Source organism: Rhineura floridana, chromosome 3 (genome assembly GCF_030035675.1).
Source record: "Rhineura floridana isolate rRhiFlo1 chromosome 3, rRhiFlo1.hap2, whole genome shotgun sequence".
In the NCBI taxonomy this organism is placed as follows: Eukaryota; Metazoa; Chordata; class Lepidosauria; order Squamata; family Rhineuridae; genus Rhineura; species Rhineura floridana.
In genome coordinates, this window is record NC_084482.1 from 5556472 (window position 1) to 5663041 (window position 106570).

The 106570-nt window shown below is 44.4% G+C and overlaps 2 protein-coding genes and 1 pseudogene across 3 annotated transcripts; 2 read left to right on the forward strand and 1 right to left on the reverse strand.

Moving 5' to 3' along the window:
- Positions 1 to 6396: 6396 nt before the first annotated feature.
- On the forward strand, positions 6397 to 6515 carry LOC133382479 (5S ribosomal RNA; annotated as a pseudogene).
- A 26917-nt stretch (positions 6516 to 33432) lies between these two features.
- On the forward strand, positions 33433 to 53762 carry PLP2 (proteolipid protein 2). Its single transcript, XM_061614080.1, has 5 exons — positions 33433 to 33865; positions 45397 to 45552; positions 48021 to 48116; positions 49794 to 49884; positions 52231 to 53762. The coding sequence occupies exons 1-5, from the start codon at positions 33776 to 33778 to the stop codon at positions 52248 to 52250; spliced, it is 453 nt and encodes a 150-aa protein (XP_061470064.1). The 5' UTR covers positions 33433 to 33775; the 3' UTR covers positions 52251 to 53762.
- Positions 53763 to 55824: 2062 nt separating this feature from the next.
- PRICKLE3 (prickle planar cell polarity protein 3) lies at positions 55825 to 102842 on the reverse strand. 2 transcript variants are annotated; one of them, XM_061614082.1, is made up of 9 exons: positions 102824 to 102842; positions 87628 to 87713; positions 85461 to 85644; positions 80335 to 80448; positions 73327 to 73464; positions 62747 to 62950; positions 59762 to 59948; positions 57636 to 58151; positions 55825 to 57490 (listed from the first exon to the last, which is right to left on the reverse strand). In XM_061614082.1, the coding sequence occupies exons 1-9, from the start codon at positions 102824 to 102826 to the stop codon at positions 56841 to 56843; spliced, it is 2082 nt and encodes a 693-aa protein (XP_061470066.1). In that variant the 5' UTR covers positions 102827 to 102842; the 3' UTR covers positions 55825 to 56840. The 2 variants fall into 2 exon arrangements, with proteins under 2 accessions (XP_061470066.1, XP_061470065.1); XM_061614081.1 differs by lacking the exon at positions 102824 to 102842 and adding an exon at positions 96469 to 96631.
- Between the last annotated feature and the right edge of the window lie 3728 nt (positions 102843 to 106570).

The following is a 106570-nucleotide window of genomic DNA, read 5'->3' on the forward strand; positions in this document are numbered from 1 at the left end:
AGGATACATTATGTTCCTCTTAGTGAAAACCAGACTGTAGCAGCTTGAGTTTATTGCCTATATTGGTCTCTGTATTTTACAAGAATCTACAATAATACTGGACAGAAAATGTAGCATTCGGTGTGTGTCGGAGCTTTCATTTGGAAGGGTCTGGGGTTCCACATTTTGAGTTTTCAATATGCCTCTTACTTAGATAAAAAGGTGGCAGAGGACCTAAAATAACAGGAACATAGGAAGCTGCCATACTGGGTCAGTACATTGGTCCACCTAGCTCAATAGTGCTGTCTACCAGAGGGGCCTGATGCAGCCCTCCAAGCTAATTTTCCTGTCCCCCACAGACCTCACATTTGTGAGTGGCAGCAAAACTATTTGTTTTAAAGTAGACATAGTGCTGGGGTCTCAGACCCAGCCCAGCATCCTGATAGGGATGTGAATCATCTTCTGTCATCAGATTGGTCATTTCATGAGCAGGGAGGAGCAACAGTCCCCTCCGTGTGCGTGCGCACACGCGCGCACACATGCAGATGTGCATGTGCATGCAAGAGTGGAGTGGCCACACCCTCTGCTGGCATGCAGCCCTTACAGGACTGACAAAGGATGAATGCAGCCTTTGGGCCAAAAAACATTAGCCACTCCTGCTCTACACAGACGGGCAGCAATTCTCCGGATACGGTTCTTTTCCCCAGATGTGCCTGATGTCAAGTCTGGAACTTTTTGCATGCAAAGCTTGTGCTCTGCAACTGACCTACAGCTCTGACTCAAAGGATACCTTAAAATCATGCTACCAAGAAAATCTGCAGAACCTTGATGACAATGGGAGCTTCCACAAATGAATATTGTAACCACCACAAAGCATTACACTTGAAACAGGACGCTGGGGCACTACTTGTGAACAGATCTATCTGCAAGTGAGTGCCAATACCCACCATGCCAGAGAGCAAGCTGGAGCACCCACCTGCAAAAAGGCTACGGATCCATCATTTTTGGACTTCATGCGCAAACACAACATCATCTCTTTACAGGAGACTTGGGTCAGAGAACAAGTGGAATTAAATGGTTATTCTGCATACTCGCTTGAGGCGCTGCCAAGTGACAAAGGGGGCAGGCCCAAAGGCGGGCTCACTGTGTTGGTTTCTACAAATTTACACGCTTCAGCTAATAGACTAACCACCTTACCTGGGCTTGCTATGTCGCTGCTCCTCGAATCCAATCGAGTGTGATTTGTTCTTATAAATGTTTACTTACCTCCACTCCGTCAAAAAAGCATGGTAAAAGCCAACAGCCAGAAACTTGAGCACTTCATCACTAACTTGACAGTATCATTCCCAGAAGCGGTGCTAGTGATAGCCGGTGATTTCAATGCTAGAATTGGTGCGAATGATAGACCGTTATACGCTTATTTTCATGAAATCCCTCCGCCTATAGATGAGGCGCTCAACCTACCTGAAAGACAGTCTAAAGATTCAGGATGCAATTATGCAGGCTATTGTCTCCTTCAAATGCTCCACAACCCGAATCTGACCATGTTGAATGGGTCTGTGGACGGTGATAAGAGCGGTGAGTACACCTTTTTTTCTGGATCCGGTGCCTCTGTAATTGACTTTTTTTATAGTATCATCTGATTTTTTAAGATCAGTTGCCAGATGCATGGTTGGGAATCGCATGGAGAGCGACCATCTCCCATTAGTTGTATCATTTTACTGTGACAATATGCAGCCCCAGGCTGACTGGTCTCCGGTTGTGGGCATAGATTTACAATGAAAATTGCCCGTGAAAATGGTCACCCAAAATAGAGCTAGAAATAAAGGGAATACTATACTCAGACAGAAATATTAACTTACGCGAGAATATTATGTCAGCGACTCCTGGGGTAAATATACTAACGTTGTATCAAAAACTATCTGCGGAACTCCAAAAATGTTTAACCTTAAACCATGCAGTAAGGCCTCATGCCTCTTTGTTCAACTCCAAACCTTAGTTTGACCAAGAGTGTCTAGCCATGAAAAAACTTTTAGCTGTGAAGTACAGAATATACAGAGCCCTTGACCTTTCAGCACTGCCTACGGAATATCTAGTGCTGAAGAAGAATTATAAACTACTTATTAAGAAAAAAAAAAGTTGGCACAGACACAACAATGGAAATCTCTAATTCAGGCCTCAAAGGCCAAAGATGCGGCCACCTTTTGGCGACTTGTAGCCAGGGGCTGGCCCAAACCACCCCCTAGTCCTGAATATCATATTTCCGTGCAATCATGGGAATTGTATTTTTACAACATCCACTCAAGGGGGCAGGAGCAATTCCAACATACTGTGAGCATCCCAGAAGATCTTCCTGTCTGGCCCTCGGTATCTCCCAAGGAAATCTCTTCTCTTATTGCAAGGATGAAAGTGGGCAAGGCACCTGGACCCAATAATATCCCTCCTGAAATATTCAAGCATAACATTGAGTGGTGGGCTCCAGTTCTAGCAGCACTCTTGATGACCATCGACTGCACGGCTCGTATTCCCGAAGACTGGGGTCTAGCCACTATCATACCAATCTACAAAAGAGGCCCTCGTTCTGATCCAGCCAACTAAAGGCCAATTAGCTTACTCAGTATAGTTAGCAAGTTATATGCCTCTCATTTGCTTGATAAATTACAAAGCTGGCTGGTTCAGAAGAATATTTTGGCCGAGGAACAAGCAGGGTTTAGAGTGGAACGTTCTACCATGGACCATATATTAGTCCTTCATCATCTAGTTGAGAAATATTCATCCAAAAAGGGGGGAATCTCTTTACAGATTTTAAAACTGCCTTCGATCTTATACCCAGAGTCAAGCTCTGGGAAAAATATGAGTCAACCAACATCGACAGACACCTTCTAGTTCTCATACGATGTCTTTATGAGAACACTAAATTTGTATTAAATGTAATAAAGTGGGCCATCTGACTAAGCCAATCCCCACCTATGAGGGCGTCAAGCAGGCCTGCGTCCTAGCTCCAACTCTATTCAATTTCTACATAAATTCCTTGGGTAGTTCTTTGGCGCAGATTTCATCACACCCTCCTACTCTTGCCAACAAACCCTTATCTATATTACTGTATGCCGACGACACAGTGTTGCTATCGTTGACAAGCATTGGCCTGCGTGAACTACTCCGGGCACTGGCAGACTACTGCTCCAAGGAACGGCTAGTTATTAACCACATAAAGACGAAAGTACTAGTGTTCACCAGGAAAAAGGTGAGGCACAGTTGGCAACTTAATGGTCTCCCAATTGAACAGGTTTCCTCATACCGGTACCTGGGAGTGACTTTCCACTCCTCTGGAGCATGGCATCTCCATGCAAAGAACGCCATCACTAATGCCTGGAGGAACTCGAAGGCTCTTCTGTCGTTCTTCTACACCAAGGGAGGGCAACATGTCCCCTCCGCCATACAAGTCTTTGTGGCGAAAGTCATCTCTCAAATGCTTTATGGCTCTCAGGCACTGGTCTATTCCAAATCTGTTTCTTTTGAACCTATCCAAACCAGATTTTTGAGGTCTATTTTCGGGACACCAACATATGTCTCCAATAACACCTTAAGACTGGAAGCAGGTCTTCCCACGATCGAGGCCCACATTTGGAAACTTTGCAGTTCTTCCCCGTGGGTCTGGCCCCCCTAGTACTTTCCGATTCATATCAATCCAACTGGCATAACTCTCTGATCAGGAAATTTGCAAACCTCGGCTTTTCTCTCCCCGCTATCTCTATGCTGGGCTTCTCTAAAGCATGGCTGGCTATTTCACAACGAATCTTGGATGTAGAACTCCAAAACCATCTGTCGTTGGCAGCATTCAAGTTTGATCCTACCTCCTTTACTAGGGGTTTTGTTCCTGCACACTACTTCAGCTCTCTCTCCAAAGCTAGATTCAGAAAAGCATTTACACTGGTGAAGCATGATGTGCTTCTGTCAGCTCTCCTCGAGGGTAGATATCGTGGAATTCCTCGTGTGGAGCGACTATGCCCTTGTGGGATGGGAAAAGTTGAAACGGTAACCTGTCCTTTTTATCACGATCTTCGTCTTTCTAACATAACTCCAATTATCCAATCGATTCTGGGCCTGGACTCTTCATTTTATACCAGCTATCTTTTATCGGACCAGCATCCTCAAACTACATGCAGCGTTGCAAGATTCTGTCCCATGGCAATTATCCTCTGTAGAACATTGTTAGCTCAACCGCCTAGTCTTGATCCTAGTTAGCAAATGTATGATCTTTTAATTAGTTTTATATGATGTTTGATGTTTTGTACTGGTGTCTGACCGCAAGAATAAAAATTCATTCATTCATTCATTCTTTCAATTCACCCACCTGCCAACAGATCTACTCATGAGTAAACACCCCAATTTCCTATTTGGAAGCGGGCACACACAGCAAACAGCACATCTGCTTAGAATTAAGAGCCCAAGCCTGTTGTGTTGACAGCCAGACAGGAGCCCTGCCCTGCTGGTAGTTCAGTTTCTGAGACATCTGCCACATCAGAAATTGGTTTATTACAGCATGAATTTTCACAAGTGACACCCAAAGTATTGGGAAACACCATTTCATTCCAACCCTGAAGGGTTCCCAGAAATATGTCTGAAGGGGACATCTGCTCTGAAGCCCTTCAGTGCAATGACTGTCATGGATTGCAGAGGTATCCAGATCCATTTCTGGCACCACTAGCACAGTCAACTGTTTTAAACACACTAAACTGTACACAACAGAAACAACTTCACAAATTAAACACAGCCACTGCCATGCCACTCAAGTGATCCTGTCCACTGTGGGGAAAGATGTCCCTCTTTAGAGTATGAACTTTTTTTTTAATCAGTTCAATCAGCATATTTTAACCACACAAAATATTAGCCCAATTAATCTGTGGAGGCAAATCCCACCATTGTATCGAGCAATGCTCTTGCCCATTTGTTAGGCTGGTGGCTCAGCAATGGTTGGAAATGATCAGCTGATATTTCCTTGGTGGACATTGCAGGATCAAACAACAACTCAATGTGCCTTGTAGGCAAGAGAATCTGTCCCGTGGTGACATGTCTCAGAGCTACAGGAAGGGTTGGGGGAAGAGAGAGAGAGAAAGAGTTAGGAACCAGATTCACGGTCTGAACTGAGACAGAGAAAGAGGAGGGCATAGATATGAGTTGGTCAAAGGTGAAGCCCCTTGAGGTGGGCTATTTGGATTATTTCCAATAATCTGAAGAAGGGTTAGTGGATTTGCTGCCTGCTGTAAGAGTGTTAATTTGCTACCAATATGCTCCGCTTTTATATCTGTTAATAAAACACAATAGCAAACCTCCAGTGCTCTTTCACCAAAGGAAGCTAAATCCTGGACAGGAATTTCTCACTGCTCAGAGAAGTGGGTGTCTTCTGTTGTTATTGTTGTTTTTAGGAGGATTTAGGATGCCAAGGAATAAATGGCTTCTAAGTTTTAAATGCTGAGCTTTTGTGTGAATGCAGCAGTAAATTGTTGAGAGAGGGGAAGAAGTTTGGCTGGTATATGCATAAACAATAAAAGTGAAATTATATGTCATGGGGGATCCATGCTCAGGACTTTTCTAAAAAGTTAACAAGCAACCACAGTATGACCCCACTTCAGATCAGCATCATGGGGCTGAGATGGTGTAAAATATCATTTCAGTGTCATCTTCCCAGTTTAATCACACCCCCATCTCATCCAGAGCTGTTATTTACTACCGTTGAAGGGGGGAATGTAAAGTATCCATAAAGTACTCTAGAGTGTTTTCTCCTGCAGGACAAAAAGCAGCCAGTGGGTGCATGGGTGGGTGGGGGCTTGAATTAGGCTGCAGACACACTTGCAGTTATCCTGGTTTTAGTGCATCTCTACCTCTTTGTTCTGAATCTGGGGACACATGACAACAGTCTAACTTCCTTTTAACCCTTTTACTCAAAATTTGAGATTTTTGAGATCAGATGCATCTTCCCTTCAAGCCAGCTTCACACTGACTTCAAAACTGTCGGGTCAATCAACCCTTTGTGACTCCGAGGTGTGTTTGATGGAAAAATTTCCAGTGGACTATCCCCAAAGGGCTGACATCAGTAGTGGGGCTGGGTGTATTCCAATCAAACAACAGAGATGCGTACAGCCGGGTGCAAGTTTGTTTCAAACCACACCCAGACAAAACAGTCTCAGTGCTTTGTAAGGAACTAGTGTGCACTTAGCAGAAGAGTGCTGATCCAGCCAAGATCCAACATGCCTTCCTTGTGGCATGGAGCACTGACACTGCTTTAAAAAATTGTAGGGGATGCTGATCGCTAATCTCTGCCATCTTATCCAGCTTGCCTCTTACTAATGCCATGTGAATTCCTGCAGTCCCCTCTACCACCACCTTTTAGTAAAGTCCCATTCATCTTAGATAATTGTCTAAGTAATTACTACCCTGAACACGCCCAATCTCATCTGATCTTGGAAGCTAAGCAGGGTCAGGCCTGGTTAGTACTTGGATGGGAGACTGCCTGGGAATACCAGGTGCCGTAGGCTTAAAGGAAGGCAATGGTAAACCACCTCTGAATACCCCTTATCATGAAACCCTATGAATACATCCAAAAGATCCATAGGGTCGCCATAAGTCGTAATCGATTTGAAGGCATATAACAACAAACAACAATGGACAGAGGACAGGCTGCAGGTGGCCAAGGTTAAGGACAATTCTAATATACTTGCAAAGAATGAGAAAGGAGGTGGGTGGCCAAAGATACATCTGTTTCCTGGTAAATAAGCATGTACCTGCCGCTGGAACAATGGTTTTGTGTAGGGTGAATACTGCTTTGTTTTGGATTTGTTACTGGGAAGGCTAGTTGCATAATCGTTTGAAGTGCTTGTCAGTAAGATGAAAACAGACCTTTGTGAATAACTAAACTATGGATCATCTTGATGCCAGTGTAGTATAATAGTTGGTACTGAACGGACACACACATTCCCATTCCCAAGCCATGAAGATGATTGGGTAATCTTGGACCAGTCATATAGTCTCGCTGCCCAACCTGCCTTCACAGGGCAGGGAAGAACCATGTACACTGCCTTGAGCTCCTTGGAGGAAAGGTGTAGGTGAGACAGAAATAAAATAATATTGTATGCTCTTAGTTCCTGCCAAACTCTCTGTTTTTAAAAATGGCTTATGACAGATATTCTGCGTTTCTACAGAACTCCCAGTGGCCACTTCCTGTCCAAGGGCCTGATGAGACCCATACCTGCTTAATCAGACCACACCTTGTTTTACTGGCCTCTTGTTAATTTATCTAATGGCAGGGGAGGCTGGTCATTAGGTGTGGGGAATAGTGCCCCCCCAGCAGGCTAGAGTACACCCAAACCCAAACCACTAAGCACAAAACGATACATTTGGGATGGGGAACCATTTCCAGCCTGAGGGCCGCTTTCCCATCTGGGCAACCTTCTGAGGGCCACATGCCATGAGTGGGTGGAGCCAGATGGAAAAGGAGACAAAGCAATTAATGAAAATTTTACCTTTGTCTTGTTTCTGCACCAACACAAGCCCACATACACACACCCTGTCTATCCTCTAACCACAAAATCAAGAGGCATTATCACAGTTCAAAGACACATTCCAGCCAGGCAAAAGCACTTGAGGGGCAAGGCAGGACCAGTGAGGGGTATGGTCCAGGGAGAATTCTGAGGACCAGATAGAGGGGCCTGGAGGTCCGCATTTGGCCCCCAGAACTGAGGTTCCCCGCCCCTGCTATGCATGGTTAGTCAGGAGTAACCCCCCCTGTGTTACAGTGGCCTTACAGATGCTGAGCCAGGCCATCTTTTGTTAGGCTAAAGGTTGGCAATGGTCGGAAGTGATTGACTGACATTTCCTTAGTGTGGGCAGGCAGAGTTTTAACATGTGGCTTGACTGGGGTGTGTGTGTCCCTCTCCTGCTTTCTGAAGCAGGCATCTTTTAGACCTTGGAAGGAGAAGTGAGGGTGAGGAAACAGTGTGGGGCTAGTTTTTGCCATTTGGATGGAGAGACAGAGACAGCTGGGAGTGGGAGCTGTTGAGTGGGCTGTGAGTCAGCACCTTGGGATGCTGGGGCTCTCCCTATGCATCTGATGCAGGATTAGCAGGTCTGCTGCTCTGTCTAAGTGCCTGCAATTTGCCTTTGCTTTATGCTCTGCAGTTTGTATTTTTCTAAATAAAGCAATGACTGTTTAAAGACACCAAAACACCTCATGCAAAGGAAACTATAAATCCTGTAGTGTTGCCTCAAGATTTCTCAATACTCAAAGAAGTCTGGAGTATAGAGGGCAACAATACCTAGCAGATCTTATATCCTGCCTTTCACTCGAAGGTTCACCAGGCAATTTGCAATTGAAAGACAAGAAACCAGTCATTTAAGAACCACCGCCATCCCAAATACTATAAATTGTATGTATTTATTATCCAATTTTCAAGAAAGTTCTTCACAAAGCAGCTTGCAAAATTCACATAAAAGTACAACCAATAAAATGAGACTCATTCATAAGATTACTAAGCCAGCACAAAAATGACAACAATCCCAATGAATACCTATACACCCCAAACTCAAACCATAACACTATTTTTGCAGCTTGATTTCTACTAACCACTAAAGGTCACAGGAAAGAGTTGGGTCATTAAGGCCTGTTTAGAAATTTAAAGGATTAGAGTTTACCAGATCTCACATGGGACAGAACACATGGATGTGAGGCCACCACTGAGAAGGCTCTATTTTGGCAGAAGAATAGAGGAGGCTTTAGCTTATGGGGCAGCAATATTTAGAGACTAAAGTGGACCTCCGACTCCTACCCAAGACACAGTTCCTCCTTTCCCCCATGCAGATTTTTCAGGCACAGGGTCAAGCTGAAGACGCACCTGAGATGTATTTTTAGGACCCACCTTATTTTTGTGCTGTTCTGAATTGTTTTTAATGCTGTATTTTAAACTGTTGTAACCCACCCTGGGACCTCAGGGTGAAGGGCAGGTTAATAATAATAATAATAATAATAATAATATGTAGACTTTCTGGTGCCTTATAAGAGGGCTTTTGTTAATTATGCTCCACCCCCACACAGAGTCACTATAAGGCAGTTGTAGCCAGTGTAATGCTCCTCTCAGTTGCTGCTGAACTATGGCTGCACACGCACCATACCTTTAAAGCACATTGAAAGCACATCCCCCTCCCCAAGTATTCTAGGAACTACAGATCACCCCCACAGAGCTATAGTTCCCAGCACCCTTAACAAATGACATTTCCCAGGATTCTTTGGGGATTGTGTGCTTTGAATGTGCTTTAACAGTATGGTGCATACATAGCCTATAATCCCCATTATCCCTGATTATTGGCCATGCTAGCTGGGACAGGAGTTGTAATGCGGCAGCTACCAATTACACTAGACATCTTTGCTGTAAGGGGGGGGGCTCCTCTACATTTTCTGGTAGAGATTATTTGGAAACATGCAAGTGTATTTCAACATCATCCATTAACTAGCTGGTTAAACAGTAAATGATTGTTCAATAAAAATGCTTTACTGTAGTCAGTTGACACAGCAATATTTTGCAAAGACAGTTTGGCATGATGAGTCCCAGTGCCAAACACCAAAAGCATGCTGACTGCAACTACGGAACAGCGGAATGAATGGGACCTTGTGGCAGATGGCGCGTTACAGTGCAGCTTCTGGCAATTGGGTGGAAATCAAGATGGAAACTAGCCAGATGTTTTATATATAGTATAGCTCAGCCTAGCTTCATTCCACTCACATTTTCACTACACCAGATTAGTTGTAGGAATCAGGAAGGGCAAGAACATGGGCTTCCATCTAAAAGAATTTCTAGACTAGTCTTGGGAGCCTCCCTGTTTCTTCTGTCTGTGCTGTTTCACTTTTGTCTCCTCTGCAGCAGCCAAGCTGCAACATGCCAGGCCCAGCATGATGCTCAGGCTCTGGTGCCCTGCCCTATGCCAGGGTTGAGGCTTCCTATGGAGGCCCAAAGCAAGCATGTTGGGACCCATCTGAAACCCAGGAACTGTTTTCCCAGGAATCTCAGAGCAGAGAATCTTGTTGGTCCTGGGAACTGTGAGAACTGGAGGGAGTGTCTGAGGGATCAGCCCAGCTAGGCTGAGTCATTGAAGGGAGACATGATTTAATATGAGATGAGGCAAGATTGTAACTTTTTCTGTTCAGTGTAAGAAAAGTCAGCAGACATATATTCAGGGCCAATCAGAGGGTGCAGGAGGGCCATTTGACCTGGGCCTCAAGCTGAAAGGGAACCTTAAGTTTAGGCAGTTATTTATTGCATTTGGTAAGTTTCACAGCTTTCTTTTATGCACATCAGACCAAAATGTGACAGATTCTCTCAGCTTAGAGCTACAAATTTAAGCATATAAGATACACAATTTGATAAAATACTTTTTTGTTCACTGATAAAGATTTTGTTATATTAAATATTTTTAAATGTTCATAAATATTAATAAAAATATATCACTTCCGATTGCACAAGGTTAGACTGTGCTGAACATGTGCTCTCAGATCATCTGATTATATAATCATACCACTCTTTTTTTGCTGGCTTTTTGTTTTTGTGTGTAGATGATGATGATGGCTAGGGACCTCTAAAGCTGGATGTGGCCCAAATCTCTCTGAACCCTTGAGGGGGTCTTCACACATTACAGGTAATTGTGGTCTCCACAAACTTCTGAAATTGCAATGGCTTGACCAGGTGTATTACAATAGGGTGGCCCAACTGAGTCCCAGATCTTTTGTCCCTTTCCCCCTTTTAAAAGCTTTAAAACAACAACAATTTTCCTTACAAGTGGCACAGCGCACTGCAAAGAGCAGTGACCCGTGAGATCCCAGCCATCTACTATCTTAATTTGCCCAGAGGTACTCTATATACATTTATGCAATTATATGTGCATTTGTGCCCCAAGTACCTAGTAATGCCCCTGGAGCATACCACATCTGTGCACATAGCATCTCCCTGCCCTTGCTTGTTCAGAGGGTTAGTGAGGACAGTGGGCCACACAGGGTGGCACAGCATGTGAACTCTCTGGGTGGCCACTGGTAAAAAATGCTGAACTAAGCAGGCCTTTGGTATCATCCAGCAACGTTCTTGTTGTGGCACCATCTCTTTCCCCATGTCTGATTAACAAGTGTCCCTTTTACCATGAAATGAATGCACTGTATTCAAACAGCCAAGGGGCACTGAAAGATACTCTTTTAGGGAATGTCCCACAACTATATAACTGCCCACACACTTTGGGGGGAAATCCTCAGAAACATGCTGAAGCCTGATCATATTTCAGAAGCATTGCAAGGCCTTTGTATTTGGGGTGGTGTTTGGAAAGTGAGTTAAGCTACTGTGGTAGTTGTGATGAGAAGATAGCATTTGTTGAATTTCTAACCTGGGTGTAGTTGTCCAGGGTCTCAGGGGTGTCTAAGACCCCTTACATTTTTGGGAGCAGGGTCCCAGCAGGGTCCCTATGTCTCCAGGATCTTACAAGCCAATCAGCATGAAAGGAGAGCATGTTAGCCACTGAGAAGAGTCTTCTAACATGCTGTCTTGTCCTTTCCTGCTGATAGGAGCCAATCAGAGTGAAAGGAAGTGAGTCAACTACTGAGAAGACCCTTCTTAATAGCTAACACTTTCCCCTTTCATGCTTATCAGCTCCTAGGGCTGTCTGTTGTTGTGGGAGAAAGTACTAACAAGAATCTCATTCTCAACACAGCAGCAAAAAAGGAGGGGGCATGGCTGTGACTAACATGAAGGGATCCTGCACTTCTGAATTTGCCACTACATTACTGCTAACCTGCCTCATCGTAATGTTTCACAGAACCTGGATCAACATCAGTCCAACAAAACCAGCACATCAAAATGACACTCAAATTAATAAAAGACAACGCTGAGTTCAAATTGAGGTCAAATTACCCTTTAACTCAGGGCTGGGGAACTTGTAGTGCTGAGATGCTGTTGGACTCCAGTTCCCACCAGTCCCAGCCAGCATGGCCAATAATCAGGAATTATGGGAGTTATGGTTCAACAAAACTCTGGAAGATTCCCCATCCTTCCTCTAATTGCTTAACCCTGGCCATTTAAAAGCAGCACAAATACCATCTTAAAGCAGTTCCAGAAAAGCTCAGTACCAGATTTTTCTGTATCTTCAGAGGCAAGAAATTTCATACTTGTGGGGCCACTGGAAATGCATCTTTCTTTTTCATGTCTGCATAGTACAAAATGGGCACATAGATGATCAAATCAGCACATTACCCAAACCGGACATACGCTCTTCTCATTGAATGCGCTTTCCTTAGTTACTCAGCAAAATGATACAATTGTATCTCTGCAGCAGTTCATTACTCCAGTTAGTTTGCCAATTTCAAATTTTCTTCAGCCGTTGCAGGTTGTGCAGTGAGTGGCCCATGGGATTCCTAGTATTTTGCTGTACAGTAGGGCCCCGCTCATACGGTGGGTTCTGTTCTGGACCCCTGCCGTAAAGCAGAAATCGCCGTAAAGCGAAACCCATTGACGATAATGGGATGCATCACGTGAAAATGACGTCAAAATGGCATGCGACGGAAAAAAACCGCTGTAAAAACGGAACAAGCACCTTAATGTGGGGACTTTCCCTAATTGAAAGCCGCCGCATTAGCGAATTGCTGTAAAGTGAAGCACCGTAAAGCGGGGCCCTGCTGTAACAATCTTGTCAAGATTTTGAAGAAGTGTTTTACAGTTGCATACATCAAATGTGCTTTTGAAGGATGCTGCCTCAGTTTAATCCCAGGCATCACTAAAATGATACTTCTCACATTTTACCAAAGCCCTTTGACCTGTGTGCTCCCACCACAAAGTTAGCATAATTCATATGTTGTTTCCAGCAATTAAACTACGTAGCTTTGTCATCAAGTGGGCACTCTTAGATTATCTTAAATATCACTGCAGATCATCATAAAAACATAATTCTTCAAAGCATTTAAATGTATGACTTCAGCAGGCTTTAAAAATCCTACATGGCAAATCAGTATTATTCCCTATATTATTAATCAGGGAAATAACGGCTAGCCTAAGGCCACAGGAGCAAGCTTATGTCAGAGGCTGCGATTTGAAATGGAGACTGTCTCAGACAATTGTTTCCCTCACTGTTCAAAGACATGAGAAATGTGGGTGGTATTCAACACTAGCCCTACTCAGAGTCCACCCGTTTACATTAATGGGCTTGACTAATGTAGGTTTATTAATTTCAGTGTGTCTGCTCTGAGTAGGATTTAGCTGTATACCACGCAGTTATTCCAAGACAGGGGAACCTTCTTTTGCTGTTGAAGCCTGTATTCCCTCCGCTTCAGGAGTTACCTGTTGAAGCCACACACTGGTAGTGGGCAGGACTGAATCCTGTGGTGGGCAGAGTATCTATTTGTCTTCCTCCGTTTTGCTGTTTATCCCTTCTTACCATCTTCATGAAATTAGGCCAAGGCATATGGTTCTGAGGCCACAGTTTGCCTACCCTGTCCTAAGCGTGGTTGTCTTTGGTGTACAGAACCACAGGTGGCATTTATGACCAGATTAATTAATGATGTGTCCTAGAATGGATGGCAGGTGTGGTGGGCATAATGTGGCAGCCACCGTTGCAACTCCCATCTGTGTGCTCCTGACCAGCTGAGTTTACAGTTCTGTTCCCATTTGCCAGAAGATCTCAACAGGCTGCTACTGGCTGAACAAGAGATTGGGATTCTCCTGATGGAGCACTAGTCTGTGCATAGTAAAGGTTAACTGTGCATATGTACACTAGAACTGCTAAAACAGCTACACGCCCCTCTTTCACCACATACATGTGTATGCAGCAAGAAGCCACAACCAATCACAAGCCCCTCTGTCCTGTGTATACATGCGGCCAACCAGCTTCAATCTGAATTGAGAAAAACAATGACTTACCTGTGTTTCAAACCAGTAATATGCACATAATGTGTGAAGCAGTTCAAGAGTGGAGAGAGATATTCTTTTAGTTCTTTGAAGCTCCCAGGAGAGGAAGAGTCATAGCTCAGTGGTAAAACGTTCACATTCCATGTAGAAAGTCCCAGCTTCACCAGCATCCCCAGGCAGGACTGGGAGAGACTCCCTGCCCCAAACCCTGGAGAGCTGCTGCCAGTCAGTGTAGACAATACTGAACTAGATGGACCAACGGCTGACTCAATATAAGGCAGCTTCCTTTGTCCCTATGAGAAGGGTGTATCTGGCTGCCCCCTATTGGCAAGGCAGAGGTTTGTTTTGTGGTTGTAAGTATCTAAGTCTGTATGGTAGAACATGCTGGCAGAGGGATACCGCCACCTTATGCTACCAAGAGATAGCTAGATCTATTTTAAGAAGGGCTCACATGTTTATAAGGATTGCATATGCCTTTTGCCATGGCAACTAAAATGTCTTACCTGACTGTAATTACCTGGGAGTAAGTTCCAATGTGACTTACTTCTGAGTAAACACACATAGGATTGGACTATTAAGAAACATCTTACAGAGAAGAGCTCTTGAAAAGGCAAGAGAAAAGACTCCTCCGCTCACCTCTCCAGTAGGGTTGCCCACTTTTCAATCGGCCACCGCCCTTGTGTCTTTAAGACAAGGGCTTTCTATTTGCGCAGACTTTAGTTGCCATGCTGAGAAAAGCTGACACCTGCTGCTTTCTGCAGATCAAGCTGCTGCCAAATGGCCGTCCTACTCTCCAGTGAGGGCAGTCACATGCTTGAGAGTCACTGAAGAAATAATTATCTTGTTTTCCCTCTCTTGGGAGAAGCTGGAGATGAAGAGATGGAAGAAGTGTAATCTTCCTGTCCCCCATTTCTCCTCCCCCTGCAAAAAAGTGTGCTTTACAGGACAGCATATAGAGTTGTCACCCATTTTACTAGGGCCCTGCTCATCTGCCTTCAACAGTTGCTTGTTACACAGAAATTAAACAGGTGAAATGTTTCCTGGCATGGAGATATAATGGGAGAGAAATAATCACCTATTTAATTGAATTGTATCAGGGCCATGGAGGAAATTCTGATTCTGAGCTTGCATTTTTAAAAAGAAACAAGTTTCTAGCATTTGTAGAAGTTGAGATACATGATAATTTACTAATAGGGAAATTCACTAATAGGCAAAAAAACCTTACAGTTTAAGAATGTACCTATAGCCAACAGATATTTCTATCAAACTTTAAAAAGCAGGGAAATTGGGCAGCTATAGTGAATGCACCAGAGGAGCAGGAGACCTGACCACCTCTCTGAGATATTGGACTGCCCTACAAATTTGTCAAAATGCAAACACAATTTGGGTTGGTCTTTCACAGTCCAATCCACTTGCTGTGTAGCTTGGAAGAATTTGGTAACGTGCCTCTGAGCATATGGTGAGTGATGGCAACACCTGCCATCTCCAAAAATGGAGATTACATTTTTGTATGTTGGTGTTCTTCTTACTTTGCTTTTTTTCTACTGTTTTCTACTGTTTCTACAGAGAATCTAACCTAGACAATTATATTTCTCTCATATTCATCCTAGAAATCTGTGTCAAATTTATTTTTATTAATTTCAAAGCCTTTTTATTGGTCAATGTCATATGATGGTGAAGACAGCCTTTTTTGTTTCAACTGGAGGTTATGCTGTATTTCTATTTTGGGCACATTAACAGCTGAATCTGAAACTGCCGTTTGATGTAAAATCAGACTGATTAGAATATGTTGCTACTTAAGCAATGACTCCAGCTGTTGGAAAAAACAAACTTGGCCTGCCCAAGATGCATGCTTTCAGCCTGCTATGCTTAAACTACTCCACTTAAGGCAAGGTGGGCATGGTCAATTAAAAACATAGACCACACCTAGAATTTTGCTAGAATATATTTCCCCTTCCACTGTTTTATCTTGTGCAAACTGAGACACTCCTCATGTCCATTGGAAACTACTCTGCAGAACAGTCACTGCCATTATTCCACAATTGTTTTTGGAGCTTTTTTTTAGTGTTCCAAAGTGTTGCTGTACTTCATATATTCACAGAAACAGAAACAGAAACAGAAGCAAAAGAAAATGATTTACTATAGGAAACTTCACTAAACTTGCAAAATAAATCAAACATATTTAAAGTGACTATCTGAACTATATCAACTGTTTTAATATTGTTGCTTCCTCCCTGCTAAAACAAGACCACCACAGCACGTCTTGTTTCTGTTATTTGGGCTGACTGCAGGTGTTGCCACCAGTCACCATATGCTCAGAAGCATGTTACCAAATTCTTCCAAGCTACACAGCAAGTGGATTGGACTGTGAAAGACCAACCCAAATTGTGTTTGCATTTTGACAAATTTGTAGAGCAGTCCAGTATCTCAGAGAGGAGGTCAGGTCTCCTGCTCCCCTGGTGCGTTCACTAGAGCTGCTCAATTTCCCTGCTTTTAAAAGTTTGATAGAAATATCTGTTGGCTATAGGTACATTCTTAAACCGCAAGGTTTTTTGCCTATTAGTGAATTTCCCTGCTTTTTAGTCTGTGAGTTAAGAAATGGGATCCTGTGCAAGTTTGCTGAGAATGGATTGGTCATTTGCATGCTTATTGAGTTCAGTGGGATTTACTCCCCTGCAATCATGCTTAGGATCGGTGAAACTGACTGAGGGGGAGGGGATGGGGGATGGGGAGGGGAGGAGGGAGGAGGTTCCATGTTTATTGAGTTCAATGGGATTTACTCCCCTGCAATCATGCTTAGGCAAGGTAAAACTGGCCATGGGGAGGGAAGCCTGGAGTGCGCAGGGGAGGAGGAAGAAGGAAGAGGGGAGGAGAGGAGGAAGGGAGGAGGAAAGGGGAAGGAGGGGAAAGGCAAGTCTGATCATTTGCATGCCTATTGAGTTCAGTGGGATTTCCTCCTGTGCAATCATGGTTAGGATAGGCAAAACTGACCATGGGGACGGGGAGGGGGAAGGTAGAGGGAAGGAAGAAGGGGGAGATGGGAAAATGATGGGGAGGGAGGGGGAGGGAAGGGGCAAAAGGGAGGTGATGGGAGGGAGGAGGAGGGGAGGGAGGAGGAGGAGGGCAAGTTTGATCATTTGCATACTTATTGAGTTCAATGGGATTTACTCATGTGCAATCATGCTTGAAAATGGAACGGACTGCCTTCAAGTCGATTCTGACTTATGGCGACCCTGTTAATAGGTTTTTCATGGTAAGCGGGATTCAGAGGTGGTTTACCATTGCCTTGTCATAGTCCTAGGATAGGTAAAACTGACCATGGGGAAGGAGGAGGGGAGGGGAGGGGGAAGGAGGGGATTTCAAGAGATGGGGGAGGGAAAGGGAGGGGTGAAGGAAGGGAGAGGGAAGGGGCAAGAGTGAGGGAATGGGGGAGGAGGGGAGGGCAGGTTTGATCATTTGCATGCTTTTTGAGTTCAATGGGATTTACTCCTGTGCAATCATGCCTAGGATTGGTGAAACTGACCCGGGGGAGGGGCGTGGGGAGGAGGAGGGCCGGAAGGGGAGGGGAGGAGATTGGATGGGTGGGCACTGGGCAGAGGTAAAGCCCCTTTCTTTTCCAAAAGGAAAACACTGTGAACAGTATCATTCTTTTTCAGGGTGTCCCCCACCTTTTTATTCTACAGCAGGCAGATGTAGCTTCCCGCCCAAATTTAAACCAAAGCTGTCCCTGGCCACATCCACACCAGACTGTTATTTCACTTTAGGCCGCCATGGCTTCTCTCAAAGAATCCTGCGAAGTGTCATCAGTGACAGGTGCTGAGAGTTGCTAGGAGATGCCTTGTTCCCCTCACATAGCTTCAGTCAGAGCGGCTGACTGTTAAACCACTCTGGCCACTGGAGCTGTCAGGGGAATAGGAGTCTCCTCTTAGCACCCTTCTCAAACTACACTTCCCAGGATTCTCTGGGGGAAGCCATCACTATCTCACGTGAAATCAAAGTCTGATGTGGGTATAGCCCCCTAATTAGGCAAGCCCAGTAGCTGTGAAGCTTTTATTTATTTATTTTATTATTTGATTTATATCCCGCCCTTCCTCCCAGCAGGAGCCCAGGAACTTTTTAGAACACTGACAGTTGGTTCTTACTGAGCATGCCTGACATTATCATCAAGTTCAAGCCAACATTTCTTACATTAATAAAAATCAGCCAGGCATTTTTATAACTTTTAAACTGCAGGAGATGGTCAGAGTATGGGGCAAGGTCAGTAACAGGATTACAAGTACTTGTGAACATGGCTGATTTTTAATGAATTTCAACAGATTATGAGAACTTTGACAGAAAAAAGTCCAAAAGGGGTCTGGTTTTCTGTCTCTTTTTTTACACTTTTAACTCTTGATTCTCTCTGACTGTTTTGTGCATCACCATGAAAATTGACAGGGTTGTTAAGCAGGCATTTCTGTGTTCAGGACTATAAGTTTTGTAAGGTTTTGTTTTGAAATTAGCTTATTGGAAGGATCAGAATGGCATGGGGGTATTTTCAATTTAACATTGCGGAATGCGAAAAATCCATGCTGACTATAGTATACAGCCACTCTTGTGGCTTTATAATATGCACAGACCAGAGCTTGGAAGATTACTTCTAAAAAGTAATAAATTACAGTTACAGTTACATGGCCCAAAAAAGTAGTAATTACTGTTACAATTACAGTTGCTCTGAAAGTAACTGATTACTTTACTTTTCCTCCAAAGTAATCACTACAATTACATTTCAGTTACTTAGAAAAAAACACCTACAAGGTGCTGGCCTTGGCTGCTGCACATCTAAGTAGCCTAAAACAACAGTAAAAATAAACAAACACATACAAGATAGTAGAATAATTATTTTTATTCATAAGATAGCAATGGTGGTCTCTCCACAGGTAAGGGTGGGGGAGAGAGAGGCTGAGGCCACTACTCAGATCTCTGCATGTCTAACCAAGTGCAACCCCCCCACTTAGCCAGCCAGCATAATCTCTTTCACTTAACCACCTCCCAGACCCTGCCCTGCCACCAACTAAGGAACACTCACCCAAGCACACATTTTCCCCTGAGATGCAAAAAAGTTAAAATACTGCAATGCAGCACAGTAGCCAGAGAGGGTGGTGGAGGCCAGTTTGCCAAGTGCAAACACAGTACACTCTCTCTCTCTCTCTCTCTCTCTCTCTCACACACACACACACACACTTTGTCATCTTTCACCTCCACAGTTCTTTATCTCCATTCTGCTGCTGCCTCCTTCTCCTCCTTTATCCATGTTCTTCACCTCCGGCTCCTTTTTCCCTCCACTCCATTCTTCACCACCATTATCCGTTTTTTTTAAATAATTGTTTTCTCCACTCCACCCCGTCTCACTCTCCACCTCCTCCCTCGTCGCCTCCTACCCACCCACAGAGCATGAGGAAAGAGCGACACTGCACAGAAGCCCAGTTTGAGGCACATGATTTTCATCCACAAATCAGAGGAGCAGAAGACTTCCCCTGCTCCCCCCACAAGTAATGCCCAAAAGTAATTCTGGAAATGTTACAATTACTTCACAAAAGTAGTAAAATTACTCCTAGTTCTATTACAATCAAAATGTAAAGGAATTACCCACTCGTTACTCAAAAATGTAATGAAATACAAGTAATTTGTTACTTGTAACTAGTTACTTCCAAGCTCTGGCACAGACACTGTCTTTCCCAATTTTTTGTGAGAAATTAGCTTGCTCCCCCCTTTCAGAGTTTTACTCCCCTCCCTGGAAAAAAGCCTGTGGACCTCAGTGCTCAAGTCACTGTTAAAGGTACAAGGATAAGGGCACTAAAAAGGTTGTCCCCTCTACTGACAAGATAGTCAGACACCTAATTTTACAAAAAAGGAGGAAGATCAACAGAACCTCAGAAGACTACCGTTTCACAGACTTGACATCCCATCTCCTAACTCCATAAAGATCTTTCTCTCTCTCTCATTTAAAGTTGACTTCATTAGGCTCAAAATGGCCCTATGGAGTTGTAGTTGTTCACTTCTTATTGTGCAAAAGAAAATTAACCTTTAGGGTGGTATTCAATACTAGTGCTACTCAGAGTAGACCCACTGAAGTTAATAGACACAACTATCTTAGGCTGTGGGCACACTAGTTGTTTCAAAAGCAGCGATAATGGTTTTTCTGGCTGCATTTTGAAGCGACTCTGCCCTCGGCTGTACCCACCTCCGTTCCCTGCTGCTGAATTCAGACTGTGCAGGATCGCCCATAGCAAAGTTGGGCCAATCACTGTCTCTGCCTGAGCTTACAGCGAAGTGCTTCCATTGGCCACACCTGGAGGGGCAACAGGTTGATCTACCAATCAGTTGTAAACTATATCTGAAGCTGAATTTTTAAAAAAACCTCATTGGAGCTGATCCAATCACGTTTTAGAGTAAAAAGGGGCAGAGTTTGTCTAGTGTTATATGCCCCCATTTTTAGAAAACAGAGGTGGAAACTCACTGGAACCTGCACAACAGTAAGTGTGACTCTACTAGGGTTGCCAGGTCAGAAGCATCCCAAACCCTGAGATTTCAGGGGCGTGTCCTAGTGATGTCATGGGAGCATGCCATAATGAGGTCATAGGGGTGAGTCCTAGTGTTGTCATTAAGCATGATACATTATGCATCAACCACAGCTGCTTGGAGCATAACACTTAAACAAAAAAAATCTCTGATTGGAAATAGAAATCTTAGCTAAATAAGGGTGTTTCCAGGTCCAGTCGAAGTGATGGGATCATTCCTTCTCATCTGCTTAGACAGCCTTAGTAAGGAACATTTAATCTAGCCTACTTTCTTATGGCAAGAAGGGTTTAAGCACCCTCAGGCCAGGCTAGTCACCTGAAGGCCATTGTAGGAAGAAAGCCTAATGTTGAGGAGATATTAGATGGGAGCACTCAGGAGTAAAGATGGGTGTCCCTGAAGGCTGCAACTCTAAACACACTTACTAAGAGACTAAGCCCCATAGAACTCAACAGGACTAACTTCTGAGTAGATATTGTTAAGATTGTGCTGTTGGTAAGGCTTGACTAGGGATCCTCTGCAACAATATCCATATCAAAGAGAGTTGGCAACTCCCTGCCTGCCTTTTAATGTGGCTGCTCCAAACGTCTTTACAGACTTGACCCTTCACTGCAGAGAGAGGTTTGACAAATGAGTAAGAGTTAAGATTCTCTACTCTTTCCTGCCTACTCTGTGGGCTGCTATGAACTCACTTTGACAGCCAACCCAATTCCAGTGAGTAATAATTGACAGAGAGAAGACAGACACTGTTTGGTCTACCTTCATAGGCAGTAGACTGGAAACAACAGCAATTGAAGCCACACTTCCCAATATGTGAATTCTCTTTTACCACTATTGGGCAAGAAACAAACCATCATACAAATAACAAGGTGCATCGTCAGTGGCTTTAAGGGTGTTGAACTGACCACATGGAACCACTGTTGTTGCTTCTATGGATGTAAAGGAGTAAGGTCAGAGATAAATGAAATGTAGGCAGAAAAAGAGGAACAAGACAGTGATGATTTCCTAAATACCATACCATACCAACCATAACAAGATTCCTATGAGTAAGACAGAAAACTTAGCATCCCATAACCAGTCAGGATTCCTAACCAAAACTAAAAAAATATTGGCAACCGGTCAGCCAAGGTCACAGAAATCCCCAGGCAGCACAACCTGGCAAAGGGGCTGCAGTTAGTGCAGAATGCTGCAGCACAATTGCTGACATGAGTGAGACCCTATCAGCACATAATACCTCCGCTCTGAAATCTGCACTGGTTGCCAATTTGCTACCTGGCCAAGTTAAAGGTGTGCTTTCCATATTACGGGTACTACATAGTACTTGTTCTGCTCTTGTAAGAAATAAATCCTTTAGTGTGGCAGTACCTACTTTTTGGAAGTCCCTGCCTATTGACATTAGGCAGGTGCCTTCATTGTATTCATCTTGGCACCTGCTAAAAGCATTTTTGTTTAGGCAAGCCTACCCAGGCATGTAGAAGCTATTATGTTTTTTCTCTGTTTTTAACTCATTGTTGTTTTTATTATTTTGAATGTGTTTAAATACCTGTCTTTAACTGTTTCTGCCAATAATTTTATTGTTTTAATTCCTTCTATAAACCACTTTGAGATTTTTTTTTTACAATACAGCAGTATATAAATGTTGTAAATAAAATACATAAATAAATTTCAGAGTCAATGTGGCCCATGGGTCTCTTTCCTCTTTCGTACTGAGTCAGGCCATTTGGTACCATCTAGCTCAGTACTGATGACATGGACTAGCATTGGCTCTCCAGGATTCCAGGCAGTAGTCTCTTCCAGAGATTGGATTTTGGACCTTTGCATGCAAAGTATGTGCCCTACCACTGAGCTACAGCCCTGTTTAAAAAACTATCTTTTAAAATTGTTATTTTCAATTCACTAATGAATGTACAGCATACTAGGGCAGATCCACACCATGCATTTAAAGCGCATTCAACATACATTTGAAGCACATGACTCCCACCACAGAATCCTGGGAACTGTCGTTTGTTAGGTGTGGTGGGAACTATAACTGTGAGGGGGAAACTACACTTCCCAGGATTTTTTTGGGGAAGTCATGCACTTTAAATGTGAGTTGGATATGCTTTAAATGTATTATGTGGAACTGTATTACTTCATAAACTTTGCCTGCATATAAATCATGGTAATTAAATTCTAAAATGGAAATAAGCTACAAAGTTTACTGGGTGACTATGGACTATGCACCATCTCTTAGCCTAATCTGCCCCTCAGGGTGAAAACAACAGAGGGGCACCATGACCACCCCAAGGAAGAAGGGCACACTTAAAACATAAAAGAAATAACAATTTGTAAATAATAATTTACAACCATAATGTGAAATCAGATACATATCAAGGCATAGTATGAAGAAATATCTATCTTAGCCTGAATAACAAAAGATGTTTATTATTTACACAACCTGTAAAAACTGTATTCACTGGGGCTTACTCAGACAAGGAAGCATGCACAGGACTACAATTCAGTGGTAAGGAACTTCACTCACCAAATCCAAAGTTCAGAATCATGCCTCATTAAGCTGTTCTGCAACTGTTTTATACTTGTTTTATTCTAGCACTTCAGCAAAAGTCATCCCCTCTCAATTGGAGCAAGGAGGTGTCATTTGCAGTGGCAGTGGGAAGCAGACAGTGTCCAGGGAGTGAAGACTTTTAAAAAAATTAATTATTAATTTCTTTACTGTTTGCAGCCCCCTCTGGATTACTTCGCGGCCCCCAGGTTGGGAACTGCTGATCTATGTCATAATATTTAGCTTTTGGATAGCACTTTAAATGCAGGGTGGGCAGAAAGTAGATCAAAATGTATTGGTGTATCTCAAGATGACTCACAGAAGATCAGTGAGGATTTCAGACTCCTGTTTCACAATGAAAACAAGAAAATGACCACCCCACCATTATACCGCTGAAATGAAGAAAGTGGGGGGTAATCAGAGTGGATTTTTGTGTGGAAATACTGTGAGCTCAGTTCAATTTTGGAACTCAAAACAAATTTCTGGGCTAAGAATTGTTTAACTCTAAGTGCATATATTTTGTGGCTTGCTCTGGTTGCTGGATCTTGGGTTTTTGTAATAATAAAATCAATACAAAAAAACTGAAGTCTAACCATCCTGATCTAGAGTATTAGATCCTGATCTAGTCGAACCATGAAGTCTAACCATCCTAACCACAGAGTATTTGCCACCCTGGGCTCCTGCTGGGAGGAAGGGCAGGATATAAATCAAATAATAAACAAACAAACAAAACATTACAAGCCTACAAGGCAGGTTTGTGTTACCATAAAACCATGTGATGCAGCTACTTCTGACAGCAGTTTCTAATGGAGGCAGCCGTTATCATGTGTTTGACCATCAAGTGTGTCTAATTTTGATGCATGACACTTGACATAGAAGGTAAGAGCTGCACAGAGATGAGCAAATCCACAATTTTTCTCTTCTCAATTTCTGGATACACAGTAGAAAGGTGACACTGCTTTTTTGAAAATGCCTTCTTTGGCAATGTTTTGAAGAGTCTTACCTCTGCTACTGTAGTTTCAGTCTTGCAAGCACTCCTTTGAACCATGCTACAACAACCCTGCAAGGTAGGTCTGTGCCTATACAAATGATTTAGTGCAGGGATGGCCAGAAGATAGACTGTAATCTATTGGTAGATCCCTGGGAGATTTGTAGTCAATTGGCAAGCGCTTCTAGCTTCCAGTTGTTTAACAATAGCAACAAAAGGGCACACATCCATTTGGAAATTTGACAACTGAAAGTAAGAATACTTGTGGAAAGTAGGAATAGATCTATGTGTGGAAAGACTGTGAGCTCATCTCATTTCTGATAACCCTGTGCTCAGCAGCTTCGCAGAGACACCATGTTCTTTCATACTAGATGTATGTCTTTTGCAGCTGGCTGCAGTTGGTGGGTCTTGAGGTTTTATAGCAAAACACAGGGTGGATCCCAGACTCTGCAATAGCAGTGCTCTCTCAGTAATGGCAGCATTGCCACTCACTGAATGGGGCAAGGTGCCTGCAAGTTCAGAGCTGGTGACACCACCATCCTGCAGCAGGTGGGCACACACCTGCAAGCTTGTGCTGCATTCCACCAAAGTGCCCCCAACTTTGCCATCTTTGTGCCACTGGCATTCTCTCTCCCCCCCTCCGTATCAATACTGACCTATGTCATCAAATTATTGGAAGAGTCTTGGCCATATTTCTCTTTCTTGACCTTTAGGAGGAAATAGAAAGCACACAACAGAACTTACCTTACCATTGATTTCAATAGGTTTTAAAAGACCAAGGAAGAGAAGTATAGTGGGTAATTTATATTGGATTTATAGAGGTACTGTAGTGTACAAGTTCTGCAAAGGCCAGTGTGGTGTAGCGATAAGAGTACTGGGCTAGGGCCTGGGAGACCTGGATTCAAACCCTCATTCAGCCATGAAACTTACTGGGTGACTTTTGGGCTAGTCACCTTCTCAACCTAAACTACCTCATAGGGCTATTCTGAGGTGCTGTGTGTACGTATGCCACACTGAGCTCTTTGCAAGAAAGTGGAGATGTAAAGGAAATAAGGCATTAAATAAGATTAAGGCTACAATCCTTTGCACAATTACTTGAGAAATTATATATATAATTTCTGAGCAATGTGTTACCTAGCCATTAAGTTATTTTATTATTGCAGCTGTGATAGCAGCTATTATTCATTACCTGAACAGGGGGGTTGGAGCAAGTTTTGGAATCTATTTGTGGCACTATCCTGAAAAGTAGGTGTACTAGTAACAAGCAACAATAAGTCACATGATGACACATTGAACATTTAACAGACATTATAAATTTTATAATATTTATTGATAAATCACCTAGTATTTAAAGGAAAGGATTGAATTTAGAAGTTAAAGGCTGTAATTCTATATTCACATTCACTTCAAAAGTAAGCCCCATTAAACTCAGTGGGACTCACCTCTGAGTAAACATGGCTAGGACTGCACTGGACTGTGAGCCGACACAGAGGCAAACTCCCCTCCCTTTCTCTGCCCCCCCCAACTGTTTCTTTTAAGAGGCTGGAATCCTAATGCTTCTTACCTGGGAGTAAGTCCCACCAAACTGAATGGAATTTACTTTAGAGTAAGCATGGGGTTATGATTGTACTAGGAATGTAATCAAACTTAATTTTGTAAAAATTAACAATGTAAACAGTCCTTGCCTAACTCTAGCTTCTCTGACAGAACACTTGCTTTTTTTAGGCAATCCTAACTCCACTTACCTGTGAGTAAGCCCCATTGAACTAAGTGAGACTTACTTTTGAGTAATGTTTTTAGAATTATATTGTGAGCCACTTTCCCAGGAGGATCCCTCCGCCTGTGTAGCTCTGAGACGGGCTCCCGTCTTAGATGAAACTTTTTCAGCTATAAATTCAGTCAGAAGGGTCTTTTCTGACTGGGGATAATTTCTTCTGGATAAGGAAGAAACGTGAGATTTCCCACATAGCTTTGTCGTGACTGTGGGAGTCTGGAATTCGTCAGAATTATCTGCGAAAGAAAGGCTTCCAGCTGCTCAGACGGAGCGAGGATTTCTATGCTAGCTCAGCTGAATAAGTGACCCGTTTTTTTTCTTTAAAGAACAACGGACTAGCAGGCAAACATCCTCCTGTCTATGCTTATCATTTTCTTATCTATACAGCTAAAGATATTTGTCAAAGTAACAGCAATTAAGATAACCTAGGTGAGTTACGACTTTCCTTCTTTATTCACGGAACTAAGGGGGAAGAAAACAAAAATAGCCTATCTTTCTTTTATTGCAAAAAGCTGATTTGGAAAATAGCATTTTAAAGATTACAACGCATGAGGGATTTCTGATTGGAAGAGATAAGAAAAATCTTTTTGATTTATAAGACTTTTGTGTAATATATGCATGGGACTATTTTTCCTGATCTACTTTTTTTTTGACGAATCTGCTCATTCTCTCTGCTACTAGTTATTTGGATGCTGTGAACTAAAGCTGTTTTTGCACTTCTGGGCATATAAGAGATAAGGACTGTCTAGCGTGTGACGTCAGTTGGTTGGAAAGATTAACTCCTTTGTAACTGGATAAAGAAATAAACTGCTCTTTGCTTGGGACATTGAAAATTGAAGGAGTTTTGTTCCTTTGGCTTTAAGAATGACAGTTAAGAAGATTATGGATGTACAAGAAGGGACTTTATCTTTAGACATGTTTCAGAAAATAATGAATGAGATTAAGTCAATAAAACAAGAACTGAGAAATAATAGACAAGCGTGGAAAATTGAATTTCACGAAATGAGACAGGAGCTGAAAGAAATTCAGGATTCTATGAGAAAGGAGAATAAAGATAGATCTGGAAAACCAAAAAAAGATGAAAGAGAAATTAAAGGCAAGGTTCAAACTTTGGAGATTGGATTAAATATGGACATGAAAAAAGATTTGGATTTCCTGGCTCTGACAGATCCTGGAGACAAATATTATAGTTTGGAATTCAGCGCTGTCCCTGAAGGAATTGAAGAGATTGGAGATAAAGATATTATCGGTTCAAAAAAATTCCTGGACTGGAAGGATTTGATGGAATTTGAAATGGAGAAAGTTAACAGAATTAATCCCTGTTCTGTGTCAATGGAAAAATCTTCAAGAGATGTACTAGTGTATCATGTGGAAAAGAGGAACAGAGATGCGGCTTTGCAGCAATACTTCCGCGATATGTTCGGAATTCATGGCAAGAAAATATCTGTGATGGAGGAAATTCCTATCAGACTTTTATTATATGACTATGACAGCAAGATTTTTGGATGCGTGGAGATGGAAGATGGACCTAATACGGATAAAGACAGAAGAGCGATTTGAAATTACTGGACTTAGTAGACTTGATGAGTTGGATTAATTGACATGTTTATTTAGGGGGGAAAATTGATTGATATATATCTCAAGGATTGGAAACTTCTCTTTGACTTTTTGTGGAAGATTAAAATGATATGATGTTAATGAGATTTGAAACCAATTAAGATAACCGCTGGAGGAAGGTGATTTTATAATCTATTAAGAGATAGGTTTGTTATATATTATAGATTTATAGCTGAACTATGACAAATCGGAAGTCAATATTTTTATATTTTTTTCTCTTCTTTTCTTTTTTAATTGTATTAGTTATTGATTTGTGTTTTTTTTGTATTGTTTTGGTTTTGAAAATTTGAATAAAAATTAATTGAAAAAAAAAGAATTATATTGTGAGCCCTCAGAATCTCTGCCCTTCTCTCTTTGCTAGCTTTCTGATTACTGCTTCCTTCTGCCCTTCTCTCAAGACAGCAGTTTCCACTTGTCTGAGCCCACAAGAGGCTTAAACTCCATTTAAGTTTGTAAAACAAATTTATTTTTTAAACCTAGCTCTAGTTTCCTGACAAGTCTCTCTCACATTTTTAGTCACTCCATTTACCTGGGAGTAAGCCCCACTGAACTCAGTGGGATTTACTTCTGAGTAGACTTTTTTAAAATTCAAATGTGAATTCTCCAAAGCTTTCCCTCTCCCCCATTTTTTTCTCCTTCCTTTCCTCAAACTCAGTCACTGCCAGCACACAGAAGCATTGCACTCAATGGGACTTACTTCTGAGTAGACTTTTTAAAAATTGCAGCGAGTCCTTTAAAGCTCTCTCCCCCCCATTTTTTGGCTCCCCCCCATTTTTTGGCTCTCCCCCCCCACTTTTTGCCTCTCCCCCCCCCCCATTTTTTGCCTCTTTCCTTCCCTCAAGCTCATTCGTTGCTTCAGGCTGGTCTCCCTTTCCTCTTCCTTGCACTTGCCTCCATTTTAGCTTTATTCTTCTTTCCCGCTCCGTGGCTCCAGCAACTGACGTTTTCTTCAGCCCATTTCTGATTGGCTGTTGCTGCTGCTGCTGCTGCTGCTGCAACAAAGCTCAGGCTGTCCCCGGGGAGAAAAACTAATTGCTCACGATCAGCTCCACGGGGACAGCATGCAGGGAGAATCACCACGTGAGCAGAAGACGTCGTTTTTCAGGATGCCTGTACATGTGGTGATTTTTGAAATCACCACATGTAGACTCTTTCTCAAGAGCAGCTGTACCCAGGTAGATACCTGGGTACAGAGTAACGTGTGAATACCCCTAAAATTAGCTTGCCTAAGAGTACAATCAGTGGCTGCTGGTGGCTCTATGTTAGTGATGCAGTGGAATCTGCTCCAGGGTTTAGTATGAATTTTCAAGGAGCTGAAAGCACCTTGGACAGCTCCTTGAAAGTTCAGACTAAAACCCGAAGTGGATTCTACTGACCCACTGATATGGAGTCATCAGCTGCCACTTGGTACAATCCTATACAGACTTACCTAGAAGTAATTCCTGTTGAACCACGGTGGGACTTAACTTCCATGTAAGCAGAGGCAGGGTTGTGCTTGTTAGTCCCTTGCAAACGGCAGGCTCACAAGCTTTCCTCTGGTAGTAGGGTGAGCAGGCGAAAAATTGGACAGGGCTACATCTGCAGAACTTCCCGCTTCTTTATAATGATTAAAGATGCAGGTGCCCAGTCCTCTTGTTCATCAATTCATCTTCTCCCTTAGCTATTACCTGTTTTTCTGCCCGCATGCTCTCCCTGTGTGTGGGCAGGAAGTTAAGTCAGGCACTTGTCAAATGCAAACATTTCCTCTTTGATTAGATTCTGATTTCTGTGCCACTCTGTCCTGTTGAACTCCCTGATAAAGTGTCGCTAACATAGTTGCTAAACTAGCAAGAACTTTGGACGGGGGTGAGGTGATTCATGCTTGGCTAATTTTTAAAGGATTTCAATAACCTGGAGAACATTAAAATATCACTGATTTCCCCAACTCCAGCATGTTGCATGTTCATGGATCTCATCTCTATAACATTCCGCTGATGAAAGAACTGCACTGGCTGCCAATTAGCAAGACTATTACAGGACCTAATAATGTCACCCAGAACATTAGGGGTTAACTAAGCTGCTCATCTTCCAGTGTGATGCATGCTGACATCTGCCAGCAGTGCCCTTCTGCATTCTACATAGGACAAAGAGGCCAGTCTCTATGCAAAAAAAAGGGCAATATTCAAAAGCCAGTGGAGGAACATCTCAACATCCCAGGACATTCCCTGTCTCCCAATAACCCTAACCCTAACCCTGTAACTCAAGGATAATGCTTCATGCATCAGATGAGGGGGCCTGTAGTCCATGAAAGCTTATGCCATAATCAATGAGTTGGTCTTCACAATGCCTCAAGTCTCTCTCGTTTTGCTGCAAGAAACTAAAATGGCTATGTGACGTCCTTCCCCGCCTGTGACCACTAGTGATGTCTTACCTGGGCAAGATCTTGGAGCGAGTGGTTGCTGTCCAGCTCCAGGCACTATTGGATGAAACCGATTATCTAGATCCATTTCAATCGGGTTTCAGGCCTGGTTTTGGCACTGAGACGGCCTTGGTCGCCCTGTTTGATGACCTATGCCGGGAGAGAGACAGAGGGAGTGTAACTCTGTTGATTCTCCTTGATCTCTCAGCGGCTTTTGATACCATCGACCATGGTATCCTTCTGGAAAGGCTTGCGGAGTTGGGAGTTGGAGGCACTGTGTGGCAGTGGTTCCGCTCCTACTTGGCGGGCCGTCTCCAGAAGATAGTGCTTGGGGAACATTGCTCGACACCATGGGCACTCCAATGTGGGGTCCCGCAGGGTTCGGTTTTGTCTCCCATGCTTTTTAACATCTATATGAAGCTGCTGGGTGCGGTCATCAGGAGTTTTGGAGTGCGTTGTCACCAGTACGCTGATGACACGCAGCTCTACTTCTCCTTTTCATCCTGTTCAGGTGAGGCGGTCAATGTGCTGAACCGTTGCCTGGACGCGACAATGGACTGGATGAGAACTAACAAACTGAGACTCAATCCTGATAGGACTGAGATGCTGTTGGTGGATGGTTTCTCCAATCAGATGGTGGATACATATCCTGTCCTGGACGGGGTTACACTCCCCCTAAAGGAACAGGTTCGTAGTCTGGGAGTCGTTCTAGACTCTTCCCTGTCACTTGAGGCTCATGTAGCCTCGGTGGCACGGAATGCATTCTACCAACTTCGGTTGGTAGCCCAGCTACGTCCCTACCTGACTAAGGAGGATCTTACATCAGTAGTACATACTCTGGTAACCTCACGTTTGGATTACTGTAATGTGCTCTACGTAGGGCTACCTCTGAAGACGGTTCGGAAGCTACAGCTGGTGCAAAATGCGGCGGCCAGACTGCTAACAAGAACGAAGCAATCGGACCATATAACACCTGTTCTGGCCCGCTTGCACTGGCTTCCAATACGCTTCCGAGCCAGATTCAAAGTGTTGGTATTAACCTACAAAGCCTTATACGGCGCGGGACCACGATATCTGTCGGAACGCCTCTCCCGTTATGAACCGGCTCGTACACTACGGTCTGCTACGAAGGCCCTCCTCTGGGTCCCGACCTATAGGGAGGCCCGGAGGGTGGTGACAAGATCAAGGGCCTTCTCAGTGGTGGCCCCTGAACTATGGAATAGTCTCCCTGAGGAGGTGCGCTTGGCGCCGACCCTATCATCCTTTCGGCGCCAAGTTAAAACCTTTCTCTTCTCTGAGGCATTTTAATTTTCTGTTATGATGGTAATGTTTGTAATTTGATCTTAGTTATGCAGTTTTTAGATTGTGAAATCTGATTTTAGATTGTGATGCTTTTGTATTTTACTGTATTTTATTGTATTTCTGTTCACCGCCCAGAGAGCTATTGCTAGTCGGGCGGTATATAAGTTTTAAAAATAAATAAATAAATACATTACCACTGTCAGACCCACCTTATGATGTGCAGCCCACTTCTGGTCACCCCCAGTCAGGAACATCAGGCTTATTTTTACCTTTCACCACACTAGCACTGATCTCAAAAGATCCCCCTGCTAGACCACACTACCCAACACTCTGTATCCCTTACAGCCTATAGACTGTGCTTTAGTCTCTGCCTGGCTATCTCGATACCTTATGTCTATGGGTATAAGTAATTCCCAACCCCCCCTGCAGCCTCTTGCCTCTGAAGCTTACAGCTCTGGGTTTCTCTGTGGTACTGGATACAATATCTTTTCCTCTGCCGCTGCCACCATTCAATACAATTACTGTTCAGCCTTGGTTACTCTGCCATCCCCCCTGGATTGTGTATCCCAGCTGAAGAATCAGGCTTTTAGTAAACCAAGAAATATTTATTAAGCATTAGAAATAACAAGATTACTTAAGACTTTGTTGACAAGCGTATGGTTTCATATATGTTCTCTTATGTACTTTACTTCTTAATAATTGCCTCAGAACTCCTATTTCAATCTCTCAACAGCCACCTTATACTCTCCACACCAACCTCTCCAACACACCAACACACCACACCAAAACACCACCCTGATTCATCTGTCATCCTCTCATTTATACTTCCAGCCATTCAAATGCTCAGCCAATCATCCAGCATTCTACAGCCCATGTACTCCCCCTCCTCACTCACTCCACTTACCATATGTCTTATATTATACCAGCACTTACCATATTTACATTACAAATCAGGAACATCACAGGCTACTCCTCTGGAAATTATTTTGGACCTGGCTCTGGTTGGCGGACCTCAGGGCTCTAGTAAAAAACAAAGTAGATCCTGCAAGCCTGAAATCTGATCACCCTGCTTTAAAGGAGCCTGGGCTCCTTCTGGGAGGAAGAGTGGGATATAAACAATTAATTAATTAATATATTTCTTGTCCCTCCTTTGCAGGCATTGTATCTAGGCAGAGATGGGGGGAACCTGTGATTCTCTGTTGTTGGGCTCCAACTCCCATCAGCTCCAGCCAGCATGGCCAAAGGTCTCAGATGCTGCGAGTTCGAGTTCAACAACATCTGGAGGGCCAAAGTTTTCCCATCCTTGCCCTGGGGCATGGCCTCAGGATGGCTGGTTGGAGTTCAAAACTGCCTACAGGTCACAGTCACTTCTCTGGGGGAACACTTCTGCCTCCTTCTCTGGCATATGAAAAGTGGCTACAGTTATTCACGTAGGGTTGCCAACTTGTTAATGGGCTGTGTTCAGGTGATCTATTACACAAATACTTTGATTTTTATTAACTGTTCGTCTATATTCAGGGACAGCTTAAGTCCAATAAACTGTACAATCCTATGCATGTTTACTCAGAAGTAAGTCCCACTCAGTCCAATGTGGCGTATTTATCAATAAGTAAGCATAGGATTGCAGACTCTTTACTACACAGGAATTCTCTGTACTTTTTTAACCTGAGCGATAGGGAGAAATAAAAAGTAAGCCTGCACAGAGCTGCAGCTTTAAAGCCAGATAAATCCTACATCAGTAAGCTGCCTTAGATGTGCTTGAAAATGAGCTATAAATATTAAAATAAAATAAATAGGTAACACTTTTCGAGGCATGAAAGTGGTGTAGTGATGGAGAAGCTGCACCTGTTGAATGCCTGTCATACCATTGTTAAAGGCATGGAGTCACCATCAATAAAAAAAACGACAGTGCAATCATCTTGCAGTCAAGGGGATTCTCTATATGTTTGCCAACTTTTTTGTGTCAGAGCTCCAGTGCTTTTAATAGCTGTGTGATAAGCAGAAAGTCAGTAGATGACGATTTCTCAATCTCTCCATCGGCACTTGTGGAAGAAGTTTCTCTTGTTCCATTTCTGCTTATCACCCTGCTGTTACATGCAGAGGTGCCCTTCTAGAAAAAAAGTTGGCAATATGTACATGCCCGAATAGACTTTGTTCCTATTTTCCGAGGCTGAAACTTGGCACTGAAAACAAGTTCTGTGGTGAACCCTCATTTCGTCTCCATGCTTGTTCTATTTTAGCGTCCAGACCGTAATGCCCAGACCGTAGCCAGCCTATCCATGTGGGCTCTGAAATAAGTCGAGAGAGCTTTCTCTCCCAAGTCAACGTACGTTCAGCCGGAATCTGAAGCTATGTTAAAGTAAAAGGAGGGTGGCTCGGGGATTGCTGCAGCCATAGAGCGACATGGCAGTGCCACTTTGGCTATGTCGAATCCTCAACCAGCCCACAAGCTCGATTTACTTTTTAGACAGTGCCGGGCCGCCCCCTTCCTCCATTTGTCCTTAAAGGGGCAGCGACGATTACCCAAGAAGCTCTGCCCAGCCCGCCAACCGCACCCCATCGGCAGACGTCCACGCCCTTCTTCGCCTGGCGGAGCCCGCGCTTGACAGGCGACTACTCGGAGGAGAAGAGTCGGGGAAGTTAATCAAGTCGACGTCTCCCCTCCCCCGGCCCAGAAGAGGGGTGCCGCGCCGCCATGGAGCCGTCTAACACCTCCAAAGGCTGCGTAGGGCAGTGTACCAGCTTCACCCGCACTCACAAAGGAGCGATCCTCCTCGCGGAAATAGTAAGGGGGCGCGCACGGCGATGGGGAAGCAATGAGGTGGCAGGGCTTGTGCCCCAGCTGCCGGGGATGGCTGCTGCCTGCTGTGAGCCCAGGAGTTTGGGTGGGGGATCAGGATCAAGTTACTAACTTCGTCGGGTGGACGCCGTTTTCTCTTTTGCAAATAAGCCTCTCTCCTGTTTATATATCCCTCCCACCGATCTGCTGATGGAAAATGCCGAGCTTCTGGAAGTGTGGTGGTCGGTTGGAGGGATAAATAAAGTCATTACAGGTCTGCAGCTCCAAAATTATGATTGGGGGGGGGAGGAATCCGGCACCTTCTCGCATGCAGAGAAGGGCCAACCTTTTAAAATTTGCCCTCCTTCCCCTTTGTAAATCGCTGGACAAGAACATGAAATCGCGTCTTTTAGCGGCGCCCGCCGAAGTTTAGCGTCTGGCACCGGGGTGGGGTCTTTCTTTTGAGTCTCCCGCTAGCCACATCCCCAACGCCTCCAAAGCCTATCCCTCTCAGCCCAGCCCCCCGTACCAGGGTGGATGGAAGCTAGGCGTCCTGGATGTTTATTGCCGGCACAGCTGGAGATTTCTGGACGGAGAAACGCCCTAACAGTGTCGAAAGCTCTCTTCTAGCTCAGGAAGAGTTAAGGAGGAGGGGCCGGGGGCCAATGGACGTGTCTCCCGCTAGTCGGTGGGGGGAGGGTGAGAAGGGCCCCCTGAAATTCGTGTTGAGACACGAAGGGGTTAAGGATAGATGTCCTTCGTGGGGGAAATAATGCTTGGAGAGTTGAGTGGGAGTTTCCAGGGCTTAAAAAAAGGGGGTGATGGATGCGTGGAGGAGGATTGTCTTTTGAAGTTTTTTTTCCCTAACTGGGCGAGCGAATGAGTACGTGTTAACTGCGTTTGCTCATACTCGTCTTTGCCTTTCCCTGTTTCCTTCCTGCTCTCTGTTGGTTCCTCTCCGCTTCCTGTTCAGTTTGCATGTCGATCTTATCCATTTTTTTTACGCTGAACTAAGCTCCACGGGGCTTGCGCGTGAAGCTGCTTTAGCACTGTAAGCTACGCGAGACAGGGGTTCGCCTCTTGCTTCTTGTTAACGCTATACAAGTGGCATGGGACTATATTCAGAATAATTATATGGAGGCAGACTAAGAAGCCAGGATATTGGGAGGTAGTTCTAACACCGGTTTTGGAAAAGCAGCGAGGTAGAGAAGAACAAGGAGCGTGCAGATATGTCCTGTTTCTACTTCCCGCACCTGGCTGTTATTTCAACAGCCTTTGGGTGGTTAAGATCTGCCTGCTTGTCTCTCCCTGTCCCGTCCTCGCTCGGGGCCATGTTTTTGGGTGCGGCTGAGCGTGTGCCTGCTGTTCGACTCGTCGTTGCGCCATGTGCGCGCATCTGTGTGAGCGTGACTCAACTTTCCTGGCTGGGCACAGACAAGTCTCTGTGTGTGTGTCTGGCAAAGTAACTGGAAGGAGTGTCTCTTCGTGGTTCGGTTTTACAGTAGTGGTTGCCAAACGGTTTACTGAAAAAGATCCAAGATGGATTATAAAGGTTGCAGGCCCACGTGGGCTTCGGGGACACGTTTGTATGTGGGAAGAGATAGTTTGTGCATGTGCGCGTGCGTGCACCTGGGTATTTTTCGGTTCTAGTTGTCCTGCTTAGGCTTAGGGCTGCCAGCTTTTGTTTCCAGGCACGGCCCCTATCTAGGGTTGCCAGGCTCAGGGCCTGAGACTGATCGTGTATCTTTAGGAGAAGCCAGGTGCAGGCGTTCTTGCAGCGCTGTAATGGGAAAAACCACAAGGTGGAATTCTCCCTTCCCCCTGCACAACTTTTAAAGATACAGAAGATATCTTGGAGGCCAGCTGAGATGTCTTCTGTATCTTTAAAAGTTGTGCAGGGGGAAGGGAGAATTCCACCTTGTGGTTTTTCCCATTACAGAGTTGCAAGAACACCTGCACTTGGCTGACTTTCTCTTCTCCTAAAGATACAGAATCAGTCTCAGGCCCTGAACCTGGCAACCCTACCCCTATCAGATGGGTGTACTTAACAGCTGTATGAGAAAACAAAACACCTTGCCCCATTACAATGTCTCTTGACATTAGAAGAGGTCGCGCTTGCTGAATTCTTGGTTTTCATGCAATTGTTAAAGAGGTGTGAGTCTCTGGGGAACAATGGCAAACCTTTTTCTCTCCCTTGTTTACCTGCACCATGACTTAGGGCTGCAGTCCTACCAGTGAGACTTGTGTCCAAGTAAGCCTGCAAAGGAGTGTGTGGTTAATATAAGCCAGGGCCAGTAAGCTACAGGACCTACTTTCAATATCACCTTTTAGCCCTGGAACATGCATGAGTGACGAGGGTGTTTCTAGGTATGTACAGTGTAGCAGAGTAATTCCCCACCTCCTTCTGGGATTAGAGGGGAATGGGCTTTCAGACTGGATGGTGCCACTTCGAGGCAGCTTTGCTCAGTAGCCCTTTTGGTTTTAGAATGAAAACCACTAAACCGATGGGAGAATAGTTCTACTAACAGCAGGATGGCCTCTGTGTTCAGTGGCAGTAATGCCACTGAATGCCATTTGCTGGGAAGCAGCACTGGTGGAAGGCTCTTGACTTCATGCCCTTTTTATGGGCTTCCCAAAAGCATCTGGTTGGCCACTGCAGGAAACATGTTCCTGGGTTAGATAGAGGTTCAGACTGGTCCAGTCAAGTCTCCTTATGATGATCCCTTTTCTTATCCTGGCTTTTGAAATTTACAAATATAGTCCAGTGCTTGCAATTTTATACTGTTTTAATGGGATTTTGTACTAAGTTATTTGTTATCCACCCGAAGCCTTTGAGATGGGGTAGGTGATAGGTTTATATAATAAAGCATTGACTGTCATCCATTGCTGATCAAATTGCAAAATTAAACTAAACAAAAGGAAAAAGGAATGGAGAGGGGAGAGGAGAGGAAAGCAAGCAAACATGGTTACTCGGTCTTAAATGTGCATATAGTGACTAGCTGGGATAGCCAGCGAGGGCACAATTCTAGCAAAGGAGGAGCCAAAATGGCTGTTATTTCCATTTATCAGATGAGGTAGACTTTTTTGCTATCTGTCCTCTCCTTCTGATGTGTGGGAGAGACTATAAGATTTTTGTTCATGTCCAGTGGAGATGGGTCCATTAAGTTGAGCGGGGCATTGCCCCATCAAGCTCAGTCTGCCTTCAGCCAGCCCCACCTGACTAATTTTCACCCAGTCTAGGGAGTGGCACCAGCGGTTAGCTGCTGTCTGCTGCATCTCAGTGTTGCCTTTGTAGAACTCTCCAGGGAGGAAGATGGGAACAAAACCAGAATTAGTTCCCCCACCCCGCCCCCCACTGTTACAGGCTCTAGCTGTGCTAACCATTGGCTCTGGATCCATCTACTGTTGGCCTCTCTGCCTTCCGCCCTACCAATCCTAATTAGCACCAGCCTCCACTCTTTAGAGAGCCAGTGTAGTATAGTGGTTAAGGTGTTGGACTATGACCTGGGAGACCAGGGTTCGAATCCTCACACAGCCATGAAGCTCACTGGGTGACCTTGGGCCAGGCACTGCCTCTCAGCCTCAGAGGGAGGCAATGGTAAACCACCTCTGAATACCCCTTACCATGAAAACCCTATTTGTAGGGTCGCCATAAGTCGGAATCAACTTGAAGGCAGTCCATTTCCATTTTTTTCCACTGTTTATGTCTGTAATTTATATGTGAATATGTGTAAATAGTGTGGTGGGGGTGTATTGATACTGTGGGGGGTATCTGCATAGTATGCATAGTGTCAGGGTGAAATGGTATAGGTATTGCCTGCATACTTAGTAATGTTGTGTATGTGTCACTCAAGGCGTTTGCCTTTTTGTGTGCATGTTTTCCTAGTACATTACACCAGCATTTTCCTACAGTACAATAAAGTAAACAAATTTTGTAATCACTAAAATAGTGTTTGGTGACCTGAAATGGATGGTCTGGATTTTTATGGTGTGTGAATATGCTGAGTGGACATCATAATGTGAGTTGAATGTTAGCTATTATGTATTAATGCTGAAACTTGTTCTCCAGGTGTGGATCCTTAGGTAGCCAAAATAGTACATCCAGTCACACGAAGGAGGCTTGGGGGAATCCCATGCTTTGCAGAAGTAAGTTTTTAAAAACCACACAAGAACGGACCCAAAAATAGTAAAGTGAGGACTGGACATGCTTGGTGGCCACAGAAGGCCAACTGACTGGCCTGGCAAATACATGGCATAGTTAGCTGAGAGGAATCCTGAACAGGAGCTCCCCACAGTGCAACATTTTGCATTGGGGTAGGGCTGTAGCTCAGCGGCAGAGCATCCTGCTTTGCATGCTGAAGGTCCCAGGTTCAATCCCTGGCAGCTCCAGGTAGGTCTGGGAGAGACCCTCGCCTGAAATCCTGGAGAGCTGCTGCCAGTCAGTGTAGACAGTATTGAGCTAGAGGGACCAGTCGTCTGACTTGGTGTACAGCAGTTTCCCAAATTCCTGTGCAGGTACCACTTGTTAAAGATCTGAACTACATGTAAGATCTTTAGGAGTGGAGTAGAATCCTCCCTTGGCCTTATTAGAGAGGGATAGGACGGTATTGCCCTTAGTTCTGTGACGGGTGTAGCTCTTGCTGCAGCGCCTGTGCCAGAGCGGTTGGATGGTCCCTCCCTCTCGTTCACAAATCTTTGCCACCTTTGTTAATAATTAACAGAAACCTCTTTCCAATCCAGCTTTTCAGCTCTTGAGAGTTGGAAGTAGAAGCCGGGAGCCTCCAGTCCCAATCCAATTGTTTGGATTATCTAGATTTTAGGAACGTAGAAATCTGCTTTATACCGAGTCAGATCATTGGTCCATCTGGCTCAGAATTGTCAACACTGACTGGCAGTGGCTCTCCAGGGATTCAGGCCTCCCAGAGATGCTGGGCTTTGGACCTGGGACCCCCTGCATGGAAAGCAGATGTTCTGCCACTGAGCTGTGGGATTTCCTTCCAACCAGTAGGGGAAAGGATGTGCTTTATGCAGCTTTCTAGACATCTTTTAATTTTAAAAAAAATAATTTCCAATTTTTAGGATTTTGATTATGTTTATATAAAATGTACTTGTGTTTGGTTGTAAATCGCCCAGAGTGGCAGATTAACCTGTGCCAGATGGGCGTCTAACAAATCTCATAAATAAATAAATAAATAAATATTCTAAGGGTTATATTCGCTTTATTCTTGCATTCCCTCCTTTCTCTCTCAGTGGCTCAAGGCATCATATGTGATTCCTGTCCTACCATGTTACCTTCACAACAACCCTGCGGGGTAGGTTAGATTGAGGAGAGTGACTGATCCAACATCTTCCACTGAGCTTCACAGCTGAGTCAGACTTTGACTTGTTTTTTGTAGTCCTAGTCCAGCACCCTTTAACCACTGCACCACGCTGCCTCTCTGTTATGGAAACCAGACAGGAGATGATTGGTTTTGTGGCATTTGAATAATCACAATCTGAATTTTAATCCTGGAGGAGAATGTGTTTCTTTAAGGCTGCAGGGTTGGGTGTTTTATGGGCATGGGAATAACATGAATTTTATAAAAATAAAGCTGGGAATAAATAGCAGGCCCCAACAAGGCCCACAAGGGAGATGAAGGAAGAAGCAGAGAACAAGGGGAGGATTAATGCTTGCATGTGCTGTGCCGCACCCTGTCACTCCCAAGGACTCTTGGTGCTGCGCTGCCCTTTTTTAAAATAACAAGCAAAGACCACAAGTTTATAGAGTAAATTTCTGTTGCTCCAACCGAAGCCACCCTGTCTAACTCTTTGTGAGCTAAACAGAATCCCATGTTTTATCTAACTGCCTCTTTAAGGCATGTCTTGTGCTCAAATACAGAAGAGATTTTTATTCCAGATTGACTGATCTAGGGTACTCCTACTGCTCAGTCCATACTTACAGTTGCTGCCTCAGATCAGAATCTCACTTCATTTGTATTGCAGTGCTCTAGAGGTTCAAACTTTCTGTGCATATTTGAATATAAACAGGAAATTTGATGAGAACCAACTAGAAACAGCAAAAACAGGAAAGCAGCTGAACTTTCAAGTTCCATACAAATGTTACTCTAGTTAAAAGGAAGAAGAAAAGAGCCAGGGGGAAAGATGTTACTGGTAGAGGAAATGTGAGGGGTCCTGCCTGCAAATATGCCCTACCTCATTTTAAGTGTGCGTGTGTGCGTGTGTGCGTGTGTGCGTGTGTGCGTGTGTGCGTGCGTGCGTGCGTGCGTGTGTGCGTGCGTGTGTGTGAGAGAGAGAGACTTGTTTGTGGGCCACTTGAGGTCAGTTGTGTGCTAGGTGCAAAATATGTCAGTTTGCCCTAAAACCTGATGGAACAAAGGCGCAAGAAGCACTCTCCCTTTGAAAAGCTATAAGCTAGCAGTTAGCATTCATAGGAACGAATGGATTCCTTGTAGTGTTGAGATCAGAAGTATAAAGAAACTTGGATTGTCTTCGTTTTAGCGTAACTGGGGATACTTTTAAAGGTCACAGTAGAAATGGAATCGATAGAAGCCAAATTGGATGGTATAACCCTAGTAGTTGGACAGCCTGTAGTTCTGCCCCCCTCCCCTTGGACAAATTCCTATAACTTAAGATAATTGCCTAGTACTATGATTCCCCTCCTCTTTTGGTATAGCACAGTGGGGAGGAGAGCCTGGCTGGGAGTCCAGAGTCTTTGAGTTCAAATCGCCGCTCGTGTCTCCTGGGTGTCAAGGGCCAGCTAAAGATCACCCCCACAGTGAGTGGCTCAGGGGTTATGTGCCCTGCCATCAGTGTAGTCGTGGGTAAGCTGCAGAGTCCCAAGAAGCCCAATTGCCCCCCAGCTGGCAGTTGCGGACAAGGAAGGGGCTGGCTTGTGCAGCTGTGGCGAGCTGAGCAGGCCCTAGCCAGCTGGGGGGAACTAGTCTCGAGGGAGGCAGTGGTAAACCCCCTTTGAATACCACTTACTATGAAAACCCTATTTATAGGGTAGCCATAAATTGGGATCGACTTGAAGGCAGTCCATTTCCATTTTCTTATGTAGCTACAACCAGCATCACAACACCTCTTATTAGTCCCAACTAAAATTCAAACCAGCTTTTGAGTTTCACAAACTTCTTAAAATGTCTTCTCATTTAACAGTTAAACTTCTAGTCCTCTTGACCAGTTAAAGGAACAGGTTGTCCTCTTTACTTGTTGGATGTCTTTTTAAGATTAAAAAACTTAAAATCCCCATTAATCCTATCACTAACCCTTTTCTGTTGCTTGCTAAAAACGCTCCCCTTTCTTTCAAACAAACAAAGAAACCACCATCCGCAGCTATCTGCTCATTGGCTGAGTCTCAGAGATACACCTTTACATATACAAAGTTTGTATTATCTTGATTACACACTTTGCATGTATGGGAAGTTTGGAATCTTGTGATTGCCTGTATCAGCATTTTTGCTCCACACAAGGTGTATGGTTTGTATTTGTTTTGTGGTCTGTTTGATTGATTGATTGACGTTTACCTAAAATCAATCTATAAAACCATCAAATTGCTGTTTTCAAAAATCCATTCCTTTAAGACCCTACATTCTCCAGCAACTGGTGAAAAATATCTCATCTCATTGATCTGTTTTGGACACTGTCTCTGCCATATCAGTTTGCATGGGAATAATCATGTGGCAAGGCTGGCTGGCTTGAGTTAATTGACAGCAATTTGCTCTGGTGCACTTGTCTGCCACTTGCAGTGTACCAAGACTGTTTGTGTAGGCCAGGGATGGGGAACCTGCGACTCTCGACAGAAGTTGTTGGACTATAGCTCCCATCAGTCCCAGCCAGCTTGGCCAATGGTCAGGGATGATGGGAGTTGGGAGTCCAACAACATCTGGAGGGCCACAGGTCCTCCTTCCCTGGTGTAGGCTGGTATGCGTGGCAGCTGGTGGGAGACCAGTTCTATGATATTACCTACAATACACTGCCTGTGATATGGTGATGGCTTGCAAGGTGTAACTGTGCAAGAGAGGGAGAAAAAACCACACTTTGAGATATCTCTTGGGCTGCACCTTTCCCTCTTTTCTCCTTGAAATCAAGAGATGAGTCAGTGGCAACTTTCCCCACCTGCTGTAGTGATTCAGACAGACTGGAGGTGGGGAAACTGGGTAAGAGAATCCGTTGTTGTTGTTGTTGTTATGTGCCTTCAAGTCTATTACGACTTATGGCAACCCTGAAACCCAACCTAGATAATCCATATCTGCCCCTATCTCTGATGGAGCAGCATGAAGTGGGGCGGACGGGACCTGTTGGTTGCAACTGCATGATGCCCACTCCCCCACCCCAAATATCATACCATAAAATGATTCCATGGTAGCAGCAGAGTGACCAGGGAGGTGTTTTTCTTGGTTCGCATTTCTTTTAGAGTATTTTGTAGACTTATCACAGATCCGCCGTAGATCTGTAACTTGCCCTTGGCCTTCAGTGAGGTTTGTATTTATTTTTTAACCTGGCCCACGTGAAGGTCTTTGAGAGGAGCTTGAGGAGCAGGCAGTGGTGGTTGCCATGCCATAACAAGCTTTACTTGCTTCATTGTGCATAGCAATCAGTGTTTAAACGGTCTGCTGGTCTTGTACTGTAGACCCTTTTCTGCACAGTTGACAGCCCTCGCCTTCAGGGCAAGATAACTGTTAAGCTATCTATTGCAGGCCCTGCCTCTTTGAAAACCTCCTGTGTTTGGTCTTTGAAACGGACACATTGCTCACACAGCAGCTCTGTATCCCATTGATATTTTGAGCCTGCATGCTCAAACCTTTTCATCTGTTAAGAGGAACACAATAGATTCCCCTCACCTTTTTTTGGCTGTATAACGATTTTGCACATACAGGGATTTTTAGTGTTAAAGCACCTCATGTACATTGAAATGGAAATGGACTTATGGCTACCCTGTGAATAGGGTTTTAATGGTAAGCGGTATCCATTGCCTGCCTCTGAGGCTGAGTGGGGCAGTGACTGGCCCAAGGTCACCCAGTGAGCTTCATGGCTGTGTGGGGATTCGAACCGTGGTCTCCCAGGTCGTAGTCCAACACTCTTAACCACTACACCACACTGGCTCTGTCATGTACATTAGCTTGGTAATAATGCTAACAATGCTCCATAAGGCAGGACGACATTATTATGCCTGTCTCATGGAGGGAGGAGGAGAGCGGTTTTTCTGCCCTACAGTGCGTGTGGTGAAGCTTTGGCCCACCAGATGTTGCCAAAGTACAACTCCCACCAGCCCTAACAAGTATGGCCAATGGCCAGGGATGATGGGAATTGTAGTTCAGTAACTTCTGGAGGGCCAAAAGTTCCCCACACTTGCCCTAAGAGGACCCAGTGAGTCCATGGCTTAGGGGATGTTTTTTTAACTGGAAATGCATTCTTGGGGTTGGTTTTACATTATCAGCATTGTGCTTGAGGCGATGAAGAGGTTTTCTGCCCTTAGCCACTATCCTACTCCAGCTCTATCTGTGGGTTTCATTTGATTCTGCCATCCCGTTTAAGATTCTTTCCACGTTGCTGCTTTTAACTCTTCAGCATTCCTCCTTTCCAGTGGCATCCTCTGCTCTTCCTGTAGCGATTCTTCCCCCTTTATTTCTGTCTGTGTAAGGGGATGCCTGTTACTTTAAGCCTGTATTCTGGGCCTTGGCAATAGGCTCCTAGTTTGTTTAGTGGTTGCTCCAGCGATGGTTCTGCCCGCCTGTGCGTTGGCCTCTCCTCCAATGCAGTGCCTTGGCAAACAGATTGGGCCTTTGTCTCCCAGGCCTACACCTATCTAGCTGCCAGATGCGGTGACCAGTGGCCACAGCTAGATTGCTTCCCGCAGCTGCCCCTTCATTTGTTGGGATCCCTCTTGGGAGAAGCCCCACACACCCCCTCCCATCTAGTTGGATTTGGGTGTGGAATCGAAAAAGAATTATGGGCAGAGCCCCAACTTTGTAGTACAGGGTGTGCTTTGCATGCGCAGAAGACCTGAGTTCAATCCCTGACAACTTCAGTTTTACAAGATCTTTGATAGCCGGGCTGGGGAAGGCCCCGTCTGAGAGTTCTGATCTGTGTCTGGAGAGGGTGAGTGAGATGGGGTCACGACCTGATTTGCTTTAAACTAAGGCATGCTTATTTTTCTCTCCGAGATCTGCATGTAAATAGAACTCTAGCCCTTGAGGCTCTGAGGACAGACTGCAGCTGCAGGGGTGCTGCAAAGGGATGGATGAACAGCACTCTCTCCTGGGGTCCCTATGCAACAAGGGTCCCCCACCACACCCAGATGTCCCTTGGAATGTCTAACTTTATATGTTGGCGTGTGGCAATGAATGGCTGCTAGATTACTTTACCAAGCTAGTAAACGTTTTTTAAATCTTATATGCAGTATGATGTCATTTTGTAGGATGAATTTGATTCCTCGGTGTGTGGTTTTTGTTTACATACACGCACACCAACCTGCAAGCAAATGCACACACGCAGTTACTAAAAATGCAAGCAAATATCATTGTAAATTTGTCCTCCACCCACCTCCATGCATTGGGTTTGGGGAGAGAACCAAGGCCAGGTAGGGCTCAATGTAACAGGATGTGTGTGGCAAATCTAGTGTGTCAAAGCCACACTTTTGAGCGGCTGCCTTCATTAATCTTCAAAGGCTGCTGTCCCTTTCTTGGGCTGTGAAAGTAGCTTTTTGAATCTAATTCTTGGCAAGGAAACAGGCAGTTATGCCTGCGTGGAACATGACTCACTGACTCAGAGTCTTCCATCAACTTATTTGGTGAAATCCTCTCCGGAGGACAGTGTCTATGTTAGCCTGTCTGATTTAAGAGACTGGCCAATCAGTTGCTTGCTAGGACGTGTCTTCTTGTCCAAACTGGGGGTGATGCTGGTGAATAGCTAGAGAGCGCACACACGTCTGTGTATAACACACACCAGTACTATGTTTTTTAATTACCTTTTATCTGCCATGCAACCCAGAACTGATGTAGGTTCCCTTCTCCCCATCTTTATTTTGCATTGAGCAGACCATACGACCACAAAACGTACATGCTTCTGTTGCCCTTGTTGCTTTCAGAAAGAGATCTCAAGATGGGGCAGGGCCCTAACCCTGTAGCAATCCCTCCATATATCACTCCACCTTCCGTGATTTCCACCAACCTCTTTCCTGATGGAGGGAGAGAGAACAGTAGCAGCATCTGTAAAGAGAATGGACTTACCATTATTAATATTTTTTTCTACATTTAGATCCCACCCTTCCTCCCAAAGGGACCACAGGGCAGCAGCTGAGATAAGTGGTGGAAGAGAGAAAAGACACATGGTGGCAGATTGAGTCTTCCCTTTGTTCTCTCCACCCCACCAATGCTGTCACACCAGTAAAATTTCTTGGATGTTTTGGCGAAGTCCTGTGTTACCCAGTTTCTGAATTTATGCCTGTCCTTCTCTCCCTAGTGATCTTCCTCCCTATTTGTTTTTTTTCAGAATCAATTATGCTCTTTGATGGTTCTTTCTCTCTTCTCTCCCAGATTGCGTGTATCCTCATCCTGATCTGCTATGGGGCCTCAAGTGCACCTGGCTACACAACGCTGCCCATCTTCATGATGATTTATTGCATCATCATTTTTATCATCTTCATGTTAGGCTTGCACAGCCAGATAACTTTTATCCACTGGGGATGGACGGTAAGGTTTCTCTCCCATACTTGGTGTACAGGGATGGAGCAGGATATTCATGCAGCACACCCCAAAGGGTATGTGTGGCCTGGTTCAACCTCCCCCCCCCCGATGTTTTAGACTACAACTCCCATCATCCCCAGCCAGCACGTCCAAATCGTCTGAAGGGTGCCAGGTTAACCTATGGTTTAATGAGAGAGAGCAGCTTGCTTGCACATGCTGTTCAAAAGTCTATGCTTTGCTCCTCCCTTCAGCGTGCTGGGCAGGAGGGAACAAACCAGAGGCTGTTTCCAAGTTGCATGTGAGCCAGCCCTTGTGGCTTGTTTCCCCCCAGGAGCGCTGGCTTGCACGTAAGCATGAAAGAATTATCTGGTTTGCTCCCCCACCCACCCACTGCCCGGGCTGAGGACAGGCACGAGCAGGGGAGGAGAAAAGCACCCATGATCGGAGCACTGTGCACCGGAAACTGTAGCTCTGTGCTTTGGGTTTAAAGCAGGGGTGAGCAACTTTTTTTCATCCCAGGGGCCACATTCCCTTGTGGCCCAGCTCCTGGGGGCTGCTTGCCAGTGGTGGGCAGGGCCAGAGGCAGAAATGGGTGGAGCAAATGGGTGATTTTTGACTTGGCGGACTAGGTTCCAGCCATGCAAAAGCTATCAGCTCCTACATGAACACACATACCAGGTCTCTGTTTTCCATTCAGGCAAGCAAGCAGCATTATCACAGTTCAAAGACACTTTCAAACCTGTCAGAAGCACTTGAAAAGGGTGTGGAGCAGGGCCAGTGAGCGGTGTGGTCTTGGGAAGAGGCATGGCCTGGGAAGTATACCAAAGGCCAAATGGAGAGGCACCTTTAGCCCCCAAGCCTGAGGTCCCCCACCCCTAGTTGAAAGTGATGTGTGAGCTGGACCACCTTGTCTGTCTGTGCTAGGAGGTCTGGCTGACATAGACCACATTCTGCAGATTGTATAAATTGTCAAAAGTGAGCACTATTGTCTAATTCCTGGGGGGTTTCCCTACAAAACTAATTTGCACAATTATTCTACTTGTGCTTGTCATGGGAAGAGGCAAACAGCCAAAGCCCTGCTCCCTAACTATTACTGTTAACTTCTTTTTTTCTTTATTTAAAAAATAAGCATTGCCCACATACTTTTCAAGCATATCTTTTGCTCCCCCCCCCTTTTAAGCTGTACTCTGCAGCTTTTTTATGCTCTGTTGGAGTTGGGAGAAAAACACAGGCCAGATTTTATTTTCTGGTTTTATGTTGTGTTTAGCTTTCAAAAAGGCCTCTGAGAAGGTCCTTCTCCAAAGCTGAGAGGCATATTGAAAACTCACTCTGTGGATATGAAATAAGAGGAACATAGGGAGCAGCCTTGCATTGCATCAGGCCATCTAGCTCAGAATTGTCTGCACTGACTGGCAGCAGCTCTGCAGGGTTTCAGGCAAGAGTCTCCCCCAGCCCTGCCTGGAGATGCCAATGGGGATTGGACCTGGGACCTTCTTCAGGCAAAGCAGATGCTCCACCACTGAACTAAGGCCCTTCCTTCTGGAGATTGTGGTATTTTGTATCATAGAACCATAGAGTTGGAAGGGGCCTATAAAGGCAATCGAGTCCAACTAAGTGTAGGAATGGAGGGTGCTGACTTGCTGCCCTCTACACATACCATTCCTGGCGTCATTGCCAGTATCTTCATGGTTGCTCCCACACTGTTCTGGGTCTATTGTGAAGACTATTCTGCCTTTAAGGGAATATAAGGATTTAAGGCAGTAGTGGGAAACCTGATGTCCTCCAGGTGTTCTGGACTCCCATGATCTCTGACCATTGGCCATGTTGGCTGAGGCTGATGGGGAGTTGGAGTTCAGCAACATCTGAAGTTCCTAATCTGTGCTGCATGCTGTGATCTAACAAGGTGGTTCCCCCCCTTATGATTAATTAAAAGAGAAAGAGAGCGCTTAAACTAGCTTTTTTCCCTGGTTTGATGGAACCTAGGACTTTACACATGCAAAGCTCCTGAGTTATGGTCCCTCCTCAATTTATCACAAAAAAGAGGGGGAAATGCCAAAATGCTGGAAAGAAATTTATTTCTCTCCAGCATTTTGGGATTTTTTACCTCTCTTTTTTGTGGTTCTTTGGATGCTGGACCATTTTTTGTTTCCAGTTTTCCTCCTTAATTTATGAAATGTATTTTAAAATATCCTGCCTACATTGCACGAACTGGAACAGGGCAAGTCTGACTCCCAGCAACCTGCTCGTGGTGTTTATATGTTCTTTATACAACTATTACAAGGTGCAGGAGCCCTGTCCTGTCTTCTTTTCTCTCTGACCACCTTAAGCCTCCAAAAGGAGCCTATATTGAAGTTTTGGTAGTATTAAAAAAAAAAAAAAAGTCACTTTGGTTGGTTCAGAAAAGTAGGTGTTAGTCATGTAATTCAGACTCTTACAGCATTAACCTTTTCTCCCTTTCATTTGCCTCCTTTTAGGATTTCCTAAGGGCTCTTATTGGAGCTATTTCCCTCTTCATCATCTCCCTTATCGCCCTCATACGGTATCATGATGGACCTGGCATCGCTGCTGGGGTATAAAAGCTAACACAGATTCATGGAGGGTGGGGGAGGCTGGAATGTTGATTTGGCAGGAAGCTTGAGTGTTTAGGAATGTAGCAGTAAACAAGGGGAGGCATGCGCCGTGCTTGGACTATGCAAGCTGGAGAGCTTTTGTAAGGATCTGCTCTGGATCCAGTGCAAGAGGCCTCTTTTAGAAAGGAACTGGAGGGGACACAGAGACACAACAACAGGCGTAGCTTGGGGCAGAGGAACTATTTCATACTCTGTAGATGCAATCCAAAAGGCTCTCCAACATAGACGGGAAAGAAGGTCAAGGTGTAGCAGCACAGAGGTCATCATGCCTTGGTGACAGCCCATACAGTAGGGCCCCACTCATACTGCAGGTTACGTTCCAGGCCCCCGCCAAAAAGCAAAAACCACCAGAAAGTGGGGCCCTACTATATTCCAGCCGCTGCACTCCTGCTGGCAGCAATCAGCTGGAGCTGGGGAGCTCCAGCTGACAGCAATCAGCTGTAGTGCGCGAGCTCCCCATGCTCAGCTGATCATGCGCTACAGCTGATCAGTTGTATCGCGCAATCAGCTGTAGCACAGGGAGCTTGTGTGCTACAGCTGATCACTGTCAGCTGTAGCGCAGCGGCTGGAGCTCCCTGCTCTCCAGCTGATCGCCCCACTGGCGTTGCTGTATTAGTGGAATGCCGAAAAGCGGGGTGCTGAGAAGCGGGACCCTACTGTACTAGGAGAAGGCACCGGTAGGCCTCTGTTGCTCAGTGGTAACTGGAGGTAAGCAGATTGTCGAGCAGTAGGTAGCGATAGCTACGTCTGGCTACAGATTCCTGAAGGAGGCTCATCTACCAATCCATGTCTATACCTGACTCTGTACAGTGGCCCCAGCAATTGACAGTCTGGCTTAGCCGCTATCACCCGGTTACCTTCTCCAGTATGGGAAAGGGCCTTCCTCCCATAAAGGGCAGGGCCTTTGTCAGACTCGCATGGGCAGCTGCTATGAATGTCTGTTAATATACACTTGGTAATCCCCAAATACCATGCTAAGTTGGCTGTTCATGTGCACAGATGTGCAAAGCCACATGCCTCTGTATCTCAAAGTGAACACGATGTATTATCCACAAATGGTGTACGTTGGGTGCTTTTCTGAAAAGTGCATGATTGATCGGCTATAGTGCTGCACTGATGTCCCCTTCCGGTGGGCTTTGTATTGCAGTGGGTTTGCTCCTATTGCGTTTCCCCCCCCTCCCCATCACGAAGCAGCTGGCCATGGCTGCTGCACTTTTTTAGTTGCACTTTTGCTAAACCAAAGTCTGAAACATTGGGCACAATCTGGTACTTCTAAGCCTCACTGATGTTCAGTGGGGGAGCTGAGCATAGGCGTTCAGTCACTTCCACTTGAAATCAATGGGACTTCAAGAAACACCTTTGTTCCAGTCATTCATATTCAGGTATATGTATTGCTGGTACCAAATCAAAATGGCCATTCCTCTGTATGCAAGTAGGTGCTTTAATTTAAAAAAGAAATGAGGCTTAATGACCCAAATAGAGTAACAAATGGGGCTACTTTATCAAAAGCAGCTGCCAGTAATAGTAATCCCATTTCCTATTTGGACCACAACTGCAAAAAATGTGTTATAAAAAGCAGAGAGGTGCCCATATTCAACTTGTACTTCCTTCCAACAGGTGTTTGGAATTCTGACGGGAATCCTTTTTGGCTATGATGCCTACACCATCTTACCAAACCTCAGGAGAGCACATACATCAGCTCCCACTGGTAGGTCCTTGTAGAAGGGGATGAGGATGTGATCGATTGTATGGCTCTGGGGAGCTTTTAGATGGCTTTTCCTTGGTGCATGTGCAATGAGCCAGTCAGACACAAGAAAACTTGCTGGATAGTTTTATGTGTGGGTAGGTCTCGTACGAAACAAGTTGAAGGGTTTGCATCCTGAACAAGCGAAATGCTAACAGTTTCCTCTCACCTGCTAGCCCCACCCTTTCTTGCTCAGGCCATTGGCTGAGCTGTCACACAAGTTCTAACTGCTCAGGGTATAGGACCACATTCATACTATATGTTTATTCCTCTGTTGTTCCACTTTAAGCAGTCATGGCTTCTCAGAATAATCCAGAGAAGGGTAGATTGGTAAGGATGCTGAGAGTTGTTGGGAGACTCCTACTCTCCTCAAAGAGTTACAGTTCTCGAGGTTTAACAGTCCTTCCCAGACAATTCTGGCAATCGTAGCTCTGGGAAGGGAATCGGGATCTCCCAACAACTGTCGGCACCCTTAGCAAGCTGTAGTTCCCAGAATTCTTTGGGGGAAGCCAGGGGTGTTTCGAGTGGAAACCAATGTCACCTTACAATAATTGATTTTGAGTTTCAGTGTTTCAAAATAAAATACTGCACAGAACGAAATTACAGTGTACCATTTGAAATTCAGTAATATGAGAGCATCTGTCAGGGGTCTGATTACTTTTGCAAGGCACTGTATATGGTATGAATGTGGCCTAGGTCAGCAAGAGAACATTGACAATAGTATCGTTTCTGTGAGGGGGGGAAAAAGAGGTCTGTTTGGCTGTGAAATCTTACACAGGCTCCAATAAAGAACAGTTGCAGCTGTCTGGAGGTGGTGGGTGACACAGGCTTGAATTCTTCAGAGGGAGGGAAATGGAGTCTTTCCATACTGTTCTCATCTCAGGAACTGCCATCATTTGTTTACCCATTTTTTACAGTGCATCTTCTTGACTTCGTTGTAAGCCATTTGCACTTCCATGTTTGTGGCGTAATCACCTGGGTGATTTTTCTAGATTTGTAGTGGATTTTTGGGATGGAGCTGCTATTGTGGTGCCAATGTGCTTTCTCAGGCCTCCTGTGTCTTTAAATGCTTCCTCTTTGAAAGTTTACAACTTCCTTTTCTGGGCTGGGGTAATAGTGATGCATAGCTTCTGATTTGCCCCTCTAAATTTCTGTTTTTGTAGGATGAGGGAAGGCTTCAGTGGCTAGCTTCCTCATTATTCCCCCCCCTTTAATGACAGAACAGAGCCTTAAAAAAAAAAGGGAAATCTGTCATTGCAGCTTTCCTTCTCCCTGCCTCATGTTAAGAAAAATTGGTATGGATGTGATTTAGAGACGCTATTCCAGGGGCAAATGTGTTCATCACTTTTTCCCCACCCCAGATCAACAGAAAACAATGACAGGGCTGTCAACAGAGGAAACTGCCTTACACCAATTCAGTCTATTGATCTATTTTAGCTCAGTGTTGCCTGCACTGACAGGGAGCAGCTCTTCTAGGATTCAGGCAGGAGACTTTCCTAGCCCTACCAGGAACTGAGCTGGGACTTGTACCACCAACCTATAGCCCTTCCACTCAACCTAAATGGAAATGGGCTGCCTTCAAGTCGATTCCGACTTATAGTGACCTTATGAATAGGGTTTTTGTGGTAAGTGGTTTTCAGAGGTGGTTTACCATTGCCTTCCTCTGAGGCTGAGAGGCAGTGACTGGCCCAAGGTCACCCAGTGAGCTTCATGGCTGTGTGGGGATTCAAACCCTGGTCTCCCGGGTCGTAGTCCAGCACTCTAACCACTATGCCACACAACCTGGAGGGTTTTAATTAGCATTAGAAAGAACCTTTGCTGAACGGAACTTGTGAGTGGATGTTCAAGCAGAGTCTTGGCCACAGAGAAGGACGTTGCTGGGTAATCTTACAGTATGTTAAGTGCAGTGTGGAAGTTGTGTTTTGATCCCACTTGCAGCCAATGGCAGAAAAACAATGCCTTGGTTGCCCTCAGAAGGTTCTAGTGTGGAAGCAGCTACCAACTGCGAGGAAGAGGAACACAAGGGCAGATCAGTCATAAAAGTGCTTGAGCAACAATTGATGGGAGGAGGCAAGATATTGGACAGCAGACAGAGGGTGCTGGGTGGAGAACTGCCTGGGGCCAGAAGGGAACTGTGTGTTGTTGGCAGAAAAGGGAGTTGACAAGCTCAGATTTTGCATGCTAATATGACCTAAGGTACAGTCCAGGCCTTTGACCTGAAAGTTTCTTGAAGTGTCTTCCTTTGGGAGAAATAGGCTGTTCAGAATAGTCTCGCTCACACCTGGTTGTGTTATGTCTTACTCTTTACAGGGACTACAGAAGGGATCTGAAAGCAAGTCATTCTCTCTCTTCCACCTCATGACTGAGCACCGACACTGGACCCATCTGCTAAGGAGTCATGCTGGGCCTCCCAGTGGAAAACTACCCCAGTCTATAAATTTGGCAACATAATGGGGTCTCTCTCTCTCTCTCTCTCTCTCTCTCTCTCCCTCTCACCCTCCCTCCCTCCTGGATGTCTCAACACAGGTCACCAATCCTTGAAACACTCCCCTAATTTCCACCAACTCTCTCCCCTATTTCTGACTGTGACCTCAATGGAAAAGGAAAGTAGCTTTCAGGCACCATAAGAAGTATTGACTCCAATAAATGGGATTGCAGGGGGTAGGTGGAGAGGGAAAGCTTCTGATCACTTAAGGGATCAAACAGCTGCAGCAATGGGATGAAGGGCGAAGAAATGGATTCTGTCTCCAGTTCTAGGAAATGGGGTTCAGAAAGTAGAATGGAAGAGGATTCCACGCTCTCATTTTAAGTGCCTTCCTTTTCTCTATGCCTCAGTTTCTCCTCATTTAAAATGGTGAGAACAGACCAGAGGCTGGTGCTTGCATCTCCTTTACTTATAGGCCTAGCTTACCCAGGTGTCCAGATAAGAGAGAGCTGTTCTTAAGAAATCTAATAAATAGGTTGATAACTCTAGAGTTGCTTTGAATGCGGTTGAGATTTTATTACCCCATCTTGAAAGCCAGTTATGATGGAAGATTACTATATTTTTTTAAAGTAGGTGAACACTTAAGCCCTGCCCTACTTCTATAATCCCTTTCTTACCCCTCTTATTTCCTAACCAAAAGAGGTTGACAGTATATTTACATCGAGTCACTTTCCCCTTTCCTCTGCACCAGGCTTTAAACAGGCGTCAGGGTTTGAAGGCATCACACTTGCGTGTGTGCTTTCATACTGTGCAAGCGAAAAGATGGTTGAAGAGATGTTTTAGAACTGAGTGAGCAACAGCTGCTGAAACCTGGCTCGTGGGATTCTGAATCATGTTTTGAGGGATGGGTTCCAATGCCCTGCTTATTGCCTCTCCCTTTTTGCAGAATAATGAACATAAAAATGGTGTATTTCAGAACTATAGGGGGAGGGTATGCAAATTCATCCACTTTATATAGATCACAGAATTCAGTTTTCTTGGCAGAGAACCTGGGATACCTTGGTGCAGACTTTCTGGTTTTTATTTTGGTGTACTGTACACAGCCTTGGTTATAGGCTCTGCAATATCCTGTTGTCTGTTTCCCTATCTATAATATAAGGGACCTTTTTTCTGCTAGGGGAATGAGGAGCTGTTGGTACCCTTCAATGTTTGTATCTTGCCCATATGAAATAGGGACAGAAGGAGGCAAGGAAGGAGAGGTACGTTTCCTATCCCAAACTGCCAGACTACCCTGTTCCCTCTTGCTCTTTCTGCCCCTCTCCTGTCTGCCTCTCCGGCAGCTTGAATCTATTTTGTGCTTATTCAAAGAAAGAAATGTTTTAAAATGTAAATAAAATTTGCTGAATTGGTACAAACACTTTTGACTTCCATCAACTTTTTTCTGCAGTTTGGTGCAACTAGAATGTTACGTATCGTCTTCCATGCTATTTAGATGCTCACGAGACTTCCTCTCCCCCCCCCTTCTGAAAAAGAAATTTAGTTTTAAAGCATGTAGTATCTAGCCCTCATGGACGAAGATGTACACTTCAGATAATATTTGCAAAGTGCCAGTCTGCAGGGATCAAAATCATTGTGCTCTGTATTGTTAATCTTTTTGTTGCTTTCCCCACTCGGTTTCTTTGTAGCAGCAGTGGCCCAGTGGTAGCCCATCAGCCTAAAGTGGCCTCTGTAGTAGCTTGATAGGGCTCCTCTAGTTTTTATTTTTTTAAAGTTAGGTATAGTGTGGGAAGATGCATCTGTTCCTGAAAGCCCCCTCCAGTAGGAAACACGAGCTCTGTGCTACCTCTCACTGAAGATCTCAACATTCTCTGTACTTCTAATACCATCTCTAAATCATTACCATGTCAGGGGGACTAGATGGTTGTGGCCACCAATGCTGTACACTCACAAATGGTTGGTTGGCTAGGGAATGGTCTGAAGGTACTTGTTAAGCAAAGCTGGCTCTGATGAATGCCTAAGGCCGCCTAGAAATGTACAGCATCAAAGAGGAAAACTGGGAAATAAATGTGATAAAAATACACACAATGATAAGGTGGGCTAGTCCAGCTCTCCACCCTAAATGGCTTGCACTGGGCCTGTCAACTATCCCCACACCTTACCTCCTCACAGCAACAATAACTCTGCTCTGATTCTTGAGCCCTACTGCCGTATGCAAGGAATTGTAAGAAAAGAAGGCAACTCCTGGTGGGGAGCAGTGGGCTTGCGCAGTGGATTTTGGGTCAAATCATTTGCTCAGTCATGAAGTTGACAGAATTGCCCCCCCCCTTAATCCACTCCTTTATTTATTGGAAGATAAAATTGGGATGATGCCTTCATATAGGCTCTTTTAACGGACATGAAGGGACAGGGTACAAATGAGGTAACAAAATACACTCAAATAGAATGGAGAAAAATCGAAGCACGACAACTTTGTTGGGATTCAGCACAGCTCCTGAAGCACCTATGCTGGTAATGTGCATTGTGAGATACAGTTAAGATGTGTATATTGTGTAGGAGCATAAATAATAAAGGGCTGGCTCACTGGAGGGAGGGAAATTCTCTCTGGAGGAGAAGTCTAATTTAATAGCAGATCTTGGCTATATTAAGTTTAACCCTGCTACATGAATAAGTGCAGTAGAAACAATTAAGTTGCACTTTATTTTTATCCTTAAACATGAATGTGGGTGTTTTGTGTGCACGTAAATACTGTGTACACAAAATCTCCACTACACAACTAGGCACAAGCCTTCACTTAGTTATTCTGTGGTAACAATGAAACCATCAGAAAACATCAGTGTGTCCTTTAGTCTTGCAGGGTCATCAGGGCTGTATGTATTCTGTACTTCTGTAAGTGCACCGAGTGGGCCATGTTCTATGAAACACAATGACTCACCAAGGTCTCACATGCCTACAAAGGTGAACTCAAAAATGTATGACCCCTGCCAACTGAAATCTCCAAAAGCAGCTGCTTTCCTCTACATTCGTGTGCACTAGTGAAGGAAGTACCTTTGGAAGAAGTGGATGGAAATAAAATGTGTTTATAGTACCCTACTACATGATTTGGGGGGACAGGGCAAATCATAATTAAATTTTATGGTGGGCTGGCTTCTAGTGCTTTGGTTAGCAAGCTAGTAAAAATTCTGTTTTCCAAGTCCACTGAAGTATATTGTCATTTCCTCCTTGGTTCAAAATGAGATAGGTCAACAAGTTACTGTATCCCCCCTTTCACTGTGCTAGGCCATTACTGTAAGGTGAGAATCCTTCCACCAAGCATTCTGAGCATACTGCACAATTGCCTGACAAAGTTCCAGCACGCAATGCCCACTTCCTTCAATGCTCCCAACCAACAAACAGAATCGATCCACTTGTTCCCTGCAAACCCTTCCACTTTGTTTATTTAGGCACAGCACCCTGTAATGATCTACTGCAGCACAAATGTCTTTTCATATATTTTATTTAAATTTCAATTAAATTAAACCCTTAATTAGAAAAACAAAATTTTAAAATTGAGGACTTGAGAGATGCACACAGTGCAGGAAGAAAGGGCAAGGAAAAGGGGACAAGTAGTTTGAGGTGGATTAAAAAAGACTATTGCAGGCTCTGCCCTATAAAGGACACCTTGTGGCCATAATCGATTGAGAACCTGCACCAGCTGGAAAAGGGAGTTCAACCCCACCCTGACACATACATACAAACACCTCGTCTATACAGAAACACACTTCAAAGCTTGAAACCATGCAACCTTGTTACAGAGCTTGGAAAAGTTACCTTTTTGAACTACAACTCCCATCAGCCCAATCCAGTGGCCATGCTCGCTGGGGCTGATGGGAGTTGTAGTTCAAAAAAGTAACTTTTCCAAGCTCTGGTTAATGGCGACCTGAATACTTTCAAAAAGAGTCACCTAGGATAGGTGATAGAGGTTCAAAGGTCACAATGGAAAGGTCAAAACCAAAGTTCAAGGGTTCCCAGGTTAGAAATTGCAGTTTGAAGTTTATAGGGCACAGTGCAGAGGTTTAAAAGATCATCACACCAAAGGTTTGAGACAAAAAGGGTTCAGTGTTCAAAAAGGTCACAGTTGAGAGGTCAAAAGGCCACAATGGAAAAGAAAAAACAACCAAAGTTCAAAGACCACCACAGATGGGAGTTAAGATTCTTCACAGAATGGTCAAATCTAAAGATCAAAGGTCACCACAGAAAAGCCAGTGCTCAAGTGTCCCTGAGAAAAGGTTAGAAAAGGTCAACAGCTGTGATGGAGAGGTCACCTGATGAGGATCCCTGGCATGGGGTCACGAGTCAAAGCAGTAATGGAAAAAACAATGGTCATTAGCTCCATGCCTAATTTCAGAGCACATACCCACACCCTTACCCTAGCAAAGGATGGTCTAGGACCAAAATTCCTAGATCATTCATAGATGGATCATTATGGCCAAAGTCCAGGAGGTGAAGGTCAGGTTTATTATGCCACAACGCAATTCTTGTCCCGGACAACCCGCAGTCTTCGGCGCTGCTGCTTACATGTAGAGTCAGTGGATGGTGAAGGCTCTTTGGGGCTAGCTCCACCTCGTAAATGGGGGGGCAGGGGTATAAGCTCCCCCAGAAAATAGCCTTCCTCCTCTGAGGAGGAATCGGAGGAATCAGAAGAGCTGAAGTCCCATCCCCGGGGTGGATAACGTCGGTGCCAGGCAGGAAAAGCCCCCTCAGAAGCTGAGTAGGAGAGGTTTCCTCGCCTCCCCTCCCCTGTGCTTTTTCTCGGTCTCCAGCCCAGGCTCCCTAGGTTGAGGGAGTTGTCTGAGGTGGAGCAAGGGTGTCCTCGGCTAGCCCCTCTGCTCTGCAGCAGCTGGGTGTTCACGGAGGTCTGCTCGAGACAAGGAGTACTTGGCTCTCCCGAGACTAGAGGTTCTCGGAAGCTCACGCGGGGTGCCCCTCCCCGGGCAAAACTTCCTGTTCCCAGGTCCATTCCCTCACTGGGTCGTGGCTGGGCAGATGCTTGGAGTTTGGAAGCTGAACTGCTGCTCCAATTGGGGATTTTGGAGGGGGGGATACCCAACTCCGGCATGGAATGGCGCAAGGGGGAAGTGCGTTGGAAACGTGTCCGGATCTCAGTCCCTAGGGGAGAAACAAGACAGTGAGAGAGAGAAAGCGGCCCAAACCCCAAAGGCAGTAGCCTTCCCCAATGACCCCATTAGTCTGCAATGGTCATATGCTGCCAGATTTTCTCCCCAATTCATCAACAGATTTGGTTCTACTTCACCTTTTCCTGACTCCTGGTCAGCAGCTGGTGGTGGGCAAGTAGAAGTACCCCGAGAAGTACATTTTACTGGCTCCTCACAACTCTGGCTGCAGCATGAACCATCACTCTCTGGATCCGAGAGCAACTCCGTTTCTGTGGGCATCTCCTCCTCAGCTCCAGACAATCCACTCCAGCTCCTTCGGATCCTTGGGGCTGAGGAGTTAGGTGGTGCCGGCTGCCCTCTGAAGGAAAGGGAACGGGCGACATGGGAGAGTGGTGAGTGCTGGGCCTGGACCCGCCGTTGCTGCCAGCTGGCTCGTCGAGAGTCTTGGGAACGGGCGCTTTGGAAGGCCGAGTCACAGGAGTCCGAGCCGTTAGGGTCTTCGCCCAGGCTGCAGGCCCGAGAACAGTAGATCTGGCCCTGCTTCGGCAGGAAAGGCTTTCCCAGCAAGGGCTGGTGACAGCGGGAGCAGCTGAAACAAGCGTCAGTGGCATGCCAATGTTGGCCCTCGTAGGTCATCTGGCCCTGGTCAATGCCTAAAGGGAAGGGACAAAGCCAGACTGTAGGACAGAGGCCAGCGTGTCATTTCTGTACACAAGTTCTTGGGCTCAGAGTGTCCCTGGGGATCATGCCTCCTCTGGCCTGGAAGCTTTCCCCCAATTCCAGATGTATGGAAACTGGCTGTGCTGCTTCCCAATAGCACAAATAGACTTTTTCAGTGCTAAGAAGAACTCTGTGAAAATACACCTTTCTAGGACTGAGCCATGGCACAGAAATCATGTTCTAGAGACTAGCCTTTCTTTGATCAATAAGTTGAGAATCTTAGCATTCATTTTAAAACACACAAACACACCAATAAAACCAAATGCCCGCTCACCCTTGGCTGGTGGAGAAATGGCTGGAGAACCCTGTTTCAGCCCAGTGCCCTTCTCACCTATAATCCCATTCTTGCAAAAAAAAAAAGGTGTATTTATTTGAAAATCTATCTGGAAACCTTAATTCTGGAAGCCAAATAATGCTCAATTAAAATTTTTGACGCTGCATTTGCTTTGCATTTATTTATCAATGTATATCCCGCCCTTCCTCCTGGAAGGAGCCCAGAGCGGCAGACAAGAACACTGACATTTATTCAAGAGAGCTCCAGGCCTCTGTTAGGGATGGGCAAGTCGGACAATTCTGGTTTCTCTTAGTTTCTCATTTTTCAGTTCTTCACATTACGTTGCATTTTTAAAAAAAGACCTCATGAAAATTAATTAGATTTTAGTGTGAATTTCTCCTAATACATACATTTTCACAAAACAATTCTGACTAAAGCATTTTTGTAAATATTACTTGGCTGGAGAACTGCACTGCAAAATGTGGAGAAGGGCACGCTGTGATGTGTGGCTGTGTCTCCGTTCACATACTGTTGGGGAAAGTGCGAGTCAGGTAGCTTTACCTTTAAATGTAAACTGAATCAAATTTCTCCTCCATATCTAGTCTCCATACCAACATGCCCCCACAGGCATCACACTTGTCCCTACAATCACTAAATATTCTCTGGCCATCAAGCCCATCCAGGATGGTTTTGGGGGTCCCCCCTTAGATTTCCCCCAAAAAACCTTTTTTACTTGTGCAAACTGTGGGGATCCCCCAAGCCTGCTGGTCCCTCCCTCTTATAGGTGCTTTTGAGCAGGGGCATTCACAGGCCACACACTGGAAATGGAAGGACATTCATCACACTGTTCCTTTAGAAGGGGATCAAATTTCCACATTACATTCAATGCATAATTGGATGTAACTTTTCTTAATTTTCTTAAATAGTAGTCCCAGGTGATCCAAATCTGGTTCAGGACTGTGATGCACAGGGAGTTTTTTTAAAAAACAAACAAAACCTTTTCTCCTGGAACATCTTTTTGATGAAAACCAGCCCCTGCCCCCAAGCTGTAATTGGCATACATTCAATATAATGTGCAGTTTGGGCCTCAGAGTGCATAAAATGGTCTCCCATCTAGGCACTGACACCAGGGCCACATCTTCTTATCTTCCCCAGGGTTAGGTGCTCCCAGACCAATCTAGTCTTTGAGATGAGACTTAGGGTCCTCGGAAGACTTTCCCTGCCTACAATCCCTTCAGAACTTTGGAAGATGGCTCTGGGTCTCCATACCAATGTGCTCTCCACAGGCATCACAGTACTCTGCATAGAGGCTCTCATAGCAGCGGCAGCAGTAGGGGCGGCTCTGGCGCATGATGTACCGTTGCCCACCCAGCGCCTCCTCACACTCAAAGCAGCAGAAATGGCGCATGTGCCAGTGGCGGCCTTCAGCCTCTGTGCACTCATCCGCAAAGATAATCTGTCGGGGCGGGGAGGGAGGTAACAGAAGAGTAAGTAACTGTAGCCCCTTGTTGGGAGTTCTCCCCACCCCACCCCAATCATCCCACATAAAACACATACAGCACAACAATACACTGCAGGGCAGACAACACTGAGTAACTCAAACAAGCGAGCAAGAGGAAAAGGTGAAAATTAAGGGGGGGGGAAGCCCAATGACGTAAAGCCAATCTGAAAATTCCCTCTGAGACTTGACACATGGCAGTTACAGCCTGTTCATGAGGTCCCAGGAGAGCTTTACCAAGTGCTTTTTCTGACCATGTAGAATCTGCTCTGCAAAGGGACTTTTGGAATGAGATCGTCCCTGAAATCCACACATCTTTCCCTCTAGCTCCCCATAGTCATTTATTATTAATTTTAAAATATTTATATGCCACTTTTCTGGGCAAGCCCAGCCAAAGCAGCTTACAACAATAAAAACTGTGTATATAAAAAAGAGATAAATTTTACTAAAATCAAGAATAAAAGATTGATAGAAGTAAAAACAGACTCGGAATTTCAAATAAAGTAACGATACTCCATCAAGACAGCATGACAAAAATTACTCTAGGGAACGCCAACTAAAACAAATGAGCCTATAAGGCCTTCCAAAAAGCCCGAAGTGTAGCCGCCAGCAGCAGCTTTACTAGGAGAGAGCTCAAAAGGTGTGGAGCCACCACTGAAAAGGCCCTTTCTTTCTCATGATCCCCGCTTTGCTAGGCCCAGCACCAGCAGGTGGCTAGGTTGGGCTCTGGTGAAGGGCCTCTCCTTAGGGTAGGAATGTGGAGCTCCTACTCCACAATCTGTGCTAGTGTTGGGTTGTGGAACCTATCGACCCAACACTACTGTGGATCACACAGCGGGAGTTCCCAAGGCTTATTTAAGGCACACACCACCTGCATCTGGGGGGAGTGTTGGGGCGTAAGGTGCTGCAGGCAAAGAGCAGGCTGGTGCCCAAGGGCCTAGTCATGCTTGGTGCTGGCCCTGCACCTCACAGACCTAGGATAGAACTGCCACAAAACAGAGTGATGCTTGAGACTCTCTAGAGGAGGACTTCTGTAGGCCCAGCAACCTCAGGCTGGAGGTGAAACAGCAAACTGAGGTGGGAGCTGGTGTGTGTGTGTGTCATAGAATGGCACAGCAGGTTGTAGATACTGGTTGGGTAAACCAAAAAGGTTCCTACAGTAGCAGTTGGTGTGGTGGGGTGGAGCCACCGTCCCAGCACCACTGTCGCTGCAGCTCACCTGGATGGGACGTGGCGGCACTGTGTTTGGAGCTGTACGGATGCCCTGCCCCATCCAGGTGAGCTGCAGCGACGCCGGTGCTGGGACGGTGGCTCCACCCCACCACACTGCCCAGTACTGGGTTCTTTCCTAGGTTTAGGCTAGACTTGATTTTGTGATGTTTAAGAGACGCTGTCTTTTGAGAACTTGGGTTTTATACCAGGACTTCTCTAAGGGCCAAAAGAAATGTGATGGCAGCAGCAACAATGTCAACACATGCGTTTGCCTCGTTCATTTATTGGGGGGGGGTCTGCTCTTTACATCAAAAGGGGCACATGGCAAAGCTGAAGGCAGCCACTTTCCTCCCTGCTGTGTTATGTCATTGTTCTCCTTGCTTGCTGGTTGGTTGAAATGTCAATATCTGGCAGATCCACAAACAGGGCCCTCTGAGGCTGACCTGAAGGCCTGGGCAGGTTCAAATGGGTGCAGGTGGTCCTTCAGGTATTAGAACTAGGCGGAGAGAAAAGTGCCTGGGGTGTGGGTGATGTAGCATGGGGGGTTTAGCTCCGCCCCGCCCCCCGCTGCCTGCATGCCCCCTTTGTAAAAATCAGGCCCCAGCTCCCTTCATACACGTCCAGGACAGACATGTGAATAAATACATGCCAGCTCCTGTCACATGGAGTTTATTTAGTTTGAAGTATAAGGAGAGCCAGTGGCCCACTTAGTCTAGCATCCTGTTCTCCCCCTGGCCAGTGAGATGCCTCTGGGAAGCCCCAAAGCAGGACGTGAGCACAACAGCACTCTTCCTGCTTGGGGTTTCCGGCAATTGGCATCCAGAGGCACTCTGCCTCCTACAGTGGCGGCAGAACATGATTGTTGGCAGCTTTACCCTCCTGAAATTGGTTTAAACCTCTTCTAAAGCCATCCACGCTTGCGGCCATCACTACATCTTGTGGGAAGATGTACTTTTCATTTTATGATTTTGTGTTTTATTTCATATAAATCAATAACGGGGTGGCATATAAATGCTGAAAATAAATAAATACATTTAAAAAAAAAAACAATTTGGCCCAAACTGTAAAAAAGGCTATCTTACAAAAACCCCTAATGGAAAGACACTCATTCCTCCTTGCCCTCTGTCTGCAGCCACTTGTATATATACTGATGTACTCAATAGGCCAGGGATGGGCCTGTCTTTCCTTCCAGTCTTCATAACAACTAATGACATCCTGGGGTGGGGACCCAGTGCCCACTTGCTGCTTTTTAAATTGAAAACAAATCGTAACCCCCGTTCCCCTAGTTAAATTTTCCAACACAAAGCCCTTGCATGCTGCATTAAATAGAAAAATGAAATAGAAATTTGCTTCTTGACTCAGCAAAACTCAGTATGAGCAACTTCTGTCACAAAGAATACGCTCTGGTGCCCGGTTTAGAGAAATGATCTCAGCTGCGAAACCTTGTGGCATGGAAAACAAAAGATATCCCCTCTGCCACCCCCTCTGAGAAAGCATTTACGTGCACAGACGCCGCATTTAGAGCATCTGGCACAAATCCTTACCTCATCACAGGCCTCACAGCGCGGTTTGAGGTGCTCAGCGTGATGCCGCCCACAGTAGATCTTGCCATCCTGGTAGAAGTAGATGAGGTCCACAAGGAGCTCCCGGCAGGTGGTGCAAACAAAGCACTGTGGGTGCCAGCAGGCGCCATGCCCTGCCCGGCTGGCAAAGACCGCAATGTCCCCACCGCATATCTGCTTCCCGCACTGCCGAGTAAAGAACAAGTTAAGAGCACTTTAATACTCACTAATTAATGTTTATTTATTTTCAACAGTCCGTACAAATACCCATGAAGTTACAAACCAAAATAACAACTGAAAACAAAATGATATAGGCAGCATAATAGGTAAATATCTGTTTCATGCAAGTACAGTTTGAAGGTAAATTCCAGATATGAGAGAGTTTCATACAATCCATTGGCTTTTGAAGGCTTTTGGCACAGATACTTAATACTTATGCAGCACTTTGCAAAATGTTGGAAGCACCATGCATTAGGGATGATGTAGAATATTCGCAAAATCGGATTTGGTATTGAATTCTGGGATAATCCACAAGTTCGTCTCATCATCGAACAGGCTCCCACTCTTTGCACGTTTGCAGCTGTTAGCGACAGCATAATTTTTTAAAAAAATCCACAGTGAGAATTACATAATTATTTACATAACTATTTTTGTAATCTGCTGCTGCTGTATATATTATATAAATATACAGCAGCATAATAACTGAGAAAATTAACTAATTTTTCAGAAAAAATAAAAAGAGAGAGAACCCGGAATTGTGATAATTAGCGGAACACAATTTATAGCGAATAGCAACTGGCAGCCCATTTGAAGAATTGAAAAATGGAATGGAATCAGAGAGCAAACCCCACCATTACCATGAATACATTATTTCAGGAATGTGACTTGAATTGACTTCAATATTACTATTTCCATACTGCAGATGGAGGCACACTGGGCATCTCCAGTCATTTGCTCTCCGTGTAATCAGTGCATAGTTCTGAATATTTTTTTTAAACCAAGGATGGATTCCTGCATTAAGCTGGGGTAGGGCTCGATGGTCTTATAGGTCCAATTCTACTATTCTATGATTTTGTGATGGAGATCCTGTGGCATCCAAGACCCATCAGCCCCAGCCAGAATGGCCAATGGTGATGTGAGCTGTAATCCAGCAACATCTGGAAGGCTGCAGGCTTCCCATTCCTGCTTTAAATCAAAACTGTCTACTGCACTGGCCACCTGTTCCTTTCTAGACTTAATTCGAGGTGCTGCTTATTAACTATAGGGCCATAATCACAGGCTAGGCCCCAACTGTGGCAGTGGCTTCTCCTACATAAACCTTGCCAGACCTGAGGCCTTGCTCCAAGTCCTTTCTTCTAGGGAAGTAAGATCTTCTAAGACTCAGAGCAGGGTCTCCTCAGGAGTGTCACCAAAATTGTGGCCCTCTGTCAGGAAACTGCTAGCCACCTCTCTGCTGAGACTGCTCACAAAAACAGTTTGGTTTCCCCAGGCAGCTTATGAGGGTGAGCATGCTCTGAAATGACATGGTTGCTGCTCTTTTGCTTTTGCGTATAGTTGTTTTTTCTTAAGTTTTTCGTAACTTGTTTCATTTTAGCATTTTCACTGAAAGGCAATTAACATGTTTTAAATAAAGAGAACAGTGGAGGGTTTGGATTTTTGTATTAATTATCTAGAGAGGCATATAAATGAAGCCAAAGTACCTCATCTGGGTACTAGATGTCGCTGTTGCTCCACCAACTTATTTCTCTAGGGTAGCTGACCTTGGCAGTCCAAATCCACCCCAAACCACCAGATCCATATCCAGTCCTGACCTGGCTTTTGCAAAAACCCTAACTCTTAAGAGCCAGATAGGTTGGCTCTGCATTTCCTGGGACTGTCCAGTATTGGGACATACAGATTGAAGCCTGATCCAACCCTATGCTTTTGCTTTTTGTTTTGGTGGGGAAAAAAATTCTTTATTGAATTTTTTAAACATTTATATAAGTCAATAACATAAATATAACAATACAGCAATTCCCATGGCATAAACGTTATTATTAAACTGCCAAGTACTGAGGAATGATGACTGATGTCGCCCGAGAACAATTAAACTGTACTTACCCAAGGGGCCACACAATTAAACTGTACTTATCCAAGGGGCCACATAGTACTCCTTGACAACAAGAGCTGTGAGCGGCTGGTGGGACTATAGAAGCACACTGTTTTACAACAGCAGTCAATAGCGGATATCAAGTTTCCAAAAATACGCCCTTCTTCGTAATTCCATGAGGTATTCTGTTAGATATGGTGAGTTTCTCTGCTAATGCCAACATCCAGACTTTGTACCACCAACCCCATGTTTTTAACCTTTCCAAAACTCTCCTCTCAATCTGGAGCCAAAATCCAAAATGTCCGTATGGAGTGTAGCTCATGGCCCACATATTTCCTCTTCCACGTTTTTAGAAACCAACCCTTCCAGTACATCACAGAGGGCAAATAAAATATAACTTTCAGGACTTTCTTAGGGGCGTGCTTATAACTAAGACAGGCACCACTGGTGTGTGCGTGCGTGCACAGATTCCAGTAGCCACAACACACTGACTACTGCAGCCTTCACCAATCTGGTGCCCTCCAGATGTTTTGCGCTACAATTCCCAGCAACCATACTAGCTGGGGCTGATGCTATTTGTAGTCCAAAACATCTGGAGGGCACCAGGTTGCTTATTGTATAAACACTGTGAGAGTGCATGTAGTATAATGGCTAATAGCATGAGCATTGCACAATAGGAGGTCTTCGGTTCAAATGTCATCACAGGGCCAAACTCCATGCAAAGCGTGAATAATGTGGAGAGCTACCCACTTTTGAAGAGAACAAAGTTGTGGAGTTCTGATCCAGAACATGATCTTGATTCAGATCAAGGCCCTGCACTGATTTCCTGCTGAGGAATCGCTCCCTCTTGGCTGCTATTTATCCTCCAAGATGCTGTTTATTGCAAACAGCCAGGGAGGGAACAATTTTGCAGCAGGAATTAGTGTGGGGTCCCAATCTGGAACAGGAGCAACTTCTGGAACAACAGCTGGAACAGGAGCAACTTCTGGAACAGGAGCAACTTCTGGAACAGGAACAACAGCTGAATTTTTCTTCAAAATACAAACCAGCTTAAGTGTATCTTTTAAAAGCACGAATAATGTCACATTTAGTTTGGGCCTCAGCTAAAAATTCACAAGTCATATCATCAATCCATCTAACCTAGCACTGCATATCTTGAGGGGCAGAAAGAAAAAGAGTCTTGTGGCTCCTTCAGAATGAAAATATTTTTTGTGGCATAAAAGCTTTCACCTGATGATGCATGAAGCATTATTCTCAGTTGGCAAATGAATATTAGAAATACAGGTGTAGATATATATGGATGAGTATAGAAAAACAGGGGTTCCCCACATGGCCATGAAATGAAAAAAGCACCATCTGTGACAATTCTATGTAAAGCTTAGATGTTTAAGATAAGAACAGGTGGAAGTGGTGATCCCACAATCATCCTGGTTGGCAGCTAGGTCTCTGCCGGAGGTCTCTTCCAGCCCTTCTAAATGGGGTTGCAGAAAGAAGCTGGAACCTTCTACATGCACAGTGCATGCCCTTGCCACAGAGCTTTGGCACTCCTACCCCATCTGTAGCCTGTAGGGAAAACTCCAAGTGCTACTGGAGGAAGGGTGAGCAAGGAAAGAAGTGGCAGCAGCACTAGCAGAGGGCTAGAAGGAGGCTTTCCACAGGTGACTGTAGTAGCTGTCAGAAGGGCTAGCTGCCACACTCTTCCAGAAGATTCTCACCACGGAGCCTTGTTCCCAGCTTCCTGTATGAATCAGAGCCATGCTAACAATAGCAGAGTTGTTATCTCCGACATGCAGAAATGGGTGGAGAATGGAGTTCCTAACCAACAGACAATGACCTGAAATAGTAAGGAAGGGTGTGTCCTGGAATCACCCTGAAATTCCTTGTCCTTGCCAACAGTTCACAACCCGGATTCAACTACCAGTGAAACAGCCTCAGCATCCAAACAGCAACTTATGCAAGCCCCACTTCCACAGAGTTCCCAATGGCATCAGTACTACTGGCATGGGAAGGAACAACGTAAATCAAGAGAACCACCTAAGTAGTGTTTGCATACATTATCAATGAGATGCAGGTCCTGAGAACCAAGAAAAGCTTTTCAGCTGTATCCACACCACACAAACTGGGCCAATGTGTGGATCTAATTATGAAACCCAACTGATACCTTATGAACTCCTAGATTCAAGTCCAGGATCAGCAGAGTGGATTTAAGAAGCCAACAGTAGTTTACAATGGCTTCCACTCTCCACCTTTTAAATCCTGGGCTGCTGTTGCAAGGCCTAAGCTAGACATTTGGGGGAAGATTTTGATTTGGTGAAGCGGCAGGGGGAAGGAGGAGGCCGCAATTTGGAGGGGAGGAGTGATCTCTTCTTCCCTGCTCTCCCCTCAGCCACCACTTGTCTGGGAATGTTAGCTCGGGAAAGTTGGCCATGGTGGTAGAGGGCAGGGGGAGAAGTGGTAGACAGGGAAAGGATTAGGCACATTTCTCCCACCTTGCCACTTCTCCTCTCTTCCCCAAAATCACCCCCTCCCCATGGTTGCTTTTCAGCAGTGAACTGGGCTCCCAGACCCAGGGCTTCTGCCAGACATCTATAACTTGGCTCTGGGGGGGTACTTTAAAGACTAATAAGCGGTTTGATTCCCTTTCCGGTAAGATGTCTTCTTGAGTGTCTGCTCATTTCGTGTTAAATTGTTTGTTTTAAACTTTTAAATTTTTAAACCTTTTCAGTAAAGTTTTACAAAAAGATTAATGGAGCGCTAAGCCGTCAAGAGGAGGTTTTTATTGCGGCTATAACTCCAAAATTACCTGGCTCCTACTCCTTTCCCCTTACGGAGTATTGGATACTAATCTTAGAGACAGTTTTAGTGTTTTATTGTTTTACGACTTTCAAGCCTGACAGTACAACTTACCAACCCTGACTTAAACACAGACTGCAACTCATGCAGTTATCTGCATAGTTATTTGTGTATACCGAACTGGATATTACGAGACTACTCCCTGAATTTAGGAGTTGGCAAACTTTACTACTTAGCTTTCTGGGCTGTGAATCACCAAATGGTAACAACAAGGAGTAATCCACTGCAGCAGGCAGTTTCCTCAGAGGATGTTCGAACGACAAGAACTTTACAACCTAAAATCACAAGTTTCTTCCCATATGCCCATGACTCTTCCTCAGTAACTCTGCAGTCACCTTTAAGAGTGCAGCTAAATACACCGTCAGCCAATATCCTCGACTGGACGTTAGAACACCCGCTTTCGGTTAAATCCTCTATGAAGCCCTCCCCTGCCAAAAATCTTACTGAGGAATTGCAGGACGCTGGTTTTAACAACTCACTTAACTCCTGTAATGAAACACTTCCCTCAACATTTCTAACTATTGATTCCCTCCATCTACCAAATGGGCACATGACGCCACTCTCTGAGAAGAGGAAGGAACAGCCTCTCCCTGAGCAGAACGATGTACAGACAGAGCACACATTTCTACTTGACGAATTAAAACTTGTCAAAAACTACATCTCGGAAACTAATAAGTTACTCAATACACTGGGACAGTCATTTCGCTCTCTTACTTCTGTACAACTGGGCGACTCGATCGACTCCTCCAACTCTTCTGGGAAGTACACCCACAAGAAAAGATCTAAAAGAAATTCAGTTACTACAGGACACATGAAGAAACCTAAAAATATTAAAAACCCCAAAACGGACTTCTCTAAAAAGATGAACTATAACCCTCTGTTCAGACTGCTGGATCTTCAAAACTGCTGACTTCTGTTAAACAAATGCCTAAGAAAAACAGGAGAAATTGCTCTAACTCAAATTCCTCCTTCTCTCACCCAAAACCAAACTTATGGACCTCTAACCTCCAGAACGAGGAGGGAGAGATTACCGTCTTGCCCAAAAGTGGCTACCAACTTCCTCTGATGACAGTGAACCACTACTCTAATGGCAATCTATCAGCTCCACTGAAACTAATTTTGCAGACTGACAAACTGGCTGTATCTTATAAATCAACAAATCATGGACGATATAACTTGTTACCAAGCATTCCCTATTTGGATGTTTGCATCGGAAAGGCCATGGGTGCCCCCAGACGTATGAGTTTTATAAGATCCATGAAAATATTATCTTACACTCCTTATGAAAGACGGGTGATTATTACTTGCCACTCTTGCGATGTAGTCAATCAAATTCTCCATCTAAAGAATCCTCTGGCCAAAATGGGCTTCTCTGTGCAGAGATTTTATATAGACGCGTCTCCTCCTACTCCGCTGGTAATACCTTCCACGCAATTTATGCACAGCAGTTTTTTGTCACCTGCTTCCAAAACAAACAATACTATTTACTCACCGTCTGTATGTGAGCTTACCTCTGAAGCAACGACCCAGCATGAGAAGAGAAATTATTCTCAATCATCGCTGGCAATACTTCAGGAATTGGAACCTGAGGAAAGCCAGCTCGCGGAATTATATTCCACACTACCCGAACCAGAAAGAATGTCGCTAATCAACAGGCTTCAACGATTGATACATCGACTTAGAACGTTGCCACCATCTAAAACAACAGCAGAAGCGTCGCCTCTCACCAACCTATCAAAGCTAGAACGCCCTCAACAAAGCACTCTTGCGGGTTGTATAAGGAATTATAAAACAAACACGCCCTTACAAGCAGGTGAGGATTGGGTTAGATCAAGATTCCTGTATCCCAATGAACTTGGATCTCCGCCAAGGATAACGAAATCGCCAGCTCCCATAACCAACTACAATACAAAACAGCGTATCCTTATCAATAATGGAGCAATTTTCAGCGATGATGCAGATTCTCTAAACCAAATAACGGAGCTTGATTGACAACCTCATACAACACCTGATTACATACTTCCCAGTCTCTCAATCGCTCTCTGCCCATCTCCTAAGACTTCCAAGTCGGCCCCTACATCTACTCCCTCTCTACATTTACTCTCGTGGAACATTGCAGGATGGAATACCAAGTCAACTGACCAGGAATGGATTACTTATCTTTCGAACTTTGATATCATCCTTCTTCAAGAGACTTGGATTACCTACAAACCCTATTTGAATGGATTTTCTACTGCATACCTTCCAGCGTTACCTTCAATGAAAGGCAGAGCAAAAGGGGGTATGGCGATTTTTCTCTCTACTTCTTTGAATATTCAAACATCCTATCTTCAACCCCTGGACTCATTTGTCATGGCAGCCCTACTATCATTTGATATGATCTCTTTATTACTTGTTAACGTATATATATCTCCCATGTCGACGAATATCTCTACAGAAAAGCGCTGGGAGGAGTTAGATCAATACATATTAGAGTTAGAAATGGCCCATCCTCATGCACATTTGATATTAATGGGCGATTTCAATGCAAGGACATGTCCCAATAATAACGCTTTGCTCGCCTCTAAATTATGGCGGGGTGAAGAATGCGATCACTCTGCTTTCCCCCTCTCCAGGAAATCGAAAGATCAAAAAATTAACACTGGAGGAATTTGCTTAGCTCGTTTTGTAGCCACTCACCATCTGACCATCCTAAATGGCCTTGAGCAGGTTGATGAATACGCGGAATATACGTTTATATCCAAGATGGGAAGCAGTGTTATCGATTACGCATTAATCTCTAACAAATTACTTACCTTGATAGAAAAATTCGTCATCGGCAATAAACTAAACAGTGACCATTTGCCCCTTTGTCTCTCATGCCGTATTTCTGAGAGATTTCGCTTAACTTCCAATTTTAATCATAAAGTAAACCTTCCCAATTTTCAATATAAGAGATTTTCCTGGACTTCTTCATTAGCCTCCAAAATAGAAGCTTTTTTGCTAACCTCAAAAGGATTGGTCATTAGGAGTCATCTAATGAACCTAGACTCTCTAGATGCACTCCTTAATGTATATGCTTCTTTAATTGATCTGTTTAATAATACAATGAGTTTAGCGCCGACTTCCCATAAGGTACGTAGGAATTGGGGCCCCAAATGGTTTGACAAAGTTTGTTTACTGCTTAAACGCCAGCTACCGAATGTCTACCTCCAATATCACCAACAACAACTGGACCATCTCCCCCCACTGTATTATTTAATCAAAAGAAGATATAAGGCTACTTTAGCTACTAAACAGAACCTAGCAGAAAAAGAGGAGTGGAATAAACTCATTCGAGCATCTAGGACCAAAAATTCAAAAAATTTCTGGTCGATAATTTCTAGTGCTTTTAAACTTTCGCGTCCAGTTATCTATAATATTTCTGCTCATACTTGGGAAGATCACTTTATGACCCTTTATAACAATAACAGCTTTAAGGCCACAAATGCATTCCTACCCCCTGAGCTTCCTTTGCTCACGCCCTGGCCCCCAACCGAAATTAGGACTTTGATCGCTGGGATGAAAACAGGTAAAGCGCCAGGGACAGACAATATTCCTCCTGAACTACTAAAAAATTTTCCAGACTGGTGGGCTCCGCTCCTGGCAAATTTTTTTACCAAACTTAATGAATCGGGTGTGTTTCCGTCATCATGGCGAGAAGCAATAGTCATTCCAATTTTTAAAAAGGGGGACAGAGAGGATCCTTCTAACTATCGTCCTATCAGTCTTTTATCAGTAATTGCCAAACTATACACGTCTTACTTGAAAGTAAAGCTTCAGAATTGGATGGATGATCAAAATATACTAGGTAACGAGCAGGCAGGTTTCAGAAAAGGCTCATCTGTGTTAGACCACTGCCTTATCCTACAACATCTTGCAGAAAAGTATAACAAACAGAAGGGCGACGGTTTACACGTTGCCTTTATTGATCTAAAGGCCGCATTTGACTCGATCCCTCGGGATATTCTGTGGTCTAAACTATCCAAATCATCCATTGATAAAAGACTTTTATTTCTGATGTACCATCTGCATCAACAGACTACCCTTCGTGTACGCTGTGGAAACGAGGGCGGTCTAACCAACTCTATCCCCACGTCCACAGGGGTGAGACAGGGATGTGTACTTGCCCCTCTTCTTTTTAATCTATTTTTAAATGACTTAAATGAACACTGTCTCTCCCATGACTTTCACACCCCCAAGATTGCGGACAAGAGATGCCCTTTGTTACTATATGCGGATGACGCTGTGATTCTCTCATTATCGAAGGTTGGCTTAAAACGTACATTAAGGGCGTTTATGTCCTATTGTACAAAGAACCACCTTACTATAAATTTCGATAAAATGAAAAATTTAGTGTTCTCCAAGCAAATAATCACCCCAGTATGGATAGTTAACAAACATCCAATTGAACAAGTAGCCCACTATAAATACCTTGGCATCTCCTTCCACTCTTCAACGAATTGCTCTTTTCATATAAGAACGATGCTAAGGAGTATTAAGAATTCTTTAAATAGTCTGATTCGCTATTTTTATTATAAAGGGGGAAAATTTATACCTGCGGCCATCCAGATATTTAAAACTAAAATCATCCCCCAAATTTTATATGGAGCTCCAATTTGGATACATTGCTTGGACCATACAGTTGAAGCAGTCCTTTCTTCCTTTTTACGACGCTTGGTAGGTGTCCCTAGATGCGCGCCTGCGGCTGCGCTTACATTAGAATGTGGGCTTAATTCAATGGAATGCCATGCATGGCTGGCGACTGTAAACTATTGGTTTAAAATATCAACTAACAATACTTCTGGCTTACTATCACTATTCTGGAATGATAGCTCGGTATCTAAATGGAATCATAAACTGGAAATGAAATTATCACAAATCGGTCTTTCCAAGGATTATTTACTAGCTCTCCCCCCAAGCGACGCTTTAGCCAGGTTACGACAACGAATTAAGGATATTGATTACCAATCTACATTCTCTCTGGCTTCCAAAATATGCTCCCCAGTGTATTTGAAATTACATTTTTTCCCTGAAAGGTCCAGTCCTTATTTAGATTATCTCACAATACCCAAATTCTGCTTGGCATTCTCTAAAGCTAGATTTAACTCCCTATACTCTGCGCTTCTGGAAGGGAGGTTCAGGGGGATCCCCTATGAACAGCGTGTCTGCCCCTGTGGTGCAGGTATTGAAACTCTCCAGCACAGCTTGCTTTCATGCACCTTGTATTCACAGATTCGTTCTAAGTATCTTAACGACCTATTGCTAAAAACGACTCATAAATCCCCTGAAGCCAAAATGATTTATTTGCTATCTGGATTTCATAAAGAGAACACCCTTCAAGTTGCCAAATTTGTTTATGTGGCCCAGCAGAAACAGATTTCTCTTATATGCATTTAACTTTGTTTCCTGTACTGTATCTTTTTTTTCATCTATATATATCACTACATCGATATTTGGGTCTATGACTGTATATAAATAAAGTTTGAAAGTTCTGAACTTGGCTCTGAGACCTTTTCTGTTCTTCAGTCTCCCAACTGTTTTAAAACCCACTGTCCTCAAACTATTCTGACACTGGTAGCAACAGAGTGAGGCCCAATACCTGCTCACAAATAGCTCCAGTGATGGTGACAGGGAAGAGTCGGACAGTCCCGCGGCCAAGGTTCTCTCGCTTTCGTTGCTGGGAGAATAACTTCAGTTCTTTTCCTTCTTCCTCTTCCAGAGAGCTGCAATACTGAGCCTGGACAAAGATTTGTTGGGGGTGGGGAAGGAGAAGAGTCAGTCAAGAAAGGCCAAATGCATCAAGATTTCTTGTCTTTGGGACAGGGTGGCTGTTCCTGTTCTAGAGGCACTAGGGGTACCAGGCTCAGGGCCTGAGACTGATTCTGTATCTTTAGGAGAAGAGAAAGTCAGCCAAGTGCAGGTGTTCTTGCAACCCTGTCATGGGAAAAACCACAAGGTGGAATTCTCCCTTCCTCCTGCACAACTTTTAAAGATACAGAAGACCTCTTGGTTGCCAGGCCCTGTCCTCCTTTATGGACAGATTGCCTGGGAGCTCCCTTTTTGCAATCCACAGTAGGGTTGGGAGTTGACCCCACAGGAGTGCTACCCTCCCACCTTAAGGAGGGGCCATTCAGGGGCCTCTCTGAGCCACAGGGGCTCTTGGCCAAGGTCCAACCTGGCCACCTTCTGGCACTGGCCTTGGCCACAGCATACCGACTGGCTGCTGGGAGGAAAAAAAAGAAACCAGGGAGGGAAGGAAGGAGGGATGGAGAGGTTGAAACCCTGAACGGCAGCACTGCAAATGGCAACACTTATTTATTAATTAAATTTATATCCCACTCTGGGCAGCGAACAACAGTGATAAAACATTAAAAACATCTTCAAAAACATCTTAAAAAGTAATTCCAATATGGACACAGACTGGTATAAGGTTTTTACTTAAAAGGCTTGTCTAATATTTAAGGAGAGAGAATTCCAAAGGGTAGGTGCCACTACACTAAAGGTCCGCTTCCTATGTTGGTTGGAACAGAACTCCTAATGATCAGATGGTATCTGCAGGAGGCCCTCAACTGCACAGTGCAGTGATCGATTGGGTATATAAGGGCTAAGACTATCTTTCAAGTATCCTGGTCCCAAGCTATATAAGGCTTTACACACCAAAACCAGCATCCAGAACTTAGCCCACTTTTTTTGCAGGTTACATGACATATAAGCAGGAGTCACTGACACCAATGCAGCGCTTCTGGGATAAATAGCAGCTCTGGGAGGGCAGTTGGAACCAAGGTTAAACCTCACCTTCCTGTGGGCAGTGGCCTCAAACCTGCCCCCCGCCCTCCGCTTTCAGCAGCATTTAAAAACAAACGTACAGTATTGAATAAATTCACATATAGCATATCATCCATTTTGAGCCTACAACTTCTTGTGGTCAAGGGGCGATGCTTTGGTACCCTCTATCTCTCCTTGCCTCTCCCCATGAATAGTTGAAACAGAAAAATTATGCAAAATAATAAAACTTGCAGCACAAATTACACACAGAAGAGAAAATATGCCATTTGCATAATTTTGGCTTTTGATGTTGTAGAAGCTGTGGCTAACTTTGGCAAACAATATTTATTTATAGTCTTAGTGCAGATGAAGTACAGCTTGGATCACGCACCCAAACACAACAGCATGAGAAACAGGTTCATCTGCGGAGTTGGACCATTAAGGTGTTCATCCTCAGCTTTTGCCAACAAGAGGTTTTTAAGGATTCTGAACTGGGCTGTTAGCTTGCATCCCCTAATAGCCATCGTATTATTCCCAAGTTTTCCACATCTCATTTTTTGAAACCCAGTTCCAGTACCTGTTTAAAATTGCCTATAGCAAGATTTGAACTGGGATCTCTGGGACAGGTCCTGGAAGGAAGAAACTGCAGAGGGCACCTTAGCCCTTCCTTCCTCCAGTCCCGATTGGCTATGGATGAGCATGTGGCAGCTTTCCAACTCTCTAAAACCTTCTTGGGTTGCACAGTGCTGCAGCTCACATCAAAAGCCTGCCTTGTGATCTTATCCTACCTCTCTCGTCTTTGCCACACCCTCCTTCCCCACCTGGAAGAACCCACCAGATACTCAGCCTTGGTCTCCAACCAACTACTGCCCTAGAGAACAAGATGCACCCTTGGAAGAGCAATCCACCTTTGTTTACCCTGCACTTGCCTAATCGAGGATAGCAGTCCTTGCTCTCCTGGAGCACAGCCCCTGACACCAGCCTGCCTTTCCAAAATCCCTCATTTTATTGTGCCCCATATGAGGAAAGCACTACACTCATTTCCAGCATGCTTAATTGCATAAGGCATCTTCTAACAAGAAAGGATAAATTACAGTCCCACAGCTGGTTTCGCGACACAGTAATCAGGATCTTTAATCTATCCTTCCCCCAACTGTCTCCTTTGGGAGCTCAAGAGCCCAAATCTTTTCCAGTCTCTCAATGTACAGAAACTCTTTCAGTTCTCTCATCTCTGTGCATGTTCCAATTCTGTTACTTTTGTTTCTGAGATGAGGTAAACAATGTATTTGCGTTATGGACGCATGGCTCAACTGAGGGCTACTTTGGAGCACCCCCAAATTGAAGGAATGAAGTGCCTCCTTCCTGCTGTGCAACCCTGGCCACACGATTCCAGCTTAGGATGTTCAATCAGTGCTTGCGCCCCCACCGCGCAAGTGCCTTCTGTTCCTTCCGGGGTAGGGGGAACCACCCCACAGTTTTCTAAATATAAGCTTTGTTACTAAGGAGAAATAATCTCAACCCATTATTATTATTAGCGCTTCCTAATTAGCGCTAATTCCTAATTCCTTATTAGCGCTTCCAATCTGAAATGGAACTGATTTCCCACTCTAATTTCACTGCAAAGTATACAGGATTTTCACCATAGATACAGCAATGCCACTGTATGCTCATAGAGCAGCCTTTCCCAACCAGTGTGCCTCCAGATGTTGTTGGACCACAACTCCCATCAGCCTCAGCCAACATGGCTGCTAGTTAGAGATGATGGGAGCTGAAGTCCTGCAATGTCTAGAGCAGCCTTTCCCAACCAGTGTGCCTCCAGATGTTGTTGAACCACAACTCCCATCAGCCTCAGCCAACATTGCCAATGGTCAGGAAAGATGGGAGTTGTGGTCCAACAACATCTGGAGGCGCACTGGTTGGGAAAGGCTGCCATAGAGAATTATGGCCAGTGGCAACTTTGATACCAGAAGTTCAGGCTCCAACTTTTTTTTCCTGTCTCAATGGCCCTTACAGAGTCCTCGAGTTTAAGGTGTCTCTCTGTGTGTGTTTATGTGTGTAAACCATGGATGGGGAACCCACAGCTCTCTAGAGCAGCCTTTCCCAACCAGTGTGCCTCCAGATGTTATTGGACCACAACTCCCATCTTTCCTGACCATTGGCAATGCTGGCTGAGGCTGATGGGAGTTGTGGTCCAACAACATCTGGAGGCACACTGGTTGGGAAAGGCTGCTCTAGACATTGCAGGACTTCAGCTCCCATCATCTCTAACTAGCAGCCATGTTGGCTGGGGTTGATGGGAGTTGGAGTCCAACAACATCTGAAGGGCTGAAAATTCCCCATCCCTGATCTAAACTAACCCCTTGTTGAAACAGAGAACCATCCATACACTAGGCCAGGCCAAGCCAACACCACCCAGCACCCTATGCAATTGAGATGACCAGCACATAGGTTCACTGCTAGCAGATCGTCAGTTCCAGACAACAAGCAAGTATAAAGCCAGCCCACGCCAGGCTGTGCCTGGTAGTTTAAGTATCAGCACAATTAAGAACTTCACCCATCTCCCCATCACATGTGATCATATATCACAAAGATGCCATAGTGAAGTCTTAGGCCTCTGATGGGTCAAAAGACAAGATACAGATAAAATAAAAACAAAAACCTGCACAAATACCATTTTACATTTGTAGTTGCTTTTTTTGTCAGTACGTATCATCTGTCTGCATCCCCATCAAAAACCAGGCCTTCCCCACAAGTGTGAGAAAAGAGATTTGCTATTAATTTGTTGGCCTTGTGTTGTGCAGACCTGATATATCAATTCCCCTGGCCTGAAACACAATGAATTTTCAGGGAGGACAAGAGTGAGAAGCAGTTCATGCATGTTCGCTACACTGGGGAGTGATTGGAAAACTGCACTGCATTGGGCCTCTTCTTTAGAGAGCACTTAGCCTAATGATTAATCCAGCCCCCTGGGAGCAACATACAACAGCATAATGAACGGGTATGCCAAAGTTATTTAGTATAGCAAGCTTCATCCAATTACAATTTAAAATGGAAGACCCAACAGATCTCCCGCCCCCCTCTTTTTTCACATACACACAGTCAGGAGTGAGTATATTCACCAATCCTGTGCAAGTGTACAAACTGGTATCTACAGCAGATGTTCTCCTGAGAACTTTAATTTTCATCAAAAGTTTCTAGCCCTTACTTAAATGGCGGATATGAACAATGCTTAATGAAGGCTTCAAAGCCAGGGGCAGGGTTTCAGTGTCCTCCACAACTCTTTCCTCCCTGTCTATGACTAGCAAAAGCAGAATAAATTGGGGATGGGAGGAGGGACAAACATATGTAATCTGCATGATTTTTATGTGCTCCTAAATTCAAATTTCTCCTGGTGAAAAAATTATATTATCTTAGTGAAGAATTATTTTAAAGGTAAGGGAAAAAACAACAGAATACATACGTTTGTGCATAATTAGCATAATGTACATAGCACGTTCCAAGAATAATGAGTGCTTTTTTTCCAGCATGATTATCAGCCTGCCCCACACATGCACAGATTAACCCCAGTAGTCTGGACTGCAAACAGAGAGCAGGAGGGAACAGAGTGCCCCCAGAGCAGATACTGGCTGATGTTTGAAGGCAAGAGGATGAAACACACACAGCAGGTGAGATGGCAAAACACAAAACAAAACAAACACAACCAAGCAAAGCAAACACAAACACCTCAGGGAAATTCCTTTACCGCGGCAACTGTTGCAAACCAGGGATGGGGAACCTCCCTTCCCATCACCCTCAGCAGGTATGGCTGATGGTCAGGGATGATGGGAGTTGTAGTTCATCACTTGCAAGGGGGTGCAGGGATACTGCTGCGTTGGAAGGTAAGAGGCTAGGGGTGCCCTCCCTCTCTCTCCCCTTTCAAGAGCTTGAGCAGGAACTCTGCTGGAGGAAGGAGCTGCCTGGATCAACACTTAGAGCGCTTAGAAAGTGGGGTAAGGGGAAGGAGGTAGAAGTCACATCAAAATATCTATTTCTCCTGAACCATAGATTCTTGTGTGGAGACGTGCCTCCTGCTGCTATGTGAAAGGATCCATTCACACCCACTTGCCAAACTCACGGTTGTCCCAGGCTTCTTGAAGGAGACAAAGTTTGGAAAGGGAAGTAGGGCAAGTTTAAGAAGTTTGAAAACACTACCTGTGTGGAGAAAAACACCCTCACACGCACATACATTCACTGAACATGTGAGGGAGGAGTGGACTCAACTGTCGAGCAGTCTCATGTACAACATTACTAAAGAAAGGACTGGACACACACATGCACAGACCTTTTCCTTGCGCTTAGGAAAGCTGGATTGTTTATGAAAGCCTTCTGCCACGTTCTTCTACAAAATATTAAGGCTTGGATTTGGACCAACGCTAGGGGAATTTTCTGTAGCTGGGGGGCAGCCACCAAAGACACTTTGCATGCCTTTGCTGTTCAGACACAGTGCCTGGATTGTGACAGTGACAACGGTACTCTCAGCAGAGCTCAGACACTGTGATGAAAAAGAGAGAAGGCAGTTCTGAGGTATGTAGGCTCCAAGCCCTTGAGGGCTTAATAAATCAAAAGTAGCATGCAGAACTGTGTCCTGAAAGCAATGGAAGCCAATGCAGAGACTGAGCACTAGCTGATGTGCTCTCACCAACCTACCCCTGCCAGGAGACAGGCCATTGCAGGGAAACCTACACCCAGTCACCAAAGGCAGCCTCTTATGAGGGCAATGCAGCCTATAAATTTAGAAAGGAATGAATGAGAGTTGCCAGATCCTGGTCAAGGCAGAAAGGGTTTTTATTTATTTTTTATTCCCATCCTGGTTTTCTACATAAAATGCACTCAAAGTGGTACTGGCACAAAAATATTAATAAAAACACTAAAATCATTATAAACCTACAAACAATAGAAAACACTGTAACAGCAATAAAACAGCAAAGAGGAAAAAATAGAACAGCTTTCAAAACCCATCTCAAAAACAAGAAGAAAAGGAGCCCACTGAATCTCCCTAGGGAGGGAGTTTCATAACCGAGGCACCACCACCACACAGGCCCTGTCTCTGGTGCCTGCCAGCTGTATTTCCAAACATAACAGGCCAAGGAATGATGGAGCTTGTAAAAGGCAACCACCCAAAGGACTAGCTGTAACCCCTCCTTCTTTCACAACCTCAAATTATGTCCCCACATCTTCTACATATCTGTATTGATCTTCTCATTCCCTCCACCCCCACTAAAGTTACAAATTCTGCAGGTTTTGAATAAGCCATGCAAGTGGAACTCATTTCTCAAAAACAAGAAAATTTGAAAAACTCCAAAAATCCACATTAGAGCATTACCTTTATTAGGCCTGGTGGCATTTGAGTAGCAATAGATTGGCAAAGGTTTCTGACTCCCATTTGTTTAACAACAGCAACAACAAAATAGCTTTTCCTACCTATGTTAAGCTGCTGAAATTAAGAGAGCTAACCAGGAGTGCACTTTTGTGTGAAGGGACTGTGAGTTCAATTCAATTTCGGTACTGAAAACAAATATCAAATTCCTCTAACAATAGGTCCTTTGCACCTAGCTCTGGTTGGTAAATCTTGGGCTTCTGATAAAAAAGAAAATATATCTGACAGGCCTGAAGTCTGCCCACCCCTTATTTACGCACCCTTTTGCACTGCTTTCTGCTGCAAAATCTGTACCACCAGCCCCGCCATAACCACACGGTTTCCCCTCAAGTACAGAACTTCTTACAAGATATCTGGTAATAGGAAATGAACCTCCGAAATAAGCCTGGTTCTACTCAGTGTAAAATGATAAAATACGCCTCTCACCTCACTGTCATGTGGGGGAAGCTGATGGAGCAGCTGGCGGATGCGGTACCGTTCCCCAGGGCTATTGACGTAGGGGACTTTGTCCTCTGGGAGGCAGCTGAAGAACTGATACACCTGAAGGTAAAGAAAATCATTAGTGGGTCACACGGGGCAGGGGGGAGACAGGAGCGAAGAGCTGGATGGCTAGACTGACTGCCCAGTAGCCAAGAGAAAGGTTTCTCCTTCCACTCCCTTCCCCCCAAGTATTCTAGGAGTCCCATGCTATGCAAAAACCACTGTCAAGCAAGGGAGGCAAGGTCTTTAAAGGACTGGTTAATGTTCAAAATGCTGGAAGCAAGCTTTGGATTTACACTGCACTCTTCTTCAGGCATAAATGTTCACAGCAAGTATATATCTAATACCCCCAAAATTGCATGACCAGATGGATGATGCCACAATGAAGGTAAGTACCCTTTTCAGACTAGGAGGCTGTCCAAACCACACAGCACCCCAACACATCCCAGTGGGATTGGGGGGTATGCTTTGAATGCATAAAGCCCAAGTTCAAATTGCCAGGCTTTCTAGATAAAAATGGAGGAGAACCTGCAACTCACAGGCCTGATTAGGTCTGCCAGGCCTTGGAGGTTGGCCCAGCAGGCCCCTTTCTGCAAACCACATACCCCTTTACCATGCCTGATATCATGTATGATATCAAGGGTGGAAAAGTTAAAGCTGCGGCTCTAAGTGCCCTTCCGATTCTTCCTTTGCTGGCAAAATTATGCGTGTTTTGATTTTGGCACCTTTTTCTGTCCCCATGCAGGGCAACAGAAAAAGGTGTCAAGTTATTAAAAGTGCAGGAACTTGACTACAAGGAAAGAATTGGGAGAGTCGTTAGAGTGCACTCCTGATTCTTCCTTAGCAGCAGAAACCTATTCAAGGGAGCACACTCAGGGTGGATTGAAATTACTATCACCTGACAGCACATGACATTAGCTGACTGACAGGTGGGCATCTTCACCTACCTATCAAAGTGGGCCACAGAGGACCCTCCCACCACTGGTCCTCTGGCTGATCTACCTCCCCACTCCTCAAGTAGCAGAGCTGAAAAATCTGTTTCAGATCCATACCATAGACAACACTGTGCTAGATGGACGACTCGGCAGTTCAGTAGAGGGTCCTGTGGTCATATGTTTCCTCCCCATATTCTCTCACCTCATATAGGATACCCAAATCTGAAGGTTCAGAATTTATCTGAATGAAAGATTCTCCCCATTGAAAGCCTCTTTCAATAGGCAGCATTCATTCAAAGGCAACCTTCTGGGGACTGTAGGACAGGTGAGACCAGAGGCAAGAGTATTATTATTATTTATTATATTTATTAGTCACTTTTTTCAAAAAAGAAACTCAAAGCAACATCATTAAAAACAGATATTAATTTTTTTAAAAACACCCTAATATACTCACGAAATGCATAAATACAAAATCCAACTCCTCCACACCTGACTAAAAACAAACAGAAAATTAAGCTGCAAAGGCTTGGATAAACAAAAATGTTTTTACCTGGCACCTAAAAACAGGCAATGATGGTGCCAGGAGACAGCATTCCACAAATGGGGAGCCACCATGGAGAAGGCCAGTTCTCCTGGGTAGAGTAGGTGGGACAATGAATGTGACTCCTACGTTGCAAACTCCAGCCTTGCAAAAGTCAGAGGTCTGTACGCATACTCACGCACATCCCTCTTCCCACTCTCTATCTCGGCAAGCAAGAGGCACCACCACAGTTGAAGGACACATTCTGGCCAAGCAAAAGTACACAAAGAGGGGTATGGCCTTGGGATAGTGGTGTGTGGTCTAGGGAGAGCCCTGAAGGCTGGCTAGAGAGGCCTGGAGGGCCCCATCTGGCTTCCCACTCCTGCTCTAGCACTTTCAACAATCGGGATTAGTGGAGATGCTGCATTCACACAAATGAAGAATCTCCATTTCAGGTGGTACTTTTTGTTTATTATTTATTATTTGATTTATATCCCGCCCTTCCTCCCAGCAGGAGCCTACTTTCCACACGTAGCAATTGGGAGGGAGGACGTAAAGCCCAAAGTTCACTCTCAATCTCACTGTACCAAAAAAAAAAAAAAAAGGGGGGGGGACACTGTCCAAACAGACCCCAAGACAAACAATGAGAGCTATTCAGGTGCACTACACAGAGACCCCTCCCACCCAGGTTCAACTCCCGAGCTCAGTAAGTGGCCTCAGAAAAAGCACTCTCTCTTCGTCTAACATGTGTCTAGGGGTTCTCCTGATAATCAACAAGATAAGAAGGTAAACACTTTACCCAATGAAAGCAAAGTCCTAAAGAATTTTTTCTCAGTAATCAGTTTAAAACAAGAGCTGTGCTAACAGATTACAAACAATCTGGCCTTGCTGAACTGATCAGATGTCACAACACACACACACACCAAAACAGCAGCAATTGGTTTGTAATTAAACTGACACAGCCCTCTCTTCCTACCACTTGGTTTTGAAGAACATTCAACCTTATCAAGACTAACATCAGACCAAATAACTTCATTTAAAAAATAAAATAAAAAGTGCATTGATTATCTCAGCCTGAAGAAGCATTCTTAAGAGACTCAAAAGCTTGCTTTTAAAATGTAGAACATCAGTTGATTCAATAAATTGCTTCCACACTTTAGAACATCAGTTGATCCACTGATTTCAATGGGACCTAAGTGCAACTAACTTAGGCTGAGATCCTATGCTCGCTTGCCTGAGAATAAGTCACACTGAACTCAATAGGGCTCACTTCTGAGTACACATGTGGAGCACTGCCCTGCCACTCTGGAGCAAACCCATTGTCATATTTGCTCTGAGGGTTAGTGTTGCATCTGAACTAGAAATTGTGGTTTGTTTTGCTCCCAACAAACCACAACCTGTAGCTAAGATTAGCTCTAGTTTACCCATAGTGGTTTGTTGAAATGAAACAAACCCCAATCTCTGGTTTGAATGTAATGCTAGGCCAGGGATTGTGGTTCGTTTGTTTCCTCTGTATGCTAGGAAGGAGGAGAGTCCCCAGCCAGAAATTGTGTAGCAGAACTGCTCAAGTTATTTCACTGTCTGAGATTAATATTGTTTCTTCCACTCTACCTGCCCATTCTTTCTTACTGAAGGTGGTGGGAGGAGATTGCGTTTTGAGAGCCAGCGTGGTGTAACGTTCAGAGTGTCAGACTAGGGCACTGATTCTCAAACGGTGCGCCCAGGCACACTGATGCGCCCTAAGAGGTGGCTAGGTGTGCCTCAAATATTATGAAAGTATATTTTAAAAATGAGAAGAAACCCATTTGTATAGGGTAAGTAATAGTTTTCTATAGTTTAAGTTATTTTTATTCATAGTTTAAAATATATTAATATATTTTTAATTTTGTACACAAAGTGCGCCAGAAAATTTTTATATGTTTTACAGTGCGCTACAAACCAAAAAAGTTTGAGAACCACTGGACTAGGGCCAGGGAGATCTGGGTTCAGTTCCCCAATACTCAGCCATAAAGCTCACTGGGTGACTTTGGGACAGCCATCATCTTTCAGCCTAGCCTATCTCACATGGTTGTTATGAGGGTAAAATTGAGGTGGGGGGAGAGCATGACATGTGCTGCCTAAAGCTCTTTGAAGGAAAGGCAAGATATAAATGAATAAACAAATACACTATAGAGTAAATTTTCTACGGAAGAGTTTTCCTGACCCCTCCCCTTTTACCTGTTCCTAAAGGAAGGGACCTTCACTCCATTCAGTTGTATGAAGTGAGAGAAGCAATGGCAATGGACTGCCTTCAAGTTGCTCCCGACTTATGGACGACCCTATGAATAGGGTTTTTGAGGTAAGCGGTATTCAGAGGGGGTTTACCATTGCCTTCCTCTGAGGCTGAGAGGCAGTGACTGGCCCAAGGTTACCCAGTGAGCTGTGTGGGGATTTGAACCCTGGTCTCCCAGGTCGTAGTCCAACATCTTAACCACTACACCACACTGGCTCTCGAAGTGAGGGAAAGGAGGGCCCTATATCCTCTCCCTTGTCAGACCATATTGCCCTGTCTTGGGTGGGTCAGTGGGGAATTGGGCTCTCCCCAGAAGATTTTCCTGATTAGCCTAGAGCCCCTGGAATTCTGCCCGTCCTACCTACAAGATGAGCTGGCTCTAGTGCATGGTTCCTTTTTGGGGGTGGATTTCATGGCAAACTAGCTTTAACTCCTTGGGGAGAATTTGGAGCTCTGGATACAAAGGACAGGGCTTCAGTCTCGGTTAGGTTGTTTATTATAGTCACAAGCCTCTGCTTTTCCCTTCCCCTTGTTACAACCAACATTAATAACACAAAGAGAGCAGCTTGTAGTCTAAAAGGGTATTATTATAATCTTAGATTATCATGACGTGATCAAGGGTGTAGCAAGGGTTCTGGGTCAGAAAGTCCCAGAGGGGTTCATCAGAATTGCTTCCTCTTGACTTAATGGGGCCCCAACAACACACAGCTTATATTTTTCTCCTCTCCAATCCTTTCTGAAATCCACCAATTACTTCCTTTCTTACCTCCATGACTTCCTTCAGAGGAAAAAACTATGTGAGATGAAACTGTAGTTTTGAAGACTACCAATTTACACTATAAACTTAAACTGGTTTTGGGAATCATTCCCTCTGCCTGAGAAATGTACAAGTGGGAGAGGGAGGGAGGGACATTAACAATGCTCAGGATACTCACCAAACTGTAACACCCCCCAGGATTCTTTGGGGGAAGCCATGACAGCTAAGCTAGTATGAACATAAGAAGAGCCAGCTAGATCAAGCAAACTGGCCCATCTCGTCCAACATCCTGTTTTTGCAGTGGTCAACCAGACGCCTATGAGTAACCCATAAGCAAGACCTGAGAGCAACAGCACTCTCCCCTATCGCAGTTTCCAGCAACTGGTATTCAGAAACAAAATGGAGGCACAAAACAGACATGATGCTAAATACATCTTTGCATTTGAGGACCAAAAAGCTGAGGAATAAACATTCTTTTAATTAAATCAATAAGAAGCCTATTATTTATTTATAAATAAATTTAAAGAAACAGAAGATCCAGCCAAGGATCCCTGACAATTCCTCATGTAACTTGGCCTTTGGCATTACCTGCTCAGGCTTGAGTCCTGGAGGCACCCAAGCGTATTCCTCCGAGGCACAGCCCGAGTCATCATCTGAGATGGAGTGGCGCTGGAAGTCAGAGATGAGGCGGCACATCATCCTTTCCAAGTCGACAGGCACCATGTGGACCGCATGCTCCTCCCGTGGACATTTGCAGTGTTGGCAGATCTTTCTGCACAGGAAGGGAAATGAAATGCCTCCAGGGTACAGCCACAGAACACCCAAGAGACCCCTGCAACAAACAAGTCACCCAGCGCAATGCTACTGCCCCCAGGAGATCCTCTGGACACAATGGCAAGCGCAATTCAAGACTTTATAGTAACTCATCCACCTGTCAAGCCCCAAGAGACAGGACTCTGAGAAATCTAAAATGCACACCAAGTCTTCAACCTCCGGTTATATGCATTCACCTCTAAGGAGAGACCCAGAGATCTCAAAAGTCTGTTTAACATAATGATGAGCCTGCAAATTCCCAAGGAATCTTTAAACTGTCAGTTATAAGGGGAAAACAGGATATTGCGAGTAGCCTAACAACAAGAAGGATTCAAGCAAGATGGATTGGAGACAGCTGGGGGGGAAAGCCTCTGCTAACTCATTCTTATTCCATAGCAAGTTCAGTTATTTTAGACACTTCTGTCCCACTCCCTCACATAAATCCCAAGGGCAGCTTACAATTCAACTTCCCACATCTGTGCATTAACTTGAACTCTGCAAAGCAAAGGCATTTTGATACAGACTATGCTTACTTTCCACCAATCACCCACCCTAAATCAGGCAGTTTATGAGTTCATCGTGAGAATTACTCCAGCCCCATTGTAGGTGCAGGCTGAAGGGCCCCTATGGCCTGTACTTCTCCTGCACAATGAGGTGAGCAACTCATTAGAGACAGAGGAGGAGGAGAGATTCCCTTCCTGCTGTGCACTACAGTCTCTGCGGGTAGTACAACAGAGAAAGGCAACACTGGTAGCAGCAGCACAGCAAGACAGCAGTGGGATGCACGTAGAAATGCAGAAGTGTAGCTAAGGATGAAGGATGGGGGTTCTTCCAGGAGTGCAGGCAGGGATGGAGTGAGTGATGGAAAGAGACAGAAATAAAAGATTCTTCCACTCCACTGCTTTCCTGCTGCAATGCATTTTAATACAGAGCTTGGAAAAGTTACTTTTTTGAACTACAACTCCCATCAGCCTCAGCCAGCACCATGCTGGCTGGGGCTGATGGGAGTTGTAGTTCAAAAAAGTAACTTTTCCAAGCTCTGAAAATGAAAGAGAGAAAAACATGGGTCTGGCTGTGTCTATAAGAGGAAAAGAGAAGGGATAAATGCGAAAAGGGAAGCAAGAGACAAATAAGAACTACAAATAAGAATGTTAAAAGGAAGAGAAAAAATAGTGAGAGAAAGAGATAGCAGGGGGTGAGGGCAACATTTTAACTTGCTAATCTAGATTTCTGCTCAGAAACTGTTGAGGGACAGCGGGTAGGGCATTAGATACAAAATGGGAAGAATGACAGAAATGCAATGCAAATCCACAGAGGCTGGAAGGGAGGGCAAGATGCACAGCACAATCATATACATTTGTTGCTCAGAATTCAGTCCCACTATATTCAACAGGGCTTAATCCCTAGGAAGTGTATTGAGGATCACAGCCTGAGAGATCAAAAGCAGGGGGGTGAGAACATAAAAAAGAGGGATAAAGAGGCAAGGTGAACACAGGGGGTTGGATCCAATTGTGCCCCTCTGCTTATGGAAGGTGCCTTGATCCTTCAGAGACTTCCATGAACAGAAGGGGAAGAGGCCATTTTTGTTAATTTTCCCCTTCACTCTGCAGCCTCCCACACTGCACCACCCCCAAATCTGCTCCAGTGGGTTTGGGGGTACTTGAAGCAGCATAGGAGGCGGTGCAGGGGGCTACAGGAGAAAGGAAGGAATTTCAAAAATCACCTTCCTTCCCCTTCTGATCCTGGAAACCTCCGCTGAAGCAAAGAGCATCAAGCAAGTGAAGGGACACAACTGGATGTGACCCAGGATAAAGCAGGGCAACCCAGCACAAGGAGTACTTACAGGCCCAAGAAACCTGGAAAGGGCCAGAACAACAACAAAAAATACACAGAGGATGGAGGGGGATTTGGCAGAGTGAGGGGGGATAGCACGTTTTCCTACCTCCATCCATGCACTAGGAAGCCTGGGCACTGCTCCCCGCACGCCTGACACGGTTGGCCCCGGTCAGGGTCCTCCACCTCAGGCAGCTGGTGTGGGACAGATAGGCAAGAAATCAGGTACCAAGACATCAGTAGCACCAGCATTCACTATTAACAGCATTGCCAATTTATATCCTATACAGTGCACATTCCCGTCAAGAAGCCAGCATCTAGCCACCAGTATGACCAGTACCCATTTACCAGGATGGGTCACCAGCTCTCCCAATCTTGCCTATATACTCAACCAGCTTGTGCCCATTGATGACCATCAATATTCAAACCATAAGCCCCACCAGTATCAACAGTAGCTGTGCATTGCTTGGACCTATCAGTTGGGAATCCTCTATAACCAGGACTTGTCAACCATGCATCAGTATCACAAGTTCCCATTTGACATCTACATTCAGGACTGTTACAATCAAATATATATTTTGGAAAGTCTATTCATCTGGACTCTTCTTAAGATACCATAACCAAATTCTGCATGATGGTTCTTGAGATTAAGGAGGAGCAGGTTTTCATCTTATGTTTGGATGCAATTGGGTATCATTTTGAATGAAGATGGTGGACTGAACCTTTCACAACTGCACTGATTTTAACTAGTTATCTCAAAACTGCACTGTTTGTTTTTTTTAGAATTCCTGAACAATGTGGGGAACAAGGATGCTACTCTACTAAATGTTTTGGAAAGTTGTTTGCCTGTTCACTATGCATTTGGACACTTCTTACAATATTGTTATAAAATTTTGCTTGATGCCTCTTGAAACAGTGATTTAAAACACTGATTTCAAAACTGCACTGAATTTTTGGTTTCTTCCAATTCCCAAGCAATGCCAGGTACAAAGCAGTTAGTAGAATATATATAGCATTTGTTTATTGTTACATTTATATCATGCTATTTCTCGAAGGAACTCAAGGTGGTGCATATGGTTCTGCCCCTCCTCATTTTATCTCCACAACAAACCTGTGAGGTAGGCTAGGCTAGGCTAGGCTAGGCTAAGAGACAGTGACTTGCCCAAGATCACCCAGTGAGCCTTATGGCTGTGTAAGGATTTGAACCCACTCAGGTCTCCCAGGTCTTAGTCCAACACTCTAGCCACTATACCACACTGTTTCTTGCAACACAGGTCTGCCTTTGGGAAGCAGGAGTGCATTGATGCTGTGATTTTAAATTGCTTTTAATTGTTTTAATGCTGTATTTTAAACTATTGTAACCCATGCTGAGAACTCAAGGTGAATGGCGGGAAATAAATAAATAAATAACAACCCAAAACCTGCTCCTAAAACCTAAGGCAGCACTGTTTTAAGCTTGGAGACATTTCTACAAGGCCCCTTGGCTGTTGCCATGGTGATGCGGGCCTGTACCGACATGGGCAGGTGCCTTCACAGCTAGGAATGCCTTTGGATGTTTGTTGACGGCAATATATTCCATCACACTGCCCTCCCTTATTGATGACGGAAGCCAGAGTTGCCAACTGTCCGTTGTGACCAGGGCTTTGTTGGTGAAATCCCTTTTCCACTTAGGCTTAAAGAAGGCTTTGTAAGGAAACGGATTCCCGTCTGAGACCAGCAAGGTATTGTGGGAGAAATGCAACTTCATCTGGGTGCCGGAAGCCACTCACAGGCCAGGACATGCCTCAGCTCAGTTCAGCAAGACATAAACAGGCCGGATGTTGGCTTCCTGCCACCCCAGGTGGCTGAGAAAAGTGGGCAGCAAACTGCATGCCAGGAGGGAGGGGGGAGAAAAAGTGGAAGGACCTTGACAGTCATGACATCATGTGGAACAGAAACTTTCCTAACTCTCCTTTTTTGTCACTTTTCATCCATCTTGTCTCCTTTGTATGGGTTTCATTGTGCCAAGGAAGAGCTAAGAGAGAGGGAGGGGAGATGACACACTGGGAAGGTGGGGAGTGGGGAGAAGGTGCCAGGAGCCGCTCCCAGTTTCCCCCAGGCAAGAATCACTGAAGCAGTACTTGGAACTGGGCGGGAAAAAACACCCCTTTTTTACAAAATGGGGAGAACAGAACTGAAAGAATCAAGATGGAGGGGGTAGAAAAGGCTAGCTCTGAGAAATCAGTGAGCCATTCCTGCACACACACCCATCCCAACCATCAGTGTAACTACTTGTTGTTGACTTTATATATTGTTCTCATGATCATTTATGTCAGCCACCTCAAGCTGTGAAAAGGCAGCATAGTACTTTCAAACATAAGTAAAAGCAAACTAATAAACCAGGATCTCCACCTGGCCAGAATTTTTCACTAGTATATCAGAATTTCACCTTTCAGGCCAGTTGCCAGAACGACGATATAAAGCAAATAAACATCTCTGTGTTAAATGCTGGTGTTGTTATTTCCCTGTTCAAAGCAGAAGATTGTGCCCTTCAGAACTGGGAAGCTCTCTGCACATGCCGAAAGACATGCCTTTATATCAACTTAAAACCAGCTGGTCATCAGAAGGGAACAGTCCAGCCACAGAAGGGAACAGTCCAGCCACAGAAGAATGTTGTCCTCAGATTTTGTTTAAAAAATGCTCTGGGAAAAGTACTCTGCACATGCTCAGAGATGAAGGATTTTTTAAAAGAGAAGGTGAAACAATCACCACCACCTCCATAAGGTATTCTGGCTGGAAGAGGCAAAACTGAATCCAAAACTCATTATGTGGTGTTACAGAGAGTGAACAATATCCACAAGCAAAATGATTCCTTTCTTTTCACATCTGCCAACTGCTGTTGCTCACCAGGCTGCAGCTTAGAAGGCATTTCAAGGAGGCAGGGGGAGATCTATTTCATCAGATGCAGCTTTAAGAAGTCAAATCTGGCAGGGCTGATGTAATAAGCAATCTCCCCTCACCCAAATCTCATATGCGACCCCTACACTTGCTCCTCCATGTTAAAAAATCCCTTCCCCCATTCCTCCCCACATGGCCTAGCATGACCCAGAAATGCCTTAAATAACCCCAATGTTAACTGACAAGGAAACACTTCTCCTGATCTATTACTACAGGATTTGAGTCTATGGAGTTCCCAACTGCAGTGTCTCAGTGAATCAGGAATTGTAGAGACAGATCCCTTCTGAACCCCAGCTTGTACTCTCTCTGTTTCCTTTTCTCTCTCCCAATCTCTCTCCCCTTCAGCCCACCCCACCCCACCCCACCCCACCCTCTCTCTCACACACACACTTTTCTGAATCCTCAGGCCCTATTTCCTCTCGAGGTTTGGATCGACATCAGCTACAAAGATCTTACTCCAAAGCTCACATCGATGTTCCAAGAATGCAAAACAGTTAAGAGAAGAGAGATAGCAGATAGATGGCCATGTCTGGTGGTACTGGCAACAATGCTGGATATTTTTTTACAAGTTCTGGTCCTATCCACCTGCACCTGGCAGCCCTCAGAACCAAACAAGAGGTGTGGACCTAAACTGGATTGCTCTTAAGCAGGGAAACCAGGTCATCCAGGATAGTCAGAGAGTTAACAGCCTTGTTCCCATCCACCCCAAGGGAAAGGCAAGGCAGAAAACCACAGAAACCTCCACCCTCATGACCACCCCAACAAGGACAACCTCTTCTGCTAAGGGTCTGCAGTAAGCCCACCTACAGAAGGGCTTGCAATGACACTGTTTCCAGAAGCATCTCCACTTCTGTAACAAAGGCTACAGTAGAGCCTTCCTTTGGCCAATAACACATTCCCTAGCATCTCCTACTGAGTGCCTCCAGGACAGGAGACTTTGCTGCTTAACATCCTCAGTTGTCTCCAGCAGTAGCAGAGGGCCTCTTCACAATAGCTCCAACCTTCACTGGCTTGGCTTCTCGTATCTCTTCTGCACTGAAGCTCTCCACAGGATTGGCCCACCTTATTTTTCTGCCCTCGTTTCCAGATATATCCCTGTCTGTAATCTTCACTTCTCTGACTCAACCACCCTTAGCTGCCCAAAAGGTTGCCTGCTCTCTTAAACACCTCCACCCATTCTCTCCTTGCCCCTTAGGCCTTGCTGAAGAACACCTTTTGTCACCCTTTAACCTCTTCCATTAAGCCTTTGGTTTAATTCCTTAGTCCTCAGCTCCACCTGAAGAGGTCAGCAAAACCAATGAGAATTCTCCCCACTTTGTAGCCACATTGAAGGGGTATTGAGGGGTTACAGTTGGGGGAGGAAGAGATAACGCTCCTCTTCCTAGGCTGTGGTCCCTATAACAATGGGGGGCATGCCTATAACAGGGCAGAAGGGCGTGATAGAAATATTTTAAATAAATAAATAAAATTCAGGTTGCATATTTATAGCTGATGGAGAGGTCTTGCACAACAAACCTGCTTCCCCCAAAGATTAGACAGTTTGCTATCACGAAAGTGATGGGAAAATGCAGTGGAAAATCTGGGATAACACATGCTTTGATGCAACATCATCTAACCTCCGCATAAACAAATCAGAATGTATACTGAATACACAGTTCATCTGGAAGCACCCTACGGTTAGCTTTTAATGCTGTTTAGTTTAATTATTGAATGTGGTTTTTTGGTTTTATATTGTATTTTATTGTGCTGGTGTACGTCGCTTAGAGTGGCCGTTAATTCGGCCAGATAGGTGACTCATAAATAAAATTTTATTATATTATTATTATACGTTTGACATTTTCCTCTCTCTGTTTGCCGATAAATTGCGGAAGGGTGCTGTTGAGTAGGTTTAGGGCCTTTCTAAACAGTTGTTGCTTATTTGTTTAATGAATTAAAGAAAAGTAAGACATTCCCATATAACATGCATATTTTCATACACTGTTAGCTTTGCCTCTCCCTTCCTAATCTCTCCCCACTGTCAAAATTTACATTATAAATTCCTCCGTACAGGAACCTAGAGAGAGATATACTGTACACATTTCCCAGAGTCCTCTGGGAAGAGGGACTGACTGTTCAACCACTTGGGGAATTGTAGCTCTGTGAGGGGGATAGGGGTCTCCTAACAACTCTCAACATCCTTCACAAACAACACCAGGATTCTTTGGGGGAAGCAAGACTGTTTAAAGTGGAATAATAGTGGAATAAATATATTGTGTGAATGTAGCCTCTATCTACATGCCCTTGTAGCTCAGGAATGGTATGTGCAAGCAGACACTCTTGATTATAGGTCATGATGGAACACAAATGTGGAGGTCATGCCTTAGAGGTATGCACGGACCAAGCCATTTACATTCGAGGAAACGTGCTGCAATCCTCCAGTAAGCTGACTTTACTCTTGCATGGCCTATTCCGGGGATTTCTTTTAAAGCCATAAGAATGCACACTCAGGATCTCTTAACAGTTAAGGCATAACTAATCTGCTCCTGAGAATATGCTGTTGCTTAAGAGCAGCTTTCCTGGATCAAAGCAAGACCGCTCTAATCCAGGATTGTTTGCAAGAATCCCATCATCTAGCAAGCATTGTCCATGATCTACCTTATGCCTGCTCTTTCTTTAGAGGACTCTGCAGCACAATACCCTCACCACCTCATTAAGGCCTTAGAACGCAGAGCTTGGAAAAGTTACTTTTTTGAACTACAACTCCCACCAACCCCAGCCAGCATGGCCACTGGATTGGGCTGATGGGAATTGTAGTTCAAAAAAGTAACTTGTCCAAGCTCTAAAAGAGCTACGGAGTAGCACCCCACAAAGATCATATCACCTCTGGTATAGCTACAGCACTCCTCATAACTCCCTAACGTCATAATCCACAGCTTAGTTCTTATAGTATGCACGCAGGCATGCATATACACATACCACTACACCAAGCAGGAACATAGCATCCCATAGCATCTTCTGCAGCAGCAGTTCTTTAACAAGTGTGGCATAAGGGTCCCTATTGCTCTATAAAACACTTTACAGTACGGCCCCGCTTACCGGCGGTTTGCATTCCAGCGTTCCACTAATGCGGCGGCTTTCAATTAGGGGAAATTCCCCGTTTTTAAGCCGTTTTTGCGGCATTTTGCAGCATTTTTGTGCAACGCACCCCATTATACTCAATGGGTTCCGCTTTATGGCGACTTCCACTTTACGGCAGCAGTCCAGAAAGCAACCTGCCATATAAGCGGAGCCCGCCTGTACAATGTTTCTAGGCCCCAACCTTTATCAGCATCTCCTCTTGTCCTCAGGACAGAGTGGGGAGAGATCTCGGAATCCTATAAGTCCCCTGAAAAGCCTTGGGATGCCCCCTGTGAAACAGGGGCCTACTGAACCCTGCATTGCCTGGTGCCCCACAGCTTCCTCTGCAGTAATCCCATAATGAGTTCTTACAATACACTCTCCCCATAACTGAATATGCCATCAAATCCATAGGCTTTAGCATCCAACCCATATTGCCTACACAGCCATCTTTTTACACGGCTTGGGACCACAATACCTGATGGAATGCCTCTCCCAATACATACCCACCCGTACACTACATTCAAGATCAAAGGCCCTCCTCCGGGTGCCTACTCCGAGGGAAGCTCGGAGGATGGCAACAAGGGAGAGGGCCTTCTCAGTGGTGGCCCCCAAATTATGGAATGATCTCCCTGACGAGGTGTGCCTGGCGCCAACACTGTTATCTTTTTGGTGCCAGGTCAAGACTTTCCTCTTCTCCCAGGCATTTTAGCATGTGTTTTATAGTGTTTAAATTTTTAAATAGTATTTTAAATTGTTTTCATAATATCTGTTTTAAATTGTATTTGTTTTAATGTTTTTAGTTACTGTAAACCGCCCAGAGAGCTTCGGCTATGGGGTGATATACAAGTTAAATTAAATAAATAAATAAATAAATTGGGTACAGAAAATGGAAGTCCCTTACACCACCTAGCACCCCCACAGAAAGCCTTCTTTGTGGTACAATCGTCCTTTAAAAATGCTCACAAAACATCAGTGCAGAAGATGTAGGGCTGATATCTATGCCTGCAGTGACTTTTTCAGAAAGGAAGTCTGAAGAACTGAGGAAAACAATGGTGAAAGATTTGGCGTTTTGGAGATGAAGTTTTATTGACAAATTAAAAACTAACCATCACTGGGTCCAGATGGTATCTACCTAAGAGTTCTTAAAGAAATCAAATATGAAATAACTGATCTTCTAAAAGCAATATGCAACTTCTCTCTAAGATTGGCCTCTGTAGCTGAGGCCTGGAAAGTGGCCAATGTAAAATCATTTTTTAAAAAAGGGATTTGGGGGGATCCAGGGAATTACAGACTGATTAGCTTAATATTGTTCTGGGTGAATTGGTGGAAAACATTATTAAAAACAAAATTATCAAGCACATAGAAGAACAAGTTTTTCTGAAGAAGCATCAGCATGGCTTTTGCAAAATTATCACTATCCTTGCATCAACAAGGATATACATAGGGTTGATCCAGCAGACACTGTATACTTAGATTTTCATAAGAATTTCCACAAAGTTCCTGACCAAAGGCTCCTAAGCAAACTTAGTAGTTTTGGGATAAGAGAACAGGTCCCCTTATGGGATCACTAACAGGTTAAAGAAGCAGAGAGAAGGAATAAATACTCACAATGGAGGGATGTAAAAAGTGCCTCACAAGGATTAGTATTGAAACCAGTGGATTTTAATGTGTTTATGAATGATCTGGAGTTAGGGGTGAGCAGTGGGGTAGTCAAGCTTGTTGAGGACACCCAATTAGTAAAGTAGTAAAACCAAAAAGGGATTGCAAACAGTTCCAAAAGGATTTCTCTAAATTGGGTGAATGGGCAATAAATGTAAAATGATGTATGTTGGGACAAAAAAACCTAACTTCACTTAATGGGTTCTGATGATGGACCAGGAAAGAGATTGTGAGGTTGTGGAGGATAGGTCAATAAAAATGTTGACCTAATATGTAGCAGCTGTGAAAAAGGTGAATTCCACTTTAAGGATCATAAAGAAAGGAATGGAAAATAAAACCGTCAATGTTGAAATGCCCCTACATAAACTGACAGTGCAACTATACTTGGAATATGGTGTATAATTCTGGCTGCAACACCTCAAAAAAAGGATATTGTAGGATTAGAAAAGGTGCAGAAAAGGGCAATCAAAATGATCAGGGGACTGGAGCAACTTCCCTACAAGGAAAAGCTACAGTGTTCAGGGTCTGGAAAAAAGATGAGTAATGGGATATAACAGAGCAATACAGACTTATACATGATATGGAGAACATGGATAGAAAGAAAACCATCTCCCTTTATAGTAAGATGAAGCTGAATGGAAGGAGATTCAGGACAGACAAACAGAATTCTGTGTCACATTGTGCATATGTGGAATTTGCTACCATGACATGTGGTGACGACTATCAACTTAGATTGTTTTAAAAAGGAATTAGACAAATTCTTGGAGAATATGACTATCAGTGGCTACTAATCATGATGTCTATATGCTGCCTCTGAGATCAGAAGCAGCATGCCTGTGAATACCAATCTCTGGAGAATAGCAACGGGAAAGGACTATTGCCCTCATGTCATGCTTGGGGTCACCTGGTTGGCCACTGTTAGAAACAAGATGCTGGACCAGGTAGGCCTTTGGTCCGAGAACCAGCAGGGCTCTTCTACTGATCTTATGATTCCCATAAAGATAACTTGCCCTTAGGGAGAGGAAACGAAGATAATAACGCCCCCTAGGGTCCTCCTCTGTCCGTCCCCCCAAACCTCTTCCCCTGGATCAAAGTGCCCCCTAACGCAGTGCTGGGGTTCCTTCCCCCGTTTCATTCCTGTTGCTGGAATGGAGAGGGCCCCGTCTGTCTCCGAGCAGGCTGACTAGCAGGCTCACTTCGGATCCTGCTCCCGCCCCGTCTCGTCTTCCCTTCCTCCCCAGTGAGACAGACTCACGGCTCGGGTCGATCGACGGCGCCGCGACCCGCGGCTGAACATGGTCGTGATCCCGCCGTCTTCAGCGCCCGGGCGACTCACCCACCTCCAGGTTCCCCTTTGCGCCCGGGCGCTGCCGCGGATGTTGCTGCGTTCCTCTCCCCTACCCAAAGGAGGAGGTGCTGCCTCCGGATCCCTCCCCGCCGTCACAGCCATCCAGTCCCACCCCTTCGCCTTCCCTACACCCAAACGTCCTTTCCCTCCTCCCCCTCCTCCTCCCATGATCATATTCTCCATCCGTGCGTTCTTCTCTTCTCTCCTCCTACCGGCTAGTTTACTATTGCGTTCGTGTTTTGCGAGTCTCTTTAGAGGGGGCCTACAGTGCAGAAGGCTGTAGCTGGCGATCCTCCTGCAACACGTGTGTGTGTGCGGTAATGGACGCAAGCCACCTGGGAAAAGGTCAGAGCACCAGAATGCATCGTTGGACCCCCGAGTAGCGGGGAGGAGCAGGTGGCTTTGCATTGCCCCGGCAAGCTGGCATCTCTCTCTGAAGCAACCAGACCTGCCCGTTTCCCTATTCTCCCTCCGGCGCCAAGCCACGTTCTCGCCCGTCTCTACCCACTGTCACCTCCCATCCGTCACTCTATTAAACCCCTTTCCCACATTCTTTCTGTGTCTGCCTCTGTCTGTCACTTCCTATCAACGCTATCTGTATCAACCAACCCCGTTTTTCCTTTTAGTATCCCTGCCACATTTCTATTCATCCCCTCACACCTTTGCTCACCCTAGTAAAAGCCATCTTCCATCGACCTATTTTTCACATTCCCCCTCCTCCTCTCCTCTCACCTCTTTAATCTGCCTTCCCTGCTCAGCCTATATAATATAAAAACATTCCGTTCAGTTTTATTGTTTTAGCCATTGGCCATATCAACACACTATACAGCACAGCCAATAGCTTTTTAAAAATATTAAATCTCTCCTGCCCAACGTGTAACACGATGGTAAACAAATTCTGCATCAAAACTACTTTACAATGTTACTTAGCAACTTTTAATTTATAAACAGTAACGAAGTGGCACATTCAGAAGTGCAGGGTCCCCTTCATGATAGTCACAGCCACACTCCCTCCACACTGTTTTGCTGCTGGGTTGAGAATGAGATCAAAGAGTCTTCTCAGTGGCTGACTCACTTCCTTTCACTCTGATTGCCTCCAATCAGCAGGAAAGGACAAGGAAGCATCTTAGAAGACTCTTCTCAGTGGCTAAAACACTCCCCTGTCATTCTAACTGGCTCATAGGATGCAGGAGACAAGAGGACCATGATGAGACCCTGCTCCCAAAAACTTAAGGGGTCTAAGTTCCCTGCCTCAAGATCCCGGACAACTACACCCCTGTTTATAAAGGTAGACATATATTTGGTTTTTCAATGTACCTGGGAGATATTTTCCTCTCACTGACAGTAGACAACTACACAAATAGTGATGAAGATCTTAGACAATTACTATCCCAGTAACAAACAGATGGCATACCAATAGAGTTGCTACAAGTTACTGAGACTGAATCTGTCCAAATTATGACAAATATTTGTCAACAAATATAGAAAATAAAACAATGGCCCACAGACTGGGAGTGTTCAATATACATCCCAATTCCAAAGAAAGGAGATCCCAGGGAATGCATTATCAAACTATTTCCTTAATATCCCCAGCAAGTAAAGTAATGCTCAAAATTCTACAAAGGCTCTTACCATATATGGAGCAAGAAATGACAGATGTCCAAGCTGGATTTAGAAAGGGAAGAGGTACCAGAGATCATATCGCAAACATACGTTGGATAATGGAACAGACCAAGGAATTTCAGAAGAAAATCACCCTGTGCTTTAGAGATTACAGCAAAGCCTTTGATTGTGTAGATCATGAAAAACTATGGAATGCTTTAATCTCATCTTTATTGTTTGCGGTCATTGACCAGCCACACAGGTACAAATATTTAAATGCAGAAAGGCAGAAGAATTACATATAAACAAGTAAACAAGTTAAGAAAATAAAATCTAGTATACTAAAGTTAAGATGAATTAACCACCTGTTTCCTTGTAGTACATGCTAAAGCACAAATTTTTGCCACTTTAAACATTATTTCATTTCTCAAATCTGAGAGAAGGAAGGAGGTATAGAATGTGTCAGATCTACCTGGTAAGTTTTTTAGAATGGGAGCAATATAAAAGGAATGAATGCCCTTATAATATGAACAGTATAACAGGACATGGGTGATTTATTCCACCTTGACCGATTGGCATGGGCAGATGCGTTGGGAATAAGGAATGTGCAAATATTTCCCCTCCAACAAGGCTGATGGTAAAGAGTTGAAATGAGCTAGTGTAAAGGCTCTACGATACTTAGGGATCTCCAGAGCCCACTCCATGGGCAAGAGGTCTTATTGTAATTCACCAGAAACAAGTAATGTGAGGCCCAGGCTCTGTCTTCTTGTAAGGCAACTTCCCTAATCCAGTTCTTAATAATTTCTTTGGCCTTTATAGGTCCCAGTTGAATGAGAGCTGAGGGAGAAAACCCCTAAAGATGTCATTTTTCTTCAACCATAGTTGCCCAACCAGAGGTCGGGTTGTCTGTTACAATCAGAGGGGCTAATCCTTGAGGTCTGAATTTTAGCTTGAGCCAGAAGCGTAATGCGTTTAGCCATGCTCGTGCTCCAAGAGAAACCAGCCCAGATTCCAATCTGAATAGGGCGTTGGGAATGCCACGTGGGGCATGGAATGCTTTAAAAGCAATGGGGGTGCCACATCATCTGATTGTCCTGATGTGCAACCTATATTCTGGACAAGAGGCTACTGTAAGGACAAAATATGGAGTAGCCGATTGATTCCCAGTTGGAAAGGGTGTATGATGGGTGTATTTTATCACCCTGTTTAATCTATATGCAGAACATATTGTATGGAAAGCAGGACTGGACCAAGATGAATGTGGAGGGAGAAATATCAATAATTTAAGATATGCAGATGATACCATACTACTAGCAGAAACCTGTAATGATTTGAAATGAATGCTGATGAAAGTTAAAGAGGAAATCACAAAAGCAAGACTACAGCTGATCGTCAAGAAGACTAAAGTAATGACAACAGAAGATTTATGTAACTTTAAAGCTGACAGTGAGGACATTGAACTTGTCAAGGATTATCAATACCTTGGCACAGTCATTAACCAAAATGGAGACAATCGTCAAGAAATTAGAAGAAGGTTAGGACTGGGGAGGGCAGCTGTGAGAGAACTAGAAAAGGCCCTCAAATGCAAAGATGTATCACTGAACATTAAAGTCAGGATCATTCAGACCATGGTATTCCCAATCTCTATGTATGGATGTGAAAGTTGGACAGTGAAAAAAACAGATAAGAGAAAAATCAACTCATTTGAAATGTGTTGGAGGAGAACTTTGTGGATACCATGGACTGCGAAAAAGATGAATAATTGGGTGTTAGAACAAATTAAATCAGAACTATCACTAGAAGCTAAAATGATGAAACTGAGGTTATACTTTGGACAATTAATGAGAAGACATGATTCACTAGAAAAGACAATAATGCTGGGAAAAATAGAAGGGAGTAAAAAAGAGGAAGGCCAAACAAGAAATGGATTGATTCCATAAAGGAAGCCACAGACCTGAACTTACAATATCTGAACAGGGTGGTCCATGACAGATGCTACTGGAGGTCACTGATTCATAGGGTTGCCATAAGTCGTAATCGACTTGAAGGCACATAACAACAACAACAACATTTAAAGGAAACGTTTTCTTCATTTTCCTCAGTTGATGCAAAACACGGTTTCTCATAAGCTCACTTTTGTCTTGCGGTACAAGAAGCATGCACTACCCACCACCTGTCTCTGGCTTTCATCTCCTCCTCTTCCCTTTTTAGTGGTTTATAACAGATGCCATTGGAGGTCACTGATTCATAGTGTCACCATAAGTTGAAATCGACTTGAAGGCACATAACAACATCCCAGTAACACAAGTGAGACCTTTATGGAATCTTACAGTCTGTCCTGATACCAAAGATGGCATCAACTGAAAACTCACCAGTGTAAACTCTCTCCTAAAGCAAAATTTAAGTATATACTTCTAGCCCATATTTATACATGAGCATATTAAACAATGGGACAAGCAAGCCTAAATTTGCTAAGGGATACCATTATCATTTTGAAAACATCTTTTATTATTTTAAATTCCACCTTTACAGCTTGCTGGTTACATTGAAGGAGATAAACACACCCCTATCTCTACAGGAGGCAACTCAAATTCTGATATCACTTATTGCTGTCATTTCCAGCAGACTTGTCAGGCCGTAGAGTGTTGGTCTTGGACAAAGGGAGGCCGGGGTTCAAGTCCCCACTGGGTGAGCTTGAGCCCATCACTCTGTAAAAGCCCAGTCTACCTTACAATCTTGTGAGGATAACAAGTGAGACAACCATCAAGTAAACTCTGAGCTCCTGGGAAGAATGGCAGAATAAAAACATAATAATATGATAAACTAGTGGCCACAATCTAACAGAATTCAGCATCTTTTAAAATCCCACTTAGCTCTGTCAGCTCAAATGGACTTGCTCCTAAATAAGAGTGTGAGACAGTGTAAGGGATTGCTGGTCATACTGAGCTGTGTGCCTTGTCAGTTTAATAAAGGATTCACAAAATGAACCGACCCCTGGTTATTGCTATAATTTAACAGAACTTTCTTACCATTAGAGCTGGCTGTGGAAATTCTAGCTCCTTGCTATTTCTCCCTTCTCATCTAACTCATAAATTACACTTTCAATGAGTAAAAGCAGGGGTGCAAATCCACACAAGAGTAACAGTAGCTTACCATTAATACCTACTAATACTTAACATTTATTTAACACTTTATTTACAAAGCAGTTTGGAGTATAAAGTAGTTCACAACATACAACCTATGTCCTCACAGTGAACTCAGGCTGTGTACCCACTAACCCATTTGTAGCACAAAAATTTAGTTTTTCTCAGCCTGTAATGGTCATGCTCAGTGGACATGGGACGGTGATTAATTGTGGGGGAGGGGGTACAATGAAAAATGAGGGAGGAACAGAATGGTGTATTCTGAAATTGGGCTCTCTTTCCTATCAATTCTCCCTTGCAAATGCCTCTTCCCTGCCTTATGTTAATGTTACCAGGCAAGCACAGGATTTCTGATCTCATGGGAAATAATACAGACCTGAAAGCCCTGGATCCAGATACATTCCTCAAGCTTGACAGGATCAGATGTATCATTACACAGAGGCCGCATCCACACCATACATTTAAAACACATTTTTACCACGTTGAGAGTCATGGCTTCCCCTAAAGGATCCTAGAAATTTTAGTTTACCCCTCACAGAGCTACAATTCCTAGCACTCTTAACAAACTATAGTTCCCAGGATCCTTTGGGGCAAGCCATGTGCTTTAAACCTATGGTGTGGATGTAACCAGAGTGGTGGTGGCAGATGCTGAGGGCAGCAGTGGCAGCCCCTACCCCCACCTGGTCATTCCTCCCAAACCCCTCCGTTGTTTCCCTATGATAGAAGACAGTGCTGTGTGTATCATGCAAACTTCCCTTCTCCCCCTAAGCTATTCTTCTATCCTCGGGTATGGTGGGGGATGCCATCCCATTGATAGTGACGAAGTGAGGCCCCATTTATACTATAACTTCAAGCAGTATCATACCATCTTAAACATGGCTTTCCCCATCCCCCAAAGAATCCTGGGAATGGTAGTTTGTTAAGAGTGCTGAGAGTTATTGGGAGACCCCTGTTCCCCTCCCAGAGCTACAATTTCCAGAGTTCCCTGGGAAGAGGGATTGACTGTTAAACCACTCTGTGCATAGGGCATAGCTACAGATGGGAGGACTGGTGCTAAGGGGTGAAGTTATGAGGCTACCAGGACTACCAAACTATGCTTTAAATATATATATATATTTATGTTTCATATACACATTGCATAAAAACAACAACTAAACAATAACAACCATAACACCATCCCAACAAGTTTCCATTACAAAGTATAATACAGAATAGCCAAGTATATAACTCCCCTGCCACACATATTGCCAAGGCTGCGAACATTTCATTCTTTATTTCTACAAATCTTTCCAAAAGGATTTCTCAGTGTTTAGAGGATTAAGCACTGCTATTCCTTTGCCAACCAATTAAAAGGATGTTTCAATAAAGTCATCATATTTTGTAAAAAAACAAACCCCAGAATTAGCCTGCTATGGTTAGTCAATCTTTCCAACAGGGCTGTTTCCCATCCTTTGTGAAAGCAGCCTCTGACCCTTTTTTGCCTGAGGCAAAGGGGAAAAGGGTGCCCTCTACCCTACCATTTCAAGACAGAAGCTGACCGGACTGGCTGTTGACAGTTCTGCTGCGCCTGAAGGCTAGCAGGCTGGCTTAAAGACACAGGGCAAGCTGTGTGGCACGCACAGATCTGTCCTCCAATACCTTGCTACCACTCCCTGCCCCCCCACCACTTGAGGCAGCCCAATTGGCCACCTTTCTGCCCAATAGTTGGACCAGCCCTGACACCACTGGCCTGCAGTAATGTCTGCTGTCTGTGCCTCTTCCAGCTGCTCCAAGTTTTTTCTCCCCAGCTGCTGATACTGAAGGGAGGACTAGGTTCCTAATGAGCTTCTCTACATCACTGTGTGAAAGCATGCCCCCAAACTCTTGGGAACTAGCACAAGGGTGGTGGGATGCTCCCTCAATCCAACTGACATCCTTTTCAAGAGGAAAATGTCCCCGTTGGAATGCCCAGTTCTGAGCAGTGGGGGGAGGGGGGAGGGAAGGCCCATTTCAGACATGCACTATTGTTTATTTGATAACTACAGCAACAAGCAGTGCCAATGAGTCACCACGGAATAAATAGTCGCAGATACAAAATTTCTGTCACCTGAATAAATAGTTTGGGAAGGCCCTTCCTGGGAGGGGGGAGCTTATATTATCACCTACTTCCACCGTGTGTTAGAAAGTGGAACTGCAGGCATATTAGTATGACAGTCTATTCACGTGCACTTTCATCATCACCTATTTTGACTGCATCAGGTGACAGTCACAACAGATTAATAAACCCATTTATTTATTTATTTATTTATTTATTATTTGATTTATATCCCACCCTTCCTCCCAGCAGGAACCCAGGCCGGCAAACAAAAGCACCAAAAACACTTTAAAACATCATAAAAACAGAATTTAAAATACATTAAAACAAAAAATATTTAAAAGCATTTTTTTTAAAAAGCTTTGAAGACATCTTAAAAAAAAAGGTTAAAAACATTTTTTTAAAGGTTTAAAAACATATTAAAAAGCAATTCCAACACAAACACAGACTGGGATAAGGTCTCAACTTAAAAGGCTTGATGAAAGAGGAAGGTCTTCAATACGTGCCAAAAAGATAACAGAGATGGCACCTGTCTAATATTTAAGGGTAGGGAATTCCACAGGGTAGGTGCCACCACATTAAAAGTCTGTTTCCTATGTTGTACAGAACAGACCTCCTGATATCTGCAAGGAGGCCCTCACCTGCAGAGCGCAGTGATCGACTGGGTATATATGGCTATTTGTCAGATCGCATCACCCTCTATGTGCCTGCCCGGACCCTGAGATCTTCAGGAGAGGCCCTTCTTTCAATACCTACATCTGCACAAGTACAACTTGTGGAAATACGAGATAGGGCCCTTTTGGTGGTGGCCCCTAGGCTTTGGAATTCCCTCCCTAGGGAGATAAGAATGACCCCTTCCCTGCAGTCTTTTCGCCGACAGTTAAAAAATTTCTTATTTCAGCAAGCCTTTGATTCCGAAGGTGGCCAAGGATAGGCCCAAAAGGATGTTATACTGTTCTTGCCAGTTTATTTTTTAATTATTCTGATTTTATGATTATGTTTTTTAATTATTAGAAACAGTTTAATGCTATTTTAAACTAAAGTTCATTTTTTAATTAGATAATAACATAAGACCATAAGAAGAGCCTGCTGGATCAGGCCAGTGGCCCATCTAGTCCAGCATCCTGTTCTCACAGTGGCCAACCAGGTGCCTGGGGGAAGCCCGCAAGCAGGACCCGAGTGCAAGAACACTCTCCCCTCCTGAGGCTTCCGGCAACTGGTTTTCAGAAGCATGCTGCCTCTGACTAGGGTGGCAGTGCACAGCCATCATGGCTAGTAGCCATTGATAGCCCTGTCCTCCATGAATTTGTCTAATCTTCTTCTAAAGCCATTCAAGCTGGTGGCCATTACTGCATCTTGTGGGAGCAAATTCCATAGTTTGACTATGCGCTGAGTAAAGAAGTACTTCCTTTTGTCTGTCCTGAATCTTCCAGCATTCAGCTTCTTTGAATGTCCACGAGTTCTAGTATGATGAGAGAGGGAGAAGAACTTTTCTCTATCCGCTTTCTCAATGCCATGCATAATTTTATACACTTCTATCATGTCTCCCCTGACCCGCCTTTTCTCTAAACTAAAAAGCCCCAAATGCTGCAACCTTTCCTTGTAAGGGAGTCGCTCCATCCCCTTGATCATTCTGGTTGCCCTCTTCTGAACCTTTTCCAACTCTATAATATCCTTTTTGAGATGAGGCGACCAGAACTGTACACAGTATTCCAGATGCGGCCGCACCATGGATTTATACAATGGCATTATGATATCGGCTGTTTTATTTTCAATACCTTTCCTAATTATCCCTAGCATGGAATTTGCCTTTTTCACAGATGCCGCACACTGGGTCGACATTTTCATCATGCTGTCCACTACAACCCCAAGGTCTCTCTCCTGGACGGTCACCGCCAGTTCAGACCCCATGAGCGGATATGTGAAATTAAGATTTTTTGCTCCAATATACATAATTTTACACTTGTTTATATTGAATTGCATTTGCCATTTTTCCGCCCATTCACTCAGTTTGGAGAGGTCTTTCTGGAGCTCTTCGCAATCCCTTTTTGTTTTAACAACCCTGAACAATTTAGTGTCGTCAGCAAACTTGGCCACTTCACTGCTCACTCCTAATTCTAGGTCATTAATTAACAAGTTGAAAAGTACAGGTCCCAATACTGATCCTTGAGGGACTCCACTTTCTACAGCCCTCCATTGGGAGAACTGTCCGTTTATTCCTACTCTCTGCTTTCTGCTTCTTAACCAATTCCTTATCCACAAGAGGACCTCTCCTCTTATTCCATGACTGCTAAGCTTCCTCAGAAGTCTTTGGTGAGGTACCTTGTCAAACGCTTTTTGAAAGTCTAAGTACACTATGTCCACTGGATCACCTCTATCTATATGCTTGTTGACACTCTCAAATAATTCTAACAGGTTACTGAGACAGGACTTTCCCTTGCAGAAGCCATGCTGGCTCTGCTTCAGTAAAGCTTGTTCTTCTATGTGCTTAGTTAATCTAGCTTTAATAATACTTTCTACCAGTTTTCCAGGGACAGAAGTTAAGCTAAGTGGCCTGTAATTTCCGGGATCCCCTCTGGATCCCTTTTTGAATTTTGGCGTTACATTTGCCACTTTCCAGTCCTCAGGCACGGAGGACGACCTGAGGGACAAGTTACATATTTTAGTTAGCAGATCAGCAATTTCACATTTGAGTTCTTTAAGAACTCTTGTGTGGATGCCATCCGGGCCCGGTGATTTGTCAGTTTTTATATTGTCCATTAAGCCTAGAACTTCCTCTCTCGTTACCACTATTTGTCTCAGTTCCTCAGAATTCCTTCCTGCAAATGTTAGTTCAGGTTCAGGGATCTGCCCTATATCTTCCACTGTGAAGACAGATGCAAAGAATTCATTTAGCTTCTCTGCAATCTCCTTATCATTCTTTAGTACACCTTTGACTCCCTTATCATCCAAGGGTCCAATCGCCTCCCTAGATGGTCTCCTGCTTTGAATGTATTTATAGAATTTTTTGTTGTTGGTTTTTATGTTCTTAGCAATGTGCTCCTCAAATTCTTTTTTAGCATCCCTTATTGTCTTCTTGCATTTCTTTTGCCAGAGTTTGTGTTCTTTTTTATTTTCTTCATTCGGACAAGACTTCCATTTTCTGAAGGAAGACTTTTTGCCTCTAAGAGCTTCCTTGACTTTGCTCGTT

Coding starts and splice junctions, on each gene's coding strand:
- PLP2 (XM_061614080.1), top strand. CDS start 33,776: ATGGAGCCGTCTAACACCTCCAAAGGCTGCGTAGGGCAGTGTACCAGC. Junction 45,553..48,020: donor TTATCCACTGGGGATGGACG/GTAAGGTTTCTC, acceptor GCCTCCTTTTAG/GATTTCCTAAGGGCTCTTAT. Junction 48,117..49,793: donor GACCTGGCATCGCTGCTGGG/GTATAAAAGCTA, acceptor TCCTTCCAACAG/GTGTTTGGAATTCTGACGGG.
- PRICKLE3 (XM_061614081.1), bottom strand. CDS start 96,510: ATGTTCAGCCGCGGGTCGCGGCGCCGTCGATCGACCCGAGCC. Junction 85,645..87,627: donor TTCCTAGTGCATGGATGGAG/GTAGGAAAACGT, acceptor CTTCCTGTGCAG/AAAGATCTGCCAACACTGCA. Junction 57,491..57,635: donor TGACCAGGAGTCAGGAAAAG/GTGAAGTAGAAC, acceptor TTTCTCCCCTAG/GGACTGAGATCCGGACACGT.